The sequence below is a fragment of the Polypterus senegalus genome, chromosome 1, assembly GCF_016835505.1.
Source record: "Polypterus senegalus isolate Bchr_013 chromosome 1, ASM1683550v1, whole genome shotgun sequence".
Taxonomy (NCBI): domain Eukaryota; kingdom Metazoa; phylum Chordata; class Cladistia; order Polypteriformes; family Polypteridae; genus Polypterus; species Polypterus senegalus.
In genome coordinates this window covers 188981436-189125614 of record NC_053154.1, presented here as the reverse complement: position 1 = coordinate 189125614, position 144179 = coordinate 188981436, and the positions used below count along the sequence as shown (strand labels likewise).

The 144179-nt window shown below is 39.4% G+C and overlaps 2 protein-coding genes across 7 annotated transcripts in view; both read right to left on the bottom strand.

The window, feature by feature from the left end:
- Positions 1-7122, bottom strand: part of chrd (chordin) — a 21345-nt gene extending 14223 nt beyond the window's left edge. The window contains exons 1-5 of the mRNA XM_039765151.1: positions 6199-7122; positions 4936-5039; positions 3465-3591; positions 2956-3102; positions 1766-1886 (exon numbers count right to left, since the gene is read on the bottom strand). Of these exons, the coding sequence (XP_039621085.1) occupies positions 1766-1886; positions 2956-3102; positions 3465-3591; positions 4936-5039; positions 6199-6457 (758 nt within the window). The 5' untranslated portion in view covers positions 6458-7122. The remainder of the gene's footprint in view (positions 1-1765; positions 1887-2955; positions 3103-3464; positions 3592-4935; positions 5040-6198) is intronic.
- A 44498-nt stretch (positions 7123-51620) lies between these two features.
- On the bottom strand, positions 51621-117186 carry LOC120536671 (fibronectin type III and SPRY domain-containing protein 2-like). 6 transcript variants are annotated; one of them, XM_039765124.1, is made up of 8 exons: positions 117153-117186; positions 116629-116752; positions 99585-99668; positions 80806-80951; positions 68319-68454; positions 67463-67531; positions 61482-61736; positions 51621-52919 (listed from the first exon to the last, which is right to left on the bottom strand). In XM_039765124.1, exons 5-8 carry the CDS (start codon positions 68443-68445, stop codon positions 52483-52485), a joined length of 888 nt encoding a protein of 295 aa, XP_039621058.1. In that variant the 5' UTR covers positions 68446-68454; positions 80806-80951; positions 99585-99668; positions 116629-116752; positions 117153-117186; the 3' UTR covers positions 51621-52482. The 6 variants fall into 6 exon arrangements, with proteins under 6 accessions (XP_039621058.1, XP_039621066.1, XP_039621065.1 ...); XM_039765132.1 differs by lacking the exon at positions 80806-80951; XM_039765131.1 differs by lacking the exon at positions 99585-99668.
- Positions 117187-144179: the final 26993 nt, after the last annotated feature.

Below are 144179 nucleotides of genomic sequence, written 5' to 3'. Positions count from 1 at the left end.
AGAAAAATAAGACACTCATTAGATTGTCAGTTGTATTACCAATATTTTGATATCTTCCACCATTAGCCTATTTTTATTCCAGGAGGCTCTATATAATTCTGCAATAGATAACTTATATTTTCCAATAAGCAGGTGACATGCTGGTTCAGTGATCTGCATTTGTTGCCTCACGACCCTAACAGGCTGTGTTTAAATTCTGGCAGATTCACTGTCTGCATGGAGTCTGCACATTCCCTCAATATCTTTGTGGATCTATATGCAAGTGTGGGTTGTCTTAATTTTTGAATCCAAATAGGCCAATGTGTGCTAGTGTGCCCTGTGATGAATTGGTGTCCCATCCAGGGCTTGTTCTGACTTTGTTGTTAATATAAGCTGTAGTCCTGATGACCTTAAATTTAGATTAAGCACATTTAGAAAATGAATGGATTAACTTTATAAATAAATTGTACTACCTCAGGATTGAAGCTAAAATGCAGAAGTGAGCAAAAAGAACCAGTAGATGAATTATAAATCAGCAAAAAACAAAGTGAGGTGGTCAATACCAGACAGACAAAATGATTGCATGTCAAAGCCTTAACAAAATATGAAAATCAAAGTCAAAATCGAATATCCAAAAAGTCCATGTGAGTTCAAAATGGAGCACTAGGTAAAGTTTTACACAGAATATCCACAGGTTTGAACAATAAAATGCCTGTGATGCTGGTTTAAACACTGGCATGCCAATGATGACACATGGCATGAGGGAACAGGTTGCCAGATAAGAACAAATGACCTTCTCAATGGCAATGCACCATTTCAAAAACATGTCAGAAAATATAAAAGCAAAACGTTAATCAACATCAATGTGAAAATGAAAAAAAAAACAAATTCCCTTTAATTCACAATAAAAAGTAAACTGCTTTCTGAGAAACATTTCTGAAACCCCGTAATGAGTTAATAAACAGACCAGTAAATCATAAGACAAGTGACACGTTTCTTTGTTTTTTTGCTGATGCCTGTTTCTAACTAAATATGTAAAGTCGGTGTTGTGTGTAGACTAAAGCAGATATCACTTGAAAGACTAAAAACACACAAAATTTTAAAAAAAGTTGGGATCTTTTGTTTTCTACTAGTTAGAATTCAAAGATGACTTTTGCTAGTGGTCTAAATTTAAACACTAATTCATTCACCTCATAACAGACAAGAGTCTTTATGTAATTACATCTCAGATATAAATGCATTCTTTTGGAAATACAATTTTCATTGGCATGTTTAATAAAAAAGTAATATTTTTTTTTATTTTAACATGTTACAGGTTTTCATATTTTATTTTTATATGGTACACTTACTGAAAAGGGTTATTAACACAGTCTAATGCTTTGTCATATTATAACTTATTTGGCTCCAGCTTTTAATTACTTTATCATTTTTTCATAACAGATCTACATCCAGAGTAGGTCAAATGATTAGGTGATATAGGCGTCCGCTTGTCGCGGCATCATCCTAGGGGCACAGTTTATGAAAGCTAAGGAGTGCACAGTCCGGACACTGCGGGCGCAATTTATGTACCTTATGAAGTGCATGCTCTGGAATCCAATCCCCCCTCCACAATCCTGTGGACATCAAGGGGGCACCATTTTGGTATCTCAAGGGGTCCACATGCTAACACTGAGGGGGATCCCACCCCAGGCTTCATATGGGCTTCACTGCCTACATCTACCAAAGCCACATCTCATTTGAATTGCCAATATACACTCATAAATTCCTCTATTAGGAGTCACTATACCTTTCAAAGGAAATGGAGAAAACAAGATTTGATCGGGAGAGTGTGAGCCGGGCACGTGCCACTCCACTTGAGCCTGGCATCCAGGAGGTAGTTACAGCTCCCATCAGGAGAGAAACAAAATCTGCAATAGAAAAACAAGATGTTCATTAACATTACAGACCACTTTGGGAAGCTAAAGCCCACTTATTCTTTAACTCTTTCTACTGTTTTCCCCCATGTTTATTTCATTGTGTTCAGTGAAATTGTCAATAAAGTGCTTTGTAAATCTTGCCACTAATGGATTAAGATTGATTGATTGGTTCGAACCACACTAGAATGATTATGCTTTGCTCAAGACCCTTACTAAAGCTACACTTATTCATTCTTAAAATCAACTTAGGGAGTAGAAGGCTGAAGTAGTAGTTGAAAGCAAGCACAACAGGATGTGGAAAATCATTTTAAGATCAGAAAATAAGAGGAACTCTGATGTTTTGAGGAACATAGCAGTCAAGTAACTGGGTTACAATTGGAAGTCGCACAATCAAAGTCAAGTGTCACCCCAAAATGCTCATTCCTGCCATGTGCCATTCCTTCTTGTCAGCTCAAACAAATAATTTATGTTATTTAAAAGGTCAAAACTTAATGCACTTCCCAAAACAAAAAGGCAAGAGTCCAATGATTCCAATCAGAACATTCCTGTTCTTTCTAGTGTGAATTAAAGACAACTGGGACTGGTTTCAAGAAAATGTTCATACTTCCTGATTCACAAAACCCAGACACACCAGCCTATAACCCGGGCCCTGTTACACAATATAGGATCACTTCCTCCTGTCGACTCTTTAATGTTCAAAACTAACAAAAAGGACCTCTTCTTCACCGTATGTGATGACTTTGTTTTGTTTGAACCTTCATACTCCCTTTCCTCCACTGGGTTTCTCAGATAGCACTCTGCAGATGCATTACACAGCCAGTCCAAGTGGTGCCCCTGACCTCTTTAGCCTGGCCCCACTGTCACACATGCTCTTCTAATTTGTCACTTTATTAAGACCACAGAATGCAGGGCTACAAATAGACATTCTACCCTACTTACTGGTCTTGCTAATGGCCTTTCTGTCAATTCAGAACTGTTACAGAAAAATCTGGCAAGTGGAATAGCATAGCCTGATACAAGGCATTGCATGATATTTACATTCCTGACATGACAAACTTACCGAGTCTCCTGTCCTCCTGGGACATGTCCTCTGAGCTGAGGTAAGAGCGGTCATTATAGGTTTTGTGAAGATCACTCTCCTTTTCTTGGAAATACTCAAAGCCATCAAAAAGAGGTTCTGTTTTTTTTTCTGAGGCCATGGAGTGAGCTGTCAGTCAAGAGACAGGAGTTAACTGATATACATTTTTTTCAACAATCAAGTTTATTTCCTTCCCCAATAAGAAATAGAACAACAAATCCATTGTCAGATTTCCAAGGATTCAAAGTAATTAAATTTGGGTGAGGCACTCAGTGGTTCAAACCACTTGTGTGTGAGCTCATGGTCATCCTTTAATTATCACATGGCTAATCAACATCTTATTGAACTTGAAGAGTAACAAACATGACCATCAAAAAGGCACAGTATTGAGATGGTCTCTGGAGGTAGACCCCCGAACCCCCGAAAAGATTTTCAGGATGACGCATAGCTTTATTTTAGCACCAGTCCACCACTTTGTATTCATAACTGACCTTTAGGACAAGATCTACAGCACTGTCCTGGCTGAAGGACTGGGTCAGCACAGCTTGGCTCAGGGCAGTCTTGTTTAATGTTCTTGCAGGTAACTATCCCAGACACCTTCCCCCTGCGATTTTTTTGCTGCAGAATAAAATAGATTATGAGTTACAGCAGGTATAAGACACATGACCAGTTAAATCATATTCTATCTTTCAACTACCTCCCAATTCCACCCCTAATGCCAAGAAAATACTGTAGTTATTGAAACTTTATTGACATTTAATTCCCTTCTGCTAGTACAGCACATGGCAGTATGACCACATATCACTTGTTATGTTATGAGCTCAACATAAAAGTAATTTATGGTATATACATACTGTATCTCTCTCTCTCTCTCTCTCTCTCTCTCTCTATATATATATATATATATATATATATATATATATATATATACAGTCAGACATGGGCACCTGAGGAGTGTCCGACTAGCACTAAAAGAAGAGAATGGTAAGGATACTGGAACTAACAGCTTCTCCTTTTCTGCTCATACAACAGAGGATGAGAATTGCAAGGAGCCATGGCGTAATTTCCCCACAGTGTTCACTGTCATGCTCCTTCTGCTCAAACTGCTATTTAAACCCAAAAGAAGCCAGATATCAGCATTCATTTGTGACCCAAGATCCAAGTGTGTCACTTTAGAGCCTTTGGTAGCATTTTCTCCTGGGCTGAGGAAGTCAGTGCCATCACCTGAGGGTCTTATTTTTTAGTTGTACTTTGCTCTACTTAATTTCTTCTGTTGATATTAAATTTGGATTCCATCATGGTGTGTGTGCATGTGTGTGTGTATCTGGATAGTGTTTTTACATCACAAACATTTGCAGCTTAATAAATTGATGATGCAGAATTGCACTTATTGGCCTGATTGTGTCTTGTGACACCCTGGTATCTTATACAAGGCATTTTCTACCAATATAGACTTCATTCCTACATAGGCCTACATTATACTACAATATGCAGGTTTAGAATGGTTCATAAATTTTTAAATTGGGATATTACATAATTTGAATGAATGAATGGAAATAGTTCCCAGCCTATAAACATGCTGACATTTCCCGCCTGTGATAAATGCAACCTGCTAACCATCCTAATTAGAGTCACAATCCCACACTTCCTCCAGCATCTATTGTTCTCTCTGTGCCTATAATATGTAGTTAAGTGCTGGACAATGCAACCCATCCAATGATCAACATGACAAATCACCTCTTAGCTGTAAGGGGCCACTAATGTGACATGACTTGTACTGAGCTAAGTACATCATATCCTGATGGTGAAGAATACACTATCAGACCACAGTATAACTCCACAAGGGTGCTCCTCCAAAACACTAATGTGAAAGGAACAGCTGTTCTGTAAGTTCGAAAGGTGGAAACAACATTAGTGCAATTTAACAATAAATAAATAAAATAATAAAGGTTTCTTACATACCGAGTTACAGTGACAGATGACACAATGCATCACTCCAAATGGCTCACCAAGGTCTGGGTGCCAGGTATCCTCAAGAGAGTAGAACTTTCCTCCGAAGGAGCAACCTACATACAAACACAGCAAGGCAGTTGTTAGATGCCCATGTGAAGAACAAACCGACGTGGATTTCTAACAGAGTACATACATAACTTTATTCATACATTTTAGGGATTTCAGATGGGCTCCTTATTTATAGTCACTAAAATCATTAATCAATAACAGAGTAAATGCCAGATTTTGTGTATGTTTTCCTACAATTGTATTAGCATTTTTAAAGTGAACATGTCCTCCAAGCATGTCTCCGAGAGTTAATATCTTTGTGGGAACATTCAATCTAATTTGGTCACCATAGTAATGTATGTGTACACACACACACACACACAACACAAACAGAGCAGGCTAAGGACTGTAAGAGTTTTAAAGGCAGACTTGCCCTCTTCTCAATCTGTTCAACTTCACCTGGTTTGACAAGGGAGCCCCTGGCCTGCACTATGAACTTAGATCATAACTATGCTGGCTTCGTTGACAAGTCCTTGTGGGACAGACGTACTGAGCTATTTTCTATTATCCTTTTCTTGATAAAGTACTTAAGACTATAATCTTCAATGTGGATAGTGTTCTAACACAACACTTATGTTTCCAGGGTATTTCAGCAAGACAGTGATTTATCAAAGAAAATAGCATTCATGTTAAAAGAAAAAATCTATAAATGATGATTTTAACACGAAATACAAGCATTGAATAATGCATTGAGAGGATTTCATTTTTTACAGATGAGTAATCTGTGAACATGTGTGCAAAAGCAAAACTGTAATGTGGAATTAATATATTTATATTCAGACATTTGCACACACACACACACACACATACTGTACGAGAAATACATGTTTAAGTCATTTTAGCAAATAACAACTATAAATTATGCCTGCCTAATAAAAATCTAGGGTGCTCTAAATATAAGAACCTTTTCTCAGCGAAAGTACTCAAAAACTTTCACATTTCCGACCTGGACATTTCCGAAAGGAACACGCACGATAAAGTAACCTTGATAAATATATCAAGGTTGTATATATGTATATATATATGTGTGTGTGTTTTCAAGAAGCCAGTTCCCCCATAACGGGATGGTCCTATTTCATCTCGGCTCGTGGTTCAAAACATGATCGTACACCAAGCTGACGCAGGCTCGCATCGAACTGAATGTGTTGAAAGCCATAGGATTACCTGACACGCCTTTGGACGGAATCGGTTCTGTCTCCGGCTGGATAGGCAACGAAGCAGTTTTGAGTCGAGAAGCGGCAGCCCAAGTTAACCACCCCAGCTTCCAGAACAAGACGGCGGTCAGGCTGAATATCTTCATGGTCGTGTCAGTAGCACATCCACTGGCAAATGTAGGAAGAAAAACAACCAACGAGAAAGAAAAAAGAAAGACGAGATAAATACACGAGAGTGCGTCCGCGAGAGGGAGGTCCCGTCCTGTCATAAATTCTGTGCTACTGGGGGTACCCGCGCATTTTATACGCTCTTGACCCAGAGGAGCTCAGTCATCAGTCAACAAATCCCAGAGCCAAACCCCTATCCCGAAGGGAGGTGCGCAGGAGTTGCCATTCAAATCAGTGCAGCGCTCCAGATTAGCAAACACAGCGTGAGTTCCGAGCCCCATCCCAGGGGGTGGTGGGGTGTTAAAAAGTAGACAGAAATTGTCCTAATTTCGTCAGATTAAAGCCATATTTTATCGCCCAGCGAACGTGTACAAATGCAAAATTGAGTTTATGTAAGTGTAAAAGTCCGATATTTGAACTATTCCCTCTAAGGACCACGGCCCGCCAGCTCCCGCCCCTCCTGTGTGTACTCGGCTGTTTATGAAGGATTTTTTTTATTATTATTCATCTTGCGCCTTCTTTCTCTATTCCATTAGAACGTCCAGGAGTTGTCGTTTCCGAACCTGTGGTTGGAGACAAAAAAGAAAAAAGTTGTGATGACGTTTAATAACCCTAGACTTTTTATATTGATCTTGCCTGCAGCCACGGCACACATTAAGTGTTTCCCTTTACTGTTGGCTCCAGACGCTGTTATTCTGTCCCAGAAACTGAGCCAAGTTGAAAGGAAGTGCACGAGGCACTCGTATTGCGGCAGACTTTCCCTTAAAGTGTCAAAATACGAGCCCACTCCTCTCAGACGTGTTCGTGCTAAATTATAGTGTACAACAGAAATTACCTAGTGGGGGCTTGGGTTTAATGTGCTTTAGATACCGTGGAAGAAAAAAACCCGACAGAAATAAATGCTCCAGGGGATCCTCATATGGCCTCGATACCACGTGTGAGCGAATATTTTGTTATTATTATTATTTCAAGCAGCTCTGTGGATAATTGGAAAATAATGTATAGCTAGTCATTTTAAACTCTTCCATCTGAGAGTAAGGACATCATCAGCGAACATCAAATACTGAAACTAAAAAAGATAATTATCTGCAACTTGAGAGCGAGTTGAAACATACCAGGCGAAAAAACAGGCATAGTGTGTGTGTGTGTGAGTGTGTGTGTTAACCATCTAAGTCATTTAAAAGGCATGAAAAAGGAGGATAATGCAGAGGTATCAGCGCCTTAAAAAAGAAAAAAATGAGGGGATTAACACAAATTACGATCTATCCCGATGCCAGACATGCAGCAGTCTCCTTAACGGAGAAACTCTTCATGTTTACTAAAATAAGTGAAGCTAGTAATGAGTTGAAAAATATTGAAGTGAAAGAAAACTATATTGTCAAACATCATGCAAAAGCCACTGATACTTTGACTTGGTTATTCGAACTCATGGCTCTGATGATGTGTGGCACTGACGTTAACAGGTGCTTCCATAGATAGATAGATAGATAGATAGATAGATAGATAGATAGATAGATAGATAGATTACTCCCTTATTAGCACTTTACTAGGATGTGCGGGACACAGAACCATTTAATCCCGAGATGGGTTCTTTGCTTATAAAATTAGTTCATTGAGCTTTGAAAAGACCTCGAATATGTGAACTAAACAGACATTTTTAATATATAGCAGGCTACTGACTGAGCAAGAAAACCTGAACTTAGCCTGTGTACGCAGTTAAGATTCCTTTTAAAATTATGGGTATTTCATTAATTTGTCATTTTCTCTTCATACCTATTTATGGAAAAAAGTACCGCTGTGAAGAAGCACATTGATACCTTTAATAGATAGATAGATAGATAGATAGATAGATAGATAGATAGATAGATAGATAGATAGATAGATGAAGCATTAAAAGTGTTTGCCATTTGCTTTCCTTCTTACTTTTTTATTCAGTTGACCTATAATGGCGCACCATAATGTAAAGACCTACAGCATTAGAAGAGGTCCTTATCGAAACTGCTCCCAACGAATCACTAACACATCTTCTAAACCGTCTAGCCCGAATTAACACAGCAATAGATGCTCCTTTAGTTTAATGGGGCTCGCCGTCTAGTGAGGTGCAAGACGACCGACATGCAGGGCATTTGGAACTCGCAGTGTCCGAAATGAGGATAGTGGTTAAATGCGCAGATGTAAATTCCCCGAGAAGGAAGCTGTGCACTAAATTGCTCGGCCCAAGTGTTGATTTTAATTCGTTCTGGCATAGGATGCTTCGCATACCTAGACTTCCTGGTCCAGCGCAATTCCCAAACCATTTAAATCATAAAGCGTGACAGTCTATTGGTAATAAGTTAAAAATGTGCTCTCTCTTGTACTATGTGCCAGGATAAAATAAGATCTAAAGGCCAATTTCTAGCCGCTATTATCAAACCACGTAATCAAGATGATTATGCGTGCCTATATTTTAGTTGTTGGTGCTGAAGTAATTTTTTTGCATAAATCATTTCCTAGTTTACTTATTACACAGTCTCCTCTGCCCGCAATTTCGTATGATTTCCCAGCTGGTTTGTATACTCGTTAATCAGGGGATTGTGAGTCAGACAGTTTTCATTCCTGTTACTCATGGGGTTCAAAAGCTGGAGGGAAAAAAAAGTGTAGGATTTTTGGACCTTTCCAAACACTGAAATTGATTTTATTACAAAACCCTAAAAAATGAAAGGAGAGAGCATTTTGTACCTTCTGAATCATTTTATGTTTGATCGCAATTATAAACAGTCCTTTTCTTACACTTACTTTTATTTAGTCCCAGGCGTCCGCGGCTCCCGCATGCTAAGGCAGGACTGCAGTGGAAACAAAAAACGAAGAGCACTCCCTCGGGATGAGTAAACAGCTTATCCGCTTTTCTTTCACAAATTGGATTGACGAGGTCAAAACAAGAGGAAAGCGACGCTCTACAAAATTCAACACCACTGTCCAGTTGACTGATGATTTTATAGACAACTTAAAATTATTAATGAGACAAAGATCTACGATTTATGCTTTACTGGACTTGGAAAGTTTTGGGACATTCATGTACATTTTTTTAAAAATATTATGTTTGATTTGTTGCTTTTAAGCGTATTCACTCTTTTTAAAATAAAGGTTCTAAAATTACACTTTACTATAGACATGTGGTTTCTTGTGAAATCCTTGCTTGACAAAGAATCTTCATTCTCTGAAGGGTTCTTTGCACATTTTTTTTTTTTTTTTTGGCCTTTGAATAGGCTTCTAATATTTGGACAAAATAGAAATCTTTAATGTATTGTATACATAGCAGTAGCAGAAAACTGACCAATCAAGAAAACCTGAACTTAGCCTGTGAAGGCCTGAAGATTTCTTTTAAATTCAGGAAGCAATTGAAGTTCCAAAATGTGTTATAATCTGTTTATTTATGGAGCCTGTAACAGATCTAAATAAATGGATGACCCATCTGGAAGCTTCATGTGGATGGTTCTTTATGGAACAGAAAAAAGAAAATGGTCATTTTGTGGCATGGCTCTGAAGAACAACTCTGGCAAATTTAATGTTTTGGGTGGCATTGCTGTGGGATATAAGCATCATGCATCTCGATCGGTCAGGCCATTCTTTGCTTATCTTTCATTCCATTTTTGATCCCAAAAATACTTCTTAATGGTAGCAGGCTCCAAAACCTATTCAGGCAGCATAAAGCTTAGTGTGGAAATCAATCCCGGGATTGACAGCAGTCATGGCCAATATACCTAAAGGTCAAGTCTTTGAGAAGTTCAGAAAAGATCTGAGGGTTGGGAGTAAATACACAGAAATGGGGAGAATGTGCAAACTCTACACAGGGAAACTGAGCTGGGATTCCAACCAAGTCTGTATAGGAGGCTTAAATTGTTGTAGATACCTCGTTGAACTGAATTCAGTCTTGCACAGTTTTACTCATTTTTTCCCCCCAATTTAATCCAGTTATCTCTATGCTATCCTAAATGGATCCCCTGTGCATTGTAGGCCACCATGTCGCACCATGTACTCTTTCCCTATTATTTTGAATAATATTAACAGATTTTAAAACTGTGCTAATTAAACTTTCCTCTTAAGCGGATGCTCCATCAGTAGGCACGTATATTGAGGATGCTAAGATGCTCAGGGGGAAAGCAATCCTTGCTGTGCATCAAGAGCTGACATTCAAGCATTGCAGTTAATGACTTTGAGAAGACTTTAAACTATATGACATAACAATACATTTAGTAACGTTTATCAGTTTTCTTACTTTTTTTAACTTTATTTTTGACACGCACTAGCGCCAGGAAGATACTAACCGTGATCATTTTTTCAAATTACGTTCTCTCCGAAACACCAGTGACGCGAATTTTACATCTGTTGAATGTCTTGCTATTGTCATTCAAAAAAGTACCCCGCCCTCTGCTACTTTCCGTCTATCGTCCACCAACATATGACACCTCAGTTATTACAGAATGTTCTGATTTATTACCCTTAATTGCAGCTAATTATGATAAGCTATTAATTGTAAGTGTTGCAAACTTTCATTTAGATCATCAGCACGACCTTAAAGCAAGAGAGATGACAGATATGCTATACGTACTTTTAATGTTTTTCAGCATGTAACGTTGCCAACGCCTAAGGCCAGTGACACATTATATTTGGTTATTGCCAAAGGTTTTAACATTGAAGTGAAGAAACCCAGCTCCCGCAACGGAATTAACTTTTGAGTCGTCAAACGCCAATTCTGATGCCTTTGCAGTCTGTATAAAAGAATACATAAGTAACAAATGAAGTTATATACAGCAAAGAGAAAACATAAACCTTCGCATTATAGTGCAATCAGTTAAACACCTTTGCTTTAATCAATTCATATGAATTGCGAAAAATGTCCACCTGTGCGCTTGATCCGAGTCCAACACGATTCTCTAAAGAAGTCTCGGAGGTATTCATTAACATGTAGGATATGGTTAACTGCCCCTTAGGTACTGGGATTTTTCCAGGTTCTCTAAAGACTGCGATAGTTAAACTTTGACTGCTCTGGTATAAACGATTTCATACCAATCTTCAGCATGCCCTTTTTTTAGCAAAATTATTGAAAAGGCCGTTTTTCAGTAAGTGGTACTTAAACCAAAACTTTATCCTGATACATTTCAGTGAGGTTTCAGAGCCAACTATAATGCGGCAACGTCCTGAATTAAAAAAGTTTATGATCTACGCCATATATGCTAAGAATATATTTGAGTGCAGCTTTTGATACAATAGATCACGGTATTCTCGTAAATCCCCTTTATCAAGCCTTTCTGACAATGTGCTACACTGGATTAACTTAGATATGTCAGTTAGAAAATATTTTTGTAAGTTATATTCACTTTACATGAGTTCTTACGTCCCAGTATTTCAAAAGCTGAATTGTAGATGATGATACAACGCTTCGTTTGTCTTTATGACACAGAGGCTCCGCCCTCTTATCCAGCGTCTTGCTGACATCACCGAAAGGATGAGATTTAACTTTCTTAAGTTAAACGAAGGAAGAAAATGACGTTTCAATTATTCGGAACAACAAGAAAGGTGACATTGGAAATACGCTTGATTACTTGGGCTTAAATATCAACTCAGAAATTTAAACAACTAGGTGTTTTAATAGATTCAGAAATAAATTTCAAATCGCACATTATTCATATTACAATGATTGCATGCTTTCAGTTGAGAAATATTGCAAACTTAGATGTGTACTGTCTTATCAGTATGCTTTTGGTTTTTATCCAAGTATACAGCAATGCACTTCTGCCGGGATTACATTAAGAATGACAAAAATCGGCTTCAGCGTATAGCTGCTAGAATATTAACCAAAAGAAAACCAGAGCCACTGTCACCAGTTTTAGTTTCATCACAATGGCCGTCCATATCGTGTAGGATCGATTTTAAAACATTGTTGATCGGTACGTAAGACTGTTAACGGTCTCTCCCTCCTGATATAATTCAGAATGTCTCTCTCTCTACGTTCCAACAAGCAGTTTGAGATCTTTCAGTACTGATCTGCTCAATACAGCGAGAACCGGGGAGGCGGCCTTGGGCGCTCACACCCTTAAACTGTGGAATTCCCTGCTTTAAAGAACACACCAGGCCGGTTCCGCGGAAACTTTTAAAAACTTCTACAGACCCGTTTTTTTTAGTTCGGCTTGTGTTTGTTATACCATATTCATGATTTAACAGATTAAAACGATCAGGTCGTTAAATCAGTGGCTAATCGATATTCTTTATCCCGGTTCTCTGAGCCACCGCTCCCAGTCCATGCTCTCTGCTGCGGCTCACAATGAAGACGGAGGCTGTGCACATCTGTATAACTGGAATGGACTTCTCTGGAAAGACTTTCTCATTAATGTTAACAGTCCAATGACGTATATTATACATCATTGCTCTTTTATCATTTCTCTTGTCTTACTTCTGTGCTTACTAATTTAAAGTAAATAGTACACAGCCTACCTAAGTGAGGGACTGTGTTTTCTGGATATCAGTTATTGAGACGTATCACTCTTAAAATTAAAGGTTCCAGAGCGGTTCTTCAGAGCGACGACTTAGGGGAAGCACATAGCACCCAAAGACCCATCCTGATGAAGGTTCCAGAAAGACCCTTTATTTATTTACAGATCCGCAGGAACCATACAGTAAATCATCGTGAATAGATAGTAACAGATTTGTGAAATACCAATGAGTCATGGTTTTAAAAGGATTCGTTGCTTACAATAACACAGGTTTTCTTAATCTGTTGGCGTACTGCTAAGTTGCCCACATATTTTTTTTTTCTATATATCAGGAAGTTTTTAAAAACACAAAGAACCAACTTCATTTGCAAAGAATCCTTCCCAGAATGAGATGATGCTTTGTTGAACAATACAAGGAACCACACAACACAGTAAAGAACTATAAAATGCCAGAAGAACAACTTTGACTGCTGGGAGTGCAGTGCAACTATCACAGTCATCTAAGACGACTTCAGTCCTGCGCCTGCTCTTAAACTGTACTGCAGTGTATGCCCACATGAGGGGCTTCTGTCTGTAGTCGACACATATTGTACGCCCAGCCTCCCCGGATGGAGGTCTGCCTTTGAAATGCCCTTCTCAAGCTTGCTTTCTTTAGAAAGTCTAAGGATGATGTTTTCAAGCAGGGCCTGTTAAAGCTCTTTGAGACATTTAATGTGTGCTTTAGGACTATATACAGATATATTGCTGTTGTATCTTTTGTTGCCTGTTTTGCTATAGCTTGGAAGTACTAGGAGCTCCATCCCCTTTGTATGAAAAGGTGCCGTATAAATAAACGTTGTTGGTGTTTATACGTTTGCAATGCCTTTCTTCGAAGCCTTCAACCACCACGAGTTAACAATTGCTTGTCGTTTTCCACACATTAGGGCAATTATTAACTTACATAGCAGTTATTTAGTTCTCTTATATTGTATAGTGTACGAAGAGTTCACCTGAATGTCATCCGTACTTACTTACATACATGCAGATGCCTTGATCAATTCAGACATATTTCAATAGCCATTGCTATACATCCAGCCAGTTCATATTGTTCTAAGTGGGTGCACTCGTTAGCTAGAAATTTGAAAGGATTGAATTAAACGGACAGATATATTGCAGAATTTAATACAAAAATGAAGGTCTGACAACTGAGATTTTATCATTGTGTCGTATGGACCTATCCGGACTTCCTTTTGCGAATCTCTTTTGTCATTACGAATTATTCAGGCACAATGGGAATCCAAGCTGGTGAATCCTCGTCCACTGTAAATCTTTTGACTCATTTATTTATTTTCTTTATTATTAACCTGTCTTGCACATATTTGCAAGAAAACCAGCCTTCCAGAACACACATACAGTGAGTGGACTAGGCAGCTGCACTAACACTGCGTTACTCGCTTGTTGTGTAAATTCTCAGTTGTACCGTTCGCCTGTTTAGAGCCCCACACTTGAAGCTCTTAACAATTTACTCTGGAAATTGTAGGGCCGTTTGGTAATGGAATTCACAAACATTTTTTAAACAATGAAAGTGTTTCTATTTAACTCCTACATAGAGACAGTGATCCCAGGGGCGAGGTGACCGTATTGCCAGCTCTGACACCGCTGTTAAGGTTGGTGACAACTTGTTAACATCCAATCATTAGGTGATAACGAGGAGTTTTGTTTAACACGCATTGTAATTAATTAGCAGAATGGAGAGCAAATCGCTGGTTCTGGTTAACACACTTTTTACTTGCTATAATTATACAACCTGTGTATTGCCGAAAGACGATGATGGAAGTCATCTAATGCCATTTATTATTTTTCTCACGACAATATCGTATCGTATACGTATTATTTTTAACCGTATAAATCGGAATTGGATGATACTGAAATTCCTGTAACTACAGTTTTAAAGTTAAATTGTGCTTTAATAGCACTTTATGTGTGGTTCATTGTAAGACATTCCTTGACAAAAAACACTATTTTATTTTGGGAAGGGTTCTTTGCATTTAAAAATAGCTATCTGAACCTGGAAAAAGCATCCATGTGGCCAAAAAAGAAGCCTTTAATGTCTAGTAAGCTACCTTGTAGAATACAACAAACCTGAACTTAGTTTTTACTGCTGCTTGCAGCAAGATCAAGAGTCCTTTAAAAGCATGAAAAATTTGGCATTTCACAGATCTATTTAGTTTTGCTGTACATGTAGTTATTTATGAAGTATGTTATGCATCTAAGTAAAGGTTCTTCCTGGAACCTCATGTGGATGACTCTTTTGAAAACCAAAATGTCTTTCTATATGTCTGAAGAACCACTTTGGCACTATTTTTTAAAAAGTGACCGGGCTAAGTAGTTCCCTGTACCATTGCTTAACAAAGAAACGTTGGATTTCGGTTAGGGTTCTTTGCATATGAAATGAATTGAGAGTTTGCTATACAATTAAACATATTTGTTGGCCTATAGATTCTTAAAAATTATTCTTTAATGGCATTTTATGGTACTTTATTGGGTTGTGTGGTCCCTCGTAGATCTATTGCTTGACAAAGAATTCTGGGAAGGGTTATCTGCATATGTAATTAGTTATGTGTTCTTTGAAAAACGTATATGCGGATAAAACAGAGATATTTAATGTCTATTAGCTACTTATATGATACAGATAAAGAACACCTGAGCTTAGCTTGTTATATACAGTAAGAGTCCTTTTAAAATCAGGAACCCATTGGTATTTTACAAATCGGTCATCTCGTGGTTATTTATGGAAACTGTTATGGATCGGAGTAAATATAAGGTTCTTTTTGGAATCTTCATGTGGATAGTTCTTTTCGGAGCCCGAACATGTTTCACCTGAAGAACCACTTTCGTACCTTTATTCCTAAAAGTATATGATATTTGTGCGCAGTGCAAGCGCTGCAGCTTTGCAGTAAGGAGATGGGTTCGCTTCCCGGGTCCTCTCTGTTTGGAGAGCGCTTTGAGGATTGAGAAAACCGCTATATAAATGTAAAGAATTATTATTATTGTTATTATTATTACTATTATTAAAAGCTGCTTACGGAAAAGCAAATGATAAAAGGTTCAATAACCGAATGTTGTGTCCAGCATTTCAAAGGACATCAAGCAAACGGTGTCAGATTCACAGATCTTTTATAATTGCCATCCGATTTCCACAAGAGAGCTGGCCTCCATGGTTTAAGTAAGAAAAATAAATGACATCAAGTTAAAAATATCATTTTTGATGCAGTGACTTCCGGTCAGTGAACCTCATTTATTAAATCTGCGGGTCCTCTTTTCACGTCGCAGTGTGCCCCATCACACCATCCTCCGGAATTGTTTGCGGAGCCAAAAGAAGTGCATCTGTGCTTTATTGAGGACATCTTGAAACTAATCCGGTATTTAGGGATGCCAGTGTCATTGAGTGTGTCCTACGATAGACTGGCACCTCGACGTTGTGCCAAATGCTGCCCGTGACCTTGAATATAACCAGGGGGTTACACAATGGTTTAAACAGAAATCCAGTAAAGGTCTCATTGTTTACGAGGCAAGTACACCCAGTCGATGCACCTATATGACATAAGGCTACGCCGTCCCAATAAAAGTATGTTTCAAATTAGGCTGCACTGTAAAAGAAAGCTAAAAACAGCGTAGATGTGCCAAGCATTGCACTGCAGCGGAACGATCCATCTGAGGCCATATTTGGAGAATATGAAGATATAATCTGAGAATGCTCTACACATGTTTTGAACGGTCTCGTCACATATTTTAATTAGCAGCCGTCATCTGTTAGAAGCTGTGACAACCTAATTGTATATAAATTAAAATTTATGAGTTATATGCAAGCTGCAATTTTCAGTGGAAAAATGTATCTGGCGAATCTAAAAGGAACACATAAATATGTCATTGATTAAAATCTCTTTTGTTTTTTCTCCAGCAAAGTCGGCATTCAGATGAGTTGGCGGCGCAATTCTTTCCTACTGAATTGAAGCGACGGTGTCGTCAATTCGCGTCCTTTGATTCAGTCGTGTAGGGCTGCCATGAAAGTGACACAGTGGTTAGCGGTTCTGGGGACTTGGATTCATGTTCTGGTTCTCCACACGTTCGCCTGAGAGTGTTCAGTTCTTTCCCGTCTGCTACTGTAAATAAAGGAAGGTTGGATTAAACTGACGGTTCCCGTTAGGGCCGGATGAAGACTTTTAGAGATCCTAAATACTTAATTTCGTGCCCTCATATATATATATATATATATATATATATATATATATATATATATATATATATATATATATATATATATATATATATATATATATATTTCAGAATATAAACAATACTAAAGAATTGTATTTTTCGAAATGAAACAAAACCTTCAGTATTGGATGGTAAGTGTTTATTTTGTATTTTTGCACCATAAAGTCCATGGTAAATTTATATGGTGCTCCCCTTCCCTGGTACCCTACGTGCTTATTTTGTTAACGATAAATCTATGGCACCACCACCTATGGCTGCACGGTGTCAAACCCAAGGCTTTCTGAAACCAGCATTGGAGCTATCAGCTTAAGAAAAGGGATGTGTGGATGATTGACTTATAATATGAACCCTAAAACAGAGAAATCTACCTTTTTAAAATGGAGGACTGCTTTACTTTTGTTGAATTTCGTTCTTTCTGTCTGTTTAGAGAATTGCACATAACGAAATACTTCTGACCCGAATGGCTGAAAAATCTGGTGAAGAGTGGAAAATGCAATATTTTCCATATGAGGTATCTGTGCGCCAAGATTACACATTTACTCCCATTCTGATAATTGCTTGGCTATAATAATGAAGACTTAAGTCTAGCAGGTTTTCAGCTTTGGGATCACATTTCTCGAGATTCACGGACATATGCTAGTCCATTTGAGAGCACTACAGAGAGTTCATTTCGCTTAAGGTTACAGAAGCAGGCCGTGGGAATGTCAACATGATGTTTCTAATTAAAACTCATTATTCCGTGTTGTAACTGACATTTGTACGTGAATTAAAATGACAGATACACTGTTTATAAAGCCCGTACAAATAATCGAGAGTAGCCGGAACAAATATCACAACGCAGCCAGCCTGCAAAATAATACAATTAGCGAAGTGAGGAGTCGCTAGCGGGACAAGAGCGCCGAAGCTCAAGCCGTAGGTGTTTATGCATATGCATGTTATTTCAGTTGTGTTTTCTACAAGTCTGTCAGAATCTTACTTGGGGAAAGCATCCTGTGTGTCCTAGTAGATTATCAGGCCCTGCGGGTAAGGTGTAAATGACACTTTCCACGAGAAATGGGGTTGTCGGGCATCTGTGATCATTACACGCAAGAAATATCACAACACACTTGGGGGCATCAGGGGGCTGGGTGGCATTCGACAGCATGAGGCCAGCTTCATGCTCATCATGGAGAATTTGCAGCTCTTTGTTCTATCACTTAAATTTACTCATATTTAGCATATTTCTCAAGAGGGTGCCTATCGAGTATTACAGACTTAAAGCCATGCAACTGGTGCACACGTACGAGTGCGCTTATTCATTAAAATCTACAAGGGTAAACCAAGTAAACATACTGTGCATCAAAGTGCAATTGACAACACTAAAGAGAAATAAAACTTACCCTATATGTGATAAATTACATTCTTAGAAATAATAGTGGTTCTTCAGAGCGATGTCATAGGGGAACCATTTTTGGTTCCTATACAGACCCATCCACATGAAGGTTCCAGGAAGACCCTTTATTTATTTAGATCATCACAGGCCCCATTCAGTAAATAACCATTAATGGATGGTAACAGATTTGTAAAATACCAATGGTCATGATTTTAAAAGAAATCTTGTTTAGGCTAAGTCAAGTTTTTTTTTAATCTGGTACAGTCCTGCCAAGCATACTATACACTGTATTTAAGATTTCAGTTTGGCTTTCTACATATAAGGACGTTTTTCAAAGCCCAAAGAACCAACTTCATATGCAGATAACCCTTCCCAGAATGGAATGGTGTTTAGTCAAGCAATAGTTTTACAAGAAACCACACAACACAGGAAAGTACCATAGAATGCCATTAAAGAATCATCACTTTCAGGAGTGGAGGCCAACAAATGTTGTGTTTAATTGGATAGCAAAATCTAAAAACTGAGTGTTTCTATACAAACTAAACTTCTGAGTGTCTAACAGTGGCTTAGTATATAGTGACCTAGTCCATGTTTGTGTTCAAACCACCATGTCATCCTTTAAGGTAAACTCTTAAACACAAAGGTGCCGACTATGGTTCTTCAGAGTGATGACGCAGAGAAACCACATTTGGTTCCTAAAAGGAACAGCCACAAGGTTCCAGAAGGAATTCTTTAATTCTGTAACAGGGTCCATACATTGTCATAAACAGATGGTAATTGGGAAAAGGTACTTGCAGAAATTCTCAGTTGATTCTGCACTTATGGGGTGTATGGATAAGGGAGGCGAGACAGAGAATAGGAGTCAGGTGGAAAACTTTGGTTTTTGGAGCAAAAAGAAAAAGAAGCCAGCAAAAGGAGCAAAAAGAGCTTATTGACTTTTACTGCACCAAAGACCCTCTATGTGTGATCACTATTGAGGAAATGGACGTAGAGGTGATGCATTACTACAAGTACTTAGGGGTCCACATCAATGACACACTGGAGTGGTCTCATGGCACAGTGAGACACTGTAAGATACAGTAGGGCAGAGCAGGATCTTTTTCCTTTGGAGACTGTGCTCTGTTAATGTGGTAGTGACATCCTTCACATCTTCTACAACTCTGCGTTGGCCAGGTTTTCTATGCTGTGGTGTACTGGGTTGGTAACAATCCCTCAAGAGAAGCACACCAAATCAACAAGCTAAGTAAAAGGGCAGGCAAAATTATTGGATGCACCCCTGACCCTCTGCAGGTAGCAGTGGAGCAGAGAATGAAAACAAAACGGAGTGCCATTATGAACAGTGCTGCACATACTCTCTCTGATACACTAACACTGAGGACTTTCAGCCAATTATTCAGCAGAAGTGTGTCAAGAAATACTAATGGGGTTCCTTTATACCAACAACAATAATATGTCTGTATATTGCCTCTCTGGGACTGTCAAATTAGAAGTTTACTTTCTTTCTAGCTGTTCTGGTATGTGTTCAGACAATTATGTGTGTGTGTGAAATTATTTATTTATTGGTTGACTGACTGACTGATTGATTGATTGATTGATTAATTGATTGATTGATTGATTGTGCTTCTGCAAAAATCCAAATTTCCCTCCAGGGATAAATAAAGAAGCACCTACTGCTGCACCACTTATACATATATTACATATATATACTGTAATCTATCTATCTATCTATCTATCTATCTATCTATCTATCTATCTATCTATCTATCTATCTATCTATCCACAGATAAACAGATTTATCAGATATCAATGGGTTTCTGATCTTTAAAGGACTCTTACTGCATACAGTAACAAATGCTAAGTCCCGGTTTTCTTGACCTGTCAGTATCCTGCTAGGTAGCGTGCTACATTTTTAAATTTTCAGTTTTGTCCTCATATTAGGAAATTTTTCAAATAAGAGGCAAGTAACTTTAAATGCAACAAAATCTTCTCAGAAACATTTTTTTTATTTTTGTGAAACAATAATTCAATGAGGGACCACACAATAGAGTAAATTACCTTTTTAGAAGCAGCATATTTAAGTGTGTATAACTCAACTTTCTGTTCAAGCTCTTCTGTCGTTCATTATGGTCATGGTACATTATATTCAATATAATATAACATAACATTTCCCAACTACCATACTCTATTTCAGTGTTGCAGGGTTTTTGGGTAGGTGCTTATCCCAGTATTAAGCCATGTAACCAGTGCACACATATAAGCACTCTTACTTATTAAAACCTATACAACAGTAAGCTAAATGAAAGATTTACATATTATGCCTCAACTGCTTTGAAAGTGCAATTAACAACACTAAATAGAAACATTTAGTGGCATGACTATGAACGGGCTCTAGTCCATTATAGGTCATATAATCATTGTTTAATTCTGTGCCTGTCACCATTGATACCAGAGCTTCTCAGTCACCCTGACCTTTAATTCCATGGCCTAGAAGAAAACATCCATCCAGCAGTAATATTAAGTGACAGCGAAGGATTTAGGGTATGGGAAAGGGTTTGTATCAGTCAGCAATGATAATTGTCACATTTTTAAATAAATACCTAACAGAAGGTTTTATATTATGAGCACCTGATTCCACTCGTGCTAAAGTAAAGGCTCTTTAGGTGGAATTTACCTGCTGAGGCAAAAAGTATGTGGGCCTTACGACTAAAACTGTACTCCTGCACCAATTGTATTATCTTTTAGAATTGTAAGATCGGTGTATTGACGTCAAAATAAGTAATATGTTCCTTTACATGCAAATGAAAACCTTTTTTCATCAATACATAACCTTTTTGAATATGACATTGGATAAGTTACAGAAATAATCAACCTATTTTGTTTATTTATTTGTTGAATAAATTCACGAAAGGGTACGGTTTCATTGCAAACATTTAAGTCAAGTTATTTTGGTAAGTTGCCAACAGAGAAACAATAGCCAGTAACGGCTTATTAGTTGTGAAAACGTCCTCCATTTCTTTATTTCGGTCTGTCTGTGTCGTCTCTACATTTCACTATTGCATTAAAGTTTTTTAATATATATCAGTGATTGGCTGAAATACAACAGCATTCGCTTTCAGACCCATTTCGGTTAAAGCCCCACCAGACATCGCAAAATCAAACAAAAGCAAAGACCTCCATGACGAGTAAAAAATGAGAGTAAAATAAAATAACGCCGTGTTACAGTCTCTCCAGACGACAGCTTATAGTGCACCACCTAGTGGCCAAAACTCCCCCACAATCCCGGAAATTATTTTCTGTGGGATTTCTTATGAATTCTAATTACACTTTGCTGTTGAACATGCAAGTTAAGTAAAAATACATTTTTTTAATCGTATGATAGATAGATAGATAGATAGATAGATAGATAGATAGATAGATAGATAGATAGATAGATAGATAGATAGATAGATAGTTCACTGACATAATAAAGAAAATATTCTTGATAGTTCAGTTTGTCGGAGTTGCACTATGGTGTGTCTCGAGTAGTTTCTTAGAAAAGTCTTCGCTGCAGGGTTAGCAGTTGCCTGTTCCATTTTCAGACACGGGTACAAATTAATATATGCGACGCAGCTCTGACAATTACCTTTTCGGTTTTTTTTCTTCGGTGCGTTGCAGTACACCGTTATTCTGGAATGACATACGCATTCCCAAAATGCGTATAGCTGAATAAAACTATAAACGAGTAAGTGGAAGCCAGAAATTGTTTGCGTTGACAATATGCACTACGTTGTGGGGGCTGGGAAGGCATTGCCGGGTAGTCACTGAGCAACGACACAAGCTGATGTGAACTCGGAGCAAAGAGCCAGATGGCGAATAAAAAGTTAAGGCAGCAAAACGGTGCAATAAAACCACATGAAAGGCCAATGGCCTTGGTCATGACCGAACATAGCAGAACATAATGGCAAGTTAAAGTGTTAAAGGATGACTTCAAAATAAAATACGGCAGATTAGTAATAATACTTTGTCATATTTTATATATTATGTCATGCAAGACTGGCGCCACGTCTTGGGCAGGACTGTCTCTTGTGTCCACTACCTTTGACCCTGAGCTATAGAATATGAATGAATGAACGTTAAATAATCTTCACATGCTGACCTGCAATGAATGATAATCTTAATATAACTAAGATCGATCTAAAGTATTAGGGGGAAAAAAATGTTCTAAATGTGCATAAATGAGGAAACATAATATCAGGATCACTGCAGTGTGAAGGGTGCGAGGAATTAGAAAGAGCGATGTCGTCTTACTGGGCTCCCCGCCACCCACAGCGGGTTAGAAAGGCATGGATGGACCAAAAAGAAATGGGGAATCAGAAAAGCGTGAATTCGAAACAGCAAATCGATTTAGGCGACTTAATGCATTTCTGGTAAGAGTAAAATAAATAAGTAAATAAATTACATAAATACAGAAAGAGAAAAGTCAAGCAAAATGACACTTTTTATTGACTAACTAAAAAGATTACAATATGCAAGCTTTCGAGGCAACTCAGGCCCCTTAGTCACGGTACAACACCCTAGTGCTACATAAATAAATACATTAATAAATAAATAAAAATCGCAAGGTGAAGTTATAAAGAAAAAAGATTACTAGCAAATCTAGAAAAGAACGCACGGAAATCCCACAGTATGGGATGCAATAACATTTTCACGAGTCTTTTCTTTTTCACTTTTAACTTTTTGCGTTGCGATCGACTTTACAGTATGGTGTCTGGAGTCGCAGATAACGCGGCTGAGTTTTTCCTGTTTTTTACTGCCATTATCTTATTAACATGCAATGAGCAAGAGAAAGAGCAAGATGCGCGCACACATTTCACATACTCGACGTTAACGGCAGATGAACAGCATGCTGCCTACAAATCTAACTTGTAAAGTAATTGTGGATTAACTGGTGTAAATGAGTAAAGTGAGCTTGGACACGTATGCAAACAGACATTTCAGGATATCGTGTTTGCTCCACTAATTAATGTTTATTATCAATTTGCATTGCTAAGGGCCGATGCTGCAGGCGCAGATACCGGCCACTAGGAGGAGCTGTAACTGTCAATATTTGATGGCGATGAAAGAGGCTTCCACTGAAGTCCTTGTTAAGGTCTGTGTCACTCAGGACTTGCCTTAAGTTCGTGCAATAAGTAACAGACGAGAGATGCCCCAAACACATTCTTTCTCTGTCAATGCAGGCCATTGTCATTATTTTATTTATGATAGACAGTGCAGTATATTGTGGATATGATTTATCTAATTAGTAAACGGTATGGTGACATAATTGAAATTACAATAAAAATTACGTTTGACCACTAACACCATTTTCCTTAAAACCGAGGCCAACCCAGGGGAAATATATTTTCTTTTTCATGCTGAAATTGTTATTTATCATTAAGTGGTGGATTTTTTCTCTGCAGAAACTATACTTTCTCATTTTTAATACTCCACTAATTCAGTTAGACTTTATAGCAATCCTTCAAATGTATGCACCCTGCCAGTGTTCAGGGATTCTATGAGACACATACTCATTCCATCAGTGTCTCTTTGAAATACTTTCATGAATCAAATGGCATTACTAATTTGCCTTGGAGTGGGCCCTTGAATAACTGTAGAGTTTTGAAGTGGCTGAAGTGCTGGGCTCAACACAGACTGGTGTTATTTAGTGTACACTGTTCAGCATTTGGCCTACCAGTGACCAAGTTTGAGGACTATGGAAACAATTGGACTGAACTGAATCAAACATATAAACTGTATAATACCATCTATGTGCATTTGTGTGTGTACTGTATATATATGTACTGTATATACTCTTAATTGTAGGTTTATAAATTTATTAAAAATCAAACACTGAAATGCCTTATTCATGTATGTATTCAGACTCTTTGTTATGTCACACTAGATTGTGGTCAGGTGTATCTTGTATGCTTTAATAACCCCTGAGATGTGTCTAGAACTTGACTGGAGACCACCTGTGGCAAACTGAATAGACTGGACATCATTTAGAAAGGCACACATGTACCTGTGTATACACAGTAAGGTCCAGCAATTCACATTGAATGTCAGGACAAAACCCAAGCAATGAAATCCAAGAAACTCCCTGCAGATTTTGGTGCTAAAATCGTGGTGAGTCAAAGATCAGGGTAAAGGTATAAAACAATTTCTAAAGCTGTGAGTGTTCCCGGGAGCATAGTAGTCACAGTTATGTATAAATGGAAAAAGTTTGGAACTACCAGGATTCTTTCTAGAGTTTACTGTCCAACCCACCTGAGTAACTGGGCAAAAAGGACCTTGGTATGGGAAGTGACCCAGAGCTCAATGGTCACTGTAACAGAGCTTCAGAAGTCCTTTGCTGAGATGAGAGAATCTGTTGGAAGGGGCCATCTCAGTAGCATTCCAAAAAACAAGGAGAAAGTGGCCCAGCCAAAGCCCAGACTTAAACCCCATGAAACAACTGAGGAAAGACTTGAAGATGGCAGTTTACAGAAGCTCTTCACCCAATCTAATGGAGCTTTAAGAGGCTCTGCCAGCACAATTGAGATAAACTGCCCAAATTTAGGTGTGCAAAGCCTGGAGAGATGACCCAAGAAGACTTAAAGCTATAATTGCTGTGAAAGAGGCTTCTAATAAATAGTGAATTAAGTGTCTGAACTCTCTGTTTTTGATTTTATAGATAGATAGAATGTCCATGTATATTTATATGCATATGTATATATAAATATACATATATTTCTATATGCATATTTATATATTTATATAGAGGATGTTCCAGATCTAATTATGCACATCCAGATTGTCTGGATGACTTTGATTTATGCGGGACATTTCCAGTTTGGCATGAAGATGATTCTTCATGTTGTCAATATATATATATATATATATATATATATATATATATATATATATATATATATATATATATATATATATATATATATATATATATATATATATATATATATATGATCATGTGCCAAACAAGTAGGTTGGAAAAAAAAGGATGTGTAATTGACAATTAATAATTTTTCTTACACAAAATAATTGAAGATACATTTTCATGTGCTGATGCAATTGGTTTTAGCATTGAAGACAAGCTTTGTGAGAGGGTACTATGTATTATATATTATGTGTTAAAAACTCTGCAAGTGCACAAGAAAACCTAATTTCAAGCCGCAAGTTAATTAAACTGTGTTAAAATTGGGAATATTGTGTCTTTCTATCTTGTCCCAACACTTACACATCAATCAATCAATTGCACTCTGAAATTGTCACTGTTTAGGCTGGGCTACTTCTTCTTTCTTTCTTTTTTCCCTTTTCAGTTCAACCCTTTGTTTCTTTTCATGAAGCACTGGGAACTGTTTTGTAAAGGTCTTTGTGACAGGGTGGACTAGTCAAAGTCTTTTCCTCGATCCATCATTCAAATGTGCTCAGTGGAATGCTTGGAGGAGGCCAGTCTATTGCTCATGCACCTCCACCTACATTCACTGACACAGGACCTTTTTGGAATGGCCAATAGGCAACATGCCATTTAAAAATTAATTGACAATCCCATCCTCAGAGTGTTTGCTTAACAGAAATAAAATAGTTTTTCTTTTTGAAAAAAGATCATCCCATTTTTCACAAACAGATATTAAGTTTAAACTGCAGTACACCCATTTCCTGTTTTTACATCCAGCTAAATTCTGGATTATTGCCAGTACTACCACACGTCTTCTTCTTCTTCGAGTTCAGGATATGAAGACATGTGGTACTATTGGCAATAAAGCTGTGTGTGTCATCATTATAGAGTAGTAATGCTATACTCAGATTTACCCTCAAAAAATATGTGTCAGAAACAATAAACCATGATAAAAAGCAATGAAAATTTCATACAAAGGGATTTTAAGCTATGTCACTTACATAGTGAATGTCATTTTGTTTAACAATTACAATGGAAAAAATATATATTCCTAATGAATTAATTAATTGCATATAGCACATTAATAAGAATGGGAAGCACAATGTCACCATTTCAGAAAGTTTTCATCTGGCAGTAATTCAATTAGAATAATAGTAACCGCCTGCCTATTAAAGGTGGATATGTGACCTAATGGTTAAAAACACACAGAGCTACCAAAGTTTAATGCCCGCCTGTAGCCACCCTGTGACCCCCGAGCGAGTCACTTACTGTGCCTATACTCCTGCGTGTGGATATATGGAGCCTGTTCTATGATAGCTCTAATCATAAAGGGCCTTGGACTGATGATTACTACAGAAGGGAGCCATACCAAATTAAAAGAGTGACAAGAGTCAAGACAAGAGTGTTACATACAGTAATTTATTGGCTTTAGTTATGCATTGATTGGTCATTTCTCTAATTAGTACTGCACATGTATATTCAATGGAGAGTTGACTTTGAGGTTTACCTATCTTTAGGTCTCAGATTGGAGAAATATTTTTGACTTCCTGATCTCTCCATCCTGTGAAAGACATGGTCTTCCAACAACTACCCTTTTCACTTCCAGACCACAGAAATGTTCAGATATGAGTGTTTAAGGGGTAAAGCAATCCAAATGTCTGAATTGTAGAAAGTCTGATCCTGCAGTCAAAGAGTTTGACAGACCCTACTTTCTTATTAAGGGACCATCATTTTTCCTTCCTTCTTACAAACTGAGTGAATTTCTTTCCACTGCGATGGCCATAGGGCTCTTGAATATGTTGTGACTTTGCCCTACTTCTTTAGTCTTTCCTGCTGTCTCTGAAACCCATCTGAACCTCTAATGTTCCTTTTACTCTCTTTCCTTTACTCTGACTCTATTATTCCTTCCATTGCTCACACTTTGAGTCTCTTCCTCCAGTCTGACTGTGTTACTCTATCTACACCATACATGAGTTCTCTTTGTTCCTAAAAACCTAACCTTGATCCTCAAGTTTCTCTCAGTAGTGGACACCATTAAAATCTATGTTTTTATTTCCAGTTCTTCCTCTCACATAGATTTATGTTTATCTTGTTCAAAATCAACATGCCTAACATCTGGTTCATTGTTTCCAGGTAGGAAAAACAAAAAATTGCAAACCAGATAAAAATAAAAGTGCCAAACAAAGTCTAGAAATTAATTACCACACAGGTCAAACAAAAACTGCATTAGAGGAGATTGTCAAAACTCACTTTTGACCAGAACTGGCTCTACCATATACTGTAGGTGAGCTAGGCAGTTTCCTGGTGTGGTACTTTTTTCTGGCGGTGGGGGGTGTCATTTCATCAATTCTAAGAGATGTAGCCATTGGCATCTGAAAAGGGGCAGCTTTTAAATAAGATATCCAGGTTATTAAATCTGCCATTTGTGTGACGATGGTATGAATCCACAGAGGGAAACCACAGCTCCCCACAGACCCACCCCCTATTCTTCGATTGGCAATAACATGAGCAGAAATGGCATTCAAGATGTCATGCTTCGGGGGTGATATTTTCATTTTTGCCCGGGGTATTATTAAAACTAGCTTTTGAAATAAATAATCTTGACTTTTTTACAGTAACTTTCTATAATGGATATCCTCTACTGGAACTATACAGGGGCAGAATATACAGTAGAGTTGGTTCTCAGTGGGTCAAAGACAGAAACTGAACTGGCAGCCTCGGTGTTTAGAGTCCAGTTCCTTATTGAGTTGTCAGTTAGTTTGGATGGACAGGTAGACTACAGTATGTGTAAGATTATTAGACTTAACTAACCAGATCCATAAAAATGGTATCCTGTAAAATAGCTACAAGGTCAAGACTCAGAAAGACACTTCAAAAAATAAACAATTTTTAAAAACTATGTCTCTCTGTTATAATAAAAAACCTTGGGACGAGATGAGACATTGTGCCAAGAGATTTAACCACGCCTGGGTCTGGAAGTAAAAGACAAAGAGTAGATGACAAAGTAGAACATTGTAAAGAATTTAAAAACATTGGCACGATACACATGTAGAGCAGGTTAGAGATAATGGAAGAAGGAAAATTTGGAAGTCTTAAAGAAATGATAGTAAAGATCGCATTAGCACAAACAAACGGAAATTATTAAAAAAGAGATTGAATATATTGTTTGGATATAAACTGTAAGTATGAGACTTGTAGATCATCTAATTCATGTTGCCATCAGGGAAAAGTAGTGTTTCTTCCCAATGAAGAGGTGTATCCATGAGAATTAAAAGATTTGTTGTTGGTGAAAGTGAAATCCGCATACGCGAGTGGCAGAGGCGCAAAGTGGCTGGCGTGTAGCACAAGCTGGGGGTGTTGGCGAGCGAAGCGAGCAGAGGGCAAAGTCCCCTAGTATTACCAAAAAATAACAAATCAGGTCAACTTTAAGGGAAATTTAAAAGGCAAATCTGGATCTGTTGTTAAATAAGATACAAAAGATATAGGCCAAAAGAGTGGCATGTAGAGCAGAAAGTAATGTTGTCACCTGCATCATCTTTATGTTTAGGTTGCATACTCTTCCTGTGTTGTAATTGGTGGAATCCAGCTTCATTTCTGAGAAACATTTTCAGCCTGATTGGCCTGGTGAGAGTATACCCTCTGAAGACCACCATCTAAGGGTGGATTCTTCCCTGACACCCAGTCTTGCAAAGGCCCCAATGTATTCATGCCCTTGGAATGGTAGAAAAATTCAGAATTTCAGAAAATGAATGCCAAAAACAAGAATGAGTAGAAATAATCTGTAATCATCATGATTCCCAAAGGACAGCCCTGGTGAAACGGTCCTAGTGCTGCATAAATCACCGCACTCAAATATTTCTCTAAGTAATGAGACCTGGATGTGATATAGAGTATAGTTCCATTGCTAAACCAACCAATGAGAATCAGACGGACATGTAGAAATGGTAAAGTATTGAGTGAAGGGGGCCTTGTGTATAAAATAAGCGTCTAATTAATGGAGATTGTTAAGAGAAGATTGGGATTAGAGTTGACATCACTGTTTTAATTTGAAATAAAAAGAAGGTGAGTGAGCATCTCATTTGCTTTTAGATTTTGCTTTTTCAGTGGTGACCTAACATCTCAGCCCACAACAGATTTCTGAATTCTCCACCTTCAGTCAGTCCATTGCTTGGCTGAATGAAACCAGAACTGTTTGCTCATATCTTAAAATTGTAAGACTCCTGCCCCAGGGGAGGCATCACTGTCATCCTTCTCATCCTCTTTCTTCTCTTTTGAACTCTGCACTCACTGAAACTTTCAAAAAGACTCCCAGCCGAGGCTCACCCTAGGTGAACCTCCTCCTGCCTGGGATAAGCATACGTTCTGAGCTACAAATCCCCTGTGTCAACCCCTCTTGTGTGTTTGACAGGAAATGGAGATGCAACCTGGACAGCTAGGGGGTGGCAAAGGGAGAAAGTTTATTACAGGGGCCCTCAGGGAGCAGGCGGGGCATCCAGATGATCTAAGTACCCCCTTTTGGAAAACGCCTGCTGAGTGGCATCGATGGTGGGTTAGCTCTGTGGGAAAGATGGGAGGAGCTGACTAACAAGATACTTTCAAAGAGTATTCGTTTAGGGCAGGGGTCACAACTCTTGTGTGTGTTTGACTTGATGGACTGATTGATGGTTGTGTGTTTGGTGGGCTGCTTGTGGTGCTATGTAAAAATAAATTGTTTTCCAAAAGTGTTGAAGAATTTCAGGGCTGTTTCAACATGCCCTTTAATTTATCAAGGCCTACAATATACAGTACATATACACACCAACACACATATATCTATATCACCTGTGATCCTGAAATAAGTAAGTTTGATAATATATTACTCCGATCTACAGACTGTCAAATAAATGAACTACACACTGTGGCGCAGCTTAAAGGGACTTCGTCTCTGACGTCCGAGGTTCGATCCCTGCAAGGGGAGCAGTGGAGTGTGTACACCTGATAAGCCTAAATAAGGGTGAAACACGTGTCGCGTACTCAGCATTATTTGACAGTAAACTATGTAATATTCTATGATATGCTTCTCACAACTGAAGAGGGCCCCGTGGCGGATGTTTGCCGACTGGTAGACCAACCACATGCATTGCCTGGTAGGTAACCACCTATACAATCAGTTCGGGACTATATATGTGTATGTGTGTGTCTGTGTATTGGTGGCTGCCAATCACTCACCACTGTGGCACATAATTTGTCATATTACTGTAGTTCTTATAATGACATCCATGCGTGTCATGTGTAATTTGAGCAGTGATTAAAGAGTTGGACAAATTGCTGGTCCTTCATCACCATTAAACTGCTGCTTTGCTTTTTCCTGCTGGCTACGAAAAGCACAATAAAAAAATAAATAAAAGCTAAGTAAAAGTGTGCCTGAGAAAGCATGTAATCACAGTAAGTGCAAGAATTGCCCTAGCTGGCAGAACCCTCCAGAGAGGCACTGTTTACATCACGCACACCATTCGATTAGATCTTTTCAGTCTGTGCTCCCAGGGAGTCTGAGAAACACGGCCATCAAGGTCAGTGGGCTGTGCACATAGCCACTGTCGCTCACTAAAGAGATAAATTCTTTGAAAGGAGCCCTCATGAGCCACAGCGGGTGCTTTTAGGCTTGCTGGCCACTTAAAGCCTGCAGTTATTTGAGTCACTGGAAAAAAATTAATTTCAGGTAGGTGAACTGTAAAAATAAATAAACAATCAACGGCTGTTATCCAACAAACACAAGTGTAAGCATACAATGAGAATGTCTAAAAACACAAGACACCATGGGAAAGGCTGTGGTGTGACATGATTGTTCAAAAACTCGGGACACTTTGGATAAAGGTCATTGGGTCAGTTCTGCTTCTTCCTATCACTCCTCGTGGTTACAGGGGTTTGCAATAACATGAGGAGTCACTGAGAATGCAGACATGCGTCTATGGGTCTCTACAGCAGCCCTTGTTCACCTGTGAAAATGGTGAGGGGGCTTGGAAGTCTGTTAGTGGGCCAACTAGGAATACTTGGCACGGTGGGCAGTGTGATTTGTTGATAGAGTGTATGAGCGTATGTAAAAGTGTTGGTGTGATGTTGTGTACATATGTTGAGGTACGTATATTCCTATAAGTCATTCTGGTATACAAGAATATTTGAAGGTTCTTATGTGTATGATTGTTTCTGTGCATTATGGTACTCTGCTTCCATGTGTAAATAAGTGTGTGTGCATATATGAAATTATACATGTTTTAAATGCTGGGTATGTAACAGTATAGGTGAATTTAAACATGTGTGAATGTCTGTTCATGCATATGAACAAAAACATGGATCTGTGTGCATATATGTGAGTGTGTTTGAGCATATCCAAAAATGTGTGAATGTGTGTGAGTTTGTCATTATGCATACTTCAATGTAGATGTGTACAAGAAGGCACATGAATGTGAATATATGTGAATGTTTTAATGGTAGATGCACGTATATAAAACCTTCATGAAGTAGAAATCATATGTGCATGATCACGATGGGGTGTTGATGTACATATCAGACACAGGTTGGTCAGTGGGAATTCTTGTGTAGATACACAGAGATTTGTGTGTATAAAGATTGATGTGTATGTATTATGTTGCAATACCTGTGTGAAAAAAGGCCATTGAGATGCAGTTTGGAACCCAATCCTTAAATCTATGGATGACTCATGGATGACACTTCTTTGAATCTCACACACATATAAAGCTATTCAACATCTGGAAATGAATGCAGTGTCCAGCATCTGGGAATGAATGTAGGAAATACTTTATGTCAATGTAATAAACACAAAACAGAAACATCAATTTGAACAATTACTGAATCACCCTTGCACTACATTTCGGTATGTGAGCACATGTGCCATTTACTTCATCTCTATTGACTCAGCAAAACTTTAGATATTTTTGGTATTTTTACACATGGCCAAGCTTAGGTGTGGAACAACCTTGAGAGTAAAAGTTAAAGTTGTTGATACTGATAAGAAAGGAGTGCTAATTTCCAATAAGGAAAGAGTGTTTGCTCAAAATATTGTGTACAATGAAATATTTTTTCTGCCTTAATATGTAATTTAATTCAATGTGGAGTAAGGTAAGCATGCAAGTATACATACAAAAAACATGTAAGTACACCAGTACAAGAATACATAGAAGCATGTACAGTAAGCTTACAAGTTTTCTATCCATTTTCTCAGCCTTGTTTTGTGGTTACAGTCACAAGCATCATGTCCCCTTCAGGATTTCAGACTTCTTTGTACAAACATCAGGACACACTTTTATGGCTTCTGAGACCTCAATGAATAACCTTGCACATGAAATTAAGTATTTTTATGAGCAGGAATAACCCAATATGATGTGGGAGTCTTCTTCTTCTTCTTCTTCTTTCGGCTGCTCCTGTTAGTGGTTGCCACAGCGATTTTTCAAATCATCCTGTCTTCTGCATCTTGCTCTGTTACACCCATCACCTGAGGCCTTCCTCTTTTCCTCTTGCCTGGTAGCTCTACCGTTAACATCCCTTTCCCAATATACCCAGCATCTCTCCTCTGCACATGTCCAAACCAGCGTAATTTCGCCTCTCTCACTTTGTCTCTCAACCATCCAACTTGAGCTGACCCTCTACTGTACTCATTTCAAATCCTATCCATCCTTGTCACACCCAATGCAAACCTTAGCATCTTTAACTCTGCCACCTCCAGCTCTGTCTCCTGCTTTCTGGTCAGTACCACTGTTTCCAACCCATGTAACATAGCTGGTCTCACTACTGTCCTGTAGACCTTCCCTTTCACTCTTGCTAATACCTGTCTGTCACAAGTCACTCCTGCCACTCTCTTTTTAACCTCTTTTTTTTGCAATCCTCGTTACTCTGAATTGTTGATCCCAAATATTTAAACTCATTAATCTTCGCCAACTCCATTCCCTGAATCCTCACCTCCCTCTCATTCACACACCTGTATTCTGTCTTGTTCCTACTCTCCTTTCCAGAGCATATCTCCACATCTCCAGGGTCTCCTCGACCTGCTACCTCCTCTCGCTACAGATCACAATGTCATCAGCAAACATCACAGTCCACGGGGACTCCTGTCTAATCTCATCTGTCAACCTGTCCATCATCATTGCAAATAAGAAAGGGCTCAGAGCCGATCCCTGATGTAATCCCACCTCCACGTTGAATGCATCTGTCACTCCTATCACAGACCTTACCACTGTCACGCTTCCTTCGTACATATCCTGTACAACTCTTACATACTTCTCTGCCACTCCCGACTTCCTCATACAATACCACAACTCCTCTCAAGGCAGCATATGCTTTCTCCAGGTCCACAAAGACGCAATGCAACTCCTTCTGGGCTTCTCTATACTTCTTCATCAACACCCTCAGAGCAAACATTGCATCTGTGGTGCTCTTTCTTGGCATGAAACCATACTAATCATCACTTCCCTTCTTAACCTAGCTTTTACTACTCTTTCCCATAACTTCATGCTATGGCTCATCAATTTTGTCCCCTTGTAGTTACTACAGCTCTGCACATCCCCCTTATTCTTAAAAATCGGTACCAGTACACTTCTTCTCCACTCCGCAGGCATCCTCTCACTTTCCAAGATTCCACTAAACAATCTCGTCAAAAACTCCACTGCCATCTCTCCTAAACACCTCCTTGCTTCCACAGTTATGTCATCTGGACCAACGGCTTTTCCATTCTTCATCCTCTTCATAGCTGTCCTTACTTCCTTGCTAATCCATTGCACTTCCTTATTCACTATCTCCACATCATCCAACCTTCTCTCTCTCTCATTCTCTTCATTCATCAACCTCTCAAAGTACTCTTTCCATCTGCTCAACACACTCTCCTCGCTTGTGAGTATGTTTCCATCTGTAACCTTTATCACCTTAACCTGCTGCTCATCTTTCCCTCTGTCTAGCTAATTGGTACTGGTCCTCTTCTCCCTCCTTAGTGTCCAGCCTCTCATACAACTCATCATACACATTTTCTTTAGCCTTTGCCACCTCTCTCTTCACCTTGTGCCTTATCTCCTTGTACTCTTGTCTAATTTCTGCATCTTTCTGACTATCCCACTTCTTCTACTTCGGCATCCTCTTCCTCTGTATACTCTCCTGTATTTCCCCATTCCATCACCAGGTTTCCTTTTCCTCCTTCCTCTATCCTGATGTGATGCCAAGCACACTTCTTGCTGTCCCCCTTACTACTTCTGCTGTAGTTGTCCAGCTATCTAGTAACACTTCACTGCCACCCAGTGCCTGTCTTGCCTACTCCCTGAACTCAACCTTGAAGTGTTCCTTTTTCAGCTTCCACAATTTAATCCTTTGCTCTGCCCTCCCTCTCATCCTCTTCTTCATGATCTCCAACATCATCCTACAGACCACCATCTTATGCTGAATAACTACGCTTTCCCCTGCCACCACTTTTCAGTCTTTAATCTCCTTCAGATCAACTCTTCTGCATAGGATGTTATCTACCTGTGTGCATCTTCCTCCAATCTTGTACATAACCCTATGTTCCTCCCTCTTCTTAAAATACGTATTCACCACAGCCATGTCCATCCTTTTTGCAAAATCCACTATCATCTGACCTTCTTCATTCCTCTCCTTGACACCATACTTACCCATCACCTCCTCATCTCCTCTGTTCCCTTCACTAACATGTCCATTGAAGTCCTCTCCAATCATCACTTTCTGTCCCTTGGGTACACTGTCCATCACCTCATCCAACTCACTCCACAAATCTTCTTTCTCATCCATTAAACACCCAACTTGCGGGGTATATGCACTAACAATATTCATCATCACACCTCTAATTTCCAGCTTCATAATCATTACTCTGTCTGACACTCTTTTCACCTCCAAAACACTCTTGACATAGTTCCTTTAGAATAACCCCTACACCATTTCTCCTCCTATCCACATCATGATAGAACAATTTCTGGCCTTACTCCCCTTCCATTTAGTCTCTTGTACACACAATATATCAACCTTCCTTGTCTCCATCATATCAGCTAACTCTCTTCCCTTACCAGTCAGAATGCCAACATTCAAAGTTCCTACCATCAGTTCCACTCTCTTTACCTCCCTCCTGTCCTTTTGCCTCCGGACACATCTTCACCCTCTTCTTCTCCTTCTTCAGCCAACAGTAGCCCAATTTCTGCCAGCACCCTACTGCACAGTACTGGTGGCGGCCATTGTTAACCCATGGCTCGACTAATCCGGTATGGAAATTTGTATCGTTGTCCGCATATTGATATGGCAAAATTTTCCACTGAATGCCCTTCCTGACACAACACTCCCCATTTATTGTAGAAACAAATAAACATACAGGTTTGTGCATCCCCTGTGGCAGGGTTATGTGAGAGTCTCATAAATCAAATAAAAAAAGATTGCTTCAAATTAGTACTTCAAAAGTTGAATGTGTAGCCTGGACTTTGTTTTATCTGACTTTAACCTTGCTTCACTTTTATCTACATATAGACATTCTAGTGTGTAAGCATCTGCTACTTTATTTTTTCTGGTTTGTACTTTTAATTGTATATTCTTCTCTGCCTTGATGCTCAGACTACTCTAATAGACTACTAAAGTACCCCAACAGTGGAAGTGATTGGCAGGAGCCCACCAGAAAGTCAGACTGAGCCTACAGTTGTTCTTTTAAGTTCTTAACTTATACAAGACACAAAGTCATTTCTGGTCACTCCATTAAATTTGCACTGAGACAGAAACTGAATACTTCCACTCTACGCCTACCACACAGGGATCTGATTCTGAAATTGTGTGCTTCTACACTCACAAATGAGAGCTCAGTAAAAATTTGAAAAGAAACGAGTGCTAGAAACTGCTCCAGGAGCCCACGAGGTATTTCCCCTTAGGGTTTGATCTTTAAATGTGCATCAGACCAACGTGTCCAGGTACTGCACTGATGGAGGCCACTGGGCACTCCTGACTGTTTGTGGACATTTACTTGGTTTTGGGCTTCGGCCTTAATGTTAGCAAATCACATCTGGAAGCCCTGCAGACTGGGGATTCTGCGTTGGTGGGCTCATTTTTTTCTTGTCATAAGTCTCTGTAGACTCTTTTGAGTCGATGTATACATACAGATGAGTTTTTCCTCTTTTGTTTGCCATTATATTCAATTATAATTTTCAGTGAGTACACATTGATCAAATGTGTCATTATTGTTCTTCCTCCCTAAGTGATATTTTATCATCATTCAGCACCACACTTGAGGATTTGAAAAAAAAACAGGCAATTTAGATTGTGATTAAATTTTTGAACAATTTAAATGTATAACCGCACAGTTATAATAAAGACATAGAATAGGAAGCGCCCATTTTTAATAGCAGTACTTACATGTAGTGCAGGAGCTGTACTAGGCAGCAAAGAGAGGCAATGACAGTGCTTAGATTCTTTTATGAACTGTGGGTGGCATGTCCTGCAGAGCTCCACTTTTGTCCCACTGAAGTCTGAAGATGTGCTGTCAGATGTACTGGTGACACTAACAGGCTCACTGCACACTACAGAGATTTGGCATTCAAAACAGAGTGGACTCCTGCCTTGTGTCCATTGCTGCTCCATGACTGGCTCTAGAAAATGGAAAACTAGACAGATGCAAGGACAGTCTCCCATATTGCTTTAAGTTTGTTTGTGTAATGTCTATTTATTCATGATCAAACTGGTATAATCCAGTTCAGGGGTCTGGAACATACAAGGTAATGAGGTGGGAGCTAGCTGTGCATGCACTCTTAAAAATAAAGTAGCCTTAAGGGTTCTTTATGGTTCTTTACTGGATTGTGTGGTTCCTCACAGAGCCATTGCTTGACAAAGTACCATTTCATTTTGGGAAAGATCCTTTGAATATGAACTTGGTTCTTTGTGCTTTGAAAAACTTCCTTTAATATAGGAAAAAAAAGCCCCAAAATCTTTAATGTAAGGTAAACTACTAACAGATTAAGAAAATCTGAATTTAGCCTGTGCTATTATATGCAGCCAGACTCCTTTACAAATTACAACACATTGGTATTTCACAAATCGTTTGCTGTCTATTCATGGTTTTATAGTCTGTAGAGACTGTTAGGATCTAAATAAATAAAAGTTCTTTCTGGAACCTTCATGTGGTCCCCCTATGGCATTGCTCTGAAGAACCACTCTGGCATCTTTAATTTTAAGAGTGATACGTCTCAATAATTGTTGTTTATACCCAGAGAACTGAGTCCATAACTTAGGCTGTGTATTGTTTAGTTTAAATTAGTAAGTGCAGAGCCACCTCATACAAACCCATCCACAATGCCAGAGAAAGTACCAGTTTAGAGCTCTGTACCCATCTGGCACAAACATCTCACAGATACTATATGAGAGGAAGCCTAGAGTATGGTGGAAAAAGCCCAAGTAGAAGCAAACAGAACCTGCAAAGTCCACACTGACAGTGACGAGGCTGGGGTTCAAACTCCGGTTTTTATAGCTATGAGGCAGCACTGCTAACCATTTTGTAACACATATAGTTTTTATTGAGGCGGACAACTTGGCAGCCCCTAGGGCAAGCTTACTATAAGGTACTATAAAAATTGAATATGAGCCCAGTACATTAAACACGTTTGGCCTATTTCCATAGGACTATGCAACTCAAACATCTGTAGTGCAAGCAACTCTTCCTAGGATTTTGTTCACTGTGAATAGCACTATATAAAAGTGATAATTGATGCTTAAAAGGACCAGGCACCTCTGCTCCTTATACTGCATAAGCAGTTGTGTTTTTGGGATAGTGTTCGCCATGTTGCAGTTTAAAATACCGACTGTTGGAAGCTTTAGTGTTACAGATGATGTGTCATAATAGAGATATGCAAACCAGACAAAGGGAAGCGTGAGGCTCAGCCACGCACCTCACAAAATGAGCCTGACATCACACTTTAACAATGCGGGAAGCGCTGAATGGCTGCTTATTTAACTCCACCGGAATGTGTTAATGGAGGAAGCAGAATAACAAGGAAAGTCACTTCACTTACTGGCATGCGTCGGCACTACCGGACCACACAAGAAAACCGAAGGGACAAAAGAGCGTCAGGAATAAAACCCGGGGTGGCCTGAGGAGTGGGGAGTTCTGCATGGCAGTATAAAAACTGTGTTCTAGTCTTCTGGGTGGATTTCGGGTCCATACAGTAAATATTTCATAACATAGTAGTACTTCTGCTTCTAAGGTCACTCTCGGAACTCACTGCCGCACAAATCACGTTTTCTTCCCGTTAAAACTGAACGGGTGTAAATGTAGTGTCACAGTATGAAATGCACTTCATTGACCACCAGTGGTCTTTCAGGATGTCTTGCTTGATTTCCCCTGCCTTAATCTTCGTATTGCAGTTTGCTAAATTCGTGCGCCCTCGTTCGAGCTGCAATTTTCTTATACCTCTTTGCTCCACAAGGTCGCGCAAATGCACTAAAATGGATAGCTGCTCGCTAAGCCTACATGAACGCATTCCGTCTTTAAACCAGCAGTGAATGGGATTGGAAAAAACGCAAATAAATAAACAAATCAGAAACGTTCACGTTTAAACGTTTGCTAGATTACAACCACTTTACATTACCGGGAAGAATGTTTTAAAAATGTGAAAGTTTTAATAAGTCCCTTACACCATTTGGAGAAGCTGTTCACGGGTGATGTATCTTTCCCTTATTCGTGAGAATACCTGGAGCACCCAAAACGACTCGATAACTGAAGGTCATCAGACCATTCGTTGTCTAAGCCGTTTATCAAGTTCAAGGAAGGCGACGTCTTTATGTCAGGAACGCAGGACACCAGGCGACAACCAGCCCGGCCGGGACGACAACTCATTGCAGGGCGCACTTATAAGCGATCTGACTCATCGGGTCGGAATGGCAAAATATCGGAACTCAAATAGCTGTGGGATTTGGGAATAAAACCGAGGAACCGAGGGTAAAGTCCACAGCGGCACGGGGATAGTGACTGGTCCAAGGAGCGGAGCTCATGAATCTGTGAACAATCAGCCGCTCGTAGCTGAATACTCTTTGGTGTCGATCGCATCTTTGTTATGACTCTTTGCTTACACTCCCAGAAATAACGGTTTTCTAATGGCAGTGTGCTGTGTTGTGTGGGTCCTCGTGGAATCATTACTTGAACAAAGTACAATTTTGCTTTGCAAAGAGTTCATGGATATGCTTTATTTTTCTTTAGGCTTTGAAAAGGTTCTTAATATATTAGCAAAACACGAGCGTTTAATGTATAGTAGACACCTGACAGATCACGAAGACGCAAACACAGTCTGTGTTGTTGTAGGCTATGCAGACCGAGTACTTTTAAAATCAGGAACTCAGTGGGTTTTCACAAATCTGGCATCATTTGTTTAAGGACATTTTTGGAATCTGTTACAGATCTAAGTAAAAAAATAACGGTTCCTGTGGATGGTTCTCTTGAGAAGCTATATTGTTCTCCCATGGCATCGTTCTAGGAACCACTTCGATACCTATCTTATATATACTGAACTTAAAATGCCTTAAAATCTTTCTTTCTTTCTTTATTTATTTAACAATTAAGTTTATATTGTTTAACTGATCACGTCGAGAAAAAAATGAAGCCTAAAATGAAAGCCTATTCTTTTTTCCGAAGGCTCCTAGAACAAGCTGTGAAGTTTGGTTCATACTCAGTAAGCGTGACGCATTCAACCCGCTTTCTTTTCTTAACAACCCACTTTCTGAGGTATCTTTTTAAATTATAGAGAGGCGGCGCATACCTCAAGACCAACGAGCTCAAGGATGTAATCAGCCGTGAACAGGGCTCCAGCCTTTCGAAAGCTGCCCTCAAGCTCGTTCACACATACCTCAGTTCAATTAATCTCATCTGCTGTGTTCGGAAGAACGGGCAGAAATACAAAGGGAATTGGACAAACTGTACAGTCAGGAATCTGGAGGAGTGTGGGAACAGTGCTAAGAACTGACCAACATTACCTGCCTATTTCATGCAATTCTCATACCTGAGCATTCTAAAAAATATAAATGAAAAAAATATACTTTAAATACTGTTAGTCACCCTGTTTTTTTTATCCCAGTTTCTTCCTTTAGTGAGATGACTACGTCACGCCATGGGCGTGACCACCTAGCAGAGCGGAAACGTTTTGTCAGCAATTCCATGGAGCGCAGAGTCAGACTGGCCGCTAGAGGGCACTCTTTACACACCACAGAGAGCCGAGTGCACTGACTTGATAGGGAGAGCGCGCGTGACTGGGACCGGCGAAGGACTTGTGGCCCGTCCTGGGATAGTTCTTGCGTAGTTATATTTGCATGTACTCTTTATATTCGCAATATTTATACATACATCTACTATGGACACAATTCTTCCAGAAAATGGGTGAACCTCTAAAAAAAGATTTAGTTAACTGTCATCTTAAAAGAATGATGTAGAAGGAGATAAAATGCTGAATTTTGTGCGTAATTAGCATCACTACCTTAGCATAATTAGTACTAACAATAAAAAATAAGGCTGCTGCAAAAATTGAACCTGGATAAATTGTGCAAAGATGACACCAAAGAGGCCTGCTTAGAAATCAAAGATAAGGACAAATATTGGATAAGGTAGTTTCTTCAAACATCATTAACAAGTACAAAGAAGTCCATTCATTAATTTTTTATCAGTTTTAATCCAGATCACTGAAAAAGCCTATGCCAGCATGGACCAGTTCTGGGTGAGATGCCAATACATCACTGAGCATACTTTCACACATGCCCACACTCGCTCCCCACCAGCTCCATGTAGAGGCAACCATTAATCTGCTTTCAGCAAGTCTGTGGCATCAGGGACAAGTTGGTAGCCAACCCTGAACAGGTTACTAGTCGGCACTCACCCAAGACAGTTTAAAATCACTAAGTAGCCTGCCACCCACAAGTCTGACATACCAGAAGTGGATAAAATAATTGAAATGTAACTATAATTATTGGAAGAGTGCTATGCATTGTGACTATTTTCACTGTTGTCTGTTTAATTTCGTATGATTCCACTGCATTGTCCTGCATATAATGTGTGACAGAGGTGGATGGACACATGAATAGACGGAGCGGTGGTTTTCAGATTGAAAATTAATAGATCTGTTAACTTAAACAAGTTCAGTTCTTGTAAGCTCAATCTTTCTTGTTTACAAGAAACATGAGTCAGAATTTTTGTTGAAAAGTCCCAATGTCACACTGCCTGGACCACAGTTTAATTCCTAGCAGAGCTGTCATCTTTGTGGATTTTACATGTTCTTCCTGTATTCTTGTAGGCCAGTGGTTCTCATCCTGTGGGGCAGGCCCAGCTAGGGGGGTGCGAAGTAACAAAAAGGGGGACGCGAAGAAGTGAAAAAAGAAAACAAGAATCAAAAATATGAAAAAAAAAACATCAAATTAACTTAAACTACATTCTGATACTAGAACAATAAATATAGAGTTAGATAAATGTCAATAAAAATTAAGTAGGTATAATAAAATATGCATCTACATTTCAAAAAAATGTTAGGGGGGGGCGATTAAAACTGTTATGAAAACTCAGGTCGCAAATACTTAAAAGTTGAGAAACGCTGTTGTAGGCTTGTTCTGGGGTTTCCTGCTTACAAGTGGAGGTCAAGTGGCCTGCTTCTTGTTTGGTTGATGACTGTGCAGGTCCATTATGAGAGGCTGTGGCATCAGCTCTTCAAGGGGCAACACCTTCCTTATACTTGTTGCTGTCTGGGTTTCTATGGTGGGAAAATTATTTCAGAAAATAATCGAGGAGTTGAAGCTAGACATACTGTATAAGTAAACTGTCCTGAATGGTCTTCAAGTCTGGTAGCATGGAATGAGGCCAACATTCAAAAGGACAAATAAGGCACTGTTCCCTAACTTGCTGTACTACATACAAAGGTATGATAGAGCAAGTCTGAACCTCGACTGGCTTTTGTGAAGCAGGAAACTCAAAGAGATGTTTTGCTGATTGCATTTTTATAAGTTTTGTGGAAAATCACTATCAAGAATATATATCCTTGGAATATTTGGCACGTCTAACTCTAACAGGCTAACGAAATTAAATCTCTTTAGCCTTGAGCAAAAAAAAGGCTAAGTAAAAACCTGATCTAAGTAATGACATTCTGAAAATCATCACTAATAAAGATAATCCAAAAAAAAAAATGTTCTCAAATAATGAAATTGAGTATTGAGGAAATCTGTGGAACTGAAGAGGAAGTGGGTTAAAGACGAAATATTGGAAGAAGGGGAAGTTTCACTAGCGCTTTATTTAGACTGTTTGACCAGAATTTCTTTCAGAATCAGTGCAGCTTGGGTTGTGTCTGTTTCTAAGCTTCTAATGTTTCAAACATCTAATAATAATAATAATTGTATTTTCTAATTTCCTGCTATAATGTTAGTATTAGAATGCATACTATGGTTTGCATGCACGTTAACAATAAACGAAGATATGACGACTCCAGAGAGGTTGGATGAGGTCCTGCACAGCCACACGAATTATACTGGATACATTATTATTACACTGTAGATGCTAGTCAACTCAGCGATAATAAGAAGCAAATAAAAATGAAAACCATGCCACGAACCACAAAGTGAAAATCAAAACCATTCACTAATGTTAGTGACAGCATCACCAACTGCAGCACCATAATTAGTAAAAATAGAATTTTAAAATGTTCTTTTTTAGCTGGACATTCTTAGCTGGTTGTTCCCATTTTCCGCGTCTTGGCAGCCTGCGAGCACACTAAACTGATGTGTCTTGTGTGAGAGCAGTTAACGCAAGTGCGAGTGTCACAATCACAGGACATCTAATTGGCCAGACCGTATGTCTGTTTTGAATAGACGTGATATGATTGGTGGACGTTAGTATGTGTACTGCACAATACGTGGTTTGGTGACTTAAACAAGAAAATAACCACGTCTAAAACACGAGACAAGGATTTTTTTTAATAGAAAGATGAAACAACAACAACAACAACATTTATTTATATAGCACATTTTCATACAAACAGTAGCTCAAAGTGCTTTACATATTAAAGAATAGAAAAATGAAAGACATAATTATAAAACAAAATAAATCAACATTAACATAGAATAAGAGTAAGGTTCAATGGCCAGGGGGGACAGAAAAAACAAAAAAACTCCAGACGGCTGGAGAAAAAATAAAATCTGTAGGGACACCAAAATTGTGGCAGATATACGGGATTGTCAGGCTGCTATGAAGTTTAAAATGCAGCCTTCTAACAAAGAACACCCAACCCCACCTTCCTGCCCATCCTGCCGTTAGTCTGTTCTCAGTTCTAATGCCCACATGCCTTTTCGTCTGTCTGTTTGTCTTTATATCTTCTAAATCTTTCTGTTTCACATTTAGTCTGCTTACTTTTTCATATGTTGCTGTAGTACGTACCAATTTTCTTTTTTGCGTTGTGTTGAGGTAACACTTGAATATGTTATTTATTTCTTAACAAGAATGCCCAGCTAGTCAGTTGCTTAGACGAGGGGCTCAACTGGCTGAGTTTGGCAAAAGAGGCCAACATGGACTCCGGATACGAGTGTGAGTTCCGTGCACTCAAAAGACTGGTTCTAAAATGGCACTTTACTGGGTCGCTCCCAAGTGGTTCCCAAGCTTTCCTAGAAAATGTGTGTTTTATGTTCACACTCCCTACAAAATTAATGTCATATTTGAAGATGAACTCAGATTTTTCATTTTTTAACCACATACACTATTACGGGTGAACAAATTTGACTAAAAATAAGCTTTTAACTCAGGGAATAAAATTTAAATTGAAATCGAGCAGTTTATCTTTGTAAACCTTAATTATCTTGTAAATGTGTCATCCGTGAAGCTTAGATATACGATTGTCGATCGGGGGTAGGGTTATCCAGTGAAGCATCAAATGCGGGAGGAAATGGCACGCGATCAGTGATCAAGGGGTTTGGAGACCCCGTGAAGCAATGAAACACAGTCGGCGAGCTTTGTCCCCCGTTAACAACTGCACTGCAGTTCAAAAACAAACGCCTCGCTCAGTTACAATTCCTGCGCTATGGACAGCAGGAGAGGTGGGCTGAGCAGGATGAGGGGACTTCAGGTGGTAAAGAATTACAAATTGGCAATCTGCATTTAAAAAAAATCCGTTGTTTCCTACACTAAATTGAATGTGCTGATTCCAAGACTGAAGTCAGACTTTGCCTATAACATTGATAAAAGTAGAATTTTAAAATGGTCTTTCTTAGCTGGGGATATATGGACTGGTTGTTCCTGTGCATTTTTCGCCTTTTGGCTTCCTGCATTCACACTAAATAGAGTCATCTTGTGAGGCAGAAAAACATGTTAAAGTTCTGAAAAAATGTATCATGGCAACCACACAAACTTATTTTACCTAGGATGCCTAAAAATAATATTGAAGAAACAGCTACATAGAGCAAATACACATGATCATTTTCAGTTAAATGAATAATGTAGCTGTTTAAAGTTAAAGAAAATATGTAACCATGTGACCGTGTATTAGAGCAAACCACACACGGTCAACAAACAACAACTTTCAGTAAAATGGAAGGTATAATTTCTGATGGCATTATCTCGTTTTTTTGAGCCGTGATTTCCACTTTCTCACAGAAAAAGAATATATTTTTTTTTACGGGTTAACAATGTACAAATATTATATTGGTCTGTACATTTCATTTCAGCGCTTCGGTGTCACAAACGGTGCTTTACCGTTTTGCATTTCACGGTTGTTTACCTTCGCTATTTAACAGTTTTACACTGTAAAATTAACAGTGATTTTACGAGGTAGGCATAGTTTTCAACTCGCTGGTTGCCAAGAAATTTTTTGAAGTAGCGCCATAAACGCCTCCCAAGTAGCAAGTCCAAGTGCGTTGAGTGTTGCTCTGAATGTAGCATCACACGTCAGTCTGCAGATTTTTCAGTTCAGTATGCTTTCAAACTGCTTTCAGTTTAACATTGGTTTTTACGGATCCAAACTTCTTCTTAAGACCAAAAGCAATTCCATCATGATCGGTTTGTTCCACGAACGTGTTCACGTGGCCCAGCTTAATGTGAAGTTGTACTTCCAGTGGATATCCAATGATTTTGCAGCACGTTGTACCAGCCAACAGTGTGCTCACATCTGTAAGATCGCTGTTTCATTTTGCAGTGGTTGCTGTCATCACGACTGTTCCAATCCAGATAGCATAAATACTTTGTATAACCCAACTGTAAGCCAAGAAGAATCATTTTCAGATCACCACAAATGTTCCAGTTATGTGCTAAGTAGTTTATTACTTTTAAAATGAGCTCGATTGACGTATATCTCTCTTTCATGTCCACGATTTGGAACAGAAGGTGTTTCGTTATACCATTCTGCAATAAGACTTTGAAGTTCACTTTGCCATTGTCTATGAATATGATCAGGCACATAATCCACATAACCTAACTGGAGAGTATGAGATCGTTCACATCAATCCAGAAGCATACCATTTTCCAATTTGTAGGCTTATAAGATTCTGTGGTGATTACGAAAGTGTGTACTTCAGGTAACCTTTTGTAGCAAATTCTTGTAATCTGTCGGCTAATCTGTCAATTCAGATTTCTTTTTTGACAGTGCTAATCTTTCACCAGGTCATCAAAATCAGTCTAATCAGCGACGAAGCCATCTTCCAGATGTTTAACCGTCCAACTGTCACTTTCAATAGAAGCAGCTGCAGAAGGTCTTGTGCACTGGATTCTTTTCTCTGAAAAATCCAGCATACAGAAACAGAATCTGAGCGATTTTTTTCACGCCACACCGTAGTTTTGTCATTCAACTTCAGAATAACACACTTTTTTACTTTATCCTGATCTCCGATTTGACATCCAAAATAATACTTTGTCAAGTATTTGGTGTAATTTAGATGTAACAAAAATGAACGGGATGGGTGACTGATCCCCTCACTTTAAGTTTAAACATACACCTTAGCAAGCTCCAGGCGTGACTTCGGTCCCTCTCGCCTTATGCGGTTACTGCTGTCATCAGCTGACTGTCAGTCCTGACACCGCTGCAGACTTGCCTCCAGAATATAGCGGAGCTGGCTGACCTCCAGTATGGTTGTGGTAACCGTGGCGCCATGCAACAAGATGTAAAGTAGACTACTAGGCAATAGCCAGACGAGTGCGTGTAACTAAGGAGCTGGGCGTGCTTGGCAAATCGTGTGTTAAGATGTGTGTAAAATCGTGTTCAATCGTGTGCAAATCGGCACATTCAATTTATTATTTGACATAAAGTGGGAAAATCTTCATTTCTCAGTGTAACTCCCTGGACTCTTAATGAGGATTCTGATTGGAAAGGATTCCATGCAAGAGAATCTCCTCTCAAAATTATTTTGTTAATTTAGGTTATACATATACGATACGAAATCGGTTCCTCTTTGCGTCCCATATCGTATTATTTCTTATTATTGAAACTTTTGTGCTGCGTTAGTTGTATTTGACTTATTTTTCGATTCTTGAAGAAGATGCTGCATCACAGCTTCCATGAGGATCACGGTTCGTCTGCGGCTTTCAGTGTCCAGTGTTTCACCGGTTGTCACACCCTCTGTTTAGTCCGAGTGTGAAATGTTAATAGAAATAGCCAGGAGATGTCACTAGAGAGGTGAGTAGAGAAGGCTTTAAAAACCTCGAAAACCTCCTCAGCACATACGCCTCGAATGCCTCACATTGCCGAGGCATTAAGTCCCGCCTCCACATTCCCTTATTGGTCCACTTTAGAGCGGCGACTCGAACGGTATTGGTCGAAAAAGGCCTAGTGAAGAGAAGCGAACTGAGAGTGTGCTGTGCACCTGAACAAGCAGAACAGGACAAGGCGGGTGTGCGTCATAGTTTGATGCAGAAAGCCGACCCCTTGACTCACAGATTAGGAAGATTTGATTAGTCAGATATCACGCAGAGGACACTGCAAAAGAAAAAAATAGAATTACGCTTACGTTGTTTCTAGGAGACCGGAAACTTGAATATAGAAACATGCTGATAATATCCCACCGGTTCACGCATTGACGACATTTACAGGTATTATAGCTCTCATTGCATTTGCCCTGGCCTTATTTTTCATAGTGATTTGGCCATGGTCAAGTTCAGATTTATTGTCATGTGTACAATGTTCAATTACATTCTTACCTGCATGTAAGGGCAACGTGGTTGGATGTTTTTATGGGTTGTAATGGTATAAAAAGCCGAAAGGAAAAATATTTTTGGTGTTGTGATGCCCTTTCTGTACCCCCACACCTATCTAACCACGGGGCATCTAGTAGTCATACCCAGTATAATTCACAGTGAATTAGAGATGCACAGACAAGATGGTACACACAGGTGATGTCCATAAATATCAAAGTATAAAAAGTAAAACAAAGTACACAAGCAAATCCATCTATTCACAGATACCTTGTACACAAATAAAGATGAAAAAGTGAAAAAAATGAAGACAGACAAAAACACCATGATTCCTGTCCCTTCTTTAGGCTACTCAAAAGGACATAAGGACTTTCTAAAGCAGAAAGCTCAACATTAATACCAATCCCTTTCCCAGGATGTTCAAAGGAACTAAGGACTGTGAAACTAATGAAACTAATGTCCATGCTCATCGCATTATATACTGTATCTTCAGGGATATACAAAGAGTAATGTGCACCTTATTCAGGGAGTTCAGAAAAATTGTGGTTCACACTCCACTAATGTTGAGCTTGTGCTGACCTACAAAGGCCATCTCTGATATCTTATCCTCCCATTTAATCTGCCCACGGAATCCCATTTTGCCAGCAGTGGCAGACCTACATTTTTGGGGCCATGAAGCTTGAACTGTAATAGGGGCCCCTTTGCAACCAGCGATAAGGTCTGAGTATCCACTGTTATCTTCTTTAATTGGGATTGTTCAATGACAGATCAGAAAAATTTCTTTTTGGGTACTTTAATAACCTTTTAATTTTTGTTTTAACTATCATTTTGTACTGAATTACTCTATATTATTAATGTTATTTTTTAGAAACCCTTCTCATACAGTAAAGATCCAAAATGTTTAAGTCATGTGAACTAAAGTCGCTTCTGGGGAACTTCCAGGATTAGGGGCCCTGAGGCTTAAGCCTTATAGTTTCATAGTAGACCCTCCCCTGCCCGATAGAAGTCTCTCCTTTCCAGCTACACCCTTAGGCAGTCTTGTAGGCACCATAGTCTGGAATGAACCCTTTGAATCTATGCCTATGCTTGTGTGTGTGTGTGTACAGCCACAGACACTCTAACTTCTACTACTGAATTCTCTGGAAATCAATTTTTTTTTCTCTCTTGGGCCCTTTAACTTACACGGGACATGACTTCAATAATGTTTATTCTCTTTCGTTCAGCCAGGTTGACTCATCCCATCCAGGCTCAGAGGAGTTATGTAACGCACCACTGCTCACTCATCACATTGCCTCGGATGCATTCATACCTGCATAGCTGCCCTGCCCTTTCTTTCACCTGAGCTTTTAACAGCTCCACCTTCAAACGCTCAAGGCATGTGCTCCCTGCAATTATTTAACTCAAAATAAAATGTCAGCAAATAGTTTTAGAAACACTGCGAAATAAAACTGACATCATAGTGCCACAAACCACAGATGCCACTTTCATTTGTTTGGAATACAAGACACTTTAAACATCAGATTAAAAAAAAAATATTGCCCGCTGTTATGAACTTACTGTATTTTCCTATATTTCTCTATTTTTATAAGACTATCACTAATTGGCAGCTTTGGCACAGCATGCAGACCTTTGTGCTCCCCAGAGAGCAGAAGAGTGCAGCTCTGAACCACAAGTGAACCAGGCTGGGTCCCTGTCTACAACTCACTCGCCTGAACCATAAGATAAAGGAAAATTAATAGAATTTTCTTCAACAGTTGCATTCTTGCCCTGTTAGCCCCATAGGGTAATTTGTTTAACTGGATCCCATAACTTACTCCACTCCAATGGAGATCCAATGCAGCTGATGCCAACTTAACAAGTGAAAGAAAATGGCCAGCAAGTGACACAGCTTCTGTATAAAAAGAATAATTACAACCCCAATTTCAAAAAAGTTGGGATTGCTGTGTAAAATATAAACAAAAACAGAATGCAATGATTTGCAAATCTCATAAACCCACATTTTATTCACAATAGAAAATAGATAATGTATCAAACTGAAAGTGCAACATTTTACTATTTCATGAAAAATATTAGCTCATTTTGAATTTGATGGCAGCAACACGTCTCAAAAAATTTGGGAAGGGGGAAAGAAAAGGCTTTAAAAGTAAGAAAGAAAAGGGGTACTAAAAAGAAACAGCTGGAGAAAAATTTTGCAACTAATTCGGTTAATTGGCAACAGATCAGTAATATGATTGGATATAAAAAGAGCATCTTAGAGAGGCAGAGGGTCTCAGAAGTAAAGATGGGCAGAGGTTCACCAATCTGCAAAAACCTATGTCTACAAATTCAGAATAATGTCCCTCAATGTAAAAATGGGAGGACTTGGAATATCTCATCATCTACAGTATCATCAAAAGATTCAGAGAATCTGGAGAAATCTCTGTGCACAAGAAACAAGGCCAAAAATCAACATTGACTGCCTGTGACCTTCAGGCCCTCAGGCGGCACTGCATTAAGAACAGTCATGATTCTGTCATGGAAATCACTCAGGAACACTTCCACAAATCACTGTCTGTGAACACAGCTCTCAGTGCCATTTAATGAATACAGGTTAAAGCTTTATCATGCAAGGAAGAAGTCATATGTGAACATAACCCAGAAATGCCACCATCTTCTCTGTGCCAAAACTCATTTTAAACGGACTGAGGCAAAGTGGAAAACTGTTCTGTGGTCAGACAAACTGAAATTGGAAATTCTTTTTGGAAAGTATGGACGCCGCATCCTCCAGAGTAAAGAACATCCTGCTTGTTATCAGCACACAGTTCAAAAGCCTGCATCTCTGATGGCATAGAATTGGCAGCTTGCACATCTGGAAAGGCACCATCAATGCCTAAAGGTACTGTATATGTAGGTTTCAGAGCAACATAAGCTCCCATCCAGATGACGTCTTTTTCAGTGAAGGCCTTGCATATTTCAGCAGACAATGCTTAACCACATACTGCATTTATTACAACAGCATGGCTTCGTAGTAGAAGAGTCCGGGTGCTGAACTGGCCTGCCTGCAGTCCAAACGTTTCAATAGTTGAATACATTTGCCGCTTCATGAAAAGAAAAATATAACAAAGAAGACCCAGGACTGTTGAGCAGCTAGAATTCTATAAGAAGAACAGTACAATATTCCACTCCCAAAAGTCCAGCAACTGATCTCCACAGTGCGCAGATGTTTCTGGAATGTTGTTAAAAGAAGAGGGAGGCTCTACAAGGGGAAACATGGCCCTGTCCCAACTTTTTCTTTTTTCAAATTCAAAATGACCTTATTCTTTTCTTAAAATGGTACAATTTCTCAGTTTAAACATTTGATATACCTTCTATGTTCTTTTGTGAATAAAATATGGGTTTATGAGATTTGCATGTCATTACATTATGATTTTTATTTACATTTTACACAGCGTTCCAACTTTTTTGGAATTGGAATTGTAGCTTATCTTATTGCCAACTCCTTTGCCTAAGGTCATACTGATGTTCTCTCCTTTAACGGTAGCTGTCAGAGCCTCAGCCTTTTCTTACATCACATTTATTTACACCAATTTGCAGTTCCATCCATCAGTTCATTTTCATATCCACATTTCCCTGTTTATGGCCAAGAGATAATCCCAACAGTGTTATGATCAAGCCAGGAACCAAACCTTATCCCATCACAGCACAGCACAGCACACACTTATGTTGGTTTGAAGGACTTGTCTTTGGGATTGGTAGTGCTTTACATACTGGGAGAAAAATCCACCAAATCTAAGGGAGAATGTGAAAACTTCCATATGGACAGTGCATGGCTGGTGATTCAAACTCAGTATCTCAAGGCTGTGAGGAATAGCCTGCACTATCCCAAAGTCATGACTTGTTCTCCTTAATGTAATGCAGCAGGTGGGCACTGATGCAGGGGTCTGCTGGTGCAGGTTTTCACATATCTGTGATTCATAGCCTTTTGAACTCTACCCAGTTTTCCTAGCCACCACAGCTTGAAGCATCCTGTTATTAAACGCAGAAGACAATTCAATGTAAAACTGAACACTGATAATACAAATTAAAAAGTTTAGTGTTCATTTAAAAAGGTGCCCAAAGAGAATGTATGTAAAATGAAATACACTGAATGAATAAAATATAAATAAAAGATTCAAATAAAAAGTTTCATCGATCTGCTGTGACACTCTCCATCTCAATAGAATTGTATTTGGGTTGCAAAAACAAAATTGGCTCAAGTGTCCATGCCTCATGGCTGAATTAGATCCACTTTCCCACCATACTTTTATGAAATTTTGCAGGTTTGTTTTAAACTTTTGTTCCTATGACCCGGAAAGTTGATTTTGCCACTCTTGATGACTCTCTACAATTATATTCATCATTTTTCTTCCTCTATCTCACAGACACAACGTTCTGAGTTTGAATCCCTCAGTCATTTGCTATGTATGTGTAGAGTTCAAGCATTCTGATGGTTTTGTAATGACAGTTCCTCCCATCCATTGCTTAAGGCTGTCATTCACATTCAGAGTTGCTCCTATTCCAGCAGCATTAGCAGTAAGACAGAAACCAGCGCAGGACACACTCAAGTACACATTCACAATCACTCATACCAGTTTGGGCTACAGTTGCAAGTTAACTTAACACATGTGCCGTTGGGACAAGCGGGATGAACAGGAATACTCAGAGGAAAAAGAACACGCACACACGAACAAATGGAGAATGTACAGACTATAAACTATAACTGGGCCAGCATTTGGAATCTGTAGCCAGGAGGCAGCTGTACTAACTACCCTGCCACCCTGGCAGTGACTTCTGTCCTTCAGGAAGAACAACACAAATAAAAGTCTGTAGAAACTGTCATTGCATCATCTGTTACACATAATCAAGGATCTTATCTAGCACTTGTTCTGGAACTTAACTTCCTTAACTTATTATTGTTCTAGATTTGGGGTTTACTGTACTGAATGTTAGGAGCCAAAAGCACAATCTGAATCAATGGTGGCAAGCTCTTCAAACCTCTGGATAAGGGAGATGACTGGTTGAAAGGGGACATCTTTTCTCCAACGTTTGCCAGCACCTTGGACTTCTCTGTAGGGAGATTGGCAATCAGTAAAAATATAATCAGGCACTGGAATTCCACAATGGATTATCAGCTTGCCATGGCACAGTGCAATAGCTGGAGTAACTGCTGCTCCAAAGTTTGTCGGCAGGGTGACAAGGTGCTCTTGCTCCAGTGTGTTATGGAAGCTAAGGGTGCCCCCTGTATGGTTCAGACAGACTCCTAGGGTCTTCATGCAAGGAGGAATTGACTTGATCTCCTCCTTGTCTCCATCGTAGAGTGCCACAAAGTGGATTCCTTCTCGTTGCAGCCACCAGGAATGCTGCCTATCCTTTGTGCACACTCCTTTAAGAGGACAGAGAATGAGAGAGAAAAACACTGTCAAATGTAAGCATTGACCTACAACATCACAGTTAGGCAAACTATAGTAGAGGTTAAAAAGACTAACTGGAAACACTAGGAGTCTTGATTCCAGTGTAAATTAGAGGGTTAACAGTGGTAATGCTGGACTCGTAGGTCCTAAAAAGAAGTGATAGCACAATGTCAGATCCCTGTCAGATATACAAGACAAAGGCGTACCCAGAACTAATGTGGAGTTAATGATCTTAGACTCACCACCAAGATAGGCCTGTGCACATAAAACTTGTTGCAGTATTAAAGAGTCTACACACAGTTGGTGTAAAAGTCTACAAGCATGTTAAACTGTCCCAGCTACCTTATTCAAGGAAGAAGAAATCTAAAAGTGAACTTGGTTGATGTGCAGTAGATGTAAAACAATAATAAGTTCATAAACTAACAACCACAACACTGTCAAAAGGCCACAACACTTGGATTGATCATAACCTTTCAGAAAGAGGGTGCTGAAGCTGGAGTGTTCAAGTGCTAGAAAGAGATGTGGACAAAGCTAACTCCCTGAACTTTCTTCCAATGACCAATCTCCGCAAACAATCCCTACTAAATCAATGGCTCCTACCACATCAACTGGAATGGCCAGTGACAAGTCCGCCTTTGACCATCAGTATGGACTGTCCATATCTGAAGACCAAGTAAGGGGACAACTGAGGAAGCTACACACAGAAAAAGCTGCGGGATGAGATGGAGTCGGTCCTTGAGTTCTTAAATCCCGTGCTGACTAACTTTGTGGTATCCTCTATCATGTATTCAGTCTGTCCCCAAGTCTTCAGAAAGCACCACTACTGTGGTAAACATCCTACAGTGTCGCTATTCCAAAGAAGGCAGGCGCCTCTTCACCTAATGACTACAGACCAGTGCACTTGCGTCTCACATTATGAAGACCCTTGAGAGGCTGTTCCTGGACTACATCAGTTCTCTTGTGGAAGACCACCTGGACCCGCTGCAGTTTGCCTATCTGATAAAGATTGGAGTGGAGGATGCAATTATCCATCTCCTCCACAAAGCTTATTTTCACATGAACAAAGCTGGTAGCACTGTAAGGATTGTGTTTTTTGATTTCTCCAGAGCCTTCAGTACTACCTAACCATCCACATTAAAGGGTAAACTTTACAATATGGAGGTGGATGAGCCTGTGGTGTCCTGGATAATAGATTACCTGTTGGGCAGACTGCAGTTGTTGAGATTTAAAGACTGTGTTTCTGATACAGATATGAGCAACACTGGAGCACCACAAGAAACAGTCCTGTCTCTATTTCTCTTCACTCTGTACACCTCATACTTTAAATATAACACCAGGTCATGTCATTTTCAGAAATTCTCAGATGATTCTGCACTTATAAAGTGTATTGAAAATAAAAATGAATTATTATTGATAATTATTATTATTGATATAGGGGATGAAACAAAGTACAGGAGTCAGGTGGAGAAATGTGTTTCTTGGTGCAAAGAGAATTGTCTTCATCTTAACATCAGCAAAATCAAGAAATAAGTTATTAACTTTTGCTGCAGCAAAGTGCCTTTGTGTCCAGTCACTATTCAAGGAGTAGATGTAGAGGTGGTTCACTCTTACAAGTACTTGGACTGGTCTTATAACACTCTCATTTAAGAAAGGGCAGATCAGGCTCTTTTTCCTTAGGGGACTGTGTTCCTTTAATTTGGAAAGTGACATCCTTCACATCTTCTATGACTATGTAATGGCCAGTGTGATTTTTTATGCTGTGTTGTGCTGAGCTGGTAACATCACTTCAAGACTGGCCCACTGAATCAACAAGATAATTAAATGGGCAAACTCAGTTATAGGGCACACTCTGGACCCTCTGGTAGCAGCAAAGGAGAATATTAAAAGAAAACTGACTGTTATTCTGCACAATGCTGCTTGTCTTCTCCATGACACACTAACACTAAAGACTTTCAGCCAATGAATTGTTCAGCAGATGATTTGTCAAGAAACACTACTGGGGCTCATTTATACAGTACCAACAGCAATACATCTGCCTAATGCCTCATTGTGACTGTGACAGCCAAGGCAGAACTTTTCTTTCTTTTTAATTCTCTTGCTTTATAGTCATTTGTGTGTGTTTAGACCAAAGTGTGTGTGTTTATTTATTTATTTAAAGTGCTTCTGTAAAAGCCATATTTCCACCTGGAGACAAATAAAGTCTAAGAGGAAGGTCATGTTTAGTCACTAGTAGACTGTAGGGCATTTCTGTCAACTATGTTAAAAACATAAAAACACAAGAGAAGGGAAGAAATTGCCAAAAAGTAAAAAATTGTGTGAATTTTTTCTTCTAGTCAACTAGTCAGGGTAATTTCCATTAGAGGTGAGGGACCTGAGAAAAATGTCAAGGCTACCTAAACAGTATCACGAGACAGCTGCAGTACAGTCAAGGCCATATGAACATAAGAAATGATTCAGTTAGGAAGATATGAGGAAATTGTTTGTCTAATTACTGTACATTCCGAGAATTTGTAGTCACTTTTCAACACTTTTGCAATATGTTTCTCTGAAAAACAGAAGTACTAGAGAGCATAAAATACAACCACATCAGCTGTAGCCAAATCACATGCAAATATTGTGAGCAGGCCAGCTCTACATGTGGGTGTCATGGTAGTACAGGGGTGACAGATCTCATGTCCAGGGCTTCAGTCCCATACTGGGATGTTGTCTGTGTGGATTTTTCCTAAAGATGTGCCCCTAAAGATTGGCTCCATCTCCTGCAACTCTCATTAGGAATCAATGGATTGGAATATGTCTGACCTCTATATTTAAGAAGGAAGTCATCAGAAATTTAAGCTATATTAATTACATAATTAAAAAAACAACTCATTATTGTTACCTACAAATGTGTTTGAGGCCTTATCAAACATATAACTGCATTAACTGCATGTACATTTTATTGATGCAGCATTAAACATAATAAAAAATAAAAAACACATCAACATGCATATAATAAATTATACACAATTTTAATTAGACAATGACTGAATGCCATTACAGTCTCTTTAGGTAGTCAGCAGTGTAATCAAATGTAGCAAAGACCCTAAGGGAATCTCCACTTTGCCTAGTAGCCATGAATTCCTTCTTTCAAATGATGACCTTATACAATTAGCCTGCCATCCTGCTTTTCCTTTGCTGTAGCACAATACTCCTTCAGCCAGGTTATCAGACTGGAGAGCAGAAATTATCTATGTATTTTAAGAAAAATCTCAAATTACATTTCAATGAGCTAATACACTGTTTTATTTTACTTGTACAGACCTTTGCAATACAGAAATGCATCCAAACATTATATTGGATAAATGGTTCACACCTTAACATACTGTATGATGGCATTCTCAAAACTCAAACCAGACACAGAAGGTGCCATCCAAAGCTAGCTGGTCAAAAGAAATCAAGTGAATGCCCTTGCAACCTTTAATGTCAAACTCTGTCAAACAGAAAGCAGGTTGTTATTTGGTGGGAAACAGCCATAACCTAACCATTAAGGTCTGACCAGTAAAGAAGAAAGTTGACTGCCCGATGATTTTTATCCTTTGATACTGGGGTGTTGCCCCATCTTTAGCTCCCTCAGAATAGGAGTAGTTTAATGCCCGCTCTGTTTCTAATGGTGAACTATATGATTCACATGAGACATTTCCATATTGCAATAACCTGACTTGTTAGAAGCCTGAATGTTATATTGAAAGCTATTGCTCGAGTTATAATACTGCATCCTTAGTCCAGCTCATGACATACGAGGTGTGACAATTTAATTCTTGGAACAGCCATGTAGTGTCACCTTTGTGTCTCAAATCTTGATAGATGAGCAGAAACAGGGGTGACTTGAAGTTGTGACTGATCTTTCTGTAAATTAACATGTTTAACAGTGTTATTATGAGTGACAAAACCCGTTGTTTCCAAAAACAAAATAGCAAAGCATGCAATGGAAAACACAGCTTACTACAACTAAATAAAACAGACAAGCATTTGTCTTGAACTGCAAATGTGACATGCATGCTTTGCTTTTGCAGTCAGTGTAGACATACCATACTGGTTGCACATGACATTGTTATGGAACCTGGGAACAACCATACTGGCTTCCAGAGGCAAAAAGAGCAGAAGTAGATCCAAAGAATGCTGGCGAGAGTTTCGGTCTTTGGTCTATCCCCATAATTCTCATGCCAAAGCCAGACTTTGCACAGCTTCCTTCGGCTTAACCAGGTTTCCAGTTTTGAAGCATATCCAATGCCTTGAGTGGATGAACTACTTGAGTGGCTCAGAGCAGCTTGTTTCCTGACCATATATGACATTACCAAAAACTATTTGCAAATTCCTTTAATGGAATCCGCCAAGGAGAAGACTGCATTTAGTACCCCTAGTAGACATTGGCAATGTCATGTCCTTCCGTTTGGTTTGTATGCGGTGCCAGCTATTTTCCAACATCTGGTGCATAAACTCCTCAGGCTCCATAATTCCTTTAGTGCCTTCTATTTGGATGACATCATCATCTGTTCTGGTACTTTGGAGGAGTGCATGGTGCACTTTTTGGCTGTCATCCATTGACAAGCTTTATATAAATCCCAAGAAACATTTTTTGAGTTAATGGATGCAAAATATTTGGTCCATTGGGTCAGTGGAACAAAACACCCAAAATGTTCAAAAACTAATGCCATTCACGGTTGGTCCTGTCTGATAAGCATGCAGCAAATCCCGGCTTTCTTAGGTTTAACGGGGTAGTATCACCAGTTTGTACCTCCGTTCTCTAAGAGGGATACATTCGTTTCAAATCTGAATAAAACATGTGCTCCTAATATTATGGTATGAGATAAACAAATGGAGGGTGCATTACGTGACTTAAAACAGGCCACGGTCTCAGCATCTGTCTTCATTTCAGAGGCTTGGGTGCCATGCTGAACTAAAGTATGAACGATGCTGAACCTCTCCCCCTATCCCCCATGATGTAACTGAGCCAGCAGCAACTTTTGGACCACGAGATGAGGCATGCGGTAAGAGAATGGGAAACTCTGGCAATTAAGTGGGCAATACAGTAGCAAAGGTACATCCTTGTGGGTCAGGAGTTCAATCTTGTTACTGAACATGCCCCTCCCCGGTGGATGGCCACCCACAAAGAGTTAAATCCCCTTGTCGCTTGGTAGTTTTTGGACCTTCATCCATTTAAATGTTCATATCCTGAATCACTTTATACCAGTGCTGATGCTGTTTCTAATGTCCATGACCTCTCAGTTTGGGTCACCTGATCCAAAGGGTTTGGGCACTGGATGTGTCACATACGGGTGATTAGAGGACAGTTTCAGGGCTTGTATAGTACTTGCAATACCACCTTGAGTTGTGGGGCTGTCAGGCTCATGCCTTTCCCTTTCCCATCCATGGGGAAAAATACTTCCAGAAACAAGACCCAGTCACTTCTGCAACTAACCCTACCTCCTTCTGCCTCATAAAACCTGGCAACACTCAGGACCAGTCAGTGTGAAAGAAGACTCACATCTAGGAAGATTCTGCTCTGTCACCAGCATATGACAGCTGACTGCTTGTGGTTTTTTTTTTTTTCGCGAATCTTTGCCATATCTTCCGCCTTACAATATGAGGGGATCACTCACATGCCCAAAGCCTTCATCTTTGTTTTTGAATTCTATTACAATAGGTAAAAACAAAGTTAAGAATGTAACAGACACTCAGAAAGCAACTCTACATAAACAAAAAAGTACTAGACATTTTATGCAAAGATGACTGAGCAACAAACTGTTTAGATAATGAAGCTGGTCACCTTAAATGAGCCTCAGGTTAAGTGCTATGCAATTATAGTTGCCAAGCAACTGAATGTGGGAGGCGAATCTGAGACAAGAGGCACATGGTATGTGTGGTCAAGAGCATGGAGATGAACTCCAATGACAAAAAGATACCATGCTGAATTGAGGGGTCATCTGATCAATGATATTCAACGAACAATTGAAGTTAACTAGAAAAGAATTAGAGATCACAGAAAAAAGAGCTATGAGAGGCATACAATGCTGAAAATTGTGCCTAACTTGCAATTGTGTTAACACCACTTTGCCATATGTCTTATGATTTTGAAAAAGAGGATTATATCCAAACCAGGAGATGATGACAGAAACTGGACAAGCAGAAATATTTTTCTACCATTTGGATGTGCTAGTGCATGATAGCTAAAGCTGCTTTTTTGCAGCAAACTGTTAATGTGTTTCTGAATATGTCTAAAATTGGAAAGAAGATTTTTTTTCTTTTTTTTTTGTCCCATAATTCAATAGAGAAAACCATATCTTTTTTTCTTATAGCAGAGTTGCGCCTGCAGTGCACTTGAGAAGCTGGCATGCTGTGATGCCAGGTTAAGTTGTGTTGAGTGGCAAGATGTTCAACTCTGAGTCTATGATTCTGAATTTTAACCTACAAAATCTGTTAAAGAAATGGGACTCATTGCTGCCAAAAGCAAATCATAAAGGAGTTATAAGAACATCATCCAGTTGCCAGTTCTTAGATAAGACTGATACAAAAGTTAATTCTTTGGCCAAGAAACAAAGAGAATCTGAACGCTTCAAAGATTTTGTATTCTTGTAGAGAGAGCCAAGGGATTAAGCAGCTGCAATTTTGTGCCGCGTCTTTGTTGTCTTTTGTATATTATGCATATCCTGCTTCTGTAATTGTTTTGTTTATGAGTAAATTGAATTATCTTGCCTCTTAAAATGAGCTTTGCTTGAGCTTCCAAAGGCACTAATTACCTTCAGCCTTGAAGGTGTTAGGTGATGTGGTGCACACTTCTTTACCTCCTGTTAACGTTCTCTCTGTCTCCTTCTCAACACTCACTTGAAACAATAGAGGAGTCTAATCCTTGTTTCACAATCTTTGAGACAAAGACGGCAGAATAATGCAGAATTGTCACTCTGGATGTATTTTTTAAGCCAGAGCAGAGGAGGGATGGCCTATGATTAGTGTATCTTTATTAGCCCTTTATTAGCATCCAGAACATGATTGCTCAGTCATGGACACACCTGTCAAGTTGCAGATCTGCCTCAAACAACTGTCATTGCTCACATCAGTTTATAACTAGGGACCACCATATTCACAGTCCTACACATTGGCAAAATGCTCAGGACACAAAGATTGCACATTATGACTTTTCCTATTTTCTTGGTCCCCTTATTCCAAATTAGAGGTCACCACGATATGAGATTACCCTGGCATTGTTGGGTGCATGGCAGAAATTGACCCTGGATGGGGCACTAGCCCACTCTAGGCCAAGGTGCAATAAGCTATTTCAAGGTGAGTATGCAAGATTTATTTTGGCCCAGTAGTGATGTACCTCCTTGTACACAGAATGCTATACTTAATTCTGCCATGACTGGGGGACAGCAAGGGTATATATGGTCCCTCACCACTATGAGCCCCATATTGTGCCCCTGTCTGTAAAGCACCCTCTCTTACACTGCACTAGTTTAGAGTCATCTCTTAACTTAATTAACTTAATGCAAAGCAATTGCTAAAAATAAATGACTAAAAATGAGATATGTGTATACATGATTTCCCCCCATGTAAAGCTGTGATTTTTTTCAATAAATTGTTACCGGCTAATATTCTACTTTGTGAAATGAAATGGAAGAATCCCATCACTTTGACAACAATTACATTTCCCTGCCATAGCTGTGCTGCAGTTGTGCAAAAATGCAATATCATTATCTTAATATAGCTAAATCTATTATAGCAATTTTGCTTAAATTCAACCGGCTTCTGCTATTAACTGAGCCGAGTTTAATTTGTAATTTATTTTTGAGTCCACAGACTTCCATCTTCTCACGCACACAAAAGAAGAAAGCACTCCTAAAATGGACAGATTGTGTTCACCGATGTCTAAAACATATTGAATACTCAAAATTCAAATTTTAATCTTGTCACAATACTTACCCTACAGTATATGTAAAAAGCAGCAATTGTGCTTGAATTTCAATACCCAAATTGTCATTACATTAGAAACCATTCAACTGGAGGGACACGTGTCAGAGCTAGTGACAGTGGCCACCTGAAGGTTTCTGTACTACTCAGCAAAGGTAGGGACGCTGCCAGGGGCTCCAAGAGGTGGCAAACGCAGTTAGTGGAGGAAGTAATCAAGGAGGCTGCAAGGCATACCCAATAGCAAGTATACAGACAGCCATCTTCCACCTAAAAAATGTGCAGCCTTACTGAAAAAGGTGGTGGTGACATATTCATTATTAACTTATTGGGAAAGGGGCATGCCTTTCTCTCATAAAGAAGTAAGACTGCAGGGTTGCTGTGACACACTTCTGTAATGACCACAGCGTACACTATTTTGTGTGATTCCAAATGGTGGTTGCTTTCTTTTCAAAGTTTGCAGCTGGGATGCATTTTCTCTCACTTGTGAATGTAGTTTCACAAAAGCAGCACTTTTGAAATTTGGTTGACAAGGCCAAAGTAAACCAAAGGATATACTGACGTTGAAGGATTGTGTATCACAGCTTACTCACCAATTCGATAGGAGACACTATTGTAGACATCCACCTCCCAGTAGCAAAGGCCCTTTGCAATGCTGATGTCTGCCAGAACCCACAGTGTACAAGAAGACAGTTCTGCACTGCCACTGGCCTTCAGCTCTGTGCTCTTCTGATGTCTTCTAGAAGTACTTGTTGGCTCAGTGTTGTCAATGTGTGTCAATGTCAGGCCTGATGGTGAAATCTGCAGTGATGGAGGTACAGTGCTAAGATCGAGCCTGAATGACAGTCCTACAGGACAAAAATATTGATACAGTTAGAGTGAGTGTCAGCTATGAAACACTAAATGGCTACATCAGCCGTCAAAGGAGAAGTTAGGAGGTGAGGGTGAGGTACAACCAAGGCGTTTGCTGCAGGAAAGAGAAGAATGTCATTGTCAATTTATGTGATAGTAATTCTTTTACTGCAGATGATGGACCAGTATGAGGAACTGTAAACATGTACATGAGTGTATCCTGGAAGAGACAGTGACACATTTAGATTTCTGCTTTGTGCCCAGTGCTGCAGGGACAGATATTAACTTTGTGTATCCCTGAACTGGATAAGAAGTTTGGACTTCCATGTCATGGTGAGCTGTACCCAAAGGGCAAACCTGAATGTTAATATGAGAAACAGTGCTTGCATAGATAGATAGATAGATAGATAGATAGATAGATAGATAGATAGATAGATAGATAGATAGATAGATAGATAGATAGATAGGTAGTTTATTAATCCCCAAGGGGAAATTCACACAGTGAACACAGTGGTTGAGCAACTGTAAAGTTAAAAGGCAAGATGTAGGACAAGGATGAGATATTAGATGTTTCAGAGTGAATGTTTAGTATGTAATAATTTGATAAGTTTAATGTGTGCTAGGCATTTTAGTATTTCACTTCAAAATTCTTTATATATCTGTTTTCACAACTTTACAGCTTTTTCATTTTCTTTAACTATGCACTGTTATCCTTTTGGTGGAAAAGTAAGCACAGAAACTAAAATGAAAAGTTGTGTAAAATGCTGACGTTGACTTGGGTAATCCCTTGGGTCAATAAACAAAGGCCTTTCATACCTGAAGATGAATGGGTAATGTTGGAGGATTTTAAAAACTACACAGAAGGTTGTTAGGAGACAAAGGTGAAGAAAGCTGGTGTGAACAGTGCTGAGATGTGTCTCCCTAAAACTAGGTATAAGAAGTCAGATGGTGGCAAGAATTTTAAATCAAGTGTTTCATTTTGCTTCTGTGCTGGAGCCCAAGTGGAGTGAACCACAGGGACAGAAAAGAACTGAGTCCCACTGTAACTGCATAATCCAACAGTTTATTGTTGGGTAAAGAGAGCATGGGGAACTACAGAATTTTATCCTCTTTTCTTTCTCTTTTTCTATCATTATTATTATCATTGCTTTTCTTTACTTCAATGCAGCTATTCACATTTTGACTCCCAGGTTTCAATGGATTTGCACATTTTAGGCATACATGGACATGATCTGATAATTTTCTGAGATACTTACATGTGTGTTTGTGTCCATCTCCCAGGATGCAAGTCTGTGGACTGTAAAATGTCAGAAACATTCTGATTTTGCGTAAAATCTCATCAGAAGAACTGAGTTCAGAGTGCTACAGTATAGAGATAATGTATTTGGGTTTGTTGTGTAAATATATTATGCACATTTGTGCCCCACAATTATAGAATATTGGCCTGAAACATTTAACTGCTAAAATCATATCTTTATGTAGGGAAAGTGATTTACTGGGCACAGTGGATATTTTATTTGCTGCTTAAATAACACATGGATAGACAAGATTTAGGTTCTTTCGGTAAGAGTTAGATGTTTTATCTTCTTCTATAATACGCTACCGTGTCTATTCGTTTGTCTGTCCAGGATTTTAAATCACCTGTAGCTCGCAAACCATTTGACCTATTGACCTGAAATTTGGTACACATATACTGCGTGATGTCTACTGTCCGCTTCCGGGGTTATGATTGACCTCCAAGGTTATTCCTCTTTTTATTTTTATTTAATTTTATTATAGAATCAACTCCCGGCAGCAACCAGCATGGCAGCTGTGTGGTACATGTGTACAGGCACCGTTCTCATCCCTACCACCTTCGCCATCACTTCCCCTACCGCTTCATATCTTAAATCATCCTTGAGTTAAAGGAAACATACTAAGTAATTGCAACACAAACACTGAATCGAGTTTAATGCAAAAAGATGCCAATGGTAGAAAAAAAGAAGCAGGCCACTAGGGTGAAGAAAAGAAGAGCTGCTCAGGAAGCAGCAAGCACATCAACCTCTGAGCAAATGAACGGTAAACGTACAGAGAAAGAGTTTGAAAACTATGAATGCTCAAGTCAAGTGTATTCACTGCAGTGTGCTGTTACTGGTTGATAGATATTTACAATTTTAGAACTACTAAACTGAATTTTCATATTATTTTAAAAACTAAACTCTGACCATTTTTGCCTTTTTGTGGCTGTGTTGTACTTTTAAATTGCAAGAAACTGTTAGTCAGGGTTCAGTATCCAATGCCTTAGAAGGTACACAACTGCAGCAGATTTGTCCTACTTTTTGACAGCCATCACTCAAATACACATTAGAATATGATATTAATTCATTCATAATGATAATTGGGAAGATTGAACAAAACCTGGATCATAGTATAAAGAATGTGATCTCCATGTCGTAATTTCTAGCACTGCCAAGGATATCAAACGCTAACATGGGTTCCTGGTACATGTGAAGACAGATTGAAAGACAGATTCAGTCTTGGAAAGAATGATCTATTTTAAATCATAAAATGACATTCTCAGAGCAGCTTAATCCAACCGAGGCCTTGTAGAGTACCCCAGCAGAACTGGATCCATCCTTTCAAATGGACTAAAAAGATATAAATATACAAGTGTTAATATGTTAATAAGAAATGTGCTAAAAATTGGAATGACATTTTCATTAGTGTTTGTAATCATCAGTCTGCTGCTCTTCAATTGCATATTGTGCTTTTTACTTGGCAGCAGCACAGCTAAGAGATTATGAATCTTCCTACTTTGGTTATTAGAACTGTTTCCAAAATTGCAAAGTGTGGAACCGGAAAGGTCTGCACAGAGTAATTTGACAGTTTGGAACCATTTTTGTGGTTGTGAGAAAAGCTTTTCAGCAGCAGATGTATCATCAGCTCTAAAGGTTTTTCCCGGCAGTGCAAGAAGGTCAGGCACTACAGCTGGAAAAAGGGCCAGCGAGAGTTGTGCCGCATATTAAAATATACATAGTCAAGAGAGCTAGAAGAACAGAAAGCACAACCTTTTTGGATTAACTGCCAAGATAGAGAGCGGAGTAAGAGTGTTATTAAACTGAGACCATTGGTGAGAAGGTCAAGGGGTTGATATAAAATCTGAAGATTCCTTTAAACAGTAAGTGAGCATGGAACTTCAAACTCTCCAGGAGCAAATGAACCTGAGCTCTGGCCTGTGACTAAGTGATATAAAATAAATGTTAGAGTAAACACCACATACATTTGAAAGCAGAAAGTCCATCCAAGCAGTAACAAGTCCAGGATTTGATAGAAGCTGTGTGGCAGTAGTGCAAAGCACTGAGTCACCATGCTGTTCAAAAGGCCAAACACATTTCAGGCTAAAAAACAAAATGGCTGAAACACTACAAACTTGAAGAATCCACAGATTCATACAACTATTGGTAATTTTGTAAACAGAATAAAGTTTGCTGGTTTCAATCAACTACAACCAAAACCTTTTTTTTTTTCTTTTTGGTTTCCCTTCCATATCTGCAAAGGCATGAAATTAATTCATGCTTTTGTTTTAAGTCAATTAAACTTAGCCACGGGGGATGCACAAACCAGTGTGTTTCTTTGTGCCGGTCCCAAGCCCAGATAAATGGGGAGGGTTACGTCAGGAAGGGCATCTGGTGTTAAAGTTTGCCAAATCAATATGTGGACAACAATACAGGGTGGTCCAGATCTAATTATGCAGATCCAGATCATTTGGATGACTTTGATTTATGCGGGGACGAATTACATCAGCGATCAGCTCTGAGCCCTTTCTTATTTGCAATGGTGATGGACAGGTTGACAGACGAGATTAGATAGGTGTCCCCGTGGACTATGATGTTTGCTGATGACATTGCAGCGCTAGTGCTGTAGCAATAGTAGGGAGCAGGTTGAGGAGACCCTGGAGAGGTGGAGATATGCTCTAGAGAGGAGAGAAAAGAAGGTCCATAGGAACAAGACAGAATACATGTCTGTAAATGAGAGGGAGGTCAGTGGAATGGTGAGGATACAGGGAGTAGAGTTGGCGAAGGTGGATGAGTTTAAATACTTAGGATCAACAGTACAGAGTAATGGGGATTGTGCAATAGAATTGAAGAAGAGAGTGCAGGCAGGGTGGAATGGGTGGAGAAGAGTGTCAGGAGTAATTTGTGACAGATGGGTATCAGCAAGAGTGAAAGGGAAGGTCTACAGGACGGTAGTGAGACCGGCAATGTTATATGGGTTGGAGACGGTGGCACTGACTTGAAAGCAGGAAACAGAGCTGGAGGTAGCAGAGTTAAAGATGCTAAGATTTGTATTGGGTGTGACAAGGATTGACAGGATTAGAAATGAGAGGGTCAGCTCAAGTCGGATGGCTGGGAGACAAAGTCAGAGAGGTGAGATTGCGTTGGTTTGGACATGTGCAGAGGAGAGATGCGGAGTATATTGGGAAAACAATGCTAAGGATAGAACTGCCAGGGTAGAGGAAAAGAGGAAGGCCTAAGCGAAGGTTTATGGATGTGGAGAGAGAGGACATGCAGGTGATGGGTGTAATAGAACAAGATGCAGAGAACAGAATGATATGGAAGAAGATGATCCACTGTGGGAACCCCTAACGGGAGCAGTAAAAAGAAAAAGAAGTTTTTTAGTCAATTTGATTACTGTAATGAACTGCTAAATGGACTACCTAAGAGAGACATCAATTGGTTGTAGTTAGTCCAGAATGCAGCAGCAAGAATCTTAACCAAAAAATGAAAATCTGAGCACATTTCACCACTCTTAGCATCGTTAAATTGTTTACTTTAAAATACTACTAAAGGTATGTAAAGCTTTAAGTAATCTTAATTCTTATATTTTAGAATGTTTGTCCCTCTACATTCCAAGATGTAACTTTAGATTCTTTAATGGTGGTATGCTAATTATTCAAAGAGCCAAGCATAATACAAGTGGTGAGATGGCCTTTGCTACCAAAAACCTGGATTAATTCACTAATAGAGATATGCCAGACTAGTATTGTGGAGTATTTAAAAAAAACTCCTAAAAAACTTTTTAATTTGACCTTTTCTTAACTACATTTTATTACTGTTCTTAAAAAACTAGATGTGCAACAATAATGGATTTGCAACAATTGTTAATCTTTAATTTAGTTTGTTTTTCTTTTCTGGTTCTTCTATGATGGTGTTCTGTGCCACCACCACCTGATCAAAGTCCCGTGCAGCTGCCTGTGATGTCAGAATGAAAGCAGATACCCCAACTTCTCAAGAGACCCACTGTGTCGAATCCTCTAAGACGATACCTAAAAATTAACGATGAACTATATAAGTAGGTAAAATGTATATTAAAGTGTTTTTTCCCTCCAGCTTAACTGGATTTGTTTTTTTCTGTTAAAAAACAATTTATATATATATATATGGCCTTTACTTCTCTACTAATTATATATCTACCATATGTAAAATGTGCATTATTTACATATTTTTGTATGTTATTTAGTAATTTTTGCTGCTAATTTTAAATTGTTTTTTTTTTAGCTTATAACTATTTATGTAAAATCTTGTAAGGCACCACATCCTGTGTATGAAAATGTGCTTTAGAAATCAATATTGTTGTTTTAGCGAGCCCAAGTCTACACCCTCTGGTTCTATGAGTGTAACATTAATGTGCTTGTGCTCATCTTTTGTTTTTCTTCTCCCTGTTTTCCCCCGGATTTGGTTACCTTGCAGTGATTTTTCCATCTCCTCCTCTGACAGTTCGGAGTCTCCTCTCTGAAATGTGTTTCTGGGACCTGCTTATCATAAACAAATGCAATATATGTAATAAGAAATATCACTTTTTTGCTCACACACATGCCTTGTCACATTTATTTTTAAAAGTAGGGACATCATGAGAATTCTGTGTTGCACTTTATTGTTCTTAATTCCAAAGAAACAAACTGAAAATTATTTTGTATTAATGAATGAAAGTAAAATAACAAATGAATATATACATAAATAAATACAAAGAACTGCTTGAGGCCATGTGTTTATTAGGCCTAGTGCCAAACATATGCCCATGCCTTTATTTAAAGACTCAGTAGTGTCAGATGTTTCTAAAAGTCCATAACTAAAGAGTGCATACTGCCTGAATTCTCATGAGGAAGACAGGACTCATTCATTCATTTCCCATTGCTTATCTGAGACTGGATCATGGGGGCAACAGTCTTGGCAGAAAGGCCCATATGTCCTTTTCCCCAGCATCACTGCCAACTCATACTGTGGGAATCCAAGGCATTCCCAGGTCATCTAGGATATATAATCCTCCCTGTAAGCCCTGGGTCTTCCTCAGGATCTACACCCAGCTGGTCATGCCTGTAAAACTTCCACAGGGAGGTGTCATACAGGCATCATTATCAGATGCCTGAACCAGACAGGATTTGCTTGCCATAATCCTCTTGACCATGCTTGTTTTTAGGAGTAAAGAACTATATTTTTTGTTATTTTTTTATGTGCATTGGAAAGACAATATATAAATTAAATTCATGATTATTTATTATTAATGCAGAAAGAGCTAGCAACAAGGAACATTCCACTGACCATTTGTCAACCTTGCTGATGGGGATGAAGATGTGTGTGCCTCTGTTTGTGTGGTTTCCTTCCCAAAGTTGGATGGCTGCTCCTGTGCTGCCATGGCCTCTTGCAAGGGTTTCTGGTCAACTATCATAGTCCTTTTCTGTTAAGAAACAAACAAGACCTTCAAGATTTACCTTTCCAGATAAAAAACTGCTTGCATTTTGATTGTGTGTTAAAACTGTACTGTCATTTCTGTATTAATGAAGCTCTTTCAGCTCTCTTAACTTTTACAACGTAACCTTGTCATTGACACAAATAAACTTACACTAACTCATGTAGATGCACAAACAGCCCATATAAACACAGCCATTCAAATGCATGCTCATATACACCTACTTTTATCTGCAATCTTAAGTAAAAATCCTCACGGTTACATACAGTTCATGTCGTCTGTCACATTCACAAATGCCAAGGCACTTCTGGCTCAGGTCTGCACTTTACAGTGGGCTCTCTTCATACGACCTGGCAATTGCTTGACATATTTGGCATTCCCTTTTCCTTGCTGCACTGAGTGAACTTCTTTGCTAATTTTGTCTCATGCTTATTGTTTCTTCCTTGGCAGCTCCCATGCCTCCATATTTTTAAATTTTCAACTTAAATGAGGAGAGAGAGACATCACCTGTCTAGAATCCTCCAAACTGAGCAGATTGACCTCTTCTAGTAGTTCAAAGCCACTCTTGCAGACCAAACGATGGTTACTGTTTTCTTCGGCAGCACTGCACTGCTCTGCTTCCACCTTTACGCTGTAGTTTACTGGCAAGGTGTTTAGGATACCAGTGTAGCTGAGACAAGGAAGCTCAACATTCACATGACAGCTTGGACAAAAAATGCAGCAAGTCCACGGACGGCGGTGACATTGCAGGCGGCTGGCTGCGCTTAGCTTCAGTAAGCAGGGCTCGCACAAGCTGTGAGAACAGGGCAGAAGCCGGAGCATGTCAAAATACTGCTGACAGCAGGAGCAAGAAAGCTCTCCAGCATACTCCTCTCCCTCATGCATGCTGCAAGATGCCTGAAAAACCATAACTCACAAGACAGCTAAGGAAGAAACGGCATCCTATCTCTTCACAAATCTATAACAGAAGATCCTAGTAGTCACCATCTGAGATGCTTTGTGTGTTTCCCCTTTATTATCACAGCAATGCATCCCACTAGCAGACTTTTACGACTTTAAGTGAATTCCCAGACTTTATTGCTCCTGCCATGTCACAGGTTTCCATGGTGCTGTGCATTCAAAGGACAAGAGGTCCACCTCCATTCAGTAATCCAAAGTTTTCTGTTTATCTGCAATACAGCTTCACTGATTATTTCACTGCCTGACTGTTGGCATTTGTGCATATGTGTGTCATAGAGCAGGAGGATAACAGCTGGACCACCATAGGCAAGTATCAGATAGCAAAGATAAATGGACTGCAGTCTTACCATACCTATAAAAAGTACTCACTGCCTCTTAAAGTTTTCACATTTTTATTGTTATTCAACATTGAATCACAGTGGATTTCATTTGGTTTTTTTTTTTGACTGATCAAAGAAAACAAATCTTTAATGTAAAAGTGAAAACAGATCTGTGCAAAGTGAACTAAATTCATAACAAATATAAAATACAAAATAATTGATCACATAATTGTTCACCCATTCAAGTCAGAATTTAGTAGATGCACCTTTGGCAGCGATGACAGCCTTGAGCCTGTGCACAGGCCTGTATCTTTGTCAGCTTTGCACATCTGGAAACTGCCATATTTTCTTAATTCTTCTTTTCAAAACTGCTGAACCTCAGTCAGGTTGCATGGGAAGTTTGGGGACAGTTTTTTTTTTAAAATCCAGTCTTCATTTCTCATTTGGATTGAGATCTGGTCTCTTGACTCTGCCACTTCAGTAAATCAACTTTGCTGTTTTTTAGCTTTCCCTGTGTAACTTTGGCTTTATGTTAGGAGTTGTTTTCTTCCTAGAAAATAAATCTTCTCCCAAGGCACAGGTTTCTTGCAGACTATATCAAATGTTCCTGCAGAAGTCCCCTGTATGTCACTGTATTCACTTCACCCTCTACTCTCGCAAACCTTCCAAAGCCTACTGTTGAGATGCATCTCTTTTATATTTTGATTAAACTAAACACGGCATTTAATCAGATCAACTAAAAGCTCGATTTTAGTCTCTTCAGACCATAGACCTTTCTACCAGCTGACTTCCTGACATTGCGTGTGTGTTTAATCGCCACCCTCCCATAAAGCTGCAACTGGTGAAACATTCAGGCAACAACTGCCTGCTGAGTCTCTCCAATCTCAGTCACTGTAGCTTGTAAGTCCTCCAGAGTTCTCAGAGGGCCTAATGTCCCCCTTCATTATGCTTTCTTGCATGATCACTCAGTTTTTTGTGGATGGACTGCTCTAGACAGATTTACAGCTGTGCCATACTCTTTTCCTTCCTTAATGATTGATTTGCCTGAACTTCAATAAGAGGTTCATCGACTTGGATATTTTCTTGTCTCCATCCTCTTACTTGTGCTTTTCAATCTCCTTTTCACAGAGCTGCTTGGAATGTTCTTTTGACTTCATTGTGCATGTTAGGTCACAATACTGGCTCAGCTCAAGTTCGACCTTCAGGATGAGCTGCATTTACACTACAATTAATTGAAACATCATACAGGTGACTTCTAAAACCAATTGGCTACACCAGTGATAGTTCAGGTGTGTCACATTAAAGGGCGTGAATACTTAAGTAACCAATTATTTATTCTGTTTTATATTAATAATTAATTTGGACCACTTTGCAGGGATCTGTTTTCATATTGACATTAGATTACATCTTGCCTGAAGAAGGGGCCTGAGTTGCCTCGAAAGCTTGCATTTTGTAATCCTTTTAGTTAGCCAATAAAAGGTGTCATTTTGCTTGGCTTTTCTCTATATTCATAATGGCTAACATGGTACAACACCCTAGTACTACATATTAACATTAAAAGCCCTGATGTGTGGATTAATGTAAAAAAAATTAAATCCATCCATCCATCCATCCATTTTCCAACCCGCTGAATCCTATGTAAAACAATAAAATGTGAAAGTTGTCACATATGTGCACTTAAGCTTGTCTTTCAGGCTCATCAGAGATAAGCACTACCAACTATGGGACACGAGGGGGCACTGTTGCTGATGTTATCATCTTTTCCTTCTCCCACAGCCCAATGAGGGTAATTAACTCCGCCCCTTCTGGTCCAGCGGGTATAAAGCCGAGGTGTTCCCGGCAGGGGTCACCTTATTCTGGAGAGAGCTCCTACCTGAATTTCAACTGGTCTTCAGAGCCTTAAACCACCCTCAGTCTTGCTTGGCTACTTTTCTTTTGTTTCTTTGTGATTATTTGCACTGTCTATTTGTCTAATTTCCCGTTTATTTTGGGACTTTGCAATTATTAAAAGGAGTGACCTGGTTGGTGCCTCAGCATTTCTTTTTGTGGATGTTGTGTTCCCTTGGTTGATGACAAAGTAAATTACATATCATGTGTGTAAAGTCATTATACAAAGGAACCATATAGTAAGCCATCCATTCATCTTGTGGAGGGCCTGCAGCACTGGACTCAAGCTGATAGTCACCTTTGGATGGGGAAAGAGTCCATAGTGGACCACACACGCTCACACCCACACTTTGCCACTTTAAAGTCTACAATAAATTTAACATGCATGGCTTTGGAATATAGGAGGAAAACTGTACCCAGAGGAAAATACATGAAGATATGGAGAAACATGCAAAGTCCACACAGGCAGAGCCACATTCTGAAGATCATCATCCTAGAACAAGTAGCTTTACATAAGGGGATAGGTGTCCATGGGAGACAGCAAGGGGCTGCAAAAGTAGTATTAAAATAACATGAGAGGAGAAGTGTGAGCTTAAGGAGTGAGGGTCAGAAATGAAATTTAGAAAAGTGAAAGGTATGAATTAGATTTCATATCATGTCACATGTGCACATGGAAGGATCACCTTCCAGGTTTATTGAAGGTAAGCGATACCACCCCGGGATAAGATGGGGTGCAATTGCTAAGATTGTTGTCTCTTTTGTCAACAACAGCAGTGACAAGATGCCCACTTAGGGCAATTGACCCTACTCCTAATGGCCTACAAAAGAACAGATGCCCCAGAGAATGGCATGTCATATCGTACTTGAACTGCTAACAGCGCGGAGCTCCCGAAGACGACCTGTATGATTCCCACTAAAGACCTCTGTATATGCCATCAAATGTTTTTTTTGTTTAAATGTATGCATATTGGGATTAAAAGAGATGACTTGGCTAACACCTCAAAACTTCCTCAACATTTCAAGTGTCCTTCCAATCTTCCCAAATAGGCACTTAATTAGGAATTCTGCTAATACAGGACCAACAATGTTGAAGACCAAGCCTTTTGCAGCAAATTGCCCAAATCAATTTTGCTTACTCAAAGAAGTTTTTCTTATGGGTGGCCAAACAAGTGCCTGAGTTGAATGCCTAGAAAAGGGGTTCTCAGACTCAGTCCTGGGGACCCTCTGTGGCTGCAGGCCTTTTTTTCCAACCAGATTCACAATCAGTGATAATAATTGATCTCATTTAATTAGCTGGTCTTCTTTCTCTTCTCTTAGTCCACATTCAGAAATGCACAATAGTATCGTTTTTTACATTTATAAAATATTTACAAGTATTTATTTTTTCTATTATTTTGAACTTTTTTCTGTGTATTTTGCTTCTTTCGTTGTATCCTAATAATGACAATTAAAAAGAAGCAGAGGAGACACTTGGGAAAACAATTCTGAATGATGTAAAGCTGCAACTAGTTCAGTGTCAGACCTACTAATTAGTAGATAATGGATTAAATAACCAGAAAACCTGGAAAAGAACAATGAAAATCAGGATGAAAATATTGTTAAAAAGTAAAAAAGCTGCTTTTTTATAAAAAAAAATTCATAACTTAATTTCATAATTTTTACATTGACAGCAAAACACAAACTGGATAAAATGGATCACTTGATTAGACTGGCAGTCCAATTAAAAACAGAAATTGGTTGGAGCAAAAACCTGTAGCCACAAGGGGTCCCCAGGACCGAGCTTGAGAACCACTGGCCTAGAAGCTCTGTGCAAACCCTACGCTGAGCTCCATGGCCAGACCCACAAAGCAGACATTCTGCTTCGCACTTTACTGTCCTGTGTTGGAGAGTTTCAGGGGAGTGCACTGACTGCTTAATGCATCAAAGGAATATCCATCCATCCATTATCCAACCTGCTATATTCTAACTACAGGTCACGGGGGTCTGCTGGAGCCAATCCCAGCCACCACAGGGTGCAAGGCAGGAAACAAACCCCGGGCAGGGCGCCACCCCACCACAGGGTGCACACACACACACACACACCACAAACTAGGGACAATTTAGAATCGCCAATGTACCTAACCTGCATGTCTGTGGACTATGGGAGGAAACTAAAGTACCCGGAGGAAACCCACGCAGACATGGGGAGAACCCAGAAATGAGAAGCGAACCCAGGTCTCCTAACTGCGAGGCAGCAGTGCTACCCACTGCGCCACTGTGCCGCCCTTAAAGGAATATACTTTAGTGAAATGATAAAAATCTGACAAGTGGTAACTTTCATTAAGATTTGTAAAGCTTGGCAAACAGGAGATAAGGAGGCAAGCAGTGTGAATGAAACTGAACTTTAATTAAAGATGATTATGCACAGTTGTATGAGAAATAGATGACTGATATTTAACCATGCCCATATTTACAAAGGGGGATTAAATTATATAGATTAATGTAGATTGTATAGATTCATTAATTTGTATAGATTCATTTATGTATAAAAGTACCACTATAATAGAAGCTTCAAGTCAGATCCCTGCACTTTATTGCCATTTTATGTTCTGTTATATATTGCCCTGCAGTGGAGTTTGGATTTCTCACTTTATGAAAATGTTTGCCTATTTTAACAGCCTTCAAGCAGACGGTAGTTGTAGGAATGAAAGTTATCATGCATTCATGGAATAGCATTGTCAAATATGGGTTAGGACTCCATGTCTGGCCCTTGTGTTTACCTCAATTTTGCCACAGGCTGCTGCTATCTGAACACTCTTGCTGAAAGCCTCACTGGGACAGATAAACAAACCAAGAGTTAGTGGCAATCCAGGCTACCATAGGTCATATTCAATCATGCAGCCACCCTCACTTACAGATGATCATTTTACAGTCCCCTCACCAGCATCTTACTGAGAATACAAACATTAAGATAACAGCAAATTCCTTGCAGCGATGGGACTGGTATTGAAAGCCTCCATCCCGGAAAAGTAAGGCAGTAATGCTAAATATTGAACCAATGTGCCCTCCACTATCATACCACTTGTTAATCAACATGTATTAAGCTAAAAAGATTCAGCTTCTCCTGTCGTTTCTAATAGTTTGTTCTCCATAGTTCTGGAATTAGGGCAGCAGCTCTTACTCATACTTTTTCTGCTGTATTGTCCTTGTAATATGGAGACCAAAACAACATTCAGTGTTCCAGTTGTACACTAGATCTAAAATCTACCTACTCAGTCTTAAATCTCATGCCATTTATTGGATTTATTATTATTTCTTTGGAATGTTTTCCAGGCTTTCCTGAGGCAAAAAAATAATATAGATGCCAGTTCTAGGGTTTATGTCCTTTTCTGCTCTCAGATTACCATGGGCTGACACCGAGAAAGAACAGGAGTTTTCTGATTTAAAATAATTAAAGGGGGAGGTTGATGGTCTGTGAGGGCAAGTGGCAGAAATCTCCTCTGAGCTCTAAGAAAAGATGTTCGGTCAAATAGATTTTAGTAAAAGAAACAAATGCACTTAAAGGAAAAAGAGGAGCATTTCCTGAAGCAAAAGTGTGCTGCCACAAAACAAAGTAGAGAACTTAAAGAGAAAATTGATTCACAGGAAATGTGGCCATCTAACCTCTCATTTAGTATTGAAAGAGTAAAATTAGATACCCAACATTTCTGTCAGAATTTATTTATGGTGCCAACATTAGTGAACAACGATGAGGAATTATGGAGCAATAGAGAATTTTATTAGTGCCTCATTGTCAAAAGATCTAGGAGTCAGTCCTATACCTTTAACAATTAAACTGGTGGTCATTTCAGTGGATTGGAAAGCAATTGTTAATGGGTCGCTGAAATATCTCCATATATTTGTTTCATTATTCCATCCTCCATCTCTCAGCTTATCTTTGGTCTTCTAAGGATAAGCATAAACATAATTCTGTAATGGATTGGTTTGGGAAGACAAGAAATTAACTGGGGTATAACATGTAAGGAAGAATGCCTTAATATTCAGGTACAGACCCCTATTATTTGTGCATAGATTATCCTCCAATATTTTGATTAACACAATGTTTTTAGCAAGAGCCTTTCACAAGGACTCCCCCCGCATCGTGAATGTGATGGCACCATTGATCTTTCACCTGACACACCCTTCCCCAAGTTTAAAATCTATCAATTAAACCATCCAGAAAGTGAAGCTATGGAGGAATATATTAAAAAGAGATTACAGAAGTGAGTTATTGCTCTTTTTTTGTGAATTTCTCCTTGGGATTAATAAAGTATCTATCTATCTATCTATCTATCTATCTATCTATCTATCTATCTATCTATCTATCTATCTATCTATCTATCTATCTATCTATCTATCTATCTGTCTATCTTTTGTGCAGTTAAGTGGTGACAGGCTTCCTTCAAAACCCCATCATGAAAAAGGATGGGATGTTGAGACCATGCATTGTCTATTGAGAGCTAAACCAAATTGTAGCAAAGAACAATTACCCTCTTCCACTTATCTCATCTCATCTTAATTCAAGTGATGGGCTCCACCATTTTTTCTAAGAGGTGTACATAATTTGATTAGGATAAGGAAAATAGATGAATGGAAAACTGCATTTAACACCACTAACGGGCGTTATGAATACTGGGTAGTGCCCTTGGGGTAACAAACGCTCTGGTGGTTTCTCATTCATTTGCCAATTCTACAGTATATTCAGGGATGTTCCTGGACATCATGACATTTTGTCTTTTTCCTGAAGATTTAAAAACTCACATTCAGCATATGTCACAGCTCCATCAGACAATTTAGAAACACTGACTCAAGAAGCTCAGTCTACTAAGCCTCCTACTGTCACATTTCTAAAGGGCAGTTATTTTGTTTCTCCAAACCTTCATCATAAGGTATTAGACTGGGGTCATGAATCAAATTTGTTTGGCCACTTGGGAGTGTCACAAACTCTAGTTTGTTCCTCCCTTGCGCCCTGTGTTGGCTGGGATTAGCTCCAGCAGACCCCCATGACCCTGTGTTAGGATATAGCGGGTTAGATAATGGATGGATGGATGGATCACTAATGTTATATGGAAGTATGTTAAACAGTTCTGATGTGATATTTTCACACTGTTGTCAGAATTTCAAAATAGGGGTGCTGTTAATTTTTTAAATTAATTTAGAACAGTTCCTTGTAAAGACTTTTCATATGCTCTTTAATACTCTTAATCCATCCAAATTGCTAAATGCACAGTTCTACTGTTCACTGTTTTTTTGCTGATCTTATTTAAGATCATTATACCATTCTGAATTCTTTTCAGTTTACATATTTTTATTTTGATTAGCTGTTAATTTGACTCACATTCATAGTGTTTTGACTCATTTTAATATATACAGTACACATTGTACACATGCAAGACAGCTTATGGGCTTTAGTAAATGCAATTACCCACTGAGCCAGGGGCTGGCACTGTTCCCTGATCCTTTCTCTCTTTCTCCCTCTGCAGAATGGCTGATTGACAGCCCTACCATCACCGACGTCATCTCCAGTGTCCATCCTCGTGGACCGGCCCATTCCTACCATCTTCCTTTATAAACCAGCAAACCAGCTATGTATTTTGGGTTCTGTTTGGACTCAAGTCTGTAAAGACATCACCACAGCAAATTGCACATTTACACATACATATATGGGGTTACCAAGGTGGTACCCCAAATCTTTACCTGTGTTTTTGTGTCATTTTATAAAATTTACATTGTATGGGGCCATAATGCAGAAAGCATTATCAGATATCATTTTCCCTCCTGACCTTTCAGAATTTTTCAATGGTAAATACCTATAAAAGCATTCTGTGTGTCAATAGCCACAGTTATCATGTCTACTCAAACAGTACCATAAAAGAAATGAAAATGAAGAATAATGAAGCGGGATTTACAATTGAATAGCAAATAAGTAAAATCACATTTAACTACATTTTAACAACATTTTCTTGTAATATGACAAACATACTCAACCAAAATATCTGTCATATTTCCCCCTTAGTGACTGTACAGTCCCATTCACTGCACACTTCATAAATATCACTGGATTCAGGAAATACAAATCCTCTCTATTTGCAAACCATGACCAATTTTGTGCTAAATGCATTGCACACAAAGTTCAGAAGAGTCATGAAGCAGGCATCACTAACAATTTTAGATTCGGCATACATGCATTGATATTAGCTCAGTGATGCTTATATTGAATTGAACCTTTTATCACTTTGTCTGACAAAAGTAACATCAGAACACAACACAACATTCAATATTAAACAACCCAAAAATGTTACCTGCAACAGCAATACAAAATATATAATACTGTTTACTCAACAAGCACATAATGTATGTCCTGTATAATATAGTTTGATTGTCACACTTGGAAAATCATACTTTCCTCAGGCTGTAAAATGAAAAATAAAATCGAATTTGGGAAGAGGCAGGGCAATTTCATACATTGGGATCTTTCTGGCAGATGCTTTAGGAAAGAAACTACTGATATGCTAAGTGGACCTATTTTGGAACAGCTTTTAGAGTCCTCTTAATTGCAATAACAGAATTAAATGTCTGTCTTGGTAACTGCAGTCTTTTATTATATTGTCTTCCCATGCACATATGGAAGGAGTTTGGTTTTCAGCTCATTATCGTGTCTACTGTCCTGAGAACACATTGCCGTATGAGGGGTGATTGGACAGATGCATTGCCAAAATAAATATTTATGAAGGAAAAAAAGGATGTGTTGAGTGATTGTCCTATAAAATATGACCACCACTGATTGAGATGGATCATTTTTTATAGTAAAAGGAAAAATATGTTTTCTAAGATTGCTGATGTTTGTATCGCAGAGCAGACTGAGAAACAGCAGCTGGCATTAAGGTCTAGCAGTTATCGCATTGAACTTTAAACAAAAAGGTTAACAATGTAATCTTCACTTTTGACTTACTGCTCCAGATATTAATCATTTTAGTAAGAGTTTGGCATTTGTAAGGTACCTAAGAACAGTGTTTGCTATGGAAAGGTTCCATATTATATAAAGGTTGCTATCAAGGGTGCCAACTTGTCATAAACACCAAATGGCAAAAGATTCTAGCCTACAAAATAGTAATAATAATAATATATCTATATAAACAAAATCTTAATCTGTTTATTTGTGGGGTTTGTTCACCAATCAACCATAGAAGGTTGAGCTGCTTTTTATGACGTTTTGCATGTATGTGAACACAATATACTGTACTGGATGCTAAAATCCTATTACTCAGATGTTCATTAAGACTTTGACCAGAGAAACTCTTGGTAGGATTTTATTTCTGGTATCAGCACAAATGTGTGGAATGTAACAAGTGGCAGGGCAAAAGTAAGCCTACTGACATGGCCTGTTTTTTGCCATCTCATCTTTGTCTATTCCAGCCTGTTTTTTACTCTACAGATGTAAGCTGCTTCAAGTCATTTACTGTTACAGTGGCGAGACACAATGAGAAAATGTGGTGTATATTCTTTAAGTGTAGAAAGCCAACAAACATTCAAACAATCAGTAAAAAGAACATTTTTTTGTGATTTTCACCTTAAATTCCATTTCCATTTTAGCTATTTTTGGTTTATATAAAAACAGTTTATTAGTTTACGGGGTGTCACAGTGGTACAGAATCAACCCTTTGGAGTGAGTTTGAATCCCAAACACAGTTGTTTTCTGTTTAGAATTTGTAATCATTGTTTCTGCATAATATTTTCCTTGAGGTATTCTAGTTTTGTTTCCATATACCAAAAATGTGAGTAATAACTCCCAGTGTGCACTACATTGGACTTGTGCCTACAGCTGACAGGATAAACTTTAGCCATACACACCCTTGAATTGAATTAAGCCAATTTTAGAAAGTACAACATATTTGTTTAGTAAGTTAGATTTATATCTACATACTGTATATAAAAGTTCTTAGCTTGTGAAAGAGAAAAAACATTTTGCTTAAAACCTGTTCATTGTTAAATCAAAGAGAATGATTTTAAACACAATATCAGACAGGCAACAAGGGGAAAAGCATTTTTAAGAGACAAAGAATGATTATTTAAATAATTCCAGGCCACACTTTAAAATAAGAACTTGGTCAACTGTTCTAAGGAAGCAGGATGAGAAGGGGAAGTAAGGGAGTTTGGGTGAGCAGCTGTTATTTACCTGCTTCTAACAAATTAAGAGTTTTTAATTCAAGAAAATGTATAGAATTGTTTGAATTAATAATAACTTGAATTTGGGGAACAGCTACCACCCCCTTTTTCAACACTTCACAGTCACTGATCAGCTATTTGGATGCTTTTTACAAAAGCAACAACACCCAGGAACAACTAAAGGGCCACTGGACTTGAACACTCGATGAGAGATTTGCTGAGGTATCGTGTCTTTCACTGAAGTGAATCAAAGTCTCTTCTGATGATGATAATGCTGACTATGATGATATTCTGCTTTGCTTGTTTCAAGATGTTATACTACAATTGAAAGTTAAGCTAAGTTCCAATTTCCCCTCAGTTATTCCTTCTTTGCTATTTCTGGGTTAGACGTAAGTACAGAAGAGTTTGTTTTTTAGGTAGGGGTCCATTAAAGGAACGATTTCTCAAGCAGAAATCCTGAACCAAGTATTTTTCTTTAGGGCACTCTGGAATTTCATTTCTGAAAAGATGTCGTAAGTTGTGATCTGACTGAGGAACCAAATTCAAAGGAGGAATTGTCCTTTAGCTATATGCAAACTGAGCTATCCAAGCAGAAAACAGAGTTTAAACGGAGAAAGGTGGACAATTCAGTCATTCCTGCAACAATTGAATCCAAGACTATCAATGGTGAAGGTCCAAGGACAGCATTCACAAAAATGAAGGGAATCTTAAATTGAAAATGTAAACAACACAGACCCTATCATTCGCAACACTCATTTAAAGGGACTTCTATGAAAGCCATCTAGTATTGTGCTATGAATTATTTGGAGTTTACTTGTAATTCTTTTGCCACTTTCATGATATTGGACTATTATAGTGTTTAAATGCTTATCTTGATTTGTTCCTAACCTATATCTGAAGCTCCGGTCTGAATAACCCTGAACTGGATAAAGTGAGTACAAAGAGTTATTATTTATTAATCCAAGGCAATTTACAAAAGACATCTTACACAAATTAACCTGCTTAATCCATCCAGCAGCCTCCATCCATTGCTTTAATATCTCATATTCCATTAGCATTGCCATCCAGCCACTGAAACTTTCCTCCAAACTACATCATCTGAACCTACTGGAAAGTTATGGCAGTTAGATGAGCCTGCAAAATACAAGAATAATTTTTCATGAAGTGTGTGCTCCCCATAAAACACAGTACACAAGGCTGGATTTTGAACAGTAGTTAATGTTCTTGCTTTTCCATGTTTTGACCAAATGCCTGTTTTTAGTTTTTCAACTGTGGACTAAAAACATTTTTTTGTTGTGGCTTATCTCCATATTCTAAGTGCCTGCCTGGCAGTGTAAGCCAAATTAAGAATGTTGATTGATGCAATCAAGAGTAGCGAGTGAAACCATGATTTTGCAGTTGAAAAATGAGCATTGTTTAAACAATTCAATATGCAATCCAATAAAAGTAAATCAAAAACAGACACTAGGTCAAAATAAAGGGAAGAAAATAGTTTCTGGAAGTATTCACAAAGCAGAATCTTCAAAAATCAAGAGCAGTTCATTCTTTATAATAAATAGTACTAAATTTGATTTGAGATCATGTTAAGATTGTATTCAACTGTGTTGTTGCTCCTTTAATTTTATTTTTGGTATTATGTATTTTCAGTATTATAAATGAACTTGCATGAATTCTTCTTAGATAAGTGTCAGTTCTTGTTTCCTTTATTTTTTTTTTTATTTTAATTTATTGTGTCCTGCTCCTTCTATTAATTTGTCATTGGGTAAATAAAAAAATAAAAAAAAGATGCAAAGAAAAAAAAACAGCCATTAAAGGGGTGTAACACTAATACCAGCAGTGCTAACTGTAAGGCCTATGAGAGCAAAAGATAAAAAGACCATTAGAAAGGCTAAAAGACGATTAGAGAGAAGTACTGTTGAAAAGGTGAAAGATGACCCAAAGAGATTCTTTCAATATTTTAGTAATAAAAAACAATCAAGAGGAAGATGATAAGTGTTAAGAACAGTAAAGGTAAGCAAGAGTATGTAGACATTGTAATTGCAAATGCTTTGAACTTGAAGTTTCCACACATGAAGATGTGGCTAACCTTCGAGCAGTAAGAGGGACTGCCAATGGGGTACTGAGTGATTTGGAAATTGTACGGGAAAAAGTACTGCTTACATTCAATAGGATGAAATCTAACACATCACCAGGACCATATAGCATCTGTCTTCGACTGCATAGGGAGGTTAGCAAATACATACTGTATATAAACTCATGAGGCATATTTTTAGGAAGTCACTGCATACTTAGGAAATTCCTAAGGATTGGGAAATACAAAATATTATGTCATTATATAAAAAGGGTAATGGGGTTGTGAGAGAATAATATAGTTATTTAAGGATAACATAGTTTGTGCATGATAACCCAGCCACAGGGGATGCACAAACCAGTGTGTTTCTTCGTGCCGGTCCCTAGCCCGGATAAATGGGGAGGGTTACGTCAGGAATTGCATCCGGTGTTAACTTTTGCCAAATCAATATGGGGACAACAATACAAATTTCCATACTGGATCGGTTGAACCCCGGGTTAACAACGACCGCCACAAGTACTGTTAGCCAACAGGGTGCTGGCGGAAATTGGGCTACTGCTGGCCGAAGAAGAGGGGGGAGATGTGTCCGGAGGCAGGAGGAGAGAAGGAAAGTAAAGAGAGTGGAACTGAGGGTAGGAACTTTGAATGTTGGCAGTATGACTGGTAACGGGAGAGAATTAGCAGATATGATGGAGAGAAGGAAGGCTGATATATTGTTTCTTGTAAGATACTAAATGGAAGGGAAGTATGGCCAGGTGGATCGTAGGTGGATTCAAATTGTTCTATCATGGTGTGCATGGGAGGAGAAATGGGGTAGGAGTTATTCTGAAGTAACAGTATGTGAAGAGTGTTTTGGAGGTGAAAAGAGTGTCGGGCAGAGTAATGATTATGAAGCTGCAAATTGGAGGTGTGATGATGAATGTTGCTAGTGCATATGCACCGCAAGTTGGGTGTGCAATAAGTGAGAAAGAAGATTTTTGGAGTGAGTTGGATGAATAGTGTACCCAAGGTACAAAAAGTGGTGATTGGAGCAGATTTTAATGGGCATGTTGGTCAAGGGAACAGTGGAGACGAGGAGGTAATGGGTAGATATGGTGTCAAGGAGAGGAATGAAGAAGGTCAGATGATAGTGGATTTTGTAAAAAGGATGGACATGGCTGTGGTGAATACGTATTTTAAGAAGAGGGAGGAACATAGGGTTATGTACAAGAGTGGAGGAAGATGCACATAGGTAGATAACATCCTATGCAGAAGAGTTGATCTGAAGGAGATTGAAGTCTGCAAAGTGGTGACAGATGAAAGTGTAGTTAAGCAGTATAGGATGGTGGCCTGAAGGATGACATTGGAGATCAAGAAGAGGAAGAGAGTGAGGGCAGAGCCAAGGATCAAATGGTGGAGGTTGAAAAAGGAAGACTGCAAGGTTGTGTTTAGGGAGGAGGTGAGAAAGGAACTGGGTGGCAGTGAAGAGTTACCAGACAGCTGGGAAACTACAGCAGATGTCGTAAGGGTGACAGCAAGAAGGGTGCTTGGTGTGACATCTGGAAAGAGGAAGGAGGAAAAGGAAACTTGGTGGTGGAATGAGGAAATACAGGAGCGTATACAAAGGAAAAGGATGGCAAAGAAGAAGTGCGATAGTCAGAGAGATGCAGAAAGTAAACAAGAGTATAAGGAGATAAGGTGCAAGTGAAGAGAGAGCTGGCAAAAGCTAAAGAAAAGGTGTATGACAGTGGTTCTCAAACAGTGGGGCGGGCCCCCCTAGAGGGGCGCGAAGTAACAAAAAGGGGGGTGCGAATATATGAAAAAAAGAAAACAAGAATCAAAAATATGAAAAATACATCTATTGAAACCAAAACAAATGAACTTAAACAACATTCTGACACTAGAACAATAAATATAGAGTTAGATAAATGTCGATAAAAGTTAAGTAAGTATAATAAAATATGCATCTATGATATATCATTAATTAAAAAAGAACAAATTGGTAAAAGTGGGCTTCTTTCAAAAAAACGTTAGGGGGGGCGCGATTAAAACTGTTATGAAAACTTGGGTCGCAGATACTTAAAGGTTGAGAAACACTGGTGTATGATGAGTTGTATGAGAGGGTGGACACTAAGGAGGGAGTAAGGGACCTGTAACAATTGGCTAGACAGAGGGACTGAGCTGGGAAAGATGTGCAACAGGTTAGGGTGATAAAGGATAAAGATGGAAACGTACTCACAAGTGAGGAGAATGTTTTGAGCAGATGAAAAGAGTACTTTGAGAGGCTGATGAATGAAGAGAACGAGAGAGAGAAAAGGTTGGATGACATGGAGATAGTGAATCGGGAAGTGCAACGGATTAGCAAGGAGGAAGTAAGGACAGCTATGAAGAGGATGAAAAATCGAAAGGCCGTAGGTCCAGATAACATACCTATGGAAGCATGGAGGTGTCTAGGAGAGATGGCAGTGGAGTTTTTAACCAGATTGTTTAATGGAATCTTGGAAAGTGAGAGGATGCCTGAGGAGTGGAGAAGAAGTGTACTGGTGCCGATATTTAAGAATAAGGGGGATGTGCAGGACTGCAGTAACTACAGGGGAATAAAATTGATGAGCCACAGCATGAAGTTATGGGAAAGAGTAGTGGAAACTAGGTAAAGAAGTGAGGTGATGATTAGTGAGCAGCAGTATGGTTTCATGCCAGGAAAGACCACCACAGATGCAATGTTCACTCTAAAGATGTTGATGGAGAAGTTTAGAGAAGGCCAGAAGGAGTTGCATTGCATCTTTGTGGACCTGGAGAAAGCATATGACAGGGTGCCTCGAGAGGAGCTGTGGTATTGTATGAAGAAGTCAGGAGTGGCAGAGAAGTACGTAAGAGTTGTACAGAATATGTATGAGGGAAGTGTGACAGTGGTGAGGTCTGCGGTAGGAGTGACGGATGCATTCAAGGTGAAGGTGGGATTACATCAGGGATCGGCTCTGAGCCCTTTCTTATTTGTGATGGACAGGTTGACAGACAAGATTAAACAGAAGTCCCCGTGGACTATGATGTTTGCTGAAGACATTGTGATCTGTAGCGATAGTAGGGAGCAGGTTGAGGAGACCCTGGAGGGGTTGAGATATGCTCTAGAGCGGAGAGGAATGAAGGTCATTACAAATAAGACAGAATACATGTGTGTAAATGTGGGGGAGGTCAGAGGAATGGTGAGGATGCAGAGAGTACAGTTGGCAAAGGTGGATGAGTTTAAATACTTGGGATCAACAGTACAGAGTAATGGGGATTATGGAAGAGAGGTGAAAAAGAGAGTGCAGGCAGGGTGGAATGCATGGACAAGAGTGTAAGGAGTAATTTATGACAGACGGGTATCAGCAAGAGTGAAAGGGAGGGTCTACAGGACGGTAGTGAGACCAGCTATGTTATATGGGTTGGAGACGGTGGCACTGACCAGAAAGCAGGAGACAGAGCTGGAGGTGGCAGAGTTAAAGATGCTAAGATTTGTATTGGGTGTGACGAGGATGGATAGGATTAGAAACGAGTACCTTAGAGGGTCAGCTCAGTTTGAACAGTTTAGAGACCAAGTCAGAGAGGCAAGATTGCGTTGGTTTGGACATGTGCAGAGGAGAGATGCGGAGTATATTGGGAGAAGGATGCTAAGGATAGAGCTGCCAGGGAAGAGGCCTAAGCGAATGTTTATGGATGTGGTGAGAGAGGACATGCAGGTGATGGGTGTAACAGAGCAAGATGCAGAGGACAGAAAGATATGGAAAAAGATGATCTGCTGTGGCAACCCCTAACAGGAGCAGCTCAAAGAAGAAGAAAAGAATAGTTTGTGCATGATGTGTTTTTTGTGCAGCGTACATTAAAGAAGAATATATATATATATATATATATGTCTTAGAAATAGCATGATGAGACTGCTGAAATGGTTAACTAAAAAGACAGAGTCTTTCAGGTGAGGGTTGGCTGATGTGATCATCGTTTGTGAACCCAGCAAGACTTGACAGTTTTCATGTACACAGTTTTCTATAAAAAGGTAAGAGCTGAATTTAAGTGATATGCAGAAAAACAAGAATGTAATAGAATAATTGTGTATGTTATTTGGGTGTGTAAGCCAATGGTCCAGTCTAAGTGAAATGTTAAATGGTGTGAGACAACGGACCAATCACAGTAAATGTTAGACAACGTGTAAGCAATAATATTATATAAATTCTGTTATCTATAAGAATAAATCTCTGTCTTTGCTCTGTGACCATTCCTTTGACACTTCTTCTCTGGGTACTATCCCTTATGGGTGCTTCCACTTCATGAAGAGAAATGAAAGATACATGAGCAAGCTTCCTCCTGTCTGATTTCTGACTCAAAGAGGTTGTAATTGAGAACAAAATTTGTTTCTTTAATAAATTTTCAATTTGTTTCTTTCACAGAGGAGATCCAAGTAAATATAGCCCTGTAACCTTAACAACCATCCATCATGGATCATGGGGGTCTGCTGGAGCCAATCCCAGCTAACACAGGGCGTAAGGCAGGAACCAATTCCAGGCAGGGTGCCAACCCACCACAGGGCACACACACCCGGGACAATTTAGAATCGCCAATTCACCTAACCTGCATGTCTTTGGACTGTGGGAGGCAACTGGAGCACTTGGAGGAAACCCACACAGAATGGGGAGAACATGCCACCTCCACGCAGGGAGGACCCGGGAAGCGAACCCGGGTCTCTTCAATGCGAGGCAGCAGTGCTACCACTGCGCCACCCACTTTAACAACCATCACAGGTAAATTAATGGAAGAAATGTTAAGGAAAAGATTATGCTTTACATGGCAAGAAAATTAATAAACAGAATTATTAAGAAAAACATTAAGCATTAGATAGATAGAAATGGCAAGAACAGTTGTTTTAGTGAACAGTCAGCATTGGTTCAGATGGGGAGTTTGTCTTTTACTATTATGCTGGAATTCTATAAAGATGCCAAGAGCAAAAAGAGAGATGGCTATGATATTATTAATCTTGATTTTTAGATGGTACTAGGGGGCTTCGAAATATATGTTCTACATGTCTCTGACTTAAAGTTTAAACTCGAACAACATATTCAATCTCTTTTCTCGCAGAGTAATAATTTCCTAATGTTTGCGCTAATGCAATATTTACTATCAGTTTTTGGAGACTTTTGAACTTTCATGCTTCCATTATCTCTAACCTGCTCTGCTTGTGTATTGCGCCAACATTTTTGAATTCTTTACGATGTTCTACTTCATGTCATCTACTCGTCTCTCTGAAAAAGTCTCATTTCATCCCAAGATTTTTTTATATAATAGAGAGGTCTGATATGGTCCCACATGAGAGGTTTGGCATCAGACTAAAAGATGGGTATACTTTGTAGATGGGTGCAGAATTGGCTAAAACACAGAAAGCAGAGGTTTATGTTTAGAGGAGCCTTATTAGAATTGGCTGATGTTAAGAGTAGTGTTTTTCAAGGGTCAGTGCTGCTATTTTAATATATATGAAAGATCAGTGTAATAATATAAAGAACAAGCTGGATAAGTTTGCTGATGATACAGTACCATACTAGGTGGAATGGTTGATAATCTAGAAACATGTGACAAATTACAGAGGGAGTTGGTTAGAATACAGACTTGGGCAGATTTGTGGCAGATGTGGAAGTGTATGTATGATGCTACATGTAATAATTAGAAATGTAGGATTTGAAAACACAATGGTAGGTCTGAAATTTGAAAGACAGTGTTTAGAACAAGTCAAGATGATTAATAGGATGTTAGGTTATATATCACAATGTATAGAATAAAAGTCAAGGGAGGACATGCTTAGGCTTTATAATGAAATGGTGAGGCCTCTTCTGGAATATTGTGTAGATCTGGTATCCATATTACAAAAAAAGACATAGCATCATTCGAAAAAGTCCAGAGAAGAGAAACTAGGCTGATTCTGGGACTGAGAGGGTGTGAGCTATGAAAAGAGGCTGAAGGAGGTGAACATTTTCAGTTAAACACAGATTAAGTAGTGACATGATACAAGGTTTTGAAGTTATAAAAGGAGTTAGTACAGTTGATTCAGGTTGTTACTTTCAAATTAGTTCAACAAGAATATGGACACACAGTTGCAAACATGTTAAGGGTAAATTGTACACACACAGTGTTTTTCTTCACACACAGAACCACAGACTAATGGAATAAATTATGAAGGTGTGTGGCAGGCAGCAGGACTTTAGTGTCCTTCAAATCTCAATCTGATATTATTATGGTGGTTTTAGGTGAATTGGATTGGCTAGTTTTGTTGTGCTGAAGGCCTGTTCTTGTCAGCACTTCTCAAATGTTCTAATTTCTTTCATTGATGTAAAGCTCTTTCATCGACTGTTTGTTGTTTCAAATGTGCTACAAAAATAAACTTGACTTGATAAATGACATGCTTTAACAAACGCCATAATTTGACACAATATTAGAGTACTGAATGAAGACTGTACTCCATTTTGAATTCCCTTGCCCCTCCAACCACATGCATTGTTAAAGTCAATGGTCGACCATATAGAGGTGAGGCTAAGATCAAACAGCATATATAAGAAGAGCAGTGGCAGCTACCATTCATGCCTTGCACATTTCTCCTCAATATGTAGCTAAAAACTGAGCAATAATATATGAGCCTTGATAACCTTTCAAATAATACTTTGATTCAGGTCAACTTAACTTTTTGTAAATAGCTCACTTCATATTATGCAAAAAAATTGGATCATTCTGAGGTTTTCTGTCATTCACAGGGAACAAAGCCGACACAATGCTCAAATGCCTTATTCAATTGCTGTGGTCAGCAGTACTGTCTTCAGTTCCTGTCAAAGCGTAACATATACTTTGAAAAAATGTTTTACCAACATTCTTTTCCAGCCGAATGAATTCTGAGGTGTTCAGAAACATGCTGTCTGCTCAAATCCAACCACATGCATTGTTAAAGTCAATGGGCGACAGCTAAATGCAGTCGAATTGATTTCATGATACAGATGAACAATGACCCAAAAGCAACCCAGGAGTTTATTAAAGCAAAGAAGTGGAAAATTCTTGAATGGCCAAGTCAGTCACCTGATCTTAACCCAATTGAGCATGCATTTCACTTGCTGAAGACTAAACTTCGGACAGAAAGGCCCACAAATACACAGCAACTAAAAGCCACTGTAGTAAAGGCCTGGCAGAGCATTAAAAAGGAGGAACCCAGCATCTGGTGATGTCCATGAGTTCAAGACTTCAGGCTGTCATTGCCAGCAAAGGGTTTTCAACCAAGTATTAGAAATGAACATTTTATTTCCAGTTATTTAATTATATATTTAATTATATGCTATTAATTATATTATATCTACATGCTTCCGTTAGGTCAGATTATCTCAGGTTACAACGTGAGCTACCACAGCTATGCTGATGACACACAGCTGTACTTATCAATAGCACCTGATGACTCCGACTCTTTCGATACACTAACACAATGTCTTACTGGTATTTCTGAATGGATGAATAGTAATTTTCTCAAACTAAATAAAGAGAAAACTGAAATTTTGGTAATTGGCAATAATGGATTCAGCGAGGTTATCAGAAATAAACTTAATGCACTAGGATTGAAAGTTAAGACGGAAGTAAAAAATTTAGGGGTAACCGTTGACTGTAATCTGAATTTTAAATCGCATATTCATCAGACCACTAGGACAGCATTTTTTCATTTAAGGAACATAGCAAAAGTTAGACCTCTTATATCATTGAAAGATGCTGAGAAATTAGTTCACACGTTTGTTTTCAGTCGACTAGATTACTGTAACGCACGCCTCTCAGGACTACCCAAAAAAGACATACATTACTTGCAACGAGTGCAGAATGCAGCTGCTAGAATCCTAACTGGGAAAAGAAAATCCGAACACATTTCTCCAGTTTTGATGTCACTACACTGGTTGCCTGTGTCATTCAGGATTGACTTTAAAATACTGCTTATGGTTTATAAAGCCTTAAATAATCTCGCTCCATCTTATATATCGGAATGCCTGACACGTTATATTCCAAATCGTAACCTTAGATCTTCAAATGAGTGTCTCCTTAGAATTCCAAAAGCTAAACTTAAAAGAAGTGGTGAAGCGGCCTTCTGCTGTTATGCACCTAAAATCTGGAATAGCCTGCCAATAGGAATTCGCCAGGCAAATACAGTAGAGCACTTTAGAACACTGCTGAAAACACATTACTTTAACATGGCCTTCTCATAACTTCACTTTTACTTAATACTGATACTCTGTATGTTCAATTCATCATAATAACTATTCACAGTGGCTCCAAAATCCATACTGACCCCTACTCTCTCTTCTGTTTCTTTTTCCGGTTTCTTTGTGGTGGCGGCCTGCGCCACCACCACCTACTCAAAGCATCATGATGTACCAACATTGATGGACTGAAAGCCAGAAGTCTACGTGACCATCATCATCAGGTCCTTCCATGAAAACCCTAAATACAAAGAGGACTGTTTGACTTATGTTAGGTAGATTGCCCAGAGGGGACTGGGCGGTCTCTTGGTCTGGAACCCCTACAGATTTTATTTTTTTGTTTTTTTGTCCACCCTGGCCATCGGACCTTACTTATTCTATGTTAATTAATGTTGACTTATGTTTATTTTTTATTGTGTCTTCTATTTTTCTATTCTTCATTTTGTAAAGCACTTTGAGTTACATTTTTTTTGTATGAAAATGTGCTAAATAAATAAATGTTGTTGTTGTTGTTGTTGTTGTCCAATTACTTTTGAGCCCCTGAAATGAAGGAAATGTGTTAAAAAATGCTTTAGTTGCCTCACATTTTTATGCAATCGTTTTGTTCAACTGACTGAATTAAAGCTGAAAGTCTGCACTTCAACTGTGTCTGAGTTGTTTCATTTAAAATTCATTGTGGTAACGTACAGAACCAAAATTAGATAAAAGCTGTCTCTGTCCAAATATTTATGGAACTAACTGCATAGGTCCATAGGTCCATGATGTATACATCACAGTTCCGACTTCCACAGAAACATCCATCTGTTTATTATTATTATTATTACTTTTTTCATACCAATTTCACAAAAGCCAGCTCTTTTTACAAAATAAAGCACAGAGACAGACATTACCCGATGACTATCTAATTTGTGTGTAATGCTTATATTTTAAATGTGGAATTAATACTTTGGAATGCCATCAACTGGCCATTACAAGGTCAAGAGTTCAACGTAAATTATAAGACATTAAGATAATTTAACAACTATCACTGGGCACCTCAAAGTTGTTAAGGTCAGGATGTGAATCTTTGTCCAGGTATTGCCTATGTGGAGTTTGCAAATTCTCCAAATGTCTTTGTGGGTGTTCTTCTGGATAGTTGTGTTAATTCACACATCCCAATGAGATGAGTGTCAGGTTATTGGCCACCTCTAGATTTGCCCAGAGTAAGTGAGTATGAAAGGATGAAGGATGTGTTTGCACAGGTGGGCCTACAGTGATCTGGTGCTCCAACTATGGTTAGCTGACGCCTGCCTGATTAGACCAACCCTCAATCGAATAAGTGACTTACAAAAAGAATGGATGAATGGATTTTAAAATTAACTTATTAGTTTATCATATGAAAAATGAAAAATGCTTGCATTTACAGGAAAGAGACAGTAGAGAGAGAATTTGCTGAAAAAATAAGCCATTGTGTGTGTTAACTGTTTTTATTATCCATGTTGAAGCAATTCTTTTCATTCTTCAGACAACGTGTATGTTGGGATTGAAGGAAAATAATTCATAAAAAGTATGATTTTGTTGTAAGGGGCTGAAGAAAACACTCTTGGCTCTTGATGGTGTCAGAGACGGCTGGGGAGGCGACCCGGGAGGGCTTGTGCCTTCCCTAGACCATGTGGGGGTGACCGTCCTGGTTGCTTTGGGGACCACAGGTAGGGAGCTTGGAAGCTCAACCCTGTAGGGGCCTGTGGTCACCGCCAGGGGGCGCCCTCGTGCCTTTGGAGCCCTGGAAGAGGACTGGGAACACCCGGAGTGCTTCCAGGGATACAGCCGGCACTTCCGCCACACTGGGGCATGTCGGTGGGAGATTGCCGGGAGACACCTGGAGCACATCCGGGTGTGGATAAAAGGGGCTGCCTCCCTTCATTCAAGGCTGGAGTCGGGTGAGGAGAGGATGAAGCAGGAGAAGAGAGAGTGGAGGCGGCCCGAAGAGAAAGGCAGATAGTGTGAGAGGCCTGGACTTTTGGGGAAGCCTTGGGGTTTGTGGTGCACTTTGAACTTTGTAAATACTGTAAATAAACTTGTGGTGGTGAATTTGCCATGTCTTCCTGTCTGTGTCTGGGGCTTAGTCCACAATGGAAATGTAGTTAATTTCTGCTTTCAACCATTAGAGCTCTAGCAGTCCATCATTCTGTACTGAAATGAAACTCTATAGTCATGGGGAGAACATAAACTTCATTCAGTTCAGTTTTTTTATGGCACCTTAAAAAATCAGTATGCTTTTGGAGAAATGAAATATTGAAATTTTAATATTTTATTAAAATCCATTCCCGTCAGCTGTGAGCATATAATTGTGTACAAAACATCCGTCCTTCTTGGTGGGAATCAATGAACAATTCCCACATCTGGATCATGTGATACAAAAGAGCCAAAGTTTGTCCAGACATTGTCAGGAGCAAGACAAAAAACAATACTTTCTGGAACATTGGCAAAAACAGTTTCATCGATCTGATGACTCATCTAATATGTATACTTCCAAAAAAAAAAAAGAAAAAAGAAAGTAGTGTTTGAAAGATAAAATATGTAAGTAAATGGCCAGAGATTGTTTTTTGGAACACAACCCAAGACCTGACAAAAGGAAACTTTCAGATAGAAATTTTTTGGAAATAAAAGAAGGGCCAAGGAGTTGTAGTATCCTAAGCATGTGAACTAAGAAAGGTAATCTGTTAACAGTTGTCATATTTATGCCTTGTGGGTGCATGGTGTCAGTCAAATATATCTGGAAGACAGCCATTTCTGTCTATTGGAAGTCACAAATATCATCTATCCTCATTGCTCAAGGCACTCTGCAGGAAAAGAGATTCCATTTTTATAATGACAATCAGATTTATGTTCACACAAAACCTGAGTTTTCTCCAGTCACACTGGTTGATTAATTCTTGTTGTGTCTTGTTTTAAAAGTTAATGGAGACAAGACAGAGGCATTGTTCTGTCTGTTGGAAATATTATCATTGATATAAATGGTTGCACCACCTTCTCTTCTTCAGAATCTAGAAGACAGGGTGTACTTTTAGATTCTAACTTGTTGCTTAAGACTTAAGAATATAATTCGATCGGCTTTCTTTCCGATGATGAAAATGTGCAGATTAGCACGTCTTCTACCAATGACTCTCTACTTTTTTGTAGCTTCAATCGAAGTTTTGAACTTGTTTATGTGTTCAAAATGCTGCCACTTTAATTTTAACCCATTTAAAACAATGAAACAATATAATTGCATCACTCATGTCCTTTCACTGGTGGCCTCTTAAATATTGTTTACCTTATATGATGCTTTTGCATACAGTATGTTCCCATCTATCAATCTGACATATTACAGTATTACAAGCCATGTTGTATTCTATGCCATTCTAATGGAGATACTTGTGTCCCACATTCAACAAAAGTAACTGGGTGACCATCAAGTTCCACAACTCCCGAGCTGGGATCTCCCTGCCTCTTTACATCTTTTACAACTGCTGCCTTTAAAGCTAACTGAAACACTGTATTTTTAAAAACAGACATTTATCTGATTGCTGTATCTATTATGGTAGATTGATTTATTTTTTATTAGTGTTATTCTTGTCTATCTCAGTTTTTAACTTATTTATGTAATGTGTTATTAAAGAGTTTATATGTAAAATGTTATAATTAAATGTATTTTGGAAAAAAATACATAACTGGATACAGTCATATTTTTGACTTAGCAAGCATACAAATAAATCTTTTGATATCTTTATCAATGTGGTATTCCATATAGAGTTACAGCAGTGGTTCTCAAACTGTGGGGCGGGTGAAGTAACTAAAAGGGGGGCACAAAGATGTGAAAAAAAGAAAACCAACAAATCAAAAATATGAAAAAAACATCTGTTGAAACCAAAACAAATGAACTTAAACTACATTCTGACACTAGAACAATAAATATAGAGTTAGATAAATGTTGATAAAAGTTAAGTAGGTATAATAAAATATGCATCTACATTACAAAAAAATGTTAGGGGTGGCATGATTAAACTGTTATGAAAACTCAGGTTGCAAATACTTAAAGGTTTAGAAACGCTGAGTTACAGGTTTATGGGGTCACTAACTGTGCTGGCCATCTAAGTGAAGGTTGAAATGTAAGTAATCAACTCAGATGTGTGGGATTTGTAAAAGCTGTGTTAATGTTTCTGATGCCCCATCTACTGGAATGACAAATGCAATACATTTTATAAAAGTGTTGATGTGCCATGAGTGGAATGATACAGGCATAGCATCCAGATGAACACACAGACGCTTATCCTTTCATCCATCCATCCATTATCCTAACTACAGGGTCACGGGGGTCTGCTGAAGCCAATCCCAGCCAACACAGGGTGCAAGGCAGGAAACAAACCCCGGGCAGGGCGCCAGACCATCGCAGCTTATCCTTTCATTAAGGAATATTACAGAGTATAGTGAAATTCTTACATTCGACACTCTCTGACACCATGGCTAGAGAGTATATCTTCCTTATGAAAAATCTCAGAACAAATTGGTCACATGTATATATGCTCATATTTACTTTTGCAAATGTGAACAATAATGTATATTTCTTGTGACACTGCTAAAAGCATCACTTAACTACTAATAACTGAATTATCCTTCCATAAATGTTACGTTTATCTGTTCATACATTCATTTTATAGTCAATCCGATCTGATTTTGAAAGTCAGTAGGCAAGTTCATATGCCAATAAAAAGGCATTCATAAATAAATATTAAAGAGGTATATGATTTTAAACAAAATTACATATACTACGATCCTGTGTTGCAGATTGTGAACTTCAAGTCATACAAAACAAGCCTTGCATGTGCAGAATTGATAACCTAAACTGTTACAATAAAAAATAAGGAATTCTTTTTGCAGACAAAGCTATTTGGTGCAATATTTATGTCATAAGTAAAACACTTTAATCCTTCAAAGTGCACAAATAATTCACAGACAGTTCCTAATCTGTTTTATTAGAAAATATGGCTAATCATAAATTTTCTACTCTGTTGAAGTGTTCTTTTTATTTACTTTAAGCATTAAACTGTTAGATGTTGAGACTTTAAATCTGGAAAGCACACTGTTAAAAAACAAATTAAATTTAAGGAAAATTTGCAAAATACTGTAATAGAACTTTTCCGATATGACACACACTAAACTACTTAAAGAAAAACTTCACCTTTAAAAAACTCTAAATCAATAAATAAAAAAAATGTTAGCCTACAATTCTTCCTGCAAAGTTTGAAAACATAAATACAGTAAAAATTCACAAAAAGGACAAATCTACAGTGAATAAATAATAGAAAAAAAGGCAGCACTCATGGCTTGACTTCAGAGGTACTCAGTGATTTGTTTTCCAAAAACTATATATTTTTTTTCCTAATGCAGTTTCTGGAAAGCTGAATGAAAACTAAGGTATTAAAGAGCAGCATAGTGGCACAGTAGTTAGCACAGCAGGTTGATGTACACAGTTTGCAATTCTCCCTCTATGTATGTGGATTTTTCTCCAGATAATCCAGTTTCCCAACCACACACAAAATAAACAAATAATACACTTGTCTGCATCTTATGTTAATTAATAATGGCCTGATGTGAATGTGCGTATCCTGCAGTTGTCTGGCAGCTCCTGCCTTGCACTTGAAGAACTTGGGTGACACAGGTTCAATAATGAATGGGAGGTATGTGACAAACTTATGGTTCAGTTTCACAAGTAAACACAAAATGCAGTTTTTAAATGATGGTTTTTATTATTTAGGGAGAAAAAAAATCCAAACCTACATGGCCCTGTGTGAAAAAGTAATTGCCCCCTGAACCTAATAACTGGTTGGGCCACCCTTAGCAGCAATAACTGCAATCAAGCGTTTGCGATAACTTGCAGTGAGTCTTTTACAGCGCTCTGGAGGAATTTTGGCCCACTCATCTTTGCTGAATTGTTGTAATTCAGCTTTATTTGAGGGTTTTCTAGCATGAACCACCTTTTTAAGGTCATGCCATAGCATCTCAATTGGATTCAGGTCAGGACTTTGACTAGGCCACTCCAAAGTCTTCATTTTGTTTTTCTTCAGCCATTCAGAGGTGGATTTGCTGGTGTGTTTTGGGTCATTGTCCTGTTGCAGCACCCAAGATCGCTTCAGCTTGAGTTGACAGTAGAATTCATGGTTCCATCTATCACAGCAAGCCTTCCAGGTCCTGAAGCAGCAAAACAACCCCAGACCATCACACTACCACCACCATATTTTACTGTTGGTATGATGTTCTTTTTCTGAAATGCTGTGTTCCTTTTACGCCAGATGTAACGGGACATTTGCCTTCCAAAAAGTTCAACTTTTGTCTCATCAGTCCACAAGGTATTTTCCCAAAAGTCTTGGCAATCATTGAGATGTTTCTTAGCAAAATTGAGACGAGCCCTAATGTTCTTTTTGCTTAACAGTGGTTTGCGTCATGGAAATCTGCAATGCAGGCCATTTTTGCCCAGTCTCTTTCTTATGGTGGAGTCGTGAACACTGACCTTAATTGAGGCAAGTGAGGCCTGCAGTTCTTTAGACGTTGTCCTGGGGTCTTTTGTGACCTCTCGGATGAGTCGTCTCTGCGCTCTTGGGGTAATTATGGTCGGCCGGCCACTCCTGGGAAGGTTCCATGTTTTTGCCATTTGTGGACAATGGCTCTCACTGTGGTTCGCTGGAGTCCCAAAGCTTTAGAAATGGCTTTATAACCTTTACCAGACTGACAGATCTCAATTACTTCAGTTCTCATTTGTTCCTGAATTTCTTTGGATCTTGGCATGATGTCTAGCATTTGAGGTGCTTTTGGTCTACTTCTCTGCATTTTGTGTTCACTTGTGTTATATTTGACTAATGGTTAAATGTGTTTGATGATCAGAAACATTTTGTGTGACAAACATGCAAAAGAATAAGAAATCAGGAAGGGGGCAAATAGTTTTTCACACCACTGTATGCCAGATGTTGGTTCCAATTATCATGTTATTTTTTCTTCCTCTCTTCTCTACATCTTAACAAACAGAAGGACATTTGCCTACACATCCTCAACACACAATTACTTTCCCACATATGTTGTTACTGGAAAAGCTGGATTATTACAAAAGAGATGAGTAACCAGGTTCAGTAGCTTACGTATTCTTACATGAAAACAGTGTTCCATAGTATGCCAAAGACAACTAAAGTCAAAATCCTATAAATAACACAGTCTTAAATGCCTCATTGCACTTCATTTAATTTGATTTATTATATAGTGCACTTCACTGATGACAGGCTCTACTAGATGCACTTTGCATTTGAGATCCTACAATACTACCAACATTTTGGCAGAAATTCTGCCTTCTTCAAAATTTGAGCCAATTCAGGAACACATGCCAGCTTTGTTCAGATATAAGTTATGTTCAGACACGCCTTGCATTCATAAATCATGTTCACCATTCAATTCATTCATTCCTTACCAAAACGACAAAATGTAAATATTCTGGAATGGCAGAAGTTAAAGTAAGATGAGAAGAGAACACAATTTTTTTTGTATTCAATTTTTTATCAATGTCAGAAACAAATAGTAAGGTAATAAGAAATTGTAAAAAAAAGGAAGACATTTTCATGTATACATTTTGAAGAAAATCTCCCCACCATTGCCTACTGAAAACCCACCCCACCCCAGAACTATTTTAGAAAGTGGATTAAATTAGAATTGATAAAATACGCAGGTCGACTGAGCAAAAAAGTCTAATAGAATAGTGTTAAATTGAAATCAGGGGTACATTGTCAGGCATAACGTGCTTAGGGATACAGTTTTCCCATTTACTGATAGTACACACGGTACCCCATTAATATGTGCGGCTGACAATTCTAATAAATCAAGATTATATAAAGAGGACTTCCAAACTGAGAAAGTGACATGTTCGGGATTCTTCCTTTAGGAGGCTGTTAGACTGCTGGCTGCTATTGTGACCAATGAGATAATGTGAAGAGAAAGAGTAGATAAAAGTGGATGAAAGATGGGTCTCCCACCAAATTTGAGAGAGCTATTGTGAAACAATGGTGTGAGGGAGTGCCAGTGTGGTGTGGAGGCAATGTGCTTTCCTACTTTGTGACAAACATGCAGAATATAATTTATAAATGGATTATATTTGGCTACTCCCTTTTTTGTTTTGAATCTGATAAATGGTAGCTGCTGCAGAAAGTAGGGGAAATCATTTTTTTTTTCTATAAGTAACCTGGACAGAGGGGAAAGTTGGGGAGTCAACCATAAGGATAATGGGCAAAGAACATATAGTATGCCCAATGACACAGTTCAAAATCCGGAAAGTAGACACCTCCACCCATCCTGGCTGGAATCAAAATGGAATGTTTGATACCACTCCATAAAAAGGAGTTGATGGCTGATCTGACCTAGAACCAAAAGGAGCAAAGTGGGGGAAGACAGAGCATTGAGGTAACAAAAATTAAATAAGGAACAATATTCATTTTATTGATTGCTAAGAGAGTCTGAAAGGAGAGAGAGAGGTTATTCCAGAAGTGCATTGACTGTTTTACTTCATTAAACACGGTGTGCAAGTTTGACCATACAATATCAGTAATAGAAGGAGTAATGGCAATTCCTAAATATTTGAAAGAGTTAAAAACTGAAATAAAGGAAGGTAAAGAAAGAGATTGACCAGCATGATTTATAGGGAGCAGCACATATTTTCTTCAGTTCATGTTATAGCCCAAGTTAATATGTGAGAAGAATAGCATCAGCATATAAAGATGCCTTGTAAATTGTGTTATGAGCCAGAATAGTTGTAAAAGTGTTGCAGGGCAATGGCTAGAGGCGCGAGTGAAATACTAAAAAGCAGAAGAGATAATGAACAACCCTACCTAGGACACCTGAACAATGGGAAGAAATATGACAGATGTGAGTTTGGTAAAACAGAAGGTTATGTTGATAAATAAAGTTTTAAACCTTTTGTAATTTTTAACTCATGTAGTGGATGAGAAATACATTTTCCAAATTATTCAGATGTTTCTCAAGATTGTCAGTCCTCCTGTGTGCCGATTGGGATAAATTGGATGCAAAAGCAAATGTCAGGTCTTGAATGTACTCCTTAATAGTTAGCCAAACTTAAGTTAGATCCTGAACAGTGCTACAAGCTCCTCGGGTTTACTGGAGGTTTGTTCAATAAAATCTACATTTTGCAGTAGAGAAGTGTTAAAATTGCCAGTGAGGAGGCAGAAGGGGAAGAATAAGCTGAAGATTAATGCACCGATTGTCAGATAAAGAGGACGAGGATAAAAATGCATCCATCGTGCAAGGGGCAAGAGATTTTGTAATATATAGTCTATTCGCAAAAAAGACTTGTAACAGGAAGAGAAGAAAGAAAATTCTTTCGTGGAGGGATTTAATAACGTGAAACAGTCTACAAGGTTTAGATCCATAACAAACATAATAAATCAGTAACACTCAAATACTTACAAGCAGAAGAGAGTGATATTACATTCCAGGAAAAGACAGATTAGACATCAGAGAGGAGATGGAAACAATAGCAGCAAAGTGGAGCTGTAAAGAAAACACAGTAAAGAGTACTGAAGATGTGTGTCCCATGGTCTCCCCAGAGACCGCCTATAATGTAGACAACAGCTCTGGATTCTCTGCCCCAAACCTCCTAGTCTAAATTTAACAGAAATAACTCAAAAAACTGAACTGAGGTCTCTTAAACAAATAACGTAAAATAACCAACAGGACGTGCTCACAAATGGGTGTACATAGAGCTCAGCAAACAATTCCATCCTAGCCACAACATCCACATCACAAAGGTCAAAGTAGCAAATATTCAAGAGAATATATCGTATCTGAGGACAAAATTAGCACACAGATGGATATTACACAACTGTGGTGTGAGAGAAACCCACAGCACGTGGTACACTGTCGCTGGACCAAAGTAGGCCTGTGTCCTGATCCCTCCCAACCCTCGCAACTCTCACACCATGACAAATGAGTTTTAAAACCTTCAATGAAGCCACAAGTTATCTATACTAATAAAAGGCAAAGCCCTCACTCACTCACTCACTCACTGACTCATCACTAATTCTCCAACTTCCCATGTGGGTGGAAGGCTGAAATTTGTCAGGTTCATTCCTTACAGCTTCCTTACAAAAGTTGGGCAGGTTTTATATCGAAATTCTACGCATAATGGTCATAACTGGAAGCTTTTTCTCCATTTACTGTAATGGAGATGAGCTTGAACGCCGTGGGGGCGGAGTTTCGTGTGACATCATCACGCCTCCCACGTAATCACGCAGTACATAGAAAACCAGGAAGACCTCAAAAAAGCGCTGAAGAAAACATGCATTATATAATTGAGAAGGCAGCGAAACAATAAGAAGCGAGCGAGTGACATATACAACCATATTCATGAGTTCTGCTACTTCGGAAACAAAGCACGATGTAAACCTACACTTTAAATTAAGTTCATAGACAGGCTGCCGCTGGCGTTTGTAATTTAGTGCCTGCCCATATAAGGCCGTCCGTCAGCGGCAATCCAATAGCAAACTGCCACGGGTAAATATTCACGGGTGAAGGACTGTGCTTATGGAGAGGAAGATGAGATGGTCAGGGTGGTGTTTGACACAAACTCAGCGAAACTGCGAGAGAAAGTTTTAAGTGCCAGGACTAAGGTAACATTAAATACAGCTATGGACATAGCACGAGATGGCACCAGCACAGCTGGGAAACTTCGATGCATGTACACCGGCGGCTCACGTGAACTGGCGCAGTGCACAGATAAAAGCAACAGTTCCAAAGAGCTGAACAAAACTGAATTACACAATTGAAAAGGCAGCAAAAATATGAAGCGTCTGATAAGCATATTCATAAATCCAGCTACTGCGGAAACAAAGCACACGGTGGAAAAAGTCAATGTCCCGCTAAAGGAAGACAGTGTAAAAAAACCCGTGCATGCAGTGTGTCAGGTCTCAGATAAAGAAGAAGACGAGCTGTTTATTGATGCAGTAAGAAGCGAATCGATGAAAGAAACCTGTCATCTTTACAGCGATTGACAAACACGGAATGTAACTTGAACACAACACATCCTACAAATACGAACCTGATTGAAAGAAATAATGATAATCAAATCCTTGATGACAGCAACACTCAGTAACACTCACAAAACAAATATTGTATATTGACAGTCATGTTACGTTATTTTTAAAATGTTCCCTTTTCTTTTCTAGCTTTTTAACACACTACTTCTCGCTGCGATATCGCGGGTATATATATATATATGTATATATATATATCCCGATCTACATACTCGAATAATGGATACTTTATTAGCCATCAATGATTGTTTTGGTAAAGCCATACTCAGTGTATTCATTAGATGAGCGGTAAAAAGTAAGAGCGAGAGGAGGATGACTTATTGAGGCATGCAGGCTGTAGTGCTTGCGTCAACTCTATCTGAATTGAGCGATCACATTTGAAAAAATATATCTTTTCAAGTTCTATTTAGTCCATATGTGTCAAACTCAAGGGCCGCGGGCCACATCCGGCCCGGCGTAATTATATCCGGCCCAAGATCATTTTATATACTGTATTATTGTTATTAATGGCCGGGTATATGAAGCGCTGGTAACACAATAAACTACAGATCCCATAATGCAGCACTTCAGCTGCCTTGCGAACACTTACGCGTTAATCAAGTCTAGCTTATGATGCTGCAAGTTATTGCGAAGCTAGCTCACACGATGCTGAAGAGAAAAGTTGATTCTGAAAATAGAGCCTTTAAAAACCGATGGGAGGCTGAGTATATGTTTACTGAACCCGTGTGTCTCCATTACAGAATTTAATCTAAGATGGCACTATGAGACAAAACATCAGGGTAACCTGAATGCAATGCAGAAGATACAGAAAGCAGAAGAATTAAATAAGAATCTGACACTTCAGTGGACGTTTTTACCCGTGCACAATCACAAAGTGATTTCAAGTGAAGCTGCTTTTATGGGAGACACAAATGCACCAGTGCAACTTGCCCCACTTTCCCTGTTGCCAAGTAATGTTAAACCAAGTCAGCACTACGGTGTTCCCAAATCGCACTTTGCTGATAAACTGAGCGCACTGAGTTTGCACGGCGCTTTGGTGACTTTGAAGAACAAAAAGTCCGTCTACATGCGGCTCGAACCTTGTGCATGTTTGGTAGCACATATCTGTGTGAGAAGCTCTTCTCAGTGATAAAGACTAACAAAACAGCACACAGGAGTCGCCTCACTGATGAGCACCTGCAATCCATCCTGAGAATCTCCACAACACAGAACCTCACACCAAACATAAACGAACTTGTGGCCAAAAAGATGCCAGGCGTCCAGCTCTAAAATGACATATGAGCAAAGACAACTGAATGATTTGATTTGTTATTGCTGAAAGGAACACATTTTATTTATATTTCCAGGTTTTGTTATGCAGCATGTTCATATTTGAATTTGTATAATTTTGACAGGATATATTTTTATGGAGAGCAAAATCTTTTGGGATATTTAAAATCTAAGTTCATTTTTTATATAAAATTACATAAGAGTAAAGAAATTTGAATGTTCTTTTAACGTTTACTTTATTTCTAACTTGTATAATTTAGACAGGATATATTTTTATGGAGAGCAAAATATTATAAGTTGTTTAAAGTTTGAGTTGATTTATTCAGGAATAATATTCCTGTCTGTTTTTACTATTCCTACCAAAGATATTTCTGTCGACTAAATAAAAATTCCTTCTATTTAAAATTTAAATAGAACTTGAACAAATACGATAGTTCATAATATCCACGCAGACTTGCACGTAAGAGCGGGAGTTATCCGTTTTAACAAGCAGCGTATTGCACTGATACGAAATAGCTGTGTGTGTATATATGTAGATATGTATGTATATGTTGTGAACCTCGCCCCGGACACAGACAGGCAGACATGTTCATGTCACCCACAATCACTGGTTTATTTTCCATCATTCTTTTACAATTCCGCTCACCAACCCCAATACTCCTTAGTCCAGGCCACTCCAATGCCTTCTCTTTTCTTCTTCTCTTTTCTCTCACTTTCACTTTCTCTTTTCTTCCCACCGCTTCCTTCCTCCTCCAGACGTTGCCACTCTTCCACCCGACTCTTGTCAACGACTGGAGGGAGGCGGCCCCTTTTATAGGAACCCGGATGGGCTCCAGCTGCTTCCCGGCAATCTCCCGCGGACACACCCCTGTGTGGCGGAAATGCCGGCTGCGCACCCGGAAGCCGTCCGGGTGTCCCCTGTCATCTTCCCCCCGGCACTTCCTGGTGTGGCGGAAGTGCCAGGCTCCCGGAATAAACAGGCACTGGGGCGCCGCCTGGCGGTGGCCACGGGTCCCTACAGGGCTGGGCTTCCAAGCCCTGTACCCGAGGCTCCCTGCATAACCAGGACGGATGCCCCACTCGGTCTGGAGGAGGCACTCGCCTCCTCTGGTCCTCCAAAGCGCCCCGGCGGGCTCCAGCCCCAGCCGAGGACCGTACGGGATAAACCGGCATTGGGGCTCCGCCTGGCGGTGACCACGGGCCCCTACAGGTTAGGCCTACCATGTCCTCGACCCGTGGCTCCCAACAGAACCAGGACGGACGCCCCCTCACGGTCTGGAGGAGGCACAAGCCCTCCTCACATCCTCCTGGGCGTCCCGGCCGGGGACCACAATGTATATATATGTTTATATATGTGTGTGTGTATGTATATATATATATATATATATATGTATTTGTGTGTATATATGTGTGTGTATGTATATGTATGTGTATATATGTAGATATATATATGTATGTATATATATAGATATGTATATATATATGTTTATGTGTGTGTGTAATATATATATATATGACAACAACACTCATCACTCACAACAGTGACAAAACAATTACATTGACAATCATGTTACGTTATTTTCAAAATGTTTCCTTTTCTTTTTCATTGCTTCTTTAACACACTACTTCTCCGCTGCGAAGCGCGGGTATTTTGCTAGTCTATACTAATAAAAGGCAAAGCCCTCACTGACTGACTCACTGACTGACTGACTGACTCATCACTAATTCTCCAACTTCCTGTGTAAGTAGAAGGCTGAAATTTGTTAGGCTCATTCCTTACAGCTTACTTACAAAAGGTAGGCAGGTTTCATTTCGAAATTCTGCACGTAATGGTCATAACTGGAACCCACTTATGTACATATATGCGGCCATAGCCTGCAGCTCGGTCGCCGTGTGAGGCGGAGTTGCGCCTCTCATTGCCATGCCTCCCACGGAATTGAGTGCCTGCCCATATAAGGCCGTCCGTCGGCAGCAATCCAATAGACACGCTGCCGCTAAATATTCGCAGGTGAAGGACTGTGCTTATGCAAACGAAGATGAGATAGTCAGGAACAGACTAGTGTTTGGCACAAACTCAACGAAAGTGCGAGAGATTTTTAAGTGCCGGGTCTCAGCTAACATTAAATAAAGCCATGGACATGGCAAGATCGCATAGCACAAGCACAGCTGAGAACCTTCGATGCATGTACTCCGAGCGGCTCACGTGAACTGACTGTGAACGCAGTACGCAGAGAACAAGGAAGAGCTCCAAAGAGCGCTGAACAAAAAACGCATTACACAATTGAGAAGGCAGCAAAAGACTATGAAGCGAGTGATGCATACAAGCATATTCATAAGTGCAGCTACTGTGGAAACAAAGCACAGTGTAAACCTTAAGTTTAAATTAAGTTCATAGACACGCTGCCGCTGGCGTTTGTCTTGCCTAAGACAAATACAATATTTGTGAGATTAAAGTTTAATGAGAGGACGCAGGGTAAAAACGAGACTTTTCATCACTTTGTAACTGAGTTAAAATTGCTGGTGAAGGACTGTGCTTATGCAAACGAAGATGAGATGGTCAGGGATAGACTAGTGTTTGGCACAAACTCAGCAAAAGTGCGAGAGAAACTTTTAAGTGCCGGGTCTGAGCTAACATTAAATAAAGCTGTGGAAATCGCAACATCGCAGAAACCTGTTATCTTTATAACAGTTGACAAACACGGAATATAACTTGAACACAATGCATCCTCCAAATACGAACCTGATTGAAAGAAATAATAATAATCACGTCCTTGATGACAGCAACACTCATAACAGTGACAAAACAATTACATTGACAGTCATGTTACGTTATTTTTAAAATGTTTCCTTTTCTTTTTCATAACTTCTTTAACACACTACTTCTCCACTGTGAAGCGCAGGTATTTTGCTAGTTTGTCAATATATATACGTACGTATACATATATATAAGCAAAAAAGATACAGCCAATGTGGTTAGTCATCGCTGATCAATGTTTAAGAAGATGCTGGAATGGTCTTGGAATAACTTACATGAAGAAGTCAAAGCGACCAAGTACCAGTGGAAGAAAACATGTCTAGGACCTTAAGTGCTTGTTGAGGGTCATTGTACATCTGGTGTCTAGGACCTTAAGTGCTTGTTGAGGGGCATTGTACATCTGGTGCCTTCCTGGAAAGGAGATCTGAAGCATCACCAGATAAATCAAGAAAATGGAGCGTCAGAGTTGTTTAGCCTTCCTGATCACCAGAGACTTGGCCTTGCATAGAATAATCAGTGTAGAAGTATATCTTCCAGTCTTCATAGGTTACATTTTGTAGTTGACATGCCTCCTTCAGGATGGTAACTCTGTCAGAATAACAAAGCAGCTTGAATAAAATTGGACGTGGAAGTGTAGTGTCACTGTCTCTTGAATATATCCTATGTGCCTGCATCACTTCAGGCCTAAAATTTGGGACAGACAGGAACCATACAGGTCATTTTTTTCAGGAAATCAAACATTTTCTCCTTCTAGGCATTTTATGGGATCCCAGTAATTCTAATGTTGTCTCACCTACTTCTATCTTCTTCTTCTGGAGAGCTTGTGTTTCCATACGGAGGGAGTGAATTTCGGTGTCATGCTGCTCAACTTGAGTATGAACCTGCATAAAGATGGATGAGTTCCTGTTGTCCACTTCTGAGTTCAACGTTTCCCTGAAGATCCAAAAAACTACTTTGTATGGTTGCATTCAATGTAACACTTAAAAGAGTGTTTTGCTCATAGACGAAGGCCTTCAATTGGTCAACAATCGAAACCGCCCCAGCATTATCTGCCGCCATTCTGGCCTCTGCCAAATTCCTCTGGGTTTTCTTCACTGGACTTGAGTGTAGAGAAGCAAGGTGATGCTTTCATCCTGAACAATCCATATCAACCAGCAACAAACAAGATGTAAGGCTTAGATAGAAATTTTTTTTATGTTAATTCATAGAAAAGAGAGTAATTGTGGGGTTGGGGTGCGGAGCTTGTCTAGAACACAGCCAAACTCCACCAAGCTTCACGTGAACCCCAACACATTGGGCAGAGGTTATAGGTTTGCTATGTGTAATGCAAATTAATTCATTTTAAGCTGTCAATTTTAACATTATGTTGATTTGTAATACCTTTGCAGATACTTCAGACATCCATTTTTTTCTAGCTTTTTCATACAAAATACCTTTCATCATCATACCCATATAAGACATACTACAACATGCTCAGGCATGGCCATCCAAGTGTCTTGAATGGTACAATACAATAGTATTGTTTTTCTTCAAATAATATTTGAAAGATACATTTCTGATTTACATTTAAAATATTTATTTGTAAGAATATAATCACATGTCAAGTATCAACTTGTTTAAAGGCTGATTGATGAGATTTTGAAAAATAACAATCATAGTAGTGTCACTACCACTATTTTTATGCAATAGCTTTCTTAAAACAGATTCATTGAACGCTGTGGTAAAGGGTTTTACGTCTGTCAAAAATGTGCACTTTTGTTACATTTTCTGCTAAATATGATGTATCACTAAATACATTTGCATTGTCTCTTTTGTCATGTGTAATTCCATTTTGTTGGCTTTTTTATCTTACTTTTCCTTGATGATCAAAATGACATTCCCTTATCTGCCTTTGCTGTTAACATGCTAACATCAGTTTCACATTATACATTTTTTTTTCTCATTTCCTGATGTAAATCTATATATTTTTTTATTATTGACAAGTTTGATGTTAAGGTTTTGTCTCAGCTCCTTTTTCATTAAAAATTGATCTTTAGACTTTTTGCTTCTATAATTTGCTAAGTGTGTTTCTTTTTTTTACCTTTTTTTTTTTAACAATTATTGCTTGCTGCCCTGCATTGTCACACTGGACCATAAATCTTAGGTGCACGCTCATATTTGACAATTTCCATATCCATCCTTCAGTTTAATGTATCTGCCCATTTCAGTTTCGGATCGCAACATTGTGTAAAAGGCACAGGGTACATTATATTAACACACTCCCACAATCCTATATACCGGGTCAGTTTTAGAGCAGGGGTGTCGAACTCCGGGCCTGGAGGGCCGCAGTGGCTACAGGTTTTCATTCCAACACTTTTCCTCATCACTGAGTAGTTTCCACTGCTAATTTAACTCCTTTTCCCTTCATTTCAATAGAAATGAGAAGTGAAATGAGCCAACAGATGACCAGCTAAACTGGGATTTCAAAACTCCAACCAATTTCACTCCAACCAGTCTCTTAATGAGAAGCTGATTCTTGCTGTTAAATTAACCAGTTATTTAATTCAATGGTTTGTTGCTGCTCTCATTCTGCCACAGCAGACATTTCCAAATCTGTTAATTTTCTGTTTTTTTCTAAGAGCACCATCAAAATGTTTTGGTGACCTGAGAAATCAACCTTACCGAGACCATCACCTTTCTTTATTTTCAGATATTGTGTGATGGGCACAGGTGAGCTGGTCATGTGGTGGCTTGTTTGATGTCTCATTATTGTTTGGCTACTAATTAAGGAAAAAGAGACAACTAAGGGGCCTGAGTCAAGTTAATTAAAATGAAGGCAAAAGAAGTTAATTAGCAGTAAAAATGGCTCACTAATGAAGAAGATGATTAGAATAAAAACATGCAGCCACTGCGGCCCTCGAGGGCCGGAGTTCGACACCCGTGGTTTAGAGCCACCTGTTAACCTGCATATCACACTTGGATCTATGACAGAGTACTTGTAGCAAAGCCCAGAAACTACCTGAGCCAGGATTCATACACGCATATTGGGTTGACCAGAACTCTAAACTGTCCCAATATGATTATATATATATATTGTGTGTGTGCGTGTGTGTGTGCAAGTGTGTGCACTGAGACTGAGAGGAGTTCTACCCTGGGTTGATTCCTGCATTGTTCATGGTCATTTAGAGTCGCCAATTCAGATAACACTTATATGTTCAGGACTGAGATAGCAAACATGAGAAAACCAAATGTGTACACATTACACCATCAGTAAGTGTGCCAATATCAAACACAAGTACTTGGTGCTGTGAGGACAAAGTTCCACAATGTCACTGATGTTTAGAAATAAAAATGCAAAATATAAACATACTACCTGTTGTGGTGAATAGCCGGCCGTTTATCCCGGCCAATACCCCCAAGCCGCCAGGTGGAGCCCTCCTTGCAGTATGGAGGTCCCCAGAAGACCAGCAGGGCATCATGGACATTATAGTTTTTATACGCAGCCCTGCTGGATGCCATGAGGGCCACTAGTTGACGCTGCAGGGAGGAATAACAGGTATTTTCCCTACGCCCCGAAAGCACACATGGCAATGGGGAATGACAGGCTTCCGGAAAGAAGGAAAGGACTTGTACCTGACCCGGAAGGGATTGAGAGTCGCATGGACTGGGGATTGGAAAACTTCTGGGTCAGGATGTATAAAAGGACTATGGGAGCTCCCAGACGGGGAGCTGAGCTGGGTGTAAGGGTGGCAACGCGTCTGGGAGTTGGAGGATTGATTTATTGTATTGGTTAGTGATTGCTTATGAATATAGTGGAGGAGAGGGTGCTTTGTGCACTGTGGCATTTAAATAAAGTCAAATTGTGGACTTTTATATGGTGTCTGGAGTTTTGGACAGGGGTTCAAGGGAGCGAGAGTGCCCCTTATCTTTCACACTGTATATATAATGATTCCAACTTCCTACTCAGCTTTCATTCAGGCAGGAGTATGTATGCACAGGGTTTATTTGTGATTCATCATCGTAACACGGCAAGATTTTTCAGTGGTGAAGATGACTACTGGAATATTCTATGAACAATATCCACAATTCTTCTTTACCCGTTTAATGAAGGAATAAAATATACATATTTTATGTCAATTTTATAAACAGCTGTATGACAAAGGACCATGACATTACAAATGTTATTACTCTATTTTAGTACACAAAGATTTAAAGGAGATATGTAATTTAGGATTTTCATAATTATACACTATTAAAATTAATGCGTTCTTCTGTTCATTTTTAATGTATTACACAACTTGTTGAGAAGTATATATGTGATGAGCAAGGTCCTTATCCTGAAAATTGCTCCATGGTGCTGTACAAAGACAATTTCCCCATGGGGATTAATAAAGCATATCCAAAAAAGTTTGAAATATATGTTTATGCAGCACCCATCAATGTCAAAACTATCACCAAATTAAAAAAAAGATAATGACTGTTAAACCACTTTGATTTTAAAGATTGATTGAAGTCAAAGTCATTGTATAGTACAGCCATCTCCACACATCTATGTGGCTTTCTCAAATGACCTCTGGTCTCCTCCCAAATTTTAAAGCATTGCTGTGAAATAAATTTGCAAAATTCCCTCAAGGCTGTTGTCCTTGACTATATCTTGTAATTGACACACATGTCCACCACAACCCACATTCATTCACTCACACAAGGGTAGTTTAAAGTTACCAATCATTTGCTGTAATTGCAAAACGGAAAGAAAACCAGACAGCCTTGTTGAATATATTATTTAGCCAGACAAGTTCACAAGCAGGTTAAAAATAAACTTCATGTTCTTGACACACTGTAAAAAATAAAGTATCTCTTGAAAAACATTGGTGTATGGATAGATAGATAATAAGTAAGTACGCACTATATTTCGCCCAAGGGGAAATTTAGGATATTGAGGTTGTCCGCTGTTCTGCTAGAAATATGGCTGTGTGCTTCATTTATGTTGGATTTGCCTACTGCGCTCACTGTTGGATGAATAAAACCTGCTTAGACTCTGAATGTATGCATTACAAAGAAAGCTTAATCATTAATATAAAGTCTTCTCAACCTTCAGTCACCACTTACTTGGAGAATAAGTAGTTACTCCATAAAGGAGCTATGTTCACCTCATGGGTGAATGTGGCACCATAAATGAAATAGTACTGGCCTTGGCTCTCAAAAGCATACAAAGGTATATTCTGCTTAAAAAAACAGTCATCTACAACAAAAGTTTTACTGTATAAGGTTCCACAAGTAAATAGATAGATGGATAGATAGATAGATAGATAGATAGATAGATAGATAGATAGATAGATAGATAGATAGAGTGCATCCAGAAAGTATTCACAGCGCATCACTTTTTCCACATTTTTTTATGTTACAGCCTTATTCCAAAATGGATTAAATTCATTTTTTTCCTCAGAATTCTACACGCAACACCCCATAATAACAACGTGAAAAAAGTTTACTTGAGATTTTTGCAAATTTATTAAAAATAAAAAAATTGAGAAAGCACATGTACATAAGTATTCACAGCCTTTGCCATGAAGCTCAAAATTGAGCTCAGGTGCATCCTGTTTCCCCTGATCATCCTTGAGATGTTTCTGCAGCTTCATTGGAGTCCACCTGTGGTAAACTCAGTTGATTGGACATGATTTGGAAAGGCACACACCTGTCTATATAAGGTCCCACGGTTGACAGTTCATGTCAGAGCACAAACCAAGCATGAAGTCAAAGGAATTGTATGTAGACCTCTGAGACAGGATTGTCTTGAGGCACAAATCTGGGGAAGGTTACAGAAAAATTTCTGCTGCTTTGAAGGTCCCAATGAGCACAGTGGCCTCCATCATCCGTAAGCGGAAGAAGTTCAAAACCACCAGGACTCTTCCTAGAGCTGGCCGGCCATCTAAACTGAGCGATCGGGGGAGAAGGGCCTTAGTCAGGGAGGTGACCAAGAACCCAATGGTCACTCTGTCAGAGCTCCAGAGGTCCTTTGTGGAGAGAGAAGAACCTTCCAGAAGGACAACCATCTGCAGCAATTCACCAATCAGGTCTGTATGGTAGAGAGGCCAGACGGAAGCCACTCCTTAGTAAAAGGCACATGGCAGCCCGCCTGGAGTTTGCCAAAAGGCACCTGAAGGAAGGACTCTCAGACCATGAGAAACAAAATTCTCTGGTCTGATGAGACAAAGATTGAACTCTTTGGTGTGAATGCCAGGCATCACGTTTGGAGGAAACCAGGCACCGCTCATCACCAGTCCAATACCATCCCTACAGTGAAGCATGGTGGTGGCAGCATCATGCTGTGGGGATGTTTTTCAGAGGCAGGAACTGGGAGACTAGTCAAGATAAAGGGAAAGATGACAGCAGCAATGTACAGAGACATCCTGGATGAAAACCTGCTCCAGAGCGCTCTTGACCTCAGATTGGGGAGACGGTTCATCTTTCAGCAGGACAACGACCCTAAGCACACAGCCAAGATATCAAAGCAGTGGCTTCAGGACAACTCTGTGAATGTCCGTCAGTGGCCCAGCCAGAGCCCAAACTTGAATCCGATTAAACATCTCTGGAGAGATCTTAAAATGGCTGTGCACCGACGCTTCCCATCCAGCCTGATAGAGCTTGAGAGGTGCTGCAAAGAGGAATGGGCGAAACTGGCCAAGGATAGGTGTGCCAAGCTTGTGGCATCGTATTCAAAAAGACTCGAGGCTGTAATTGCTGCCAAAGGTGCATCGACAAAGTATTGAGCAAAGGCTGTGAATACTTATGTACATGTGATTTCTCAGTTTTTTTATTTTTAATAAATTTGCAAAACCTCAAGTAAACTTTTTCACATTGTCATTATGGGGTGTTGTGTGTAGAATTCTGAGAAAAAAAATGAATTTAATCCATTTTGGAATAAGGCCGTGTTTTATCTTGGTAGAGTAATGTATATATTGCTCTACTTTCCCCTATTCCAGCCGTCTGGAATTTTTTTTTGTTTTTTCTGTCCCCCCTGGCCATTGGACCTTACTCTTATTCGATGTTAATTAATGTTGATTTATTTTGTTTTTCTTATTGTGTCGTTTATTTTTCTATTCTTTATTATGTAAAGCACTTTGAGCTACTGTTTGTATGAAAATGTGCTATATAAATAAATGTTGTTGTTGTTGTTGTATTATTAATATGTAGCCTTAGAATGCCTAATCTCACAGACTTACCACTGTTTATAAGGTATTATTATTTATAACTTATCCCCACCTTCCCATCTATATCTATAACCTCAGGCATTTAGATGTAGTAAAAAGACAAGCAGGAGTTAAGTTACACATAAAATAATGTATTACTGATAATATTCATAAATAATAACAAAATGCAAAGTACATTTGAATATTGGCAGCCATACAACCTGATAAAATGGTGATGTGTAATTCAGGTGGCACACAGACTTGTAGTTACTTAAAATGTCTCTAGTTAAAGCATCGTTGGTGCTCAGCTTTCAGCCACATGTCTGTTCAATATGGCTGCTGAGCTGTGCTCTTCATTGTATTGTCTTCATCATCACAGGTTAGCAAGAGAGATGCTTTTTCATCATATGTTGGTTAGAGAGAGAGAATATGGTTGAGCAAGCAAATTTATAGGTTTTCTATCCAGCCCCTACGGCCAATCCAGACAGCCATATCTCAGACCAATGGGGGGAATAGTACATCTTAACACCTGCAACCCTCCAAGACCATATGTTAAGCTAACCTGGCTTTGTGTGGGAGATGGGAGAAAGACTTTAGCAGAGAAACACGCGCAAACTGGTTTAAGACACATCCCCCAAATCCTGTCGTAAAATTACAAGGAAAAGTCATAAATTTTGAGGGAGGGGGGGAGTGGTGGGGTTTGGCAAACACGAATGCCTCTCTCCAAAGTACCACTAAATTACATTGGTTTGCCTAAATTATAAATAAAGACATACAAAACATTTATCAAGTTATATGCAAAATCTAACATCACAACAGACTGTAACATAACAAAATGTGGAAAAAGAGATGCACTGTGAATACTTTCTGGATGCACTGTAGATAGATAGATAGATAGATAGATAGATAGATAGATAGATAGATAGATAGATAGATAGATAGATAGATAGATAGATAGATAGATAGATAGATAGATAGATAGAGTGTCCACTTTACTTTCTCCAAGTACTCCATCTTTAATCTAATTACTCAAGGATGTGCAAGTTATATGGACTGGCATTTTAAACTGTCCTGGTGTGATGAAATGTGCATTACTGTGCCTTACAGTGGGCTGTCCAGCATTAATTCTTTCCTTGTGCCGACAATCCCAGGATAGACTCTGTAACACTGAACTAAATTAAACAGGTTCAGAAAATGTATAGATGGGTTTGTTAAATTAAAAAATAAATGGCTTTTTTAATCACACAAATGCACAATTTTCTGGCTTAAAATATAAAAGAGGATCTCCCCATCTACCCACTTTCTACCTAATAACAAACTAGCACAAAAACACATTGCAAAAGTCCCAATTAAATCAATACCACATTCATTTAATCAGACAATCTGGATAAATGAATATATGCAAAAGGCAGTACAGTAGCACAGTGGTAAGCATTGCTACCTAACAGATCCAATGTACATTCTTTGTCTATGTAACAGTGTACATGTTCATCCCCTTTCTTACTCCCACATCCCCTAAAACATTTAGATTAAGTTAACAGTTAACCGTTAACTTGCAGTTCCAAATTGTGAGTGTGGGTGTGTGTATGAATGGGCTTTGCAATGGACTGATACCCAATAATGCAAGGGTAGGCCCTCACTACCCTAGATTGGATTAAGCAGGTTTCGGCATACTATGTTAACATATTCCTCATCCTGGCAAGATGACACAGCCAATATTACTGTCATTAGCTTTACTGCAGTTTAAAGTTTAAAACTGTTGTCTTCTTAATTGGCAGCCTAAATCTAAGTGCTATATCTCCAGAACATGCAAAGAACAGTGGCTCTCCTCCACTAGAGGCCAGGCAAAGTGTGTGTGTGTGTGTTATTCCCTCCTTATCCTTTGTTATTTAAGAATTAAGTTTTCCGGTGTAGTGTAGTGTATGAAATCATCTTTGGCTATATCACCCTTAACCCACATTTGTTTGAAAAATCAACTTGCTATTAATAATATTCACTGCCTGAAGTGGAATATCGCTTGACTAAGTCCCAATATTTTCAGTTCAAGTTCTCAATTGCTGCACTTAGGAATTTGGTCACCTTCCTTGCTGTTATTGATCATAATTGAAAATATTCCCAGGTCTGGTCACTTTTATTAAAGTAGGGTGTAATGGGGAGCAAGTGTATGACTTTCAATGACCTTCAGAAATGGAAAAGGTCCACAACAGAAGCCATAATAGTGCATTATTTTCCACTATATGCAGACTCATACCCACATTCAGTTAAAATATCACAACAGTAATGTGTTATGCCAGCAAGCTTCCTTCTATATGATTCATAGACCATGCTGGTACATGACCTATGCAGGCGAGTTGAGAAAGCAGATGTGTCAGCCTGGATGGTGACATACTTTCTATGGAATAAGTCTGATCAGAACTGGAAGTTTCCCCAAAACTGTTCTTTGTTTTTAATAGTATTATTAAAAGTAATTATTGTGCTTCTACATGGACAGATACAAATTGTTATTTGCACATCCTACTAGAAAGCAACATGTTGCCACTCATCAGGATCCTTCAAATTACCAACCTGCTGTACTTCCCATAGATTTGTTTCATATTTATGAAAATGGTTACTGGAATGTAACACATCAATCAGTCTTAATTTGATATGGAACAAAGAAAACAATAAAGTAAAATGTTAATGGTTGCATCACATAATGAAGAAAACACACTAGCATTGACTATCCTGTATTACAGTACTTGTTTATATTTTTCAGGTTTGTGCTTTGAGCCAGTGCCACCAGGAATGGCTCTGCCATGTGAGCCTAAATTGAATTAAATGAGCTTGATGATACCGTTTCCTTATTTTAGACTTTTCATGTTCTACATATGTATATGCATCCTCATGTAGCACTTGGTGCCACTGTTCTAATGCAAAGTTGTTTGGGTGCCTATGAAAATGTCATCTCAGATAAAGGAGCACTGGAATCATGGGAGAGAAGGATCCTTTCATCAGATTGGCCGGCCCAGCACTGACTCAGCTGTACGATGGCCAATAGGCGTGCAAAGGTCTCCAGGACTCCAACTCTATCTGGCTTGTCTTACTCCTTTTCTACAATCTGGCAGTGGTTCTGATAGACAGATATTGTTGTTTTTCATTTATGTTAATTAGTTTCTACTTTGTTTTAATGTATTTAAACAATTCTGAATCCTCATATGTATTAGTTTTGAAGTAGTATATTAGATTCTTGCAATTTGCCCTGAGAGTTGTTGCCGCACATTGCACCTACATGGGGTGAAGAATAATGATAGGTCATTTAGCTCTGTGGAGAGGAACACTTGTGCTACATTTTGTGTGTTGTATTTACCCCATTTCTGAGTCCCACTGCACACCCAACCTACCAGAAGAGGGTTTCTCTCTGAGTTACCCTTCCCAACGTTGTTTCTCTTTTTTTTACCTGCAATTTTTTTTTTTTTTTTGGCAAAAGACAGGACCTTTTAAAGCCCGTTGAGGCATTCCTTGTGTTCTTTTGGGCTATACAAGAAATAAATTGTTGTTTTAATAATGTGGGCTTTCACTGCAGATTCCCAAATGCATGCATATTTCATATCCATTTTAAATTGACGCTGTATAAGTTTGGCTGTGTGTGTGAGTGGGTTCAACGGTGCATTGGTGTCCCATTCAGCACTGGTTCCTGCCAGGCAAAATCCTTAGCTGGCATAAAAAGAGTTTAGAATGCTTTCATTACTTTGCATGCAACATATAATTCCTTTTCACAATATGAGACCATAGCACCTTACAAAGACAAGATTTATAGTATTCAGAGGTAAATTAATGCAAATTCTGCAAAATTGGACTGGATCTGTGAGTATGTAGGAAGTAATCAGAAATCTTATGACTGGAACCCCAAGAAAGGACAAACCACATATGTATTATAGCGAGAAGATTCCAATGTTTCAAAGTCTTAATCCCACCCTACTCCCATGAACAGAGCGACTATCCAGAATAGTGGCTAACGCTCAGATAGTTGCGTCTTTCCTCTACACACTCATAGCACAAATGAAAAAATCTCCCCAGTCACAGAAAGGTTACTCAGGAGCCAAAGTTCCCAAACTCACTCAATTTTAGATATAAACTTCCAAGTTTAAATTATTTTAAAAGGATAAAGCTGTAAACAATCAACTTAAATAAGAGGAATTACCACAGAGGAACTAAAGCAGCCTTAAACAAACAAACACATTTCCTACCAGGTACTTTCAGACTCTCTCTTTCCTCTAGACGTCTCTGAAGATCTTCAGCTCCTCTGTTTTTTAATATTTTAGATTGATTAGATTATTTGATTTTATCCTCGCCCAAGGACTCGGAAACGACCTGTAAATGACACAGCAATTTTTTCAGTTTAGCATATTTATTAAACTGAAATGGAAGAAAGAAAGAAAGAAAGAAAGAAAGAAAGAAAGAAAGAAAGAAAGAAAGAAAAAGAACAACAACAACATTTATTTATATAGTACATTTTCATACAAAAAGTAGCTCAAAGTGCTTTACATAATGAAGAAAAGAAAAATAAAAGACAAAATAAGAAATTAAAATAAGACAACATTAGTTAACATAGAAAAGGAGTAAGGTCCGATGGCCAGGGTGGACAGAAAAAACAGAAAAAAACTCCAGACGGCTGGAAAAAAAAAAAAAATCTGCAGGGGTTCCAGGCCACGGGACCGCCCAGTCTACCTAACATAAATTAAATAGTCCTCTTTGTAGTTGGGGTTCTCACGGAGTCACTTGATGTTGATGGTCATACAGACTTCTGGCTTTTAATCTATCCATCATTGTTGGAACATCACGGTGCTTTGAGTAGATGGTGGTGGCGCAAGTCACCGCCAAAAGGACACCGGAAAAGGAAACAGAAGAGAGAGTAGGGGTTAGTACAGATTTTAGAGCCACCATGAATCGTTATTATGATGAATTGAACATACAGAGTATCAGGATTTTAATTACAGTGAAGTTATGAGAAGGCCATGTTAAAGTAATGTGTTTTCAGCAGTTTTTTTAAAGTGCTCCACCATATAAGCCTGGTGAATTCCTATTGGCAGGCTATTCCAGATTTTAGGTGCATAACAGCAGAAGGCCGCCTCACCACTTCTTTTAAGTTTTGTTCTTGGAATTCTAAGGAGACACTCATTTGAGGATCTGAGGTTACGATTTGGAATATAAGGTGTCAGACATTGTGTTCGGATTTTCTTTTCCTAGTTAGGATTCTAGCAGCTGCATTCTGCACTCGTTGCAAGTGATTTATGTCTTTCTTGGGTAGTCCTGAGAGGAGTGCATTACAGTAATCTAGTCGACTGAAAACAAACGCGTGAACTAATTTCTCAGCATCTTTCAGTGATATAAGAAGTCTAACTTTACTTATGTTTCTTAAGTGAAAAAATGATGTCCTAGTGATCTGATTAATATGCGATTTAAAATTCAGATTACAGTCAACAATTACCCCTAAGCTTTTTACCTCCGTCTTGACTTTTAATCCTAATGTATCCAGTTTATTTCTAATAGCCACATTGTATCCATTATTGCCAATCACTACGATTTCAGTTTTCTCTTTATTTAACTTGAGAAAGTTACTATTCATCCATTCTGAGATACAAGTCAGACATTGTGTTAGTGAATCAAGAGAATCAGGGTCATCAGGTGCTATTGATAAATACAGCTGTGTGTCACTAGCATAGCTGTGGTAGCTCACGTTGTTCCCTGAGATAATCTGACCTAACGGAAGCATGTAGATTGAGAAGAGCAGCGGACCCAGGATAGAGCCTTGTGGAACACCATATTGGATATCATGTGTCTTTCAGCTGTAATTACCACAACTCACAAAGAATTTTCTCCCTGTCAGGTAGGATTCAAACCAATTTAAGACACTGCCAGAGAGGCCCACCCATTGACTAAGGCGATTTCTAAGAATATTATGATCAATGGTGTCAAATGCGGCACTCAGATCTAAGAGGATGAGAACAGATAATTGGCCTCTGTCTGCATTTACCCGCAAGTCATTTACTACTTTAACAAGTGCAGTTTCTGTACTGTGATTTGTTCTAAAACCCGACTGAAATTTATCAAGAATAGCATGTTTATTTAGGTGGTCATTTAACTGCATAATGACTGCCGTCTCCAGAATTTTACTTAAGAAAGGCAGGTTAGAGATGGGTCTAAAATTTTCAAGAGCCGAGGGGTCGAGATTATGTTTCTTAAGTAGGGGTTTAACTACAGCAGTCTTAAGACAGTCTGGGAAGATCCCCGTATCTAATGACGAATTAACTATGTCCAGAATATTGTCAATTAGCACGCCCGATACTTCTTTGAAATAATTTGTTGGTATTGGGTCAAGGACGCAGGTGGAGGGTTTCATTTCAGAAATTATTTTATGTAAATCAGGTAAATCGATCCTAGTGAAAGAGTTTAATTTCTTTATAATGGAATGCTGGGGTTTAGGAGGATCCTTAGTGTTGGGGAGATATACTATGTTAAGAAAGAAAGCACACTTCACACAATGAATATTTAACTCTAGTTAACAATTCAAATAAAGCATTATTAGCAGGTAACAAATGTTCTTAAAAGTGATCAACTCATGTAAACCTTAATTAACAACACAGTAAAAAAATTACATTTAAAGCAACCTTAAATTGAATAAACAGTTGACAGACCATCCTGAGGTGCTTTACAAAGCAACTGAACCAATTAAGTCTACCAAAGTGACCAGTACAACAAAAACAGAATAAATACAGATAATGCTCCATTGTCCATCCATTTTCCAAATCTGTTTTATCCTGAGCAGGGTTGCTGTGAAGGTGAAGCCTAACCCAGTGAGCATAGAACACAAGGCAGAAACAATCTCTGGACAGGACACCAGCCCATCTCAGCGTGAAAGTACAATTTATCAAGACTGTGGGAGGAAACCAAATCAGCTGGAGGAAACCCATGTAGATACAGGGACAACATGCAAACTCCACACAGGAATGACACAGGATGTGAACCCTGGCCTCCTTGTTGCAAGACAGCAGCCCTATACCACTACTCCACCATGCCACTCAGCACTGGACATATTGTATTTAAAAAAAAAACTGAAATGATTATATAGCAACAATTTAAAATAGTCTGGGATTTCGGGCAAAAATGAGAAAGTCAAATTATGAGGCACATTGAATTGTTAAAATAGAAACGTTTGTTTAAAAATGAGCTGACTTGATATAGTATTGAAGATACGAAAATAATTAAGACCGGGACAGCTAGGAGTGGGAAATGAACGTTATAGACCAAAAGAGCAGATACTTTTCAATCTTAAAATTCAGACGTTGCTTTCTATGATGTGGTATTTATAGCGTCTTCATTCCAGGACGGTATTTTTAAAACGGTTTTGCAGATCTCGATGAAAATAATAATAATAATAATAATAATAATAATAATAATAATAATAATAATAATAATAATCACCGTGATTTTAAGCTGCTGGCATTGGCATAACAGATGTTTAATTGTGATGAGGATAAAGTTGCTGTCTTGTAACAGGCGTCTATTGTATCCGTGCGTGTGGATGCTGTTTGAGTATCAGCCTTCCTGCGCCACAAAGAGAAAACAGACTCCGAAAATGAATAGCTTTATCTAGCACTGGCGTTTAACTTGTTCGTTCCTTTGTCCTATAGGAACGTGAAATGGCGAATATTAACGACAAGGCAACTTCCGGTTGCTAAGTAAAAACCCGTAAATTGATAGAGCTGTAAATAAATGTACAACGCGACACAAGCTGAGTACTTTAGTATAAACCAAATCCGGTAACCAATGAACGTTAGGTATATTAAAGCGAGGCAATAGTGCTGGGGTTTTATTTATCCAGACAGGTGTACTTTGTTTAAACACCTTTTTCTCAGAATATCACGCAATATCTTATGAATATCCAAAGTAGTATTTATTTAAATTTTATTCGTGTATAGTTTAAAATACAATAAATAATTGTGTTGCTAATTTGCGATCCATAATAAAGCAGAACTTCAAAATGTAAGCTACATGTTGATACTGAAGAGAATAAATTAATAAGGTTACTTTTCGAAGGGCAAAGTAAATCTCTGACACACAGACAGTATCGCCTTCAAACACTGGATAACCGATATACTGTAACAATCGAAATTCAATATACGCGGACTGTAATGTTAAAAACAAGAAACGCCAGATAAGTCTCCAAAACATAACATGATCATTTTATCAGGCCAGTTTAATCTAAGCGATTGTGTAAAACACAACAGGTAGAAATGGAAATACTTGCACGCAGTTCCCAGAAAAGGAAGTAGCTTTCCTGTCCAAATCTAATCTGTTGTTTTCCCGAAACTCGCTCCTTTAATAATAGCATAATGTCATGTTATATTGTCTGCGCTTTAAAAATTACAACTGATTTGCTAGTGATATGTGTTAGCGCCTTCCTTCCATCGATCTGGTTATTGTTTTATTTTTTATTTTTTACATTCCTGAGAAAGTGAGATTTGGTGCTACTGTGAGGCTATGTTGCGCTTGCACGGGATGCTGGAACTGCAGAGTCAGCTTCCTCGGGCTCTCCAGCGAGTCACGTAGGGCCATACTAAAGACGGAATCTGAGAGCAGAAGCTTTGCCCTCAACCCTCAGCAGGCAAAGCAGAGTGAATAGATGAGGATACCCAGCTGGTATGAGTATAATTTAGTATACTCATGATAGTGTATACCACTATACACAATAATGATCATTTAGATGTTACGAAATTAATTTGGTGTTGACTGACCAAAGTCTTTTGAAGAAAAAAAAAGTAGAACACCTAGGGGACAAGAAGTGGACAGGATTGGGGGAGGGTTCCTGGCTGCTTTTCTGACATTTGGGTATTTTTGTGGTGTGGTGTTGGAGTGAGGCATATCAATGTTTTTCTTTTTATATATAAATTTCCCCTTCTTTGACGATGCTGCTTCATCACAAGTGACTTACTTCATGATGTTTTGGTTTGGGCCTGTGAAACAAAAGGCTGAGGATGACAGAATGAAGAAGCTTTAGGGGATGAGGTCAAGATGAAGGCCAAAGAAGAAATGATTGGAAACATCATCTGATCTTCTTCTTCTTTCGGCTACTTCCGTTAGGGGTTGCCACAGTGGATCATCTTCTTCCATATCTTTCTGTCCTCTGTATCTTGTTCTGTTACACCCATCACCTGTATGTCCTCTCTAACCACTAAACCTTCACTTAGGCCTTCCTCATCTCCTCTTCCCTGGCAGCTCTATCCTTATAGCATCCTTCTCCCAATATACTCAGCATCTCTCCTCTGGGATTCACCCCAAAGGATGAAAAGGACTGCAGATATTGGAGGAGATAATCAACAAACCCCAGTCCTTTTTGTAGCCTCATATCAGTGAATACCAGAAGGGCAATGCTTTACTAAACCACTCTGGAGAATTTAATAATAAATAGCTATTGCGAAACTGCAAAATGCTTATAAAATCTATGGTGAGGGTGTCTACAGAATTTAGGGTTTAAAGTTGGTCAAAATATTTACTGTATGTAACCAGCAGTGGTATATGTGTTATCTTCTCTGGGCACCATATAGGTCAACCTGCCCACACTCTTAAAAAAATAAATGATTTCTTGGGAGTGATTTTACAAGGCTGGCGCCCTGCCCAGGGTTTGTTTCCAGCCTTGTGCCCTGTGTTGGCTGGGATTGGCTCCAGCAGACCCGCATGACCCTGTAATTAGGATATAGCGGGTTGGATAATGGATGGATGGATGGATTTCACAAGGCTACCGTTTTTGGTTCTCTAAAGAATACTCCAAGTGAAGGTCCTAAAACGATTATTCATTTACATCCGTAACATAAAAAGCCATGGATACTCGTAGATGATAACCGATTTTTGAAATCTCAGTGGGTTCCTGATTTTAAAAGGACTCTTACTGCATACAGTAACACAGGCCAAATTCTTGTTTTCTTAATCTGTTGTATCTTAGGTAGTAGCCTACTATATACACTAAAGATTTCCTTTTCTGTCCACGTATTAAGAAACATTTCCAAGCCTAAAGAACCAAATTCATATGAAGAAAAACTTCACCAAAAATAAAAGGTTCTTGGAACTATAAGAAACCATACAGTAAAATGTCATTGTGAAACCATTATTTTTAAAAGTGCAGTCAGATTTGCCATTGGATTATAGACTTTCTCATAGGAAGGAAACAGTAAATGCAGTCGGGCAAATATATGTCTAATCGTTTGACCTTTAGTACTTATGCATCTCATGGCTGTGTCTTTGTTTCCACTACTCTTTCCACTACATAGGTACAGATGATTTTATCTCTGGTGATTTATGTCAGACTTCTTAAATTTGCAGATTACATAATACTAACAGATCTCATTTCAAACAATTTCTGCCCATATTAAGATGAGAGGTGAAACATCTGACAGTGTGGTGCAGCCATAATAATTTGGACATTATTATTCAAAAACCTCAGGAGATGATCATAGATTTCTAGAAATAGTCAGCTACACACCAATCTCTTACTCTAAATGGTTCAGCTTTTGGGGATGACAGAATCATTTCAGTTTCTAGGCACTGTGCTGTCACAAAACCTTAAATTAGATGAAAACATAACATATATTATCAAGAAAGCCCATCAAGGAATGGTCTTTCTGTTCCAGTTGAAGAAATTAATCTCTCCCAAGCAATACTACTCCAGTTCTACACAGCCATCATCATGACCAGGTCTGGTTTGGCGCTGCCTCTGCTCACCCTAAGGTCAACCAGTAACGCTTCATCAGAACCTGTGAAAAGATCATAGGCTGAAACTTACAACACATTCAAACCCAATATGAGTCCAGGGTAAGGAAGAGGGCCACAAAGCTCATTGTTAATCCAACTCACCCAGGGCACCAGCTATTCCAAAGACTTACTTCCAACAAAAGTCTTTGTGTGGTGAAAGCTAAACTAACACATTACCTAAACAGCTTTTTTCTATTTGCAATTTATTCTGATTAACCAGGTCTGAGTTTCTAATCAGTGTTTTATTATACCTGCACACCCAGGGCTTTTTTTCCCTTCATATTTTATCCGATTTAATTCTATTTTGACATTTTTGTACATTGTATTGCCCTTTTATGCAACATTATTATTTTCTTTTTTGAATTCTGTGTTGTTTTGCACGTTGCTTCAATATTACAAAGAAAACAATTACTATGAGTTAGTGTACCTGGCCTATAAAGTAAATACTGATTCTGATAGGGCATATTTTAAAGCAGTCCTAAATATTCGGTCCTCTGGATCTCCTATGGCTGCAGGTTTTTGATCTAGCCCACACCTTCTCTTCATTGAACTTCTACCTTAATTAAGCAACCATGTTTTTTACATTCATACAGAAAGTACAAACTGGTTATTACGCTATTTTTGCTGAATGAAAAAAAATGTATAAATGATAGATGGGTATGAATTATTTCTATTTACTAATAAGCAAACAAGTGGGTAACCAAGAAGCAGCAGAGTACCTTGCGCTGCAGGTGTCTGTTCTGCTCATCATTATTTAAAATATATTACTATTACTATTATTATTAATTATAAGTATTCATATATGAATAAGAAAGTAAACCCCATAGAAAAATTGAATTAAAAAAATATATTTTAAACGAGTAGTGGACAATGAGAGCTTACAAACATTTGTTATGTTAGCTCCACGTTATCTTTGCGGCGGCAAACCTTGTGGCCTGACAAGAATAAGATTTAAATGTGATCATGTTTAATCAGAGTTATCGTTGTAAAATTTTCTAGTGAAAAGTTTGTAGATTGAAGCCTGTCGCCTAAAAAATACAAAGCAGTTAATTAGGCTAAATTCGACCCTAACAACTTAGTTATCTAGTAGCTTTAACTCCCTATACCAATACAAATCGAAACATCCTTAAAGAGCGATGAGACCTAAAGTGCCCCAGTGCCTTGTGTGCGTACCGTCCTTTGCTGCTTTTAACCTTCTTCACAATTATACGTTTGATCTCCACTCGGATGAAATGTTCCACCCATTCACTTAATATGTTTAGTAGCTTTGTCGTTCAATGCATGTGGAGACGATCGGACATTTCCTTTTCGTTTTTAAATGTGTTGAACTAGTTAACAGGAAACATAATCCGAAGTCACACGTTGACTGTGCAGATCAACCGACAAGGACGTGGAAAAGGGAAGTCTGTCCAGTCAATTACAAGAAGGAGCACATGGAGCAATATTTAGGCGAGCCCAAGGCGGAATCGAACACCTAAACAATAGGTTGGTCGAGCTGTTTCAGACGTGTGTTACCAGCAGTGCGCTCCTTTTGATGGGCTTGATCGTTCGATTAACAGGTGAGCTGGCGGGGAGAGTTTCAGAGTGCACTGATGCACGGCGATAAAGTGGGAGGACTCTTAGTGGTCGTGTTCGTTTCAATAAATGATGCTGCTATTATTTAAAATGTCCAACTCATTATGAACATGCATACATGTTCTCCAGGATCTGCTCTGTAATTTCTATCAGTATTGTATGGGTCTTCTTTAGAAACTCTGAGCTGAGTATGGACAAACTACTGCACTGTTTGATTGCCAGGGACATTAAATTTCAAACGTTATTTAAAAGCAATCCCTTTATAATTACAAACTTCTGTTAGTAAAAATATGTATCCTCGGGGAATCCATCTGTTTTGACTTTCTTAATATTTTGCTCTTTTTTTGTGCAATTATTACTGGATACGTTAACGTGGTGTGCTGTATTTGGTCGCTATCTGGGTTAATCTAAATATAAGTTGCAATAAATCTTTACACTATTACAAGCGTGTTAGTGCATATTTGTTCAGGGCATGGAGTTCTGCAAGTATGACGCACTTACTATTATTATGGAAACGGATTTGTAATAAGTAACAATGGCGACAAGTTGAAGTGATGATTTCAGGGAATTTCAAAAAATATGGTAAAATGATTGCAGATTTTCAAATTTGTTTCTTATTCAGGGTTCTAAACAGTACTTAGTAATAATCAATCGATTTTTACAAAGTCCTCTCAGAGCTGATTTGTTTGGACACCTTCATCCACAGGTACCTCTTTTATTATTAATTTTACTGTGGATTTTATAATCTAGAGTGATTCTTATATCTCTGTTGTATTAGATTTCTCAATCCAACATCCATTTTGTTCCTTGAATCTGTTTAATCCACTTTCTATGACACTGGGTGTCACAGCTTTTCCTGACAGCATATAGGGTGACATGACAGTCTGTTGGTGGGCACATGCCAATCGCCTAACATGTTTTCTGGAATGTGGAAGGAAAAAATGGACTAGCATTGAAAATCCCATGTGGTTACTGGCGAAATGTATAAACTTCAGACTGGTGTTTGAATCCTACACAGCTTTTAACTATGCCATTTTGCTAATAGAGTTTACTTTTTTTCACTATGCTTTAATTATTTTTTTCCACCAGCCATGCAGTATGCTCATTGCTAAATTAACTCCTGTAATGTTAAACTAACTCTTAAAAGTGTGTATACAGAACAAGTGAACCTACTGTATATATACCCTTAAAGTTTTCATTTAACACTGATTTCCTTTGAATGCAGGTTAGCAGACATGCTGTCTTTCAAGATTATAGTTTACAATAGACAAGAAATGTTAGAAACTTAGCCAGCAACAGATACTTGAACCTGATGTGTTTTCTACAATGGTTTTGAAAACCATTAACATATTCTTTACCAATCAAACAGACTACTATATGTTTTCTAATAAAACCTATTCTGTCCAAGAAAGCCTCTGCTCAGAAGAGGTTTAGAGCATTAATCATTAATTAAATTTTCCAGTTTAATATGTGTTCTTGAATTTCTCTGGACTGAACCTTGGTGTATACTATGCCTGTATAAAACATGAGTTAAACATATGAAAAAGGACAATTTACAGTATGTAACCATGCAATCAATGTCAGCCAGAGCTTATCTAAAGAGCATCACACTCAAGGAGAGAATCAACCCTGGACGGATCACCAGTCCATCTCAGGGTATGCATTTTAATATTTTAAATTGTTTATTACAACATCTTAGCCCTAGATTTAAATCCTGGATTGAGCACTGCTTGTTTGGAATTTATATATTTTACTCATGTCTACATAGACTTGTTCCATGTACGTTGGTTGTCCTTCCATATCCTAAAGATATGTATTTTAGATTTGTTTATTGTTGACTCTAAATTGATCTGAAGTGTGCTGAGGTTTCCCACAACAATGAAATATAAAAACAGGAGCATGGTTTTAAAAAACCCACACAAATTTACAATTCTTTCAGGAATACTTTTTGCATATTCTAATATTTCTCAAACTTCTTGATATGCATTTAACATATGTTTAGCTGAATTTCAGATATCTAAAAATTGTATTTTGATATCTTGAAATAACCTCTGAGACATCTGAAAATTGTTCCAGAGTTCCAGAGCAGGCAAATCCCAAAAACACACTGCCAAAAATGCCCACTAGAGGTGAAAACCACTAAACGTGGCTAATAACAATGGAAAACACATAACTTTATAGAATAAAAAGGTTTATTTCCACAAAACTGCTCAGAAACAAAAGTAAACTAGAGCACAAAATGCAGTTGCCTAAAACAAAACACAATCCAGCTGAACAAGGTCCCATAGAATACGCAGCAAGGTCAAAAATTAATAAACACATATTAAATCCAGTAATTCACAAAAGCACAACAAAGGCATACAGTAAGTAAACTCACTACACCCAGAAATGTTCAAAATGAACCACCAGCAACTGTGGGAGACCCTCCAGATTTATAAAGCAGAGGGCAGTTCTAGGCAGTGATCAGCAGGTGGCCCCTTTCTTGGGGACTCCACACAAAACACATGAGACGTAACACCATCCATCCATCCATCCATCCATCCTCTTCCGCTTATCCGAGGTCGGGTCGCGGGGGCAGCAGCTTAAGCAGAGAGGCCCAGACTTCCATCTCCCGGCCACTTCTTCCAGCTCTTCGGGAGAATCCCAAAGGCGTTCCCAGGCCAGCCGGGAGACATAGTCCCTCCAGCGTGTCCTGGGTCTTCCCCGGGGCCTCCTCCCGGTTGGACGTGCCCGGAACACCTCACCAGGGAGGCGTCCAGGAGGCATCCTGATCAGATGCCCGAGCCACCTCATCTGACTCCTCTCGATGCGGAGGAGCAGTGGCTCTACTCTGAGCCCCTCCCGGATGACTGAGCTTCTCATCCTATCTTTAAGGGAAAGCCCAGACACCCTGCGGAGGAAACTCATTTCAGCCACTTGTATTCGCGATCTCGTTCTTTCGGTCACTACCCATAGCTCATGACCATAGGTGAGGGTAGGAACGTAGATCGACTGGTAAATTGAGAGCTTTGCCTTACGGCTCAGCTCCTTTTTCACCACGACAGAACGATGCAGAGCCGCATCACTGCGGATGCGCACCGATCCGCCTGTCGATCTCACGCTCCATTCTTCCCTCACTCATGAACAAGACCCCGAGATACTTGAACTCCTCCACTTGGGGCAGGATCTCTCCCCCAACCCTGAGAGGGCACTCCACCCTTTTCCGGCTGAGGACCATGCTCGGATTTGGAGGTGCTGATTCTCATCCCAGCCGCTTCACACTCAGCTGCGAACCGATCCAGAGAGCTGAAGATCACGGCCTGATGAAGCAAACAGGACAACATCATCTGCAAAAGCAGTGACCCAATCCTGAGTCCACCAAACCGGACCCCTTCAACACCCTGGCTGCGCCTAGAAATTCTGTCCATAAAAGTTATGAACAGAATCGGTGACAAAGGGCAGCCCTGGCGGAGTCCAACTCTCACTGGAAGCGGGCTCGACTTACTGCGGCAATGCGGACCAAGCTCTGACACGGTTGTACAGAGACCGAACAGCTCTTATCAGGGGTCCGGTACCCCATACTCCCGAGCACCCCCACAGGATTCCCGAGGGACACGGTCGAATGCCTTTTCCAAGTCCACAAAACACATGTAGACCGGTCGGGCAAACTCCCATGCACCCTCCAGGACTCTGCTAAGGGTGAAGAGCTGGTCCACTGTTCCGCGACCAGGACTAAAACCACACTGTTCCTCCTGAATCCGAGGTTGACTATCCGACGGACCCTCCTCTCCAGAACCCCGAATAGACTTTTCCAGGGAGGCTGAGGAGTGTGATCCCTCTATAGTTGGAACACACCCTCCGGTCCCCTTTTAAAGAGGGGACCACCACCCCGGTCTGCCAATCCAGAGGCACTGTCCCGATGTCCATGCGATGTTGCAGAGGCGTGTCAACCAAGACAGTCCTACAACATCCAGAGCCTTAAGGAACTCGGGCGTATCTCATCCACCCGGGGCCCTGCCACCAAGGAGTTTTTGACCACCTCGGTGACTTCAGTCCCAGAGATGGGAGAGCCCACCTCAGAGTCCCCAGGCTCTGCTTCCTCGTGGAAGGCATGTTAGTGGGATTGAGGAGGTCTTGAAGTACTCCTCCCACCGACCCATAGCGTCGAAGTGAGGTCAGCAGCGCACCATCCCCACCATATACGGTGTTGACACTGCACTGCTTCCCCTCCTGAGACGCGGACGGTGGACCAGAATCTCCTCGAAGCCGTCCAAAGTCGTTCTCCATGGCCTCCAAACTCCTCCCATGCCCGAGTTTTGCCTCAGCAACAACGAAGCAGCGTTCGCTTGGCCTGCGGTACCTATCAGCTGCCTCCAGAGACCCACAGGACAAAAAGTCCTATAGGACTCCTTCTTCAGCTTGACGGCATCCCTCACGCGGTGTCCACCAACGGGTTGGGGATTGCCGCCACGACAGGCACCGACCACCTTGCGGCCACAGCTCCGGTCAGCCGCCTCAACAATAGAGGCACGGAACATGGCCCATTGGACTCAATGTCCCCACCTCCCTCGGGACGTGGTTGAAGTTCTGCGGAGGTGGGAGTTGAAGCTACTTCTGACAGGGGACTCTGCCAGCCGTTCCCAGCAGACCCTCACAACACGTTTGGGCCTACCAGGTCTGACCGGCATCTTCCCCACCATCGAAGCCAACTCACCACCAGGTGGTGATCAGTTGACAGCTCCGCCCCTCTCTTCACCCGAGTGTCCAAGACATATGGCGCAAGTCCGGCGACACACCACAAAGTCATCATCGACCTGAGGCCTAGGGTGTCCTGGTGCCAAGTGCACATATGAACACCCTTATGCTTGAACATGGTGTTGTTATGGACAATCCATGACGAGCACAGAAGTCCAATAACAAAACACCGCTCGGGTTCAGATCGGGGCCATTCCTCCCAATCACGCCCTTCCAGGTCTCACTGTCATTGCCCGTGAGCATTGAAGTCTCCCAGCAAAACGAGGGAATCCCAGAAGGTATGCCCTCTAGCAACCCCTCAGAGACTCCAAAAGGGTGGATACTCCAAACTGCTGTTGGCATATGCACAAACAACAGTCAGGACCCTTCCCCACCCGGCGGAGGGAGGCCACCCTCTCGTCCACGGGGTAAACCCCAATGCACAGGCTCCAAGTGGGGGCAATAAGTATGCCCACACCTGCTCGGCGCCTCTCACCGGGGGCAACTCCAGAGTGGTAGAGAGTCCAGCCCCTCTCAAGGAGATTGGTTCCAGAGTCTAAGCTGTGCGTCGAGGTGAGTCCGACTATATCTAGCCGGAACCTCTCGACCTCGCGCACTAGCTCAGGCTCCTTCCCTTCAGAGAGGTGACATTCCACGTCCCAAGAGCCAGTTTCTGTAGCCGAGGATCAGACCGCCAAGGTCCCCGCCTTCGCCACCACCCAACTCACACTGCACCCAACCTCCTTGGCCCCTCCCATAGGTGGTGAGCCCATGGGGAGGAGGACCCACGTTACCTCTTCGGGCTGTGCCCGGCCGAGCCCCATGGGTGCAGGCCCGGCCACCAGGCGCTCGCCATCGAGCCCCACCTCCAGGCCTGGCTCCAGAGGGGGGCCCCGGTGACCCGCGTCCGGGCAAGGGAAAACGTTGTCCAAAGTTTTTGCTCTTCATCGGAGGTTTGTTGAACCGCTCTTTGTCTCATCCCTCACCTAGGACCAGTTTGCCTTGGGTGGCCCTACCAGGGGCATAAAGCCCCGGACAACATAGCTCCTTGGATCATTGGGACACGCAAACCCCTCCACCACGATAAGGTGACGGTTCAAGGAGGAGGAGACGTAACACAGGCAACTCATATACATGCATAAACAACATAGATCAAAGAATCAAAATGAACAAAAGAGACATAAAACATGAATCACTACACCAGCCCTGGGGAAGAACCCTGGCTGAAACATGACAAAAATACAGTTTCCATGTTTCTTTGTAACTGGACTGTAAGGCAATAAAACTGCACTTTAAAGTTTGTGTGTGTGTATATATATATATATCTATATATGTAATTCACTAAGGGCATGCAAGACAATGAGCGCAAGCAAGACAGAGAGCCACGCCCGGCCACTCACAGAGCCCTGCCCGCCAACTCTAAGACAATGGGATACGCACGACAGAGCCACACACGCCAACTGTAACTGTCCTCCTGCGTCCAGCATTGCTCTTGAGGCATGTGCACTGCCTGCTCATGTGCCCGCACACAACAACTCACCAAACACAGCCTCAGTTGCTTTCGTCTGTGCAAAAGTTCACATGCACCTCTGAGCCACATTGGCTTTTCACCACACGCAAGACAAAGATCCACAACCGCCAATTCACAGAGCCCCGTCCATGGGTTATGCACGAAAGAGCCACGAACAACCACTTTAACCCTCCTCACACGTCATGGGGAACGCACGAGAAGGCCCCGCCCGCCAACTCTCACCCTCCAAAAGGCTTCCAACATCGCTCTCGAGGCAATTATAGGGCAACAGCGACTTCTCAACTGTCACTCTGGAACAACTCAGTACGCGAGCTATATTAAGCGTCACCAACGAAGACTCACTACACCTTAATGACCAGGTGCTGAAACTTATCCCTAACAACAAAGTAACTTTCACCAGCGTTGACTCCATCGTCACAGATGATCCTACAGATCAACTTGCATTCCCCGAAGAATTTCTTAATAGTTTTACTCCCACTGGCATGCCTCTGCATAAACTCAAAATTAAAATTAGTTCAGTCATCATGCTTCTCAGGAACCTCATGCCAGCAAAAGGTCTCTGTAATGGCACTAGACTTTCTGTTACCAGCATTCACCGCAATGTACTGGAGTGTAAAACTATCACATCTGCTACCTCACAAACTGTCCTTATTCCCCGGATTTCCCTGACCCCATCAGATTCTAATTTGCCTTTTACTTTTACACGCGGACAATTTCCTTTTAGATTGGCGTTTGCAATGACTATTAATAAGGCACAAGTACAAACTTTCAAAAAAATATTGCCTGTATCTGCCAAAACCTGTTTTCACTCACGGACAATTCTATGTTGCTCTCTCCAGAGTTCCATCTTTTCATTCACTGACAGTTGTATCCTCAAACCCTCCCCATTTGGACAACTGTGTCTTTCAAGAAGTGTTCACTCATCAATAAATAATTTTATGCGGCGTATGTTACGCCGCGGGTTGGCTAGAATATATACTGTATATATATATATATATATATATATATATATATATATATATATATATATTGTGAAAGTTGACCCGGACACAGACAGGAAGACACGTTCATGTCACCCACAAACACGTTTATTTACAATAAATATGTGCACCACAAACCCCCAAAGTCCCCAAAGTCCTGGACACACAATGCCTTCCTTTCCTCAGGCCGCCTCCTTGCCTTCTCCAGCTCAGTCCTCTCCGCTCCCGACTCTCGCTCTTGACTGAAGGGAGGTGGCCCCTTAAATAGGAACCCGGATGGGCTCCAGCTGCTTCCCGGCACTCCTCTGCAGACACGCCCCAGTGTGGCAGAAGTGCCGGCTGCGCATCCGAAAGCCCTCCAGGTGTCCCCTGTCTTCTTCCCCCCAGCACTTCCTTGGGTGCCGGAAGTGCTGGGCTCCAGGGTAGTTCAGGCACTGGGGCGCCGCCTGGCGGTGGCCACGGGTCCCTACAGGGCTGGGCTTCCAAGCCCTTTACCTGTGGCCCCCAACATAACCAGGGCAGTCGCCCCCTCACGGTCTGGAGGAGGTACAAGCCCTCCTCCGGTCCTCCTGGGCATCCCGGCCGGGATCCAGCCCTGGCCGGATGCCAGAATATATATATTTAAAGAATGCAGGGATGGACTTTCTTCTCAACCTTACCTTGTCGAAGGACCCATGTAGTGGATGTGAGGCACAAATGTTTGTTATCCTTTTCCCAAATTGCTTCATGAAATTAAAGATGGGAGAAGAATGTCTATCAAGACTATATACTCCCCCCATGTGCTAAGTGGTGGCATACCTTGGCTGGATCACCCATGTGTACAGCTGCCTGGTGACCTTGGAATTGTAGTCTTATTGGGCAGCCCAGCAGAGTCACATGGATGGTTGTCAAATGAAAGGAGGCTCTGCTCAGAGAGCTGGAGTCAGAAGAGCAGGAGGAGGATAATCTCATTTGGGAAGGCTGGAAGGAAGGAAGGAAGGAAGGAAGGATGGAAGGATAAGATTGGTGTGTGTATGGGTGTTAGCGTGTGCACCTTAATCAAGATTAGATGAGCAAATGCGTGGCATCTTGGATGGGCAGCAAACTGCTTGGTAAAACCTAATTTAGAGACATGAAAAAAATTAACAGCCCTTATAAAACTACCATGAATACCTGCATATAAAAATATGTATATGACCAGTAGTTCATTATTAAACAAGTATTGCAGATTATGTGGTTTAAGGAGAGCTCCTGTTATGTAAACTTGCCAAACACACAATTGAAAGCAACACAAGTAGTCAATTTGTACAATGGGAAGTATATACAGTAGGTATAATATAAGATAACATAGAAACAACTCCACTCACAACTCATAATTCAAAAATGCTTAATAAAGTTAAAATTAGAACAACAGCAGGGAAAGCAACACAGCAGATGCATGAGTAAGTTTCAGCTTAGTGTAAATGTTACAAGGTACAGATCTTCTTATAACTCTCCAAAATTTTGGATTCCTGCTTTTCATTCTGCAAATTGCCATAATGTTTTGTTTAATTTGTTCTGCTATGATTCACATATTTTCTTTGCTGATCAGCACATTACTTTGTAATTACTGTTAATTATCTTATTATCCACACCTGGATAGGAGAGTAGTGGCTGAGGTTTTGAAAACAAACACTGTAGCTCATTTATAGTGTTACAGTAGGAAAAAGTACAGGCTTTAGATAGATAGATAGATAGATAGATAGATAGATAGATAGATAGATAGATAGATAGATAGATAGATAGATAGATAGATAGATAGATAGATAGATAGATAGATAGATAGATAGATAGATACTTTATTAATCCCAAGGGGAAATTCACATAATCTAGCAGCAGTATACTGATACAAAAAACAATATTAAATTAAATAGTAATAAAAATGCATGTAAAAACAGACAATAACATGGAATGGAATGGAATGGAATTGAAGAGTCGCATAGTGTAGGGGAGGAACGATCTCCTCAGTCTGTCAGTGGAGCAGGACAGTGACAAAAGTCTGTCACTGAAACTACTCCTCTGCCTGGAGATGACACTGCTCAGTGGATGCAGTGGATTCTTCATGATTGACAGGAGTTTACTTAATGCCCGTCGCTCTGCCACAGATGTTAAACTGTCCAACTTTACTCCTGCAATGGAGCCTGCTTTCTTAACAAGTTTGTCCAGGCGTGAGGCGTCTTTCATCTTTATGCTGCCTCCCCAGCACACCACCGTGTAGAAGAGGGCACTTGCAACAACCGTCTGGTAGAACATCTGCAGCATCTTATTGCAGATGTTGAAGGATGCCAACCTTCTCAGAAAGTATAGTCGGCTCTGATCTTTCTTACATAGAGCATCAGTATTGGCAGTCCAGTCCAATTTGTCATCTAGCTGCACTCCCAGATATTTATAGGTCTGCACCCTCTGCACACAGTCACCTCTGATGATCACAGGGTCCATGAGGGGCCTGGGCCTCCTAAAATCCACCACCAGCTCCTTGGTCTTGCTGATGTTAAGGTGTAAGTGGTTTGATTCGCACCATTTAACAAAGTCTTTGATTAGCTTCCTGTACTCCTCCTCCTGCCCACTCCTGATGCAGCCCACAATAGCAGTGTCATCAGTGAACTTTTACACGTGGCAGGACTCCGAGTCATATTGGAAGTCTGATGTATATAGATTGAACAGGACCGGAGAAAGTACAGTCCCCTGCGGCGCCACTGTATTGCTGACCACAATGTCAGACCTGCAGTTCCCAAGACGCACATATTGAGGTCTGTCTGTAAGATAGTCCACAATCCATGCCACAAGGTGTGGGTCTACTCCAATCTCGGTCAGCTTGTCTCTAAGGAGCAGAGGTTGGATGGTGTTGAAGGCGCTAGAGAAGTCCAAAAACATAATTCTTACAGCACCACTGCCTCTGTCCAGGTGGGAGAGGGATCAGTGTAGCATATAGATGATGGCATCCTCCGCTGCCACCTTCTCCTGGTATGTGAACTGCAGAGGGTCGAGGGCATGGTGGACCTGTGGCCTCAGGTGGTGAAGCAGCAGCCGCTCCATGGTCTTCATCAGATGTGACATCAGAGCAACAGGCCGGAAGTCATTCAGCTCACTAGGACGTGATACCTTTGGGACAGAAGTGATACAAGATGTAGTTTATGTAGTTTACATAAGGCTGAGGAGATTAGTGGAAATAATGGACTTTTTCGAAGACTGGGGCACCTGATAAAAGGCACAGGTGTAACTGGAGATTTGCAAAGTCAGTGGAAGAAAGAGCTGTCATCAGAGACAGGGGAACATTAAGTTCTTGCTACTTGTAGGTTGGAATGAATAGAAAATGTTTCAGATTTCTTCACTTATTTAAGTACGTGGTGTAGACAAATTGTTTAGTTCCCTGCCCTTTCTTGACTGGTGATAGTTGATACAACTAAACTGTTCTTGTATTAAAATGTATGAGCTTTGCGACTCATGTGAGTGAAAAAAGAAAAGAAAACAAATAAATATCAGTTCAACTAATGAAAGAATCCAATTAGTTAAAAATACATATCTGAAAGTGAAAAAAGCAAACAGCAAAGTGTAATTCCACAAATAAATAAAAAAGAAAAAACAATGTCAATCAGTGTGATAAAAATGGACACTCCACTTAATGAAATGTATTGCATATAGAAAATGTTCAGGCTTACTATTAAATGGAACTTGTCATCATGTGTTGAACCCAAGGAAGCCCAGCGTTGAAACTTAAATGATTTTAATCTAATCAACATATTCATGAACATGACTTGTTCTCTACTTTGTATTTTGGTCCATACATTTTACAGAAGATTTCATTTATTGAAGCCTGTTGTACTTTTCAAAGTAGTGCAAAAAATGATTTTATAAATACTGTCAATGATTTGCTTTTTTGCAAATTTAGTTAAATGAGGACCTTGTCAACTACAAATAGGCTAGATGGTGGGGCATTTTATTTCTCTTCTTTCACTAATGAAGATTATTTCAGTGATTTAATTTACTGATGCTTATCACAAATTCCTATAAGAGTAGTTAAGTTAAACCACAGCAATCAGCTGGCCAACTCTGCATAAACAACATTTGCATTTTGGGAGGACTGGAACAAATGCACAAAGCAACAAACAAGTGCATCTAGTAAATCCCCTTTGGTGTTAGTTTTCTTTTCTCGTGAGTTATTTTTTATATAAAAATAATATAAATGACTTTGGAATATGAAAAAAAAACACCTAAAATAAGGAGAAGCACCAAAGAGGAAAACCACAAAACCATGTAACTGGAAGGGCAAATGTACTGTTAAATTTATTGCACATTTTGCACAATCACTTATGCACTTAAAAGTAGCATATCGTCATATTTTGGTATCAACTGTTGCAGCCTATGATGAAGTTGGACTTACAATTATTTGTATGTAGAACTGGGTGATACAGCCAAAAATCATTTATTTAATTTAAAATTCTGACAATTTTAGTAAATTCTGGTGTGATGTATTTCTATTTGCTGTGAGAGGTACCAGACTGAACAACATAATGGTTTGATGAACAAGCGTGGTGAACCCCATTTAATAGGCATGTCTATTAAATGTAAACAAAAACAAATCAAATGAACAAAGAGTCACGAGGCCTCATAGGTCTGTAAGTTGAAAAGATAGTAGTGAGAAAACACCTTTCCCAGACATAGGCTCATCCAAAGTGGCTGATGCTGTTAGATTATGCCCATGGCAGAAGAGGTGGATGTTTTGTAATGTAAATGGAAGTGACATTATTTTTCTTCCGGACATTCGTCTTCTGTTCTGAGGGCAAAAGGGAAGAAGGAATTGGCAACAGTGTTAACCCATGGTCACGAGATTAATTATACTCTATATAAGAGCCTTGAAGATGTCCCCTACTTACACCTGCCCATCAATGCTTTCAGATTGAACCATATTTTACTTATAAGCAATTAATTGTGTACACAGATGTATCTTTTAATCTTTGAAAATGCTAATGGTCTACTACTAAAATTGATTTGCTATCTTGTATTCATTACCAAGCAATCCAAGGACATGATACAGATTTTTCCTATCTTCTCTCCCAGTTTCAACTTGTCAGCTTCAAATCCATGGTAGCGTCATGGAGAGATAGACCCGGGAATCAAAGCAGCATTTGTTTAACCTCTTAAATGTCTGTTTTTCAAGGTTCAGAAATTCTATATGAATGCATCCTAATATCAGGTTTTGTATTTATTTTACGTTCAGCAAGATTTGTTTTCCAGTAGCAGTTACAGCACAGAGGGTATTCTACTATTACTAGACATTAAGCCCGTTACAATAACGGACACTAAAACAGTATTGCAAAAACATTAGTAGGAACAGTCTATATTAAATGGCAAGGGTCCTCGACCTCATTCTCTTTCTTATCATAATTTCTTTTTTCAAAAATATTTTTGCAAGAAGCCTAAAGTAAAATAATAATAAAAATAAAATAGAAACATCTATATATATAATTCACTAAGGCAAGACAACCATGGAAAGCATGGCGGAAGGGGCGTGAATTCACTAAGCTGCCGACAAGTGAGACACCTATGGCACATGCAGGAAGGAGCCACGCCCACCAACTCCAAGACCATTGGATACGACGACAACTCACAGAGCCACGGCCACCAAGTCGGACGTGACAACACAGAAAAAATGGCGTCATTTATATTCGTCTGTCGTAGAGGCCACATGCAGTGCAGGTCAGAGCTAAGTTGACTGTTCATAGAATCATGTTTCTCGCGGAGGTGAATCGCCATATGCAGTGTGTGAAACGGTTTGCGAGGGGTATCCCATAGGATCCTTAAAACAATCCTTTACAACTGAGGTTAAAGCACAATGAAGTAAGCAGTCTTTAAAAACCGACTTTTCGGTTAGGACGCACGACGCGTGCACCATAGCAAACTGTTTTACACGCTACATACAGCTATTCGCATCCGCAACAAACATGCGTCTTCTTAGATGCTCCTGCAGGAACACGTTTTCCTGCCCACCAACACTCCTTTTTCACTGGCCGGCGTCTACCCTTGCTCTCTAGGCATTCACACTGCCTGCCCATTTGCCCGGACGCAAAAACTCACCGACCACCCAGTTAGTCCCTTTCGTCTGCGGTAAGAGTCCACATGCACGTCTGAGCCACGCAGCGTTTGTTATGCCGCTGGTTCACTATTGTGTTGTATTTTGCTCTCTCCAGAGTTCCATCTTTTCATTCACTTACTGTTGTATTCTCACACCAACCCGTTTTAGACATCCGTGTTTTTCCAGAACTGTTTAGCATTCAATAAATAATTCCTGGTGGATTACATATAGAAAAGCAGCCAAAACCGAGGGGTCTCCCATGGGGTCCTTAGAACATTCCTTTACAACTGAGGTTAAAACATAATGAAGTAAGCAGTCTTTAAAAACTAGAGTTTCATCTTTTCATTTACTTTCTGTTGTATCCTCAAACCCTCCCTTTTTAGACAACTGTGTCTTTCCAGAAGTGTTCAACCATCAATAAATAATTATGCGGCATTTGTTATGCTGCGGGTTCACTATTGTGTTGTATTTTGCTCTCTTCAGAGTTCCATCTTTTCATTCACTTACTGTTGTATTCTCACACCAACCTGTTTTAGACAACCGTGTCTTTCCAGAAGTGTTTAGCATTCAATAAGTAATTATGCATGAGATTGAGCGTGTGTCTACCCGGCGCAGAGAGGCATGGGTAAGCCGTTGAACCCCATTCGGGCTGTAAACCGTGGAATTCCCACCAAGTGCGACTCATACGCTCCCACTGGTTGCGTCCCAACCCTTTGTACACACCCCCTCCCACCTCGCTACTACCATGGTCGGGTGTCTTGGTGGATTATATATAGAAAAGCAGCCAAAACCGCACAGAGCAATGAGACGTCTACGTGAGTCACAGGTGCATCTGGACTTTGTAAAGATGACAACGACTCAAGTGACGAGTTGGAGGTGGGCACATGAGCGGGCAGTGCATACTGAACGAGAAATCAGTAGACTAGCATGACGGAGGGAGCTGAATGGACGTCCTTCTCCTCTCCTCCCGTTCCACACTGCGCGCCGTGCACCCCTATCCCTCCGTCTGGCAGGAGAAGGCGCGATGACGGTGCGCCAGTTTTCAGTCACGGACGATTGTGTGTTGGTTCGTTCCGTGCATTGTTACAATATTGCTTTTCTTGCTGATTTATTACATTACCGATTTTTCAAATGTTAATTTTCTCCCTGTCCTTAAAAATCACTAAAAAACCGGCCTGATTATCCGGCGTATGGTACGCCGCGGGTTGGCTAGTAATTAATATTGCCTTAGTATAAAACTTTGTAACAATATGTAATACACAATATCTGAAGAAGATATTTAGGAAAAAGTTTTTATTTTTTTTACCTCATGAAATTTTTCTATACAACATTTTTTGTAAATACTCTGTCTGAGTTTGGCAAAAGTTTGCCTTGTTCAGGACCATCTACAACCATGACAACAACATCTGAAAAACTTCTAATTCTTGATAATGCCACATATAACTGATCGTGGCTGAATACTGGTTCTGGCAAGTAAATCCCAACTTTTTGTAAGGTTTGCCCTTCAGCTTTATTAATTGTTATGGCAAAGGCTAATGAAACTGGAAATTGTTGCCTTCTTAAGGTAAAGGGAAAATTAGTAGAGGATGGAGCCAAATCAATACGGGGAATAAAGATGATGTCCCCTTCAGCTGAACCGGTTATTACTTGAGCAATAATGAGGTTTCTTTTCAAGGCTTTAACAAAGAGGTGGGATCCATTGCACAATCCTCTTTTAGTTTTTATATTCCTAAGGAGCATAATTATTCCTCCCTTTTTAAGGTTCAATTTATGCCTCAGCATTCCTGTTGGAGTTAGCTGATTAAGAAACTCAATAGGATAGTTCTGCATATCTTGCTCAGTTGATATTTTTTTTACGTTCATTTTCCTGTTCTTCTATAGATCTATTTGCTCTTCTGAGTCTTTCTCTTGTAGCGTTTTTATGACGCTCATTTTTGTTGTCTTCAATCGATCTATGTGCTCGTATTTTTCTTTGTCTTTCAGCCTTTCTTTTGTTGATGTTTACTTGTTGAGCTGACCGTTCTTCCAGGAGATGTTGCTTAAAAAGGGTTTGAGTGTCTGTGTCTTTTGTCCCACTTGACGTGTCCTTCTTTTTGGGTGGCATGTTGTTAGTAGATAGTTAGTTAGTAAAAATGTGCGGGGCATGTGGCGTCTCTCCAGCAATGGATTTTATGTGTGCGGGCGTGAGTACCCAATCAACACTCTCCCCAGCAAATGCGTGGGGCACTATGTGTGGTGTCTCCCCAGCGACGGATTTAATGTGCACGGTTTCCACCTTTATTTGCTTATCATGCGCAGCCGAGGCTATGCCATTCACTGTGTTGCTTATCATGCGCGGCCGAGGCTACACCATTCACTGTGTGCCCAGGTTCCACCTTTACTCGCTTATCATGCGCGGCCGAGGCTACACCATTCACTGTCGTGCAAATGGGCGGGGCACGGTGTGGCCCCGAGCATGCACACTTCACCAGAAGACACACACACACGGACACCTGGACGCACACTGGGGTTTTATTAAAGAGGATATTTTCAAGGGTCAGTGACCTACTGCCACAAAGGTATCATGACTTCATGATTTACAGGATTCTTCAACAATGGTAGGAACCTTTTGCTGAACACTTGGAAGTGTTGGTTGGGATAAAAATGAGTACTTGGTCTCCTTTATAGAATATATACAGTTCATTCTTTTTATTTGTTATAATGAGCCCAGAAAAGGCCTCACCAAAGGCATCCTGACCCAAAACTGCACAGGCAGGCTTCAGCATACTCAGGTCCAAAAAGAGCATCTGGTTTCAAAAGTTGAAATTTATATTTAATGTGCCAAAATATACAAAATATATATACATGCTCCAGAAGTAAGAGAAACCATGAAAACCCCTGGCTTGAAAGACATGTCCAATCTCTGACTTTCACAATAGATTCAGCAAGGGGATGCAAAGACACTTACAGGGAAAAAAGTGGGTAGTGACACCAGAAAAGGTGAGGAACACTGCTCTAAAGAATCTGTACCCCTGTCTCAAATATAAATGCTGAGGGCAGTCCTTCAGCAGTGCCATCAGGGTGGTCCTGTCTCTTAGGGTCCCACCCACAACACATAAGGAACATAAGAGAACTACACAATTATATAGAAACTTAAAAAATAAATAGAATATTATTAACAAAATTTACATTTCTCTCAATGTAAACACTTAAAAATACATTAGAAATAACAAGAATGGCTGAAGAAAGGAAAATAAAGGCTAAATATAACATTATTGTACAAAGCATTTTTGTACTTCTTAATGCACTCCCTTGTTTTTTCAGGTCCATCTAAAGCATGTGAGTGAGCGAGGTCTCTCCCTGCAAAATTGTGGAACAACTACTGTTCTACACAGTTAGCAATGATGAGATTTAATATCATGTGGAAAAAGAAATAACTTTTCATTAATAAAGTCAAGTTTTTAAATTGATTGTCTTCTCTGTAATATTTATCCTTTGCAAGTCATGTCTGCACACATTCTAGACTTACAATATAATACAATACAGTTTATTTTTGTATAGCCCAAAATCACACAGGAAGTGCTACAATGGGCTTTAACAGGCCCTGCCTCTTGACAGCCCCCCGGCCTTGACTCTCTGAGAAGACAAGGAAAAACTCCCAAAAAAAACCTTGTAGGGAAAAATGGAAGAAACCTTGGGAAAGGCAGTTCAAGACTTATGTCTTGCATTTGTAATTGAGTAAATGCTGGCTTTATACAATTGTGTGTGCTTTGAATATGGAGGATTTGGCGTTGTCAGTAGAAGTTGAAGGTACACAGTCATTAGATTCAGCATGGTGTGAATGATTGCCGACTAGTTTCCCTAGTTCCCTAGGAAGAAACTCCCTTCCATGTTCGCTATTTAAAGTCATTCAATCTCTGAGTTGTCTTGAGAATATTCTTTGGTAGCCAAAAGATTCTCTCTATACAGGAGAAGGAAAGAATTGTTCTTCACATATCTGTGAGAAAAGACTTGCCCATTACCATCAGTCACATGGAAATGTCTGAAACTGCCATCCATATTTTATAAGATTCCCTGGAGCTCTAATGGAAGTAGTACAGTCTCATATTTTTTATGTTACAATGGACACATTATATGTCTACCTTAATAAAATGCAATGGTGTCTTCTTTAGAATTGTTCTTTTATAGAGGGGTGGGGATGTTATCTTCAAGACAGACCTGAAAACAGAGGCACCCTGGCTGGGGGAAGGCTGTTTATATTAGAAAAAAGGTTCTGTACTTATAAAAAAATTTATAACATTGAGATATTGTGTGTGAGAGCAATTTACATTCAGCTGATCCTGCATCTTTATGACTTATCTTTGTAAAAAAAAAAAAGAGTGTTTTCTTTGTAACTAAATCATCCCTCGAAATTAAAAGTGTAGCCTTACTACATCAAGGCGTAACCACTACATCAATCAGAATATACAGATGAAAGATAACTCTCCATTACCCAAGTATAAACTGGAAAATCTCCAACAATATTACAGCACATGAAAAGAATCAAACATTTTTTAATTCAGTATCTCAAAAAGCCTGCCTGTATTTAATATTATGGAATGATCAATACTTCTTTTAAAGTATATACAGATTATTGACCAATCATAATACAAATTACACAGTTACAAATAAGCCAAAAATATTTCAGTAATACAAATTTTGAGAAGATAACAGATAGACAGTTAATGATCAGTACAACAATTGTGAAGATACTTTATACTTCACCAACACATTCCATAATTTAAAAGTAAGAGGCATCTTTTAAAGGACACCTTACAGTTAGAAGATAAAACAGACGTTAGAGAAAAAACTGTACACCCCCCAAGACAAGCAACTCTTACACTCACTGTAGGGCTTATGGTGGCAACATGTATGTATGAAACCAGAAAAACTAAGATATTTAAAGAAAAATGTCAATGAAAAAAGCGAAAATCAGAGACATGTACCTGCACTGTGTTTCAGGTGAGAGGTATGATAGACCAAATTCCTTTCTTTTTGTTGTTAATTTAAAAGTTGATAATTGATTGAATCAGTGATACATTGTGCAATGGGGATCCTCTTTCAAATTTTATTTGCTGCAACATTAATCATAAGAAATAAGGATATGAAAATGGGCAAAATCTCACAAAAATAATTCAGAAACACAAATGGAATTGCTTGATTCTATTAGTTTATGCAATGCTATACTTAAAAGGCATGCTGTCTCTTAAAGCTGTTCTTGGTCAAGCTATGGATAAGAATCTGTAAAAAGAATACTACTCACCGTCATTCATTGGTCAAGAGTCCTGTGTTCAGTTCATAAAGTGACTCCCATGATGCTTTAGGTTTTCTGTTTATGATTTGTGTAGATTATTCTGCAGTTATATACTGTATTTAACAATATTTTAGCAACAACACATGAGTTCTCCACATTTTCTACATACAACTGAAAGGCTGAAATGTGGAGTATGTGACAGAAGTAACTTTTTTTTCCTTTTTTCATACACATTTTTCACCTAATTTGTCATTTTAGAGCATTGGTCACTATTGGCTTACATTAAATCAGGAACTTTTTTTCTCACCATTCTGCATTAAAACATGAGATTTTTTTTTTTCTCAGCCACCAGTACAAAGTACACTGCTCAAAAAAATTAAAGGAACATTTTGAAAACACATCAGATCTCAATGGAAAAAAATCGTGCTAGATATCTATACTGATGTGGACTGGGTAATGTGTTAGAAATGAAAAGATGCCACATCATTTGATGGAAATGAAAATTATCCACCTACAGAGGGCTGAAGTCAAAGACACCCTGAAAATCAAAGTGAAAAACTGATTCAGCAGGCTAGTCCAGTTTGCCAAAATTTCATTGCAACAACTCAGAATCGTACTCAGTAGTTTGTATGGCCCCTACGTGCTTGTATGCATACCTGAAAATGCTGGGGCATACTCCTAATGAGACGACAGATGGTGTCCTGGGGATCTCCTCCCAGATTCTGACCAGGGCATCACTAAGCTCCTGGACAATCTGAAGTGCAACCTGGTGGTGTCGGATGGACCATAACATAATGTTCCAGAGGTGTTCTGTTGGATTTAGGTCAGGC

Excerpts from the sequence above, each read along its gene's own strand:
- LOC120536671 (XM_039765107.1), bottom strand. The coding sequence starts at position 69,288 with ATGCTCCGGCTTCTGCCCTGTTCTCACAGCTTGTGCGAGCCCTGCTTA. Across the intron at positions 68,455-68,973 it reads GTTTGGAGGATTCTAGACAG|AAAAGGACTATGATAGTTGA; the intron begins GTGATGTCTCTC and ends GTTTCTTAACAG. Across the intron at positions 61,737-67,462 it reads GATGGAAAAATCACTGCAAG|GACTGTCATTCAGGCTCGAT; the intron begins GTAACCAAATCC and ends TTTGTCCTGTAG.